This window comes from Hylobates moloch, unplaced genomic scaffold, assembly GCF_009828535.3.
Source record: "Hylobates moloch isolate HMO894 unplaced genomic scaffold, HMol_V3 SCAFFOLD_2, whole genome shotgun sequence".
NCBI classification, from domain to species: domain Eukaryota; kingdom Metazoa; phylum Chordata; class Mammalia; order Primates; family Hylobatidae; genus Hylobates; species Hylobates moloch.
In genome coordinates this window covers 152,891,100-153,035,278 of record NW_026652277.1, presented here as the reverse complement: position 1 = coordinate 153,035,278, position 144,179 = coordinate 152,891,100, and the positions used below count along the sequence as shown (strand labels likewise).

At 41.5% G+C, this 144,179-nt stretch overlaps 1 protein-coding gene across 2 annotated transcripts; it reads right to left on the bottom strand.

Annotated features, from left to right (window-relative positions):
• Positions 1–50,320: 50,320 nt before the first annotated feature.
• Positions 50,321–88,129, bottom strand: MYB (MYB proto-oncogene, transcription factor). Of its 2 annotated transcripts, XM_032159533.2 has the most exons (16): positions 87,848–87,904; positions 83,405–83,522; positions 81,519–81,590; positions 79,570–79,662; positions 79,106–79,326; positions 76,890–77,124; positions 75,540–75,620; positions 74,998–75,102; positions 73,456–73,710; positions 72,130–72,498; positions 70,402–70,544; positions 69,256–69,370; positions 69,040–69,165; positions 67,719–67,829; positions 66,147–66,254; positions 50,339–51,624 (listed from the first exon to the last, which is right to left on the bottom strand). In XM_032159533.2, the coding sequence occupies exons 1-16, from the start codon at positions 87,868–87,870 to the stop codon at positions 51,508–51,510; spliced, it is 2,292 nt and encodes a 763-aa protein (XP_032015424.1). In that variant the 5' UTR covers positions 87,871–87,904; the 3' UTR covers positions 50,339–51,507. The 2 variants fall into 2 exon arrangements, with proteins under 2 accessions (XP_032015413.1, XP_032015424.1); XM_032159522.2 differs by lacking the exon at positions 72,130–72,498 and having other exon boundaries at positions 50,321–51,624; positions 87,848–88,129.
• Positions 88,130–144,179: the final 56,050 nt, after the last annotated feature.

Sequence of the window (144,179 nt, the reverse complement as noted above, 5' to 3'; positions counted from 1 at the left end):
CATGGTGGTACATGCCTGTAGTCCCAGCTACTCGGGGGGCTGAGGTGGGAGGGTCACTTGAGCTCGGGAGGTCAGGGCTACAGTGAGCCCTGATTGCATCACTGCAGTCTAGCCTGGGCAACACAGCAAGACCCTGTCTCTAAAAAAAGTAATATATATATTTTTAAAGCAAGCTCTTTGCCTTGCCTCAGGGCTCTGCTGAGGAGCGCCCCCCACCCCCCACCCCAAACAGCTCTGGGGGCTTCCCTTGAAGTGCTAGCTTATAATCACCAGTTACCAACTTCCCTTCTCTCCCTAGGAAGGCTCAGTGTTTAGGAGGTTATTCCTCCCTTGTGCTTAGCTTCTTTCCAAATGGTTAACTCTTGTAATGGTCCTGAGAGCTATTCCTGCAGTACTCACAGTTTTTGCTTCTTCCTTAGATAAAGATTGCCCACATCCCAGTGTAATCACCCAATTCATTCTTCCATCAACGCTCCCACAAGACTGCCAGAGAGACAGCATTCTACCTATAGTCCTGTCTGTCTGGTCTCCACACAAATGCAACCACTTGGGTGGGGGGCTCCCCAGTGGCAAATGTCCCTGCACACAACTATGAAAAGTAACCCAGGTGAGATGCAACGGGAGTCCTGGGGGAAACACAACCGAACCAGCTCAGGACCAGTGAAGCTGCCCAGTTCTGTCTTTGGAGGTTTTTAAACCAGGCTGCACGATGTTGTCTCCTCTCTACTGCTTGTCTACCATCTAAAATAGCTTGTTTAATGGTAATCCAAAAAAAAAAAGCTGAGGGCATAAAGGGATGGGTTTTCTGGGACAGGTAGCTTAAGACTTACTCAACACCCAGAGACTTCAACTTGTAACGCATCCTATTCCAGAGGCATTTGTCACATGCCGTCTCCATCTATCTATTGATTAAAAAAATAAGACATGCCCCAGCCTTGGCTTCAAAGCTGGAGAGACATAGCAATATATTTTTTTAAACTTTTTCTCTGACATCGTGTCGTTCCTTCTTTTGTTGCAGGTGGCATTAGTTCGAAGTACGGTTCCCATGCCTTTGGGCTGAATTGCTTAGAACCTACAGAGGGGTATGAACTGTTTTCTAAACCATGAGACTTGTCTCTTTGGCTCATCTAGGCAAAAAAAGGGTTAAGTCCTCTGGGTAAAACATTGTCAATCACTAGTGGCTGCCACCAAGATGAAAAACAAGCTGCACCTGTACACAGGCAATTTAAGAGATTCTGGTCAGCTATTTTTCTCTGGTGCTTTGTTCTGCCAGCTGCCTCTGTGCTTTGGATGCAGGTGGAAGCATGGACTTTGCTATCTATAAAAAAATTTAATGGTGAAGATCAACTTCCGCTTCACCTCCCCAGGGATCAAAGTTTTGGGGCTTTTTTTTTTTTCCTGAAAGACTGGTAGAGCAACGCCTAGACAATGGGTAAGTTGTTGAGGTTCCCCTTCTCCCTACACAAGTAGCAGGAGATCTTTGACAGATTCTATTTTTTTTTCTTCCCAATTTGAAGGAAATAAAGGAAATGTGGAGATGCATGTCAAGCATTTGCCAAAAGGAGGGCTGGAGAATGACAGCTGGGAGTCTGGGTCGCCATCGCAGCCTGCTGCATGTACGGCAGGTGGCAATGACCTGGACAGGACAGGCTCTCTGCCTGCGAGTGTGAGGCACACACTTACTGTACAGCATCCTCTGTGGAAGGGAGGGTGTCATACAAGTTATATACATGGCCAGATGACTTTCCATGACACAACGGATGACCACTAAGGTGTGCAGGAAGGAAAGAAGCTTAAAAACCTGATGCTCTGGCTTAACAAGGAACTCTAAGTAAATGTGCCTCACCAATGACATTATCAAAGTTTTCGAACTCATTCAACAAATAAGTACAAAAAGATTTATCATCTATCACGTACCAGGCACTACATTAGTTATTGGACTAATGGTGACTGTTATGGGCTGAATTACATGTCCTCTGAAATTCATACATTGAAGCCCTAACCCTTAGAACCTCGAATGTGACCGTATCTGGAGATAGGACCTTTAGAAACGTGATTAAGGCCTGGGCGCAGTGGTTCAGCACTTAGGGAGGCCAAGGCAAGAGGATCACTTGAGGCCAGGAGTTTAAAACCAGCCTAGGCAACACAGTGAGACCCTGTCTCTGCAAAAAATTTAAAAATTAGCCAGATGTGCTGGTGCAAACCTGTAGTCCCAGCTACTCAGGAGGTTGGAGTGGGAAGATCACTTGCGCCCAGGAGTTCAAGGTTGCAGTGAGCCATAATTGCACCACTGCACTCCAGTCTGGGTGACAGAACGAGACCATGTCTCTAAAATAATAATAATAATAATAATAAAATTTTTAAGGCCATTAAGTTAAAATAAAGTTGTTAGCATGGGCCCTAATCCAACTGACTGGTATCCTTTTAAGAAGAGGAAATTTTACAGACAAAAACACTCAAGGGCTCGTGCACTGAGGAAAGACCATGTGAGGACACAGAAAGAAGGCGGCCACCTGCAAGCCAAGGAGAGAGGCCTCTGCACAAACCAAACCTGCCAACACCTTGATCTTGGCCTTCCAGCCCCCAGAACTATGAGAACTATGAGAAAATAAATTTCTGTTGCTTAGGCCTCTTAGTGTATGATATTTTATATGGTAGCCCTAGCAAACCAATAGAACAGTGAACAAGGCAAGGTCCTTATTCTTGCTGAACTTAAAATCTATTAAGGAATTCAAAATCTCATGCCCACTTAAGCAAAGGAGAAAGGGAGGTAACTAGAGACACTTGTAAACACTACTGAGACAGCCAGAGTTAGTAAGAGAAGCAGGCCCGGGACTTCCAGCTAATCTTTGGACATATTTTATTACGGGGCATGTGACCATTACCCAGGATATTTGAATCAAGGGTTAAACAGTATTATCACTCTGCTTCAACAAGAGAAAGCAAGAAATCCTGCACTGATCACGTGGTGGGGAGGGAGGAAATCTAACAGATCTGACCTAAAAGGGCAAATGGAAAAGAACTGTGTGGCTCGATGCACATCACAAATGTGTGGGCTTCAACATGACCACTAGAGGCGAAGGAAATTTGTATATTTTTATAATCGCCACACAGGTGCTTATTTTAGATTGTTTTCTTGAAAGTTGTTATTTCTTTTTAACCTCACTACCCTATAGACTGACTCCCTCAAAGGAAGCGTAACATAAGATAAAAATATAGAAGTTTCTATTTGGAGCTCAACAGGTTAAAACAGAGCTGAAAATAGCTCCTGGGCATGTCTTAGGGTTGGCTGACTATTTAATCCTCTGATATGTAAGAGAAATTGACGTGTTCTCCTCCGAATAGCCACTGTATCTATCATGAAGCTTACTGTCCTTGGGATTTTTCAGCATGGTCATTGGGGGAACTGAGCTTTGTGTTCCCAAAGAAAAATGCGAAGCTCTTCTATGCCGACCGATAAACAGTGGCGAAGTGTGTAATTCCTGTTGTGTGGCTGGTATGCTCCATGCATGATTCAGATATTGAGATTCTGTCCAGACAGGCGAGGACCCCTGCGCATGTAGGCATGGAGGTAGGTAGAGTCTCCAGTCAAGGGAGAAGCCACTTATTGGAACAGTTATAAAAGTTCCACCAAACCCTGGAGGGAGGTGTGGAGGCCTCAGGCAGGAACCCGGGATGAGCCCTGAGTGGAGAGGCCCTATGCTAGTGGCAGGGTTCAAATCTTTCCCTTGGGTTGCCAGATAAAATACAAGACTCCCAGTCAAATTTGAATTTCAGATAAATAGCAAATCATTTTCAAGATACGTATGCCTCGTGCCACATTTGGAACTTGCAATATTTGAGACCTACTTATATCAAAGAATTCTGTGTTATTTACATGAAATTCAAATTTAACTGAGTGCCCTATACTTTGATTTGTTGAATCCGGTGATCTTTTCTTAATGGCAAATACCTGTTTCCGTGTGGAAGGGAAGTAAGATTTGTTCCCTATTTGTGAAGATGGGCCTAGGGCTGAGTCAGGTTGTGTGGAAAACTGTACTCATCTTTTGGGGTTCTTTCTGCATAGTATGGAGCACCAAAGCCAGAAAATTATAGAAAGATGAGAAAACCAGACAGCAGAAGCCTGACAGCTTTTATTCCTCATGCATGCTCTTGGCTTAGTCACCTTTTCCACTCCCTTCGCATTTAAATAAGTCTTCCTAAATTCCCAGGCCATCTCAGCGGTGCTAAGGTGGCAAACCTAAGGAAAGCCTCCCAGATGGGAAGGACTGGCTGGCCTCACTTTGGTGGCAGCATTAAAGTGAATCGTAGTCCCCCAGGGAACAGCAAGTGTTGAAATTAAAAAGACAAAGTCAGAGTCATTTGACCAGACAGCCCTTCCCACCTGGAAGGCTCTGGGACTTGTCTTATGGAAGGAGGAAAATACTTCTCCCAAGTATGAAGAAATCATCCACAATGCAAAGGCTCCCTGGTCCCACAGTAGCCGGCCCCTCCACCTTCAGCCAAGGGATTCCTTAATTCATCAACCAGTATTTACAGAGGACTTGCCATGTGCCAAATACTGTGTCACTGCTGGAAACACAACAATGAATAGGCATCACCTTCACCCCAAAGAGCTTCTGTCTCCCGGCAGATCCTGATGCTGCTCTTTGTAGACTCAGCCTGGGCCTGGGCCTTGCCACCCAGCTCCCCCTCCATTGCCTCACAGAGACTCATTCAGTGACTGCCCATTACCCATCAGCATGGAGAACGGCTATGGCCTGCACGTTTATGTCCCCTGCAGATTCACATGTTGAAATCCTAACCCCCAGGGTGATGACATTAGGGAGCAGGGTCTTTAGGAGGTGATTAGGTCATAAGGGTGGAGCTCCCATGAATGGGATGAGTGACCTTATAAAAGAGGCTCAAGAGAGAACCCTCACTCCTTCCACCACATTTGTACACCACTAGAAGACACCGTCTAGGAACCAGGAAGCAGGCCCTCACCAAACAACAAATCTGCCGGCACCCAACTTCCAGAATGGGTAGGAGAAAAAGTCTGTATTTCTAAGTTGCCCAGCCTATGGTATTTTAGCCTGAATAGGCTAAGAGAGGAAGAAGCTGTTCATCACAGACATTTGTCCTGGGCTCGGGTTCCCCTTTAGTAACTTGTCATATAAGCCTAGGGCTCTTTCAGCTGGTCATTCCAGCTGGTCACACACAGGACAGGTCAATGTTCCCCCACACTTAGACCATATGTGATGCTGGAATGGGGGTCCTGGCATATTCAATGTGAGTGGCCGTGTCAGGCAGCACCTACTCCCTGCAGCTCCATCACACTGCCCTGTTTCACTGTTCCGGCCGCACACATCACTACCTGGGACTGTTCCCTTTGTTTGTGTTGTATTTGTTTGTCACATCTCTCTGAATTAGATTGAAAACATCATGAAAGAAGCCATCTCAGCTTTCATTCACCATTGTTTCTCCCAAGCCTGCAACACTACCTGACACAGGACACACTTAATAAGCATGCATTTAATGAATGAATAAGCAAGCAATAACAAAATTACTTGTCCCAGGCAACCAATTTGTGAAATACACAGGGTGGATCTCATGCACTGGAACAGAGCTGCATGTGGGAGATCAGGGAACTGCATCTTCCAAAGACGATGAGCATGTGCTCTGTTTTCTCATGGAGATATCTGGTACTTATCTGTCGTCCTTATCGCGGTCACCCACACGGGAACCTGGGAACCAACTTAGCCTCTTCCTTCTCTCCTTCTATATGAAGGGTTTTGTTACCCCAGTATTGTTACTTCCATCTCCACCACGGTAGAGCTAGCAGACTGGCCCTTCACTTCTGTCACCTCCTCCAAGTGTACTGGTCAGGGTTCTCCCAGGAAACAGAACCAAAGAGGAGAGATAGAGATAGAGATAGGGATAGAGGCAATAGAGACAGAGACAGAAATAGAAATAGAGATAAAGATTTACTTTCAGGAATTGGCTCACCCAATGGTGGGAACCGGCAGTTTGCAGGGCAGACTGGAAATTCCAGCAAGAGCTGATGTTGTCTTGAGCCAGAAGGCAGTCTGGAGGCAGAGTTCCTTCCTCTTAGGAGTGAGGGGAACCTTGGTTTTTCTATGAAAGGCTTCAACTGATTAGATGAGGCCACTCACACTAGGGAGGGTCATCTGCTTTACTCAGAGATTTAAATGTCAGTCACATCTAAAAAATACCAGCCGGCATGGTAGCTCATACTTGTAATACCAACACTTTGAGAGGTCGAGGCTGGAGGATTGTTTGAGGCCAGGAGTTCAAGACCAGCCTAGGCAACATAGCGAGATCCCTGTCTCTACAAAAAATGAAGAAACTAGGTGATTGCGGTGACTCACACCTGTAGTCCTAGCTACTTGGGAGGGTGAGGCAGGAGGATTGCCTGAGCCCAGGAGTTCCAGGCTGCAGTGAGTTATGATAGTGACATGGCACTCAAGCCTGGGTGACAGAGAGAGACTGTTTCCAAAAAAGTTTGTTATTTTTCTTACAAAATAAAATATTTATTTAAAATACCTCACAGCAACATCTGGACTGGTGTTTGACCAAACAGCTGGATTCCACAGCCCTACCCAAGTTGACAGGGATGGCTCTTGTAGATGGTGCTACCTTCCTCCCAGCCTCTTCCATGGTGCCGTCAGTACCACAGAGGATGAAAAGCTAAAAACGGTATTTCTAAGACTCCCTTGTAACTGGGGTTCTTAACAGGGCCAGGTCTAGGATGAGGCAAGCAAGGCACCCCAGGCACAAAATTTAAGGGGCATCAAAAAACTCAGTAATCAAGATAAACACACTTTTTTGTTTTTTTTTTTGAGATGGAGTCTCACTCTGCTGCCCAGGCTGGAGTGCAGTGGCGCGATCTCAGCTCACTGCAAGCTCTGCCTCCTGGGTTCACACCATTCTCCTGCCTCAGTCTCCCGAGTAGCTGGGACTATAGACGCCTGCAACCATGCCCAGCAATTTTTTTGTATTTTTTTAGTAGAGACGGGGTTTCACCGTGTTAGCCAAGACGGTCTCGATCTCCTGACCTTGTGATCCGCCCACCTCAGGCTCCCAAAGTGCTGGGATTATAGGCGTGAGCCACCGCACCCTGCCAAGATAAATACTCTTAATGCAGTATTTTGAAAAATTAAAAAGTAGCCAGGTGCAGTGGCTTGCACCTGTAGTCCCAGCAGTCTGGGAGAAGGAGGCAGGCAGATTGCTTGAGCTCAGTTCTTGAGTTCAAGACCAGCCTGGGCAAAATGGTGAAACCCTGTCTTTATAAAAAAAAAAAACCAAAATAATTAGCTGGGAATGATGGTGTGTGCCTGTAGTCCCAGCTACTTGACAGGCTGAGGTGGGAGAATCACCTGAGGTCCGGAAGTTAAGGCTGCAGTGAGCCATGATTGAGTCACTGCACTCCAGCCTGGATGACAGAGCCAGACCCTGTCAAAATAAATAAATAAATAAATTAATTAATTAATTAAAATAAAAAATAAAAAGTAACGCAGTATTGCTGACATTTCCTTTTGCCTCTGACTCCAATACGGCTTGGTAGGGCAGGGTTCTTAATGGAATTAAGATCCCCCATAAGAAGCACTCATGTGGAATCTGAAGGGCAGGTTGAAGTGGAAGAGATCTTTCTCTGCTGGTTTCTGCTGGCAAGCACAGTGGTGCTCCCGCGTCCAGTCACTGCTGCAATGGGGGCTGCAAGGCAGGGGCTGGGCTCTACACATTTTGCTGTTGCAGATGGAGCAGCCTAGCATAGGTCTCCAGCTAGTACTTGCAGGACCGCAGCACCTGCCACAGCTAGGGTGGGTTCTTTCAGAAATCTATTGTGCTAAAAGTGGTCTCTTGATTCCCTACCACCGTTGAGTCAGGGGTGCAATTCCCAGGAGGGCCATTCTGCAATGTTGTTCATTCCTAGAGGTCAGCCCAGAGCCCGTTTCTCTTGCCCTCCTAAAGAAGTGTAAAAACACCTAATTTCCTACATTACATCCCTTTCTGGTTGACATCCCTAGAGAGGTCTCTGTTGACCAGAGTCATCACGTCTCTCATGTTCATCCCATCCTTTCAAGCCCTACCATCCTGCTCTTATTCAGGTCCCCTTTAATCTTTCCCCTCCTCTCTGTGACATGGCTTCCAGATGACTATACACTCACCCTCTTTACACCTTTTTTTTTTTTTCATTCTCCACACCCAGATAGAATCTCTTCTTCCCTTGTGGCTTCCACTCTATCATGTAGATTCACCCTGTTTCCAAGGATTTAGATAACATTAGTGTGCCCTGTAGAAAGTCCAGTGTCAAAAATCCAACATGGAAAGTTTACAGAATTTCTTTAAATGCTCAGGGAGCTTACATTCATTTCCCACCATTTATCTCCAGCGAATTCTTCGTTTCTTGATTTCTCACATTCTGCATTTTCTCACGAGGCGTTTTTGTGTGTAGAAGACCTGACTAAATAGTTTGGGGCAAAGCAACCTCTTTTTTTAAAAGTCTTACATCTGCTCTGCCTTCACGCACTCCCACTTGTTTACTGTCCCTCTTCTCTCTCAGAAAGGAAAACATCCCTCAATTTTCTGATTTTCTAGTGTGCTTCATTTCTTCCACCTTCTCCTTATGGGCCTTCTCCTAGTTTTCCACATGCAATTGGCCAATCAATATTTTCTCCCTGTAAAATGACATTATGTCCCTCAGAAGGCTTCTGCTAGAGTTCAGTTTGGGAACATGAGCTGGCAAGAGCTAAATTACTCTAAAGAATTGGATCAAGGTACTAAGAGTTCATGAAAACAATCTGGGAGAAGAGGTGAGAAAGACATGGGCAAGGAGAGGAGCCAGGAGCGTGAGTAGAAGTCAGGACACTCTATGAGGTGGTCAGGCTAGTGAGAATTCCCAGGGAGGTGATAGAAGAACTTTCAACAACAACAACAAAAAAGTCTGATGTTCAGTTAAAGTGCTGTAGAGGGAGAACTGTGTTGTGTTTAGGTGCATGGGCTCTGGGTCATTGATTGCGTTCTAGGTCATTGATTGTGGCGTTTGTTTGTTTGTTTGAGACAGAATCTCACTCTGCCACCCAGGCTAGAGTGAAATGAAGCGATCTCAGCTCACTGCAACCTCCACCTCCCGGGTTTGAGCGATCCTCCCACCTCAGCCTAGCTAGTAGCTGTGACTATAGGTGTGTACCACCATGCCCGACTAATTTTTGTATTTTTAAGACATACGGGGTTTCACTATGTTAACCAGGCTGGTCTTGAACTCCTGACTTCAAATGATCCGCCTGCCTTGGCCTCTCAAAGTGCTGGGATTACAGGCATAAGTCACTGTCTGACTTGACTGTGATCAAAATTCATCTCTATCATTAACTTGCTCTGTGATTAGCAAGCTGCTCAATCTCTTAAGCTTCATTTCTTTTTTGTAAAACAGGATAATAACTGTTGAAAAGAAAAAGCCTATTTCTACTGATTATTACAGGATCAAATAATATGTGAAAACCTCCTGGCAAAAGAAATCAGTTTCCTGGAAGTGTTAGCTATGATGATGACTTGAACAATGACGCTGAGCAGATGCTGTTACTTCTGCCATGTAAACTGCCATTGTCTCTCCAAACTTCCATTAAAATTCTGTGGGCTTATAAAAAATACTTAAAATATTAAAATAATTGTATTCCCTGTTCTGGATGAGGCAAGGATGAAGGGCACGTGAATTCACAAGGGCAAGTGAATTCGTAGCAGCAGAAGCGATTGCTCCTCGGCACAACATGCAAGCTTGCTGAGGAGGAGCAGAGATCTGGGAGAGAGACTTTCCCGAGGCTAGGGATGGAGGACTGAGCCAACTGCACCCAGATCTGAAAGAGTAGGGAGAATGCTGGTGATAACTGAGTTCACGGTCCTTTAAGCAGCCATCAGATGGCTACTGCAGAGCCAAGAGCCTCTCCCTCCTCACATCCTGTGGTTGTCTCTAGCAGGCATGCAGTGTTGAGAAGGATTCTGAAACCATGTCCCAGTTCAATCTGAGCTTGGATGACCTAACTGATTAAGGACCCTGACATGACTCAGAAGTGTTCTATGTCGGGGATCAGCAAATGATGGCCCCAGGGCCAAATCTAGGCCACAACCTGTTTTTGTGTGACCCACAAGCTAAGAATGCTTTTTCCATTTTCAAATGCTTGCAGGAAAATTTAATGAGAATATTATTTCATGACACATGAAAGCAATATAAAATGCAAACTGTACTGGTCATGAAGTTTTGAAATTGATCAATTTTAAAAGTTGTGGGAAAAAATGGTTTTGCTCTTGTTATACAAGTATATATTATATTATATACAAGTATATATTATACAATAATATCCTTGATTGTATTTCTTGGCCCAGAAAGCCTGAAATATTTACTATCTTGCTCTTTACAGAGAAAGGCCAACCAACTTTGTTTCATGTTATGCAAAGGATCCACCGCAAGATGTCTTCTCAACCTTATGGGTGCACTCTCTATTTTAAACTTGATTTTATCCTATACGAATTGTGGGTGGGAGCCCAAAAAGGTCTGTGAATTGATTTCTCTTCTTTTGGTAGAAAAATCCTTTTTAAAATTATCCCTTAGTGACAAGGACATTAGTAAGTCAATAAGGTAAGCCTGACTGATTGACTTTTTTTCTTTTATCAAATACTAAAAATGAGTCAGTAAGTAGCTCTCATTGTCTCCTGCTTTAGAGACCAAAGGATAAGACAGGCCCACAGCCATGCTAATGATGTCACTTTCGTAGTGTTTCTTCTGTTTGCATGGTGACTGTCAAGTTCTATTTTGCCTTTTATTTTTTTATTAAAAAAATTTTTCTTGTCTGCCCACGACCACCCACCTCCCTTCCGTGACTAACTGCAGACACCTGCTTTCTCAGTAAGATGTGGGATTTGGGCATAATTTATCTGCTAGAGTTTGGAGAAGTGCCCTCAAGCCCATGGCCTTGCCCGTGATCCCCAGCCCTGGGAAGCGGGACACCTTTCCTTCTCCTTCCAGTAGGCTCCTCTGGTGCCTCTCCTCCAGAAAAGCTAGGTGAACTTTGAATTTTTTCAATGTAATAATTTCCCCCCATAATTACATTATAATATCAATGGAGCTTATCTCATTGCAGATTGATCTTCAATTGGCACCGACTCTTAAAACTTTCTCTTTCTCAGCCCCACCCTCTGTCAAGTATTGCAGTTAATGACATGACGAAGAGGATGAAATGCGTCAGAGCTTCACTGGAGTTGCGTTTTAAAAAGAAGCCCATGAAGATCCTTTTAGGGGAGAGAAAATTCCTTTGCAAAGTGAATGATAATACTGTAATTATATGTTCTGCCAATTTTGGTTTTCTTCAGAGGAAACAGAAACAGTGTTCCTCCTTTTCTGAAAACTTCTTTCCTGAGGTTTACTATTTACTCATCCAGCAACCATTTACTTGATTTTGCCTAATTGGTTTTACAGAGGCAATAAAGCTTTTTGTGAGGAGTCAAACAATAGAGTTATAAAGAAAATCACCCTTCCCCTCCTTCCTCCAATCTCGCTCACTGGGTCAATCAAGCATGGCTTCCGTACGTTTCTCTACATTCAGATAGGCAAAAGCAAATGTAAAGAGTTATTTTTCTACTTTTACAAAAAAAATAAGGGTACCTGTGAATATCACCCTGAAATTATCATCAATATGTGTGGAGCTAACTCATTCTTGGTAGTTGCCTGCTATTCCATTATTCCAGTGTTCAGCTGTTGAGGTCCCGCTGATAGACTTTTTTTTTTTTTTGAGACAGAGTCTCTCTCTGTTGCCCAGGCTGGAATGCAGTGGTGCAATCTTGGCTCACTGCAACCTCTACCTCCTGGGTTCAAGTGATTCTCCTGTCTCAACCTCCTGAGTAGCTGGGACTACAGGCACATGCCACCATGCCTAGCTAATTTTTTGTATTTTTAGTAGAGATAGGGTTTCACCACGTTGACCAGGCTCGAACTCCCAGCCTCTAGTGATCTGCCCACTTTGGCCTCCCAAAGTGCTGGGATTATAGGCGTGAGCCACCGCACCCAGCCCCGATATACTTTCAATTTGATAAAGATTTACTTTGTACCAAATACATACTAGACACTTCAACAGATTGTGGGGAGAGAAAAATGAAGAACTCATCACCTTTCATGACACCAAGGTCCTGTGGGGAAGATAAAATAAATGATTGCATGTGGACACTACGTGTGACAATGAGGTGTGCACAATTGCACAACGAAGGCATAGAGAACTTGGAGGAGGATTCAGAGTCATCTGGTGATGAGTCCAACACACAGGAGGGAGGGTGCAGGCACAGGGAACAGCGCGTGCAAAGCCAAGGAGGCTGCAGGAGCTGGTCATGCTCAGGAACCTGGCTGAAGCACTGTGCCCGTGCAGGCGCTGCTGAAAAGCCCAGAGGGGTAGGTGGGCACAGAAGTCAGTGGGCTGGTATACCGAACTAGAGAGTCAGGACTCGTCCAGTGGGCTGAGAGTAAAGAAGGGACATGCAAGTGTTTAAACCAAGGTGTATTAGTCCATTCTCAGGCTGCTAATAAAGACATACCCGAGACTGGGTAATTTATAAAGGAAAGAGGTTTAATGGACTCACAGTTCCACATGGCTGGGGAGGCCTCACAATCATGGCGGAAGATGAAGGAAGAGCAAATGGAGGTCTTACAAAGGGTAGCCAGCAAGTGAGAGCATGTGCAGGTGTGGGGTTGTGTCCAGGGAAACTCTCATTTATAAAACCATCAGATCTCATGAGAATTATTCACTGTCGTGAGAACAGCACGGGAAAGACCTGCCCCCATGATTCAATAACCTCCCACCAGGTCCTTCCTGCAATGCATGGGAATTACGGGAGCTACAATTCAAGATGAGATTTGGGTGGGGTCACAGCCAAACCACACCACAGGGCAATCAGATCCTGTTTTTAGAGGATATCTGGAGGGCATCTGGAAATGAAACTTGTGAGGAAAGCATTATCTAATCAAGGGAGGATGCTGGACCAAGGCGGGGCCGTGAGGGAAGAATGAAGGGGAGGTGGTAACGGGAACTAGCCTTCTGAGGTGAACCCGGTAAGACTTGTGGGCAGACTGAGAGGAGTGGTGAAGCAAAAGGACTTCTAGGTTGGCAATCAGGTGTACCCAATGAAGGACACGCAGGAGGAGGGCAGATGTGCCCAAGAGAGGTGAAGACTTGAGTTTTGCACATGTAGAGTTTGAGTGGCCTGTGGAACATCTTGGGCTCTTTGAACATTTTTCAGATGTGAGGTGATGATGGCCTTCCTAAAGTACCTTCCTTTCATTCTGTGATAGGTTTATCCCCTTCACAGAGAAAATGGAATACAGTGATGCAGTAGGGTTCTAATCATGACTGCTATCTCAGGAGATGGGAGCAACACAGCAGCCAAGGACTCTGCTACAGGGGCAGTGCCTCTGAGTGAGTTCACAGGGGCCTCCCCCCACTGACAAACTAAAACCATGACCGTCTGGGTAGATCAGTAAGTAAATGACATCCTTCCTTAGGGCTGAGGCCATATCAGAGGGTGTGGCTAGAGAGTGGAGGTGGGGAGGATCCCATCAGTTAAACACTTGTGTACAGGTCCCATCAGCAGCAGCTCTGGGAGCAGCCTGTCCCCAGTGAGCATCTCTTGGAGAGGGACCACTGTCACTAATGACCTCCTTATTGCCTCCTCCAGCATGCATTATCATTCCACATCTTCATTCAGTAAACACTGTGGAACACTCCCCTCTGTGCCAAGCATACTGAACTGCCAGAGACATCATAACGAGCAAGACTTGCTTTCAAGGTGCTCTCGGACTGGTTGGGAAGTCTGAAAGTGACAACACCCAAATCCCCTTACTGCAAGATGACTGCTTCCAGACTGATAGGTACAAAGTATAGCAGTGTGACAAAAGGAAAAGTTACATTGGTGTTACATGGAGCAAAAGGTGGAAAAAATTATTCTGGGATAAGCAGGAGTCCATCTACAAGATGGCCGAGGCTCTCGTTAGCATATTCTGCCAGAGGTATTTGAACCAAAGTGACTCCATCTTGAATAGGGGCTGCGTAAAATGAAGATGAGACCTGCTGGGCTACATTCCCAGGAGTTTAAGTGTTTTTAGTCACAGGATGAGACGGGAAGTTGGCAGGACTGGTATCACAAGATACAGGTCAGTCATAAAGACCCTACTGATAAAAAACAGCACGCAGTAAAGAAGCCGGCCAAAACCCACCAAAACCAAGAATACCATGAAAGTGACCTGGGTCGTCCTTACTGCTCGTTACATGCTAATTATAATGCATTAGCATGCTAAAAGACACTCCCACCAGTGCCATCACAGTTTACAGATGCCATGGCAACATCTGGAACTTAGTCTATATGTCTTAAATAGGGGAGGAACCCTCAGGTGGGGGGGAATCTCCACCCCTTTCCCAGAAAACTCAAGAATAATCTATCATTTGTTTAGCATATGATCAAAAAACAACTATAAAAATAGCCAACCAGCAGCCTTCGGGGCTGCTCTGCCTATGGAATAGCCATCCTTTGTTTCTTTACTTCTCTAATACACCTGCTTTCACTTTACTCTGTGGACTCGCCCAGAATTCTCTCTTGCGCAAGATCCAAGAACTCTCTTTTGGGGTCTGGGTAGGGACCCCCTTTCCAGTAACACTTCCACAGAGGAGGCGGCCCTGGTTCCCAGACACCGTCAGGGGATCACCTGTAGCAGAATCATCTGGAGAGCTTTTGAGAATCAGTTCCAGCAAGAAAGATATTTGCAATTTTAAAAATCTGACAATGTAGAGAAAATGAAAGAATTTGTTTTCGGAGAACGCTTCTTTAGGAAATGCACGCTGATACTGTGTCTTAGATACAAGGCTCAGTGGGGCTTGGCTGGAGGGGGAGCTTGATGCCAAAAGTGTAAAGCTGCTCTGCAAAACGAAGGGTGGTGGTCAGACACGGGGAAGATGCCTTCAACTTGGGCATCATCTGGGTGGTTCCCAGAGGAAGACGGAGATGATTTTTGGGTTAGAGAGAAAGGGAAAGAACTTGAAACTGGAGTACAGGACAGGAGATAAGAGGGGAAGAAGGGGCAGGGGGCGGATAAGGTCAGGGCATCGGGACAGCAATGGCCAGGCACTAACTTGTCTAATGGTGGGAAAGGCCAAGTCACACAGGAGCAGTGGTGTCTGGTATGGAATATTACGTTGTTACCTATTGCTGTCTTTCATCATTAGGTCATTAGTTAAGCTTTATACCACTGCTCAGTGTCAGCGTTAGTTAAGCTTTATACCTTAAGGTCTTCAGTTAAGTTTTATACCAGGTTATTTGTTAAGCTTTATACCACTGCTCAGTGACAGCCTGGTGGTGGGGATGTCCTGGGGAAAGGAGAGGGTAAAGTGATACAAAGACAGATATTGAGACCTCCAAACCGATCAAGGAAAAAGTTGAGGCCAGGAGGTCTCAGCTCGTGTAACAGGAGAAAGAAAAAATCAAGGAAAATTGAACTATCACTCCCCTCCTTTAACCCAGGATTCCTCAGAGGCAATTCAGGAGGAAAATGGAATTCCTCTGGAAATACACATCATGGAAGCTTGAGTTCTTTTGTGTGGCTGGAATTATATCTCTGATTCCAAAAAGGTGAAAGACTTGAAAAGTAAATGACAAATACAGATTTTCTTTCTGTGTCCTGTCTGTCCCTGAGAATTCTGTTTACGAAGGTTTGGGGTGCGGTTGTGTCCAGGTGGCTCTGATGTGCGGTCAGGATTGAGGACCACTGCCGTAAGTCATGGGAGCCACGGGAATTTCAAGGAGAGAGTTTTTGTTTGAGAATGCTCACTCTGGTGGCAGGGTGGTGGCAGGCTGATGAGGCACAGAGGGAGGCTGGGTCTTGAGAACTGACGGGGCCTGCCGTATGGGGCATTCCCGAGGAGGCTTCCTGTGTGTGCAAGGTACCACAGACCCGCCATCCAGCGATGTATTATTACTTACCGCTGTCTTTCTCTGAGTGCACATTCTCCATAGCAGCAGAATGACAGTCACTTGTCATTCCACTACCCGGTCTGGAGGAAGAGAAAAAACAGCGGTGTTTGTCTTTACTCAGCATGCCGTCTCTGGAAGACAGGGACTGAGCCAAGGGCATGGACCTAGGATTTGACTCCCAGCTTTGGAATCCGGCTAACTTCTAGTTTCCACATCGCATGAGAAAATCAGGAAGTGGCTAAAGCAAATACTGCCTTTCGCATTAGACCTAAGTACAGCTGGAGCTTCAAAGGAGAAGCTTAGTTTCCTCCCCCAGTTGGAATGCTCCAGTATTTCCCTACTTTTCAATAAAATGCTGAAAAGAAATTCCAATGCTGCTGTGCTTACAAACGCGATATTTAAAACGTGTACTTCATTAAAATTGAGAATAGACAAACCCCTTTAGGGGCTTTCTTCCCTTAGAAATGCATCCTGTGTTCTCATTTTGAGGGACAAAATGTAACAAGTACTGGGCATAATAAAAAGAATTGCCTCTAAACCTACACAGCCTTCACTCCTCACACCTCCCTTTTGAATGTCAATGTGGGCAATACCAGGAAATGAGCCGGGCACAATATTTGCACTAGGTCCTCATATCTCCACTCTGTCTATTTGGAGTCTTAGGTAAACATGCCCCCAGCCAGAGAGCCAGCCCTATGTGAACCCTGCAGCCTCTTCAATAAAGCGCCTCCTCGAAATCCTGATTCGCATCTCTCAAATCCATTGTAATCTGTCACAGTCAGAAAACAAAAGCCACTGTACTGAGCTTAAAACAGTAAGTGCCTTACACTGAAAATGCCTTTAATATCTAACTCTACCAAACATCGGGAGAAAATGCCTATTTCAGGAGTCATCTCACTTGTTCATGGGCATTTAATGCATAAATCTCAAGTATACATTATGGCATGTTATTATATGAAATGTATACAGTATAGGTCATGCACATAGGAATGTAGTACTGTTACTAGTATATAATCCTTCTGCTGTAGTACGAAGTAACAGAAGTCCTGCATACAAATGCACGCCTCACAATACAGAGTGTTACACATCATGCTAACATGTGTACTATTCATAACTCTATACCATTCGAAATGCTAATTGTCACTTTTTTTCAAAGTCCAAGCATTTGTTTTGGAAGAATAAGGCCAAAGCTCACATTGTTCTAACTGTATGGCCAGCTGCTGGCTTTACCACAATGAGACGCATTGTTGGGTAAATGGAGTCCCTCAGGTGAATATAATTATGCAAATCCTTCCCTAACTACCAGCACTCTCTTGGCCCTCCCCGCTGGCCGCCCACCACTGGGAACACTGTCAGATTGCATTACCGGAGGCCTCACTTGTTTGCTGGGAGTATCCTCCCGGCATTCTCCGGAAAAGGACCTGCTGCTGGCCCTGCCCTCCTAAGGCCTGTGGGCCCACTCGGGACCTCGCCAGAAGACCAAGCTTTTTTCACCAGCTGACACATTTCTTCACTATATCTCAAGCACTGGAAAACATACTTTTAATTCCCTAAGGCGGTGTCTACCCCTTGTCCAAGGCAGGCCTGCACAGAGATGTTTCTAACGCCAGAGGCAGGAGAGATGGAATGAATGAGGCTCCTTCACTGAAGCACATGGAAATGATGTAGACACATGGTCAAGTATCATTCACACACACACACACACACACACACACACACACACACACACACACACCACACACACACACACACACACACACACACACACACACACACACACACACATTCTTCATTCACTCCAGAACAATCTTAAGTGGTTATGCAATCATGCACTTTAGCATCCCTCATCCACAGACATGGGAACACGGGTGACATTACTTATTTATTGACATAACTATAGACATACTTAGAAATAGGGAACCTGGACAAAATACTCTCTTGAAAGTCCCCACCCCGTTTAATTTACATGAGTCACTCGTGTGTGGGGGTCATTTTTTCCCACATTTTTGGTGATTTCCCACAGTCACCAAAATAGAACTCTGCCTAGAGTGAGCCCTGCATAAATGTGGACGAAACACTGTACTTAAACTAACTTTTGTTTACCTTCTAGAACCAGCTCAACAAAATAAGAAACTTATCTTAGTTATTGTCAGGCCTCTGAGCCCAAGCCTATCTCCCTTCGCTGGCTCTCTTTTCAGACTCATCCCGCCTGCACCCAGGTGAAATAAACAGCCTCGTTGCTCACACAAAGCCTGTTTAGTGGTCTCTTCAAACAGACGTGCATGACAGTTATCATCTGTATTATTAGTGAATAATACTTCATTTCTCAACATTTTGTAAATTGCACTTTGCGGTTTAACCCATTGACAAGAGAGTTTGAATGAAAAGTAAAATATCAAGACAGTGAACCAAACAATACTTCTCTGAAGAAAATAAAGTAGCCAAAAGAGGTTAAAAACACAGAACCGTGAATACAAAATCCATTTACTTTAACCCTAACTCAGCCTTGATAGCAAGATGATTCCTGAAGAATGAGATAGTTTAAATCCCAACACTATAAAATCTGTAAAAACGTCAGGGAAGGTATGAGTGAGACTAAGCCTTGGTTAGCAGAAGGAAAGGAGAGGAAAGAGATCAAACCTACTGGAAAAGAACTTTCTTCTTTCAGAGCTGAGCCCAGGCAAGATGGAGGTAAGAAGGAAGGAGACTCACTTGTTCCTTTCTTTGCACAAAAGCTGTTCGATTATTGTAGGATGGAATCAGAGGAAATGGGAAGGTCTGTGGGAGGAAGTGAATAGGGTGCTTTGTCTTTTTAAGCTTTTTCTGGATCCTGCAGTTCTACTTTAAAAAAAGAAAAAGGGATCTGGGCCCTGGTAATAAAACATAGTTTTGCATAACCTTTCATCTTAATTCAAGAGCCCCTAGGTTTAGGTGTACAAAGTAAGAATAAATTTATGTATTGTAACCAACCGCAACTCTACTCAAGATTTGTAACAGAGTGTCTATCTCCTGTAGGAAATATAGAACAGACTTTCTAACTAAACTCTTTCCTCACATCCTGATTATAATATTTAAATTTTTTCATTATTTCTAGCTATTGTGTAGTTCGTTCTATCGGCAATACACTGTGCCAGGCGTTTGACTCATGGGAACATCTTTATTCTTCAAAACAATCACATCAGGTGGAATTATTATTATTATTATTATTATTTTTTGAGACGGAGTTTTGCCCTTGTTGCCCAGGCTGGAGTGCAATGGCACGATCTCGGCTCACTGCAACCTCTGCCTCCTGGGTTCAAGCGATTCTCCTGCCTCAGCCTCGTGAGTAGCTGGGATTACAGGCATGTGCCACCATGCCCGGCTAATTTTGTATTTTTAGTAGAGACAGGGTTTCTCCATGTTGGTCAGGCTGGTCTTGAACTCCTGACTTCAGGTGATCCGCCCACCTCAGCCTCCCAAAGTGCTGGGATTATAGGCGTGAGCCACTGCTCCGGCTAGGTGGAATTATTATCTCCATTTTACCGAAGGGGACACTGAGGACCATCTACATTGAGAAAGGAACATGAACAAGAAAGTATACGGGTCTGCTACAAAGCAGGCCCCACAGTGGAGCAGATCTTGGGGTCTCCTGCCCTTCATGGCCTCTTCTCTGATACTCTCCTGTGGAAGGATGGCCTGAATAACCTCACACAAGGAGTTTGGAGCCTGGAGGGCCCAAGTCAGCTGTCAAGGTTCCCAGTAAAAACAGATACTCATCAGCCCTCACTGAAGAAGCCACCAGTAAAGGCTGCCAAGACATCATGGGCACATCCTGTGGTCACTCCTGGGAAACTGAACTTCTTTTGTCTAAAATACAAATTGTATCCATGTGAACCTAAAGATTTCTTAAATTTCTGAATTTTCTTTAGTGTCATGATTCCATTTGGAAATTGTTCTCATTTCTTGGAAGTACCTGCATGTTGTGAGATGTTTACATTATGGGAGAAGAGGGGAAAGTTTAAATACAGTAGTCCACCTGTTACTGGGGGTCCTTGCTCCCAGAGTTCCCAAGATAGTGGCGGGCCGCTTCCAAAATGGCGGAAGCCTCTTATTCTCTGACCTGGGGCTCATGGCCTCACGGATTCCAAGGAATGGAATCTTGGGCCATGAGGTGAGTATTATAGCTCTATTAGAAGACGTGAGTCATGGAAGAGAACCGTGGAACCCAGCAACTAGTGTTCAGCTCGATTAGGACGAACCTGGGCACTTAGCCATGTGGGAACAATGGCAAGCCATTAGCCCGAGTGGGAGCCACAATTGGCACCTCACTGGATCAGGAGCACAGGGGACACCCTGCTGGATCCAGAGAGGTGGAAGTCAGCGGCGGGTCTGTGACAGCAGCAAACAGCAGTGGTGGACGGCGAGGGAAAGCTCAGCTCAAGCTGTAACAAACACGAACCAGAAGAGTGCGCAGTTGCAAGATTTAATAGAGTGCAAACAGAGCTCCCATAAAATGGGAAGGGACCCAAAGGGGGTTGCCGTTGCCATCTCCAGTGCCTGGGTTTATATCCCGGTCATTGTCCCTCCCCCTGTGCTCTGAGGCAATAGATGATTGGCTATTTCTTTACCTCCTGTTTTAGCCTAATTAGCATTTTAGTGAGCTCTCTTTACTACCTGATTGGTCAGGTGTGAGCTAAGTTGCAAGCCCCGTTTTTTTTTTTTTTTCTTTTTTTTTTGTTTTTTTTTTTTGAGACGGAGTCTCGCTCTGTCACCCAGTTTGGAGTGCAGTGGCACAATCTCGGCTCACTGCAAGCTCCGCCTCCCGGGTTCACGCCATTCTCCTGCCTCAGCCTCTCCGAGTAGCTGGGACTACAGGCGCCCGCCACCACGCCCGGCTAATTTTTTGTATTTTTAGTAGAGACGGGGTTTCACCGTGGTCTCGATCTCCTGACCTCGTGATCCGCCTGCCTTGGCCTCCCAAAGTGCTGGGATTACAAGCGTGAGCCACCGCGCCCGGCCGCAAGCCCCGTTTTTAAAGGTGGATGCGGTCACTTCTCAGCTAGGCTTAGGGATTCTTAGTCGGCCAGCTAGTCCTGTCTCTCACACCCTTATCCTTGGTGGATTATGTCCCAAGCCCCACAGTGTGTGTCTGAAACCCTGGATAGCCCAAACCCTGCATATACTCTGTTTCTTTTTATACATACATACCCATGAGAAAGTCTAACGTATAAATTAGGCATAGTAAGAGATTAACAACAACAATAATAAAATAGAACAAATAGACTGTAATACAAGTTATGTGAATGTGGTCTCTCTCTCAAAACATCTTATTGTGAATACTGAACCTCAAAAAGTGAAACTGTGGATAACAGGGGACTACTGTAATGCAGGCAAATATTTTCTAAAAAATATTGCCTCAGTGAGGCACATAAAGAATTGTGTCTGATAATCTACATAAAAAACAAAATTTTGCATCTTTTTGACTGATTGGGTTGTAAGGGAGAAAACCCAATCTTTTTCTCACCCATCACTAGGTCCATGGCTGAGGCACCTATCAGAGGCATTTGCACTAGAGCAACTCTGTCTTGAACAGGAGCTGGGTAAAATGAGGCTGAGGCCTACTGGGCTGCATTCCCAGATGATTAGGCATTCTAAGTCACAGGATGAGATATGAGGTCAGCACAAGATACAGGTCATAAAGACCTTGCTGATAAAGTAGGTTGCAGTAAAGAAGCCAGCCAAGACCCACCAAAACCAAGATGGCGACGAGAGTGACCTCTGGTCGTCCTGACTGCTACACTCCCACCAGCGCCATGACAGTTTACAAATGCCATGGCAACATAAGCAAGATACCCTATATGGTCTAAAAAAGGGAGGCATGAATAATCCACCCCTTGTTTAGCATATTTTCAAGAAATAACCATAAAAATGGGCAACCAGCAGCCCTTGGGGCTGCTCTGTCTATGGAGTAGCCATTCTTCTACTCCTCCACTTTCTTAATAAACTTGCTTTCACTTTATGGACTTGCCCTGAATTCTTTCTTGCACAAGATCCAACAACCCTCTCTTGGCATCTGGATCCAGACCCCTTTACCCTAACATACCTATAACAAAAGACAGAATAACAAGAAAAAGAGAAGACAAATTTATTTAATACCACAACCCAAACAAATGTTTTCTCCCGCTGGCCTGAATTGAGAAAGGAAGCACTAGAAGTTTTTACCCCATCTTTTTTTTTTTGGAGACAGAGTCTCGCTCTGTCACCCAGGCTGGAGGGCAGTGGCTCACTGCAACCTCCACCTCCCAGGTTCAGGCGATTCTCATGCCTCAGCCTCCCAGGTAGCTGGGATTATAGGTGTGAGCCACCATGCCCAGCTAATTTTGTATTTCTAGTAGAGACGGGGTTTCACCATGTTGGCTAGGCTGGTCTTGAACTCCTGACCTCAGGTGATCCACTTGCCTTGGCCTCCCAAAGTGCTAGGATTACACGGGTGAGCCACCGCGCCCGGCCTTACCTCCTGTCTTGACTGGGCATTATAGACAGAGATGCAGAGAGCTGACCTAGATGAGAATTCCTACCTTCTGCTGCCTTTTTGTCGGTTGTCTCAGGATCTTTTCTGCAGGCTTCAGAGGGAGTATGATGTCTCCGTTGCCCCACGTTGGGCACCAGAAACTGTAGAGGAGAAAAGTAATATCTTTTCATCACATCAAGATTCAAGGCTGAGGCCCTACACAGAAGACAGCTTAACAAGAGAAAAGCATAAGAATTTATTTAATATAAGTTTTATGTGACACGGGAGGCTTCAGAAATAAAGACCCAAGGAGACAAGGAAACCTGTGTATTTTTATGTTAAGTTTGATGAAGAAGTGGATCCTTGTGGAGAAGTGAGATTGGACAAAAGGGGTGTGATCAAATGGTGATAAACTAGGGGGAACTTAGCAAGGGCTGCTTGTTCAGTTTCTTCTCCATATCCTTGTGTCTTCAGAGACAAGGACATTCTTTCCCTATGGGATAGAACAGCATCCCTGCAATGAGAGTTTTATGACCTGCTACAGAAAGAAGAGTGTCGGGAAGGTGAGGGAGGCTTTCCTGCTTCTGCTGTTTTCTCAAGTGCCAAGCAAGGTGCCGTATCTAGGAGAGCATGTCCTGAACCCTGTCATTGTATTATACATAAGTTTTAAATAATCTGTGGCCTCAGCACAATATTTAGAGTGTCAGGATTCTTGTCTTGTTCCAGTTTATTGCTCATATCAGTGTCTACAAGGGAGTTAATTCTTTTTTTTTTTTTCCTTAAACAATGTCTTGCTCTGTCACCCAGGCTGGAATGCAGTGGCCCAATCACGGCTCACCTGGGCCAACCTGGGCTCAAGTGATCCTCCTACCTCAGTCTCCCAAGTAGCTGGGATCACAGGTGTGAACCATTGTATCCAGCTAATTTCTTTATTTTTTTGTAGCGATGGAGTCTCCCTGTGCTGCCTCGGCTGGTCTCAAACTCCTATGCTCAAGCAATCCTCCTGCCTAAGCCTCCCAAAGTGCTGGGATTATAGGCATCAGCTGCTGCGCCCAGCTGGAGTGAATTATTTACCAAGACCCAAATTATATTAGCTATACAATATAGAACAGTAAACAAGCTGTCAGTCTGAAGCCAGAACTGTACTAGAAGTATTTTAAAGGCCCGTATTCCTTATATAAAACGCAGATTGCAGTAACACTTTGCTAACTAACAACCACGGCTTCCTCCAAGTGTCCCTTCCCAGCATCCCCACCGCAGGGCCAGTGGAATTCTGACAGACGTGCGGCTGAATGCCGCCCTAGAAACTAAATTGTACCCTGCCTTTCAGATGTTCTAAAACCATCAGTGTAAGCACTGGAAAAGAAAAAATGAAAAAAATAACCCAAACTCACCTCTCAGCTTTAAAGATTCTAATAATCTGTCAAAAGACAGTTTTGCAACCAGAGAAGTAGGGAGCAGGAAATGGAGATCCTTTTTCACTTGTAGTCTCGGGCTTAGGTATTTAAAGGAAATAGGCACCTGGAGCGTTTCACAGTTGAGGAGGCCAAAGCAGGTACAGCTGAAAATTCTGCTGTCTCTTCCACCTGAAACTGTCAGCTTAGAAACACTGCTGCCCATTGATTCCAAGCCAGGGCAGTGGTTTCTAGGGTTGTTAGAGGGGTTTTTCTTGGCTGCCAGGCTGACAGCAACACAGAGCTTAGAAATGACAACTGAACAATAGGAAAATTCCACCATGTTGGTATTAATCATTACAAAGGAAAGCCTGTTCCCTGATGCCAGCAGCAAAAACCTAGAGCAGGGAGTGAGTCCCTTTGCTCCCCTCCTTCTGACCAAATTCAGGCACCAAAGCAATCAAACAAGGGTAAGGTAGATAGGAAGAGGGAGAAAGCCTGTTCAAAGGCCAAATTATCCTATTTTCTTAGAAAAAGTACCTTTGTAACTATGGTGAAGTGCATTGTTATCAGATAAAGGCCCGTGTAGCAGCCTGTACAACTGAGTGACTGATAGTTTATTATTTGATGCTGGTGATTAATACAACAAAGCGCCAATGAGTGACTCAATCCTCAATCCCTAGTCAGAAGATTTTATCAGGTGCTTGCTGAAAGCTTGCATGGAAATATGAATAATCGTTTACCTGAATAATATTCTTCCATGTGTATGTAGAAAGGGGATGTGTTTCAGCATCTCCTGGCTTATATGAATACATAAATAGATCTATTTTATTTATTTATTTATTGAGATGGAGTCTCACTCTATCGCCCAGGCTGGAGTACGGTGGCGCAGTCTTGGCTCACTGCAGCCTCTGCCTCCCGAGTTCAAGTGATCCTCCTGTCTCAGCCTCCTGAGTAGCTGGGACTACAGGCACATGCCACCACGTCTGGCTAATTTTTGTATTTTTAGTAGAGTTGGGGTTTCATCACGTTGGCCAGGCTTGTCTCGAACTCCTTACCTCAAGTGATCCACCTGCCTTGGCCTCCCAGAGGGCTGGAATTACAGTCATGAGCCACTGCGCCCGACCAGGTCTATTTCTTTTAATTTTCCTATGTTTTCTTTGTGATCCATATTCTAGCAATATGCAGGGTCAATGAAAAGCTGCTCGTCTCCTTGTGAACACTGAAGAGTGGGTCCTGTCTGCTGGCCTGGAGGTGTTGGGGTTTGCATTAATTTCCTTCTCATCATTGTCTATGATTTGTTACTATTGTTAGGGATATAAAGTAACAGTAAAGAAAATTTGGAAGATGGACACAGTAAATCCCAACTGTTTTCCCTTTTGAAAATTTCCATCTAATATTAGTTCTTAGGCATTCTCATTTGTTTACATGGTAGCTCATTTCATATGTGCATAATGATAGACCCTGTGTTCCTTTACTGAACATTTCACAGTGGCCATTTTACCTCCTTTATGTAGGCTACTATATATATATATATAAAATTTTTAAAACGTAGATAGGTCCTCGCTCTACCACCTAGGCAGGAGTAGGAGTGTAGTGGCATGATCACTGCTCACTGTAGCCTCATTCTCCCTAGCTCAAGCCATCCTCCTACCTCAGCCTCATGAGTAGTTGGGACTATAATTGTACACCACTGAGCATGGCTAATTTTTAAAATTTTTTTGTAGAGATGAGGTCTTGCTACGTTGGCCAGGCTGGTCTCGAACTCCTGGGCTCACACAATCCTCCTGTATCAGTCTCCCAAAGTGCTGAGATTGCAGATGTAAGCCACTGCACCTGGTCATGTTTCATATGGCTTCATTGTACCATAATTTAATTAATGCCTTATTGTTGAATATATAGCTTGTTTTCTTCCTTTCTTTCTTCCAACTTCTTAACTTCAAATCCTGTCTTCTTCCTTTCTTCCTGTGCTAAATCCTACCTCTTCTTATTTATTTTGCCTTTTTTTTTTTTTTTTTTTTGAGACGGAGTCTCGCTCTGTCGCCCAGGCTGGAGTGCAGTGGCGCGATCTCGGCTCACTGCAAGCTCCACCTCCTGGGTTCACGCCATTCTCCTGCCTCAGCTTCTCCGAGTAGCTGGGACTACAGGCGCCCGCCACCACGCCCGGCTAATTTTTTGTATTTTTAGTAGAGACGGGGTTTCACTGTGGTCTCGATCTCCTGACCTCGTGATCCGCCTGCCTCGGCCTCCCAAAGTGCTGGGATTACAAGCGTGAGCCACTGCGCCCGGCCTTATTTTGCCATTTTTATACCGAGTTTCCAGAAGTGGAATTATTGTCTCAAGGCAAATAAAGATTTTTACTGTTCGTTATATAATATTGGTAACTTGTTTTCCAAAATATTTGTAGCAATTCACACTGCCAGCAACAGAAGATGAGAGTAGCGAATTCCACACCCTCTTCTAACAGTTTGAATTGCCAAAAAATCCTCACACTTCGACGCATATATTTTATTTTTAGTGAGGTTCATAATTTTAAGTCTTTTATTTACTAATTATGCTTCTTTTGTTGAAATATTCATTGATCTACTAGGATCTCTGTGTTTTTTTTTTATTAGCTTGTATGACTGTTTTAAATAGTAAAGAATTGCTGTATTTAACATTTTTGCTATATTCAGTTTTCACAGCCTCTTTTATGACTTTCTACTTTGGATAAGGAAGTTTTTTTTTTTTTTGAGATGTAAATGCTTTCAACATTTCTTTTCTTTCTTTCTTTCCTTCCTTCCTTCCTCTCTTTCTTTCTTTCTTCTTCTTTTTTTCCCCCTCGGAGTCTGGCTCATTGCCCAGGCTGGAGTGCAGTGGCGCAATCTGTGCTCACTGCAACCTCTGCCTCCCAGGTTCAAGCAATTTTCCTGCCTCAGCCTCCCGAGTAGCTGGGATTACAGGTGCCTGCCACCACGCCCAGCTAATTTTTGTGTTTTCAGTAGAGACATTGTTTCACCATGTTGGCCAGGCTGGTCTCGAACTCCTTACCTCAAGTGATCCACCCACCTCGGCCTCCCAAAGTGCTGGGATTAAAAGGCGTGAGCCATCGCACCAGTCTTCAACATTTCTTTTTTTTTTTTCTCGCTCTGTCACCAGGCTGGAGTGCAATGGCACAATCTCAGCTCACTGCAACCTCTGCCTCCCAGGTTCAAGCGAATCTCCTGCCTCAGCCTCCCGAGTAACTGAAATTATAGGTGCGTGCCACCATGCCTGGCTAATTTTTGTATTTTTAGTAGAGATGGGATTTTACCACATTGGCCAGGCTGGTCTTGAACACCTGACCTCATGATCCTCCCACCTCGGCCTCCCAAAGTGCTAGGATTACAGGTGTGAGCCACCATGCCCAGCTCATTTCTTTAGCTAAATTTATTGACTTTTGGCATTGTGATTTCATCTTCTAAAGTTAATAAAGTAATCCAGCAATTAGATATTTGATATTCAACTTTTTCTATAAATTAAAATAATATTTAGTTTTTTTACTATATCATGTAGCATATAATACAAGTATAAATGGGTTTTTTACTCCAATTACTAACTACTAACCACTGTTCCTTTCTTTCCTGGTCATTTTATGCAGCCTCCCTTATGATATATTAAATTCTTATAAACACAGAGCTATCTCAACCCAGTGCTACATACGCATTTAGTGTCGCTTTGGAATATGCTCCCTTATAGGGCAGTGCTGGCTTTCTTCTTCATCTTTTTCTTTTCTAGAATATTCTTTGATATTTAACATATTCCTTCTTTTAAATGAAATTTGAAATCATGTCATCAACTTTAAAGCATCATGTTGGGATTTGGTGGTATTGCTTTAAACCTGAGAAATTATTTCTTGTGCTACCTGGAATAAAGTAACAAACGATGGCTGGAATATTTTAGCAATGGATATTGTGAGCCAAGCTGGACTACATGAATTTTCGCTCAGAACAGCCTGAGGCAGATATGAATGGAGAGGCCAATATACATCATAGCCAATAAGAGGATTGTAGATCCACATCACAGAGAAATGTCAAGAATCAGGTCCAAGGGGAGTGAGTCAAGCCTTGAAAGGTACAAAGGCTATTAAGACATTTAAAACCAAGGAGCAAGAATAGACTAGAAAATAGGTGCTACGTGGCCATCGGTGCATAAGCGAACCCTTGGTTCTTCCTCCTGGAACTTTTCTACAACTCCATTGACTTTCCCTTCATCTTAGCAGTATTGTCCTGTGCCTGGCTATCATTTTTGTAAACTGGAAATAAGCTTTTCTGATCCATTGTAAACTGTCCTCATGAATGAAATCCAAGCACCTCTGAGCTTTCTCCAGTCTTCAATGTGATCTCAGTGTTTAATGAATTCTGTAAAAATCTCCAGCAAATTGAGAATGCCTCTTTCCTTGCAGCTGCCTCATTCTGTATTTTTTAATAGGTTGAAGAAACATTTGCTTTATAATATTCTGTAATATTTTGTTTCAAAATGTGTACTCTTGAAATCAGCTGTAAATCATAATATATACCTTTAATAATTTTCCAACTTCAAAATTGCTTTTTTTAAAAAATAAAGAAGACATGATGCTCTCTTAACTCTAAACACTGTTTTCTAAGACTAAAATATTTTCAACAAAAAATTTCAGGTATATTCTATTTTCTTCAATCGAGATCAAGGTAGCAGAGAACAGCCAGATAAGTTCCCCATAAATCTGTCCTTACTCAAACGCTGCTATGAGTTCAAACACATTTTATTTATGGTTTTTGAAATTCTCCAGAGCTTTTTATTTCTATTAGAAACTCTTTTTACAAATGACATCTCCATGAGTAAATATTTAAAAGAACAAGTGTCATAAAGAACTGAATGTTGCATCCATTATAATACTGTATTCCAACGTTAGATCTCAAGACCAAGACTCTTTGAAACTTCAATGTTATCTGCAGAATTCCGGTTTGAAAGCGCTTTCATGTTCTTAATCTTTTAGGAGTACTTTTAGTAGACAATTATATTTTACCTGTCTATCACATTCCTTTGGAGGAACTTCTTCTCCTAGTTTTAGCCATGAAATCCAATGCTAGCAGCCATCATTTATGTCACCCCACATTCTTGGCCACATCACTGTTCAAGAAGAGAGACCTTGAATCAACAGAGGATACATGGAATTCCAAGGCACCCGAAAAAGCCTCGTGTAACAGACACTCTTGGTTCTTTGTGCCACTCCACTGGCGTACCCATTTCTGCATGCCTGTGCTCTTGGCTCTGTGTGCTTTGTGTCTAAGAGCTCACATCTGTGACTCTTTTCTGAGGTCTATCCTAGGCTACTGAAGATGCTTTGCCTTTATACGTTGCCTGCAGACAAGTGCAAAGAGTCAGAAGCACTTGAAATTCATGCTCCCTGGGGTGGCCTTTAGCCAATGACTGACTGCTTTGGGAGTTTAAAGCCCAGGAAACTTGTCTGGTGTCTGGATAACTCAGAGCATCATTTATACACTAGAGTGACCTTGCAGGATAAGGCTAAGACTGGAATTTTCCTGAAATCATACTCTTGCTTGGCTTCTTCCCCATTCCCTGTCCTGTTCCTTGTACTTCCCCCGAGCCCCCTACCTCCCATTTTCTTTCTCTTAGAGCACTTTCATTATATTAGTTTGGTGCAAAAGTAGTTGCCCATTTTGTCATTGCTTTTAATGGCAAAAAACCTCAATTACTTTTGCACCAACCTAATACATCACACTCGCACACACAGCCTCATGGCAGGGTCTGCTTCTAGGGAATCTGATCCAAGCAGCATGGACTCAGGCTGGGCCAGTGAGGGAGTGTCTTTCCCTGAGATGTTCATACTTGGAGCTGGGAAGTAGCAAGCTTATCAGGATGTGAGTCTGAAGCTGCTGGTGGCTTGAGAGAATGAAGCTGACCCACAGAAGAAGCAGAAACAACCCTGACGCCATTGTAGTCTCTGCCTCCAGCTACCTTTGAGGCTATCCCCACGCCTACCTTCTGAAGATGTGGTTGAGATAGTTAAGTTAGGTTCCTGTCATTTGCATCCAAGAAAACCATAACTACAGGGGTCAAGACTAAAGAGTTCTCAAATCCTAAAGACCCTTTTCGTGGAGAAAAGCACAGTTATACATAACTTTGTATGCAATCGCAGGGGTACACAGTCCCATTCCTTATAGTTTAGCTCAACTGTATTAGCATCTTACGTACACTTATGATTTTATGAGCATTAAATACTTATGGGTTGCTCATGACTTTTCCTGACAACAGAGTTTGCCTTGCTAATCTCGTAGACATTTTTGAGAAAAACAATAACCAGGACTTCTGTTTTGGGTTTTTTCCCCAAGTAAACAAAGTCACCATCACAGAAATCACAACAGATCAAGGCAATAAATAAGGAAGTTAAAACAGTATGTGCAAGCAGAGTACATATTCAAAACTGTGCAAATGGCCAGTCGCGTTGGCTCACGCCTGTAATCCCAGCACTTTGGAAGGCAGAGGCGGGTGGATCACTTGAGGTCAGGAGTTTGAGACCATCCTGCCCAACATGGTGAAACCTCATCTCTACTAAAAGTACAAAATTTAGCTGGGTGTGGTAGCGCACACCTGTAATCCCAGCTACTTGGGAGGCTGAGGCAGGAGAATTGCTTGAACCCGGGAAGTGGAGGTTGCAGTGAGCAGAGATGGCGCCATTGCACTCCAGCCTGGGGGACAAGAGCAAAACTCCATCTAAAAAAAAAACAAAAAACAAAAAAACAAGCAAATATTCACATGAATAGAAAATGTATGAAGACAAGGAGGCAGGAGAGATGTATCACTGGACCATTGGACTATTATCTCACATTCTTTTTTTTTAAAATTATTTTTTGTAGAAACGGGGTCTCACTATGTTTACCAGGCTGGTCATGACCTCCTGGCCTCAAACGATCCTCTCACCTCAGCCTCCCAGAATGCTGGGATTACAAGCATGAGCCACTGTGTCTGGCCTGTCATCTCACATTGAGCAACATGGAAGTGACTGTAGTACATCTTTGGGAAAAAATATTTACACTATTGTAAGACCAATAGAACTATGACTTAAATCCCACAATTCCCCTAGAGTTTATGAATTTTGTCATTTTTTCATGTGTCCAAGTGAAAAAACAATTCTCTCAGCACACTTGGGAGAGCTCCTGTCTTCTCCCTGCCCTGCCCCCTTCAGCACCCTGACCCCACCCCCCCACACAGTACATTATGTCAGGAAGATTAAATGGCTTAGGACCACCAGGCCCAAAATGACAGAGTCATGTTCAGGGCCTACATTTCTTTTTTTCTTCCTTTCTTTTTTTAGGGATAGGGTCTTGCTTTGTTGCCCAGGCTGGAGTACAGTGGCACAATCATAGCTCACCATCACCTGGAACTCCTGGGCTCAAGCAGTCCTTCTCCCTTGGCCTCCCAACGTGCTGGGATTACAGACATGAGCCGCTGCACCCGGCCCCACATTTCTTTTTTGAGTGCTAATTCACTTCTCAGATGCACCTCATATTGTTTTCCCTGAGCCTTCTGAAGCTCCCCTTCTATCATCAAGAAACCCTCATGGTGCTGAGCATGGCAGCTCATACCTGTAATTCCAGCATTCTGGGAGGCTGAGGCAGGAGAATCTCTTGAGGGCAGGAGTTTGAGACCAGCCTGGGTAACATAGCAAGAGCCAGTCTCTACAAAAAATAAAAAAATTAGCTGGGTGAGGCAGCACGTGCCTATCATCCCAGCTACTCCAGAGGCTGAGATGGGAGGATTGCTTGAGTCCAGGAGTTTGAGGCTGCAGTGAGCCATGATTGTACCACTGCACTCCAGCCTGGGCAACAGAGTAAGACCCTGTCTCGAAACGAAACGAAACAAAACCAACCATGGGTTTGGGCTTCAGACCAGCCTGAAGCTAAGCCTGCTCACGGTGCTCTTGGGACATTTGCCTTCATCTTGCTGCATCTAGAGCAAACAGGAAGGTGTTAGGAGAGGCAGGAAGGCAGGGTTTCCATCAGCATCAGGCAAGAGGGGACAAAGGAGTTTTTCATGCCTGGTAGAATCCTCACTCTAAGATGGTAGGAATGTACAGTTACAGCTATCTATCCCTTTGGGAAACTTTTTGGGAAGTAGGAAGATCTACCTCCATCTGACTGTGGTATTTTCTGCTTTATGAAAAGCAGAGATATGTGCTTTTCATGTAGCTTTATAAATGTAATCTTTTATCCTGTGACAGAAAAAGAAAGAGAAAGGAAGAAAGAGAGAGAAAGAAGGAAGGAAAGAAAGAAGAAAAGGAAGGAAGAAAGGAAGGAAGGAAGGAGGGAAGGGAGGCAGGGAAGGAGGGAGGAAGGAAGGTAAGGAAGAAAGGAAGGAAGGAAGGAAGGAAGGAAGGAAGGAAGGAGAACTTGATATTTGATAACTGTGTTTGTGAGCATCTTTCTGGTCATCCTATCATCTTCTCATTTTGACAGGCACATGTCAAACTTCAGTGCTGCCTGATCTCTTTCCCTTCACTGAGACTTGATTTTATCTGGTGACAGTTTTCCTTTTAACCAGTTATCAGGAGTAGGTGGTTTGTATTCCCTTTCCCCTTTAAACTTCACACATTTAAACTTCATAGTCACACATCTTGCTACATAAGATATTACCACAAACTTAGCCACTTAAAACAGCCCTCCTTTATGAGCTCACAGGGATGTGGTCCACAGGCTAGGAGGAGAGGGCTGGGTTCTTAGGGTCTCACAGGGCCGAAATGGAGGCAGATGCTGGATGAAGTGCTTATCTGGACGTCCTGGGGAAGAAGAATCAGCTTTCAAGCTCCTTCAGGCTGTTGACAGAATTCAGATCCTGTGGTTGGTGAGCACGGAGGACCCCCTTCCTTGCTGGCTGTCAGGTGCGAGTGACTCTCAGCTCTAGGGTCTTCTCTCTGTTCCTGGCATGAGGACCCCTATATCCTCAAAGCCAATAATAGGCGTGAATCCCCTCACGCTTTGAATTTTTCTGACTTCCTCTTCTGCTACTTTCTAGAGAAAATTCTCTGCTTTAAAGGGCTTGCCTGCTGGGCTAGGCCCACCAGTATGATCTTCATGCAGGGTGGCTGACTCGGGAGTTTAGTGACAACTGCAAAACTCTTTCATAGCTGTGCCTAGCTTAGCATTTGCATAAGTAGGGCACAGGACTCTGCATGAAGGGGTCATCTTTAGAATTCTGTCCACCACAGCTACCAACCTGGAAGCACTTTAGTCCCCTCTGGGGGTCCCGGATGAATGTGGAGGTCTCCATGTTCCAGAGCTAGTAAGAGAATGCTCTCCCAGGGTGGCTTCTGCTCCTGGGGTTACTTGCTGCATATGGCTTGGATTTTGTCTGCTAGGCCTCTCTGTCCTCTTATTCTTTGTCTTCCTTGGGTGGGAGGTTTAGAGATTCCTCCTACATTTTTGCGAGGCTAAAAATTCGTTTTAAAAGTATGTTTGTTGAAATGTATACAGGAGCTAGTTACATTGGACTAGGAGGGCATTTTGGAGTATATAATCCCGTATAATAATAGATTCAACGTCCACAGATTCTTTATTAGTCAAATGAATCTCTCCCTCTCCCTGTGTGTGTGTGCATGCGTGCGTGTGTGTGTTTATTTACCAGTGATATGGTATGGCCACTAAGCAATCAGAATGGACACCAACTATGAGTGACACACACAGCTATGTAACAGCCCTGCTCTGCTCCAGGATCCAGGAGGCACTGTATTAAGTGCTATGGGAGACACCAAGATGAATACAAAAAAGAGGTCTGACATAAAAATCTTGTGAGAAGCTAGACATGGTGGCTCATTCCTATAATCCCAGCACTTTGGGAGGCTGAGGTAGGAGGATCACTTGATGCCAGGAGTTTCAGGCTGCAGTGAGCCGTGATCGCACCACTGCACTCTAGCCTGGGTGACAGAGTGAGACCCTGTCTCAAAAAATAAATAAATAAATCTTGTGAGGAAGATGAAGTATGTGTATAAAGGGTAAAGAGAGATGAAAATATTCATAAACTGTTCTTTGAGGTGAGAGGGGAGAAGGATTATTTCTAGCTCCGGAGTCCAGAAGATTCCATGGGCCTCCTGTTCATGAGGGGAAGCCTGCAGACCAGGCACTCAGGACTTACACATCTCAGCTAAGGAAAAGCTGTTTCTCAAGGTTTCTCTAGAATATGCACACGAATGTACTGCAGAATATAAAAGGCCCTTTGATGTCCAACACAGGAATAACTCTGTTTTCTGAGTTAGACCTAATTTTGAATATATAAAAAATAAATCATGACATCATGACATCATCAATTTCATGATGTCAAGAGACTCAGAGACTAGCGAACAGATTATCTACTGCTATTTTATTCTCCATCCAAAGTAGTATTATAGAATGTTCAGATGTTTTCTTACTGGCCTTCCATCTGCTCACAAGATTTCCTTGTTTCAGGTTTCTCATCTTTTGATGAGCAATCTTGAAACTGGATTCTGTTTAAACAACTGCACATATGCTTTAAAGGGGAAGACGTGCTGACCCTTCTGGTGGCATCTTTCAGTGTGCAGAGGATTGCTGTGGTGCTTGCTTTGATGGATTGTTTGCAAAAATGGCTGCAATTATTCAGCTCCCTCTGCAGTGGTGGAGTCTGTGTCCACTCCGCTTGACTCTCAGCTGATCCTGTGGCCTGCTTAGACCACGAGACTGCAAAAGAAGTGATTGTCTGTGCTGAGCCCTCATCTCTAGAGAAAATGCATGCTTCCACCTTTCAAACTCTGCTGAGCCACCCTGTGAACAGCCCAGGCTCCTCATCCAGCCCAATCCAGAGGCAGAGCGGATGGCAGTTGCTTGAGGGAAGGTATCTGAGGTCAGCAGAACTGGAGATGCACCAGAAGGAATTCATGGTTGTTATTTTAAGACACTAAATTTTGGGTTGCTTTGCTAATATGATCATAGTTCCATTTCTCTTTGTAGGCAGGTCAAACGGATAAGTCCCACCCTGTTCTTAGGAGCAACATTAAACAGTAGTCTGGGACAAAGTTTTCTCACAGAAACTTCACAAGCATGACAGACTCCATATGTTTCAATAACAGGCAAAGTATCTTTCTGTGAAAGTCACACTCAGATTTTGTGTAATTTACCGAAGAACTCCAGTTAAAAGCCACAGTATTTTATTTCCATCTTTTTCCTAAGAGTGGAAAAAAACCATTAAATGTATGATACATTTTAGGGGCTTCAGACTTAAAGGAGAATTTAATTGAAGGTCTTCAGGACCTCTGACCTTTCAAAATGCTCTAGTGGTGCCATTCACACAGCATTGGCCAAATTTTGGGGGTTGTGTCTGAAATGTTTGGATAACAAAAAAGTCTTTTTGTGTTAACAATTATTTTACTTGATTTCTTAAGTAATATTTACAGCGTACTTTATCTTTTTTACTTTATCTCTTACAGAACATTTAAACCTTATAACTTTAAGATGTAGATATTATCCCCCAAACCCTCCCCCACAAAACACATGATACATGAAAAAAACTGAGGCTCAGAGAGATGAAGTCACTTCCCCTAGTGGAAGAGGCAGGCGTATTCTTATTACCGTCTGACACCAAAACTCATCCTTTTTCCACGTGTTAGTAAATGATCAGTGGTTTGGCATCAGGTAGTGTATTTCCTTTAAGGCCTTCAAAATGTTAATCATCATTTCTCTTCTTGCACATACTTTTTTTTTTTTTTTAGAGACGGAGTTTCGTTCTTGTTGCCCAGGCTAGAGTGTAATGGTGTGATCTCAGCTCACTGCAACCTCTGCCTCCCTGGTTCAAGCGATTCTCCTGCCTCAGCCTCCTGAGTAGCTGGGATTACAGGCATGTGCCACCACACCCGGCTAATTTTGTGTTTTTAGCAGAGATGGGGTTTTACCATGTTGTCCAGATAGCCTTGAACTCCTGACCTCAGGTGATCCGCCCACCTTGGCCTCTCAAAGTGCTGGGATTACAGGTGTGAGCCTTCATACCCGGTCTAACATCTGTCTTTAATTTGGAAAATATGGAGTAAAGAAATCACTAACTTATAACTATAAGCCATTTAATTTTTTAAAAAGGTCAAGTCCAGTTGCTCACACCTGTAATCCCAGCACTTTGGGAGGCGGAGGCAGGTGGATCACTTGAGACCAGGAGTTTGAGAGCAGCTTGGCAACATGGCGAAACCCTGTCTCTACAAAAAATACAAAAATTAGCCCCGTGTGGTGGCGCATGCCTGCAGTCCCAGCTATTCAGGAGGCTGAGATAGGAGGACAGCTTGAGCCTGGGAGGCAGAGGGTGCAGTGAGCCATGATAGTGCCACTATGCTCCAGCCTGGGCAACAGAGCCAGACCATGCCTCCAAAAAAACAAACACATACACACGCACACACACACACAAAAACCCCACAAAAAATCCCATAACATCTCTCCAGTCTTACTTGTATGCTCAGCTTTCAAATGTTTATAATGTACCACTAACCTTACCACTGCATGGCGTTCACCCTTCCTGTCAATATTTTATTATGAATATTTTAAAAGTCCAGAAAAGTCAAAAGTTTTTTCTTTTTTTTGACAGAGTCTTGCTCTGTCGCCGTCTGGAGTGCAGTGGTGAGACCCCGGCTCACTGCAACCTCCGCCTCCCGGGTTCATGTGATTCTCCTGCCTCAGCCTCCGGAGTAGCTGGGACTACAGTTGCACACCACCACACCCGGCTAATTTTTATATTTTTAGCAGAGATGGGGTTTTGCCAGTGTTGACCAGGCTGGTCTTGAACTCTTGACCTCAAGTGATCTGCCTGCCTCGGCCTCTCAAAGGGCTGGGATTACAAGCATGAGCCACCGCTCCTAGTCAAAAGATTTTTAAAGCAAACATCCGTGCACTTAGGCCTAGATCTACAGTTGACATCTTACACTACTTGCTCTAGCATAGCATCAATCCATCTAGCCATCCCTATCCATCCACCAACCTATCTGTATTCACCTTTAATTGGATAGGTAGGTAGCCCAGGACAAAAGACTGTTAAGAATATTGCTTTGTGAGCAAAGGTTTGTCACTTCACCTTGGCACCAGGTTCTGCAGACAAAACCACCAATGATCTGTAAGTCAACTTCAAAGGAAGGACACCAATAAAAGCGCCAACTGCAATCAGTTTCAAAATGACTTACATAGTCTGAATGGTGGCATTGCCTGCCTGCTCATAGGAAGGGTTGGCAAGAATGCAACTCCTGCCCGGTGGCCCAGAGAGTGTTCCTTCATTGAAGCTCTAATTCTGAGTCATATTTTGGGTCTGTCTTTATTTTCTTTCTTTCTTTTTTTTTTGTTTAAACTCCCGGGACTTCCTTCTCTATAGTGACACAAACAAAGATAAAAGATAAGGAAAGAAAATCATGGACTAGGGGGCTGTAGAAGGGTAGAAGATTATCTCACGGCTCTGCCAAAGGGGTTAGATATGTGGGACAGAGGGTGAAATCCACTGAGTAGAGAAAACTAAAAAACACATATAGTGGTGGAGAGAAGAGGTAAGGCATCTCCAGAAGAATGATTCAGCTATTATAGAAGTTAGGAGGAAGAGCAGTCAGCATGTGCTACAGAGCTGGAGTTCTGGCAGAGTTCTGGAAGTGGGGCCCTGGAATTACTCCACAACTGTTTTCAACTGGAATAAGGCCCACATAGCCCTATAATTGATTTTTTGTCCTAAGCACTTGCTACTTCATGTCCCAGACTACTCTCTTAAATAATAATTGAACCAAAGGGACCCCATAATCATTATTATAAATAGATTTGAGGCTTGTGACTTAGGGAGCTCCACAAATTTCAATATATACTGGTTGTTTTTGTAGATGGGGTGGGGTGAGCTCTCTGGCTGCCTGATTATGATTGCTGGGAGCTTCTCCGGTGAATGTAGTCCTGCGCCTCCTCCTCTCCCTGCTAAAACCACCACCATCCTGCTTGGAGATAAGAAGACGTTGAAAAAATGTTAATACCTACCAAGAGAGCACTCAGAGGAAAACAACTAGAGAAATGGGAAGAGGATGGAAGGAGGGAATTGTGGAGAAACTTACTCAATTGTCTTGCAGTAGTCAGGAAAAATTCTACTCCACCAAAATCTATTATTGGTGTAGTACTTTATTCATGGATTTCCCTGTGGACAAGATTACTGAGACTTTAGCTTAAAAAAAAAAAAAATGAGGCCCTCTGATACTACTAGCTTGTAAAAGAAAGAAAAAAAAGAAAAGATTCGGCTGGGCTTGGTGGCTCACGCCTGTAATCTGAGCACTTTGGGAGGGCGAGGTGGGCGGATCACCTGAGGTCAGGAGTTCAAGACCAACCTGGCCAGCGTGGTGAAACGCTGTCTCTACTAAAAATCAAAAATTAGCCAGGTGTGGTGGCACGTGCCTGTAATCCCAGCTGCTCGGGAGGCTGAGGCAGGAGAATCACTTGAACCAGAGAGGCAAAGCTTGCAGTGAGCTGAGATCGCGCTACTGCACTCCAGCCTGGGTGACAGAGTGAGATTCCGTCTTAAGAAAAAAAAAATTCAAAAATTAAGCCCAGATCAAAAACAATCCTGTCACCCTATTGGTTATGAAGATAATATGAGGCTGTAACCATTTTGAGAGACAGGGGGTGCTCTTAGTGGGCCTGTAGACCCGCGTGGGCAGAGGGAACAGCAACTGAGCCACGGAAATGAAGACTAAAGGGGAAATTGTGCCATCAGAATCACCACAGTATCCCAGCTAACCAACTTACCAGCTCAAGGCCTGAATATTGTTGCTGCTGAAACCCTTTTTGTCTCTCCCACACTTCTCTTTGTGTCCTTACAGAAAGGCCCCATTAGCTGAGACCACCTGAGTCTGAATGTGTCTTGGGTCTTTGCAATCTTAAGTAGCTCAAATAACTGGAAGTGGAGACCTCTAATTCTAAGGTAGACTAGCACTCTGGACACTGTATGTGTGTGAGGCGGGCAGAGGAAAGAGCTATATAATCTTCACTGACACCTCCACAGCCTTCCTCTTGGGAATTATGAGGACTGTAGATATATTAGAGGCAATCTAATTTCATAATTGATTAAATAGGCCTATGTTTATAGCCAGTGGCAATAAGAACAAAGTAGGAGCCTAAATCTGACTCCTGGTGAAGCTCACTTTTTACTCTTCATTTTTTTTTTTTTTTAAATTATACTTTAGGTTTTAGGGTACATGTGCACAATGTGCAGGTTTGTTACATATGTATCCATGTGCCATGTTGATTTCCTCCACCCATTAACTCATCATTTAGCATTAGATATATCTCCTAATGCTGTCCCTCCCCCCTCCCCCAACCCCACAACAGTCCCCAGAGTGTGATGTTCCCCTTCCTGTGTCCATGAGTTCTCATTGTTCAATTCCCACCTATGAGTGAGAACATGCGGTGTTTGGTTTTTTGTCCTTGCGATAGTTTACTGAGAATGATGTTTTCCAGTTTCATCCATGTCCCTACAAAGGACATGAACTCATCATTTTTTATGGCTGCATAGTATTCCATGGTGTATATGTGCCACATTTTCTTAATCCAGTCTATCGTTGTTGGACATTTGGGTTGGTTCCAAGTCTTTGCTATTGTGAATAGTGCTGCAATAAACATACGTGTGCATGTGTCTTTATAGCAGCATGATTTATAGTCCTTTGGGTATATACCCAGTATTGGGATGGCTGGGTCAAATGGTATTTCTAGTTCTAGATCCCTGAGGAATCGCCACACTGACTTCCACAATGGTTGAACTAGTTTACAGTCCCACCAACAGTGTAAAAGTGTTCCTATTTCTCCACATCCTCTCCAGCACCTGTTGTTTCCTGATTTTTTAATGATGGGACTCTTCTTTTAATCTATCAAGCAGTGCACCTGTTCTCTCTCTCTCTCTGTCTTCCTGCTCCCACACAACTCATCAATCTTTCCAAGTGAGCATTCTCTCCCTGTTTTCCAGTTGACCTGGTGATGATAGACCTTGGGAAAATGCTATTTAAAAGAGGGATTTTCAGAAGGCTAGGAAGCCCTGGGCTCGGTGATTTCTACGGGCCACTACAGTATTCCATGCTTCCCTTTTGTAGTATTCACACCCACTCTTGAGGTCATGTATTTCTCTCTAGAGTGTGTGCTCCATGAGGACAGATACTGTTTGTCTTGTTCACTGCTATATCCCAGCATGTAACACAGACGAATCGCCAGCATAGACTCCGCCAGAATTCCATTAGCTGTTCAGCAAACACATACAAAGGACTTACTATGAGCTAGGCACGGTGCCCATGGGAGATGGTAATGGTACAGTGGTTCTTAAAGTGTGGGTCCTGGACCAATGGTATCAACGTCACCTGGGAATTTGTTAGAATTACAAATGCTCAGGCCTCAACCCAGACCTACAGAATCAGAAACTGAGGGGTTGGTGCCAAAAATCTGTGTTTTCACAAGCCCACCAGGTGATTGGATGCATGCTGACGTTTGAGAACCACTATGCAGGCTTGCCCCAATTATTCATTACAGTTGTCCACATTCTTTTCTCCAGCTGGAAGGAGTCTATAGCACCCAGCACATGCGTATTGCCAAAAGCTCTTGGTAGTTCCGTAGTTCTCAAGCCTTACTGCACTTCAGAATCACCTGGGGTGCCTTCCAAAATTACCGAGGGCTGGGTTTCTCCCCCTTGAGATTCTGCTTCACTTGGTCCTGGGTGTGGCCTGGGCATTAATTTTTTTTAAGTTCTTCAGGTGATTCTAATACACAGCTAAGATTAAGAATCACTGAGGTAGCTGGAAGACTACAAAGGGAACGGGGAATTGAAACTGAACACACTGAAGCCAAAGTATTAGGTATTAGGTTGAGTCACATGAAGTTGACCACATATTGTAGGTCAAATCAGTCAAATATTGGCAATTTAACCTACCAGATGTTCTCAACTCTCAAACAGAAGCAGTCATGGTGTGTAGCCAACAAAAGGACCTAGGTAATAGAAAAATCACAGCTGAGTGCAGTGGCTCATGCCTGTAATCCCAGCACTTTGGGAGGCCGAGGCGGGCGGATTACCTGAGATCGGGAGTTCAAGACCAGCCTGACCAACATGGAAAAACCCCATCTCTACAAAAAATCCAAAATTAGCTGGGCATGGTGGAGTATGCCTGTAATCCCAGCTACTCAGGGGGCTGAGGCAGGAATCGCTTGAACCCAGGAGGTGGAGGCTGCGGTAAGCCAAGATTGGGCCATTGCACTCCAGCCTGGGCAACAAGAGCAAAAGTCCATCTCAAAAAAAAAAAAAAAAAAAAGAAAGAAAGAAAAGAAAAATCATAAGCTCAGTTACACTGTTTAACTGAAGCAGAATCCATTATCTTCACCACTAATACTGCTATTGTGATTTTTGATTACTTTTCTTCTAGGGCTGGGGTCACAAACTTTTCTTCTGTAAAGGGCCAGGTAGTAAATATTTCAGGTTTTGGAGGTCAGATGGTCTCTGTTGCAACTATTTCACTCCACCATTGCAGCAGAAAACTAACCATAGATAATATGGGAAATAAAAGGGTGTGGCTGTGTTCCAATAAAACTGCATTTATTAAAGCAGGAAGTGGGCCAGATTTGGCCAAGAGCTATAATTTGCCCATCTCTGTTCAACAGTATTGGTTTTTCCATAAGAATGTTAGAAAATAGATGTAAGTTGTTTTAGACTTTTGCATGATGAAACAGCTGGCTTGTGATATGAACTAGCTGTAAGACATACAGAAAGCTTCCCGATGTTGCACAGCCTTTAAGTGACACAACTGAGTATTGCTGGGTTCCTTCGACTCCCATTTAAGCAGAAATTTTGAGGCTTGGGGATAGAGATGGGAGGAGACCCAAAGTGTGGAAATGCCTCCCTTCCTTTACTTGGTGTTTAGCAAATGTTATCAAAGGCATTACCTTCATGAGCAATACACACTTCAAACAAACCCTCTAAAATCACTGTAGTTTTGTTACCGGTGGAGGGTGTTCAGGTTCTTGGTGTCTTGGACAAAGAATTGGACAAAATGTGCAAATAAAGCAAGGAAAGAATGAAGCAACACAGGCAGAGATTTATTGAAAATGAAAGCATACTCCACAGGATGGGAGCAGACCTGAGCAAGTGGCTCAGGAGCTCAGTTACACAATTTTCTGGGACTTAAATACCCTCTAGAGGTTTTCCATTGGTTACTTGGTGTACACCCTCTGTAAACGAAGTGGTGGCCCATGATCAGTCTTACTGGTTGTGGGAGGGGATTAATTAGAGGCTGAGGTGAAGTTACAAAGTTATACTACTGTGCAAATGAAGACTTGACCCATGACCAACCTGATTGGTTGCAGGAGGGGACCAATCAGAGGTACTTTCAATATTTCATCTGCCATGTGGAAAAAATTGGGGGGTTGTAAAGGGAGTAACCTCTGGTCCTTTTGATAGTTGGGCATGGCAAGTTGGGGGTTTTCTTTTTGATTTAGTTCTAGGAATTAATTGTGAATCAGCCCTAGGTTCCCTGCCTCTAGACCCTATTCTCCTGCCTCAGTTTCCCATATCTTCATGACTTCATTTACTCAGAGATAATTAGAGTTGGAGGGAATCTATGGCTGAGCTGATCCCAACTAATTTATAGCTGAGCAAGCAGAGACCCACAGAGATGAAGTGGTTGACCATAATAACACATGTAGGGTGGAGGTGAGACCACTCACAGATGCTCAACCACATTCATACGTGGATTGTCTGAGTATTTACTGAGCACTTATGTCATGTTGGGCATTGGGTTAGACACTAAAGAAAAAAGGGAGTTTCCACCCTAAAAAGGTTCAGACATGCATTAACCCATGAGACACAGTTAAGCATGTGGCTCTGAGTGTCTGGAGACAATGGACAAAGTTTTTGGGGAGCAGAACACCTGCTGGTTTCATTACTAATGAAAGTTAGCTGAGCTCTCACCACTGCACACTCCAGCCTGGGTGACAGAGTGAGACTTTGTCTCAGAAGAAGAAAAAAAAAAAAAAAGAAAGAAACCTAAGGGGTCCTTTCTGAAATTTCTGCTGGTTAATTTCCAAGCTTTTCCTTTATTTTATGGTATCATCAATTATAAGACTCTATGGGTTTAATAAATTTTCAACAAAAGAAAAATCAGACCATGTTAAAGACACAGTCTGATATCAGAAATGGTAAAAGATGAAAAAGAATATGTTAAAGAAATATGGTTATTAAAAAAGCAAATTTGAAACAAGCCTGTTTCTTAATACATCTGTGACTATCCAAGAAAATATTACTCTGCCAGTAACTTCATATATATGTTATATATTCTTTATATGTAAACATATATGCTGTATATGTAATTCATATTTAATTGTTTTGAATTCTGTCTTGCTTGCAGAGGAGGTGCTCAATAAATATCTGTTGAATAAATAAATGAGTTATAGCCTCTTGACAAATAATCTCTTACCTGTTCTCTTTAACTTGTATATTTATGCCCCTTATTTGCTGATTCATTGTCATTTAGTGAAATTTCATGATGGAGCGGCATTCATTCGTATTTTCAATCACCGTATTTAACCAGAATACGTGCTCCTAATGTCTTTCATTTTGGAATATTTGAAACGGGGAAGGAAATAAATTTGGGATGTTCAAAGTAAGACCAAACTGGCGACTACCCTAACAAATGACCAGTTTCCAGAAGGCTTCAGGTCATACACTGAGCACTGGGTGCCTTGACTCGGAAACTGACCGAGGAAGGGAAGGGAGTTGTCTGTCCATCGTTAGCTATTTAGGACCATTAAAGAATGTGGATGGATTTGTATTCTTTAGAAAAGTGACCGAATGAAAACAAATCCTGACTCTGCCTAACATCTGCCCCCAAACACAGGTGAAGGGTGATTTGTTAACTTACAAGTTCATTTCAGAGGATGTTTTCTAGCAGGAAAACCTCACAATTTTATCCTTGGTATTCCCATGTCTCTGGGCTACTAAAGCTTTCTTTCAATTTTGTCTTTGATCTGAGGTTCTCCCTGGGCTTTGTAACCATATACAGGATTAAATACTTACCCCATTTAAATAGAAATCCCAAAGCACAGAGGAGTAAAGTGATTTGAAACAGGGGTTTTGGGCATGTTGATTAGAGACTGGTTTAGAACCAAGGATTTCTGAACGAAAATATGCGTGTGTGTGTGTGTGTGTGTATTTTTTTTTTTTTGGTCTTGTTTTGTTTATGCACTTAACTTCGTGAGATATAAATTCCCTTATGACAGATCATATGCAATTGAACCATATTTCTAAAGAGGTTTAGATATATACAAAATTATGCTTCCCCATATATTATAAAAATCAAACAAAAGATGGATCAGAGGCCAAGGTTAGCCTTTATTAGTACCAACATCTGGAACATAATAATTCCCTGGATTTAAGAAAATCTACTTATAGTTAGGGTCTTAATATTTTTCTAATACTCTATAGACAAATGGGCATTTTAATTAAAAATTATGGGCCCCAAAGGAATTGAAAGCTATTGGGGAGTGTTTAGACAGAAAACGCAGGGTTGGGGGGAGTAAGGCAGGGTGTTTTAGTGTGGTCCTCTCAGATCACCTGCATTAGAATCAGCTGCAAGCTTGTTAAACATTCCTAGGTCTACACCTGACTCATAAATCAGAATCCCTGAGGGTGACGTCAAGAATCTCCATTTTAAACAAATTTCCGATGTGTTTCTGAGGACCATTGACTCTACAAATGCATTCTAGATTAAAGAGTAAAAGAAAATATAAAATTAAGCTAAGAACACCTTCAAGAACAAATATTGGCAGAATTTCTTAATGACCAAAATATAAAAATATAATCAAGGATTATTCCATATGAAAAATTCAATAGAAGATTTGGCTTTTGAAAATGATGAGGAAAGTTTTAGAGAAATTATTTGTTGATAATATTCTGCTCTTAAAAAAGAAAAGAGTTTTAAGTAATCTGTTCTTCCTGAACTAATTACTTTATGGACTATGAAACGTGAAAACAGCCCTTATGAACTTTGGATCAAAAGATATGTTTTCAATAAGATTTTTCTGGGATTAAAGCACATTCTTTTGAAATTAAGAAGCAGTAGGAAGTGCACTACATACAATCCAATTAACTGAGTATAAGATTCAGGCTCTGCCAGCATTTGGCCCTGCTAACCTAAGGTTTAATTTTATACTGTCTATGAAAAAGGGATTTGAACAAAATTATTTATATGAATCAGCTATAAATAAGTAATCTTATATCCCCGCTGAAACCATTCCATAGCTCCCCATATCTCTACGGACAAAGTTCAAGCTCTATTTACATTGCTTTTCTCTCCAGCCTCATATCTTTTTTTTTTTCCTCCAGGTTTCTCTTTCAGTTTCTCAAAACTCACCTCTGAGACATCACCTTTCTTCTTCTTTTCTCTCTCCCTCTTTCTTCTTCCCTAGCATATTATGAGCACTTCATAAATATTATGTCATTACTAATAATATTATTACAGGTAACAGAAAAAGCAGACACATTTAAGATACATTTTGCAGATAGAATATTCAGGTCTTTCTGAGCATTTGAGTGTAAGGAGGGTAATAAGGTAAAGAGAGAAACCAAGGATGACAAATTTTTGGCTTGAGAAATGAAGAAATTAAGATATAAGGGCCAATTACTGCTAATGAGAAAAAAGCATTTAAGTGATTATGAGTTCTGTTTTGTTCATACTTAATCTAAGATGCTTATATGGGGAAGATGTTAACATGGAATAGGCTGCAGGAGTCTGGAATTTCAGAGTGGGCTCAGGGGTGAAGAGGTGGTATTTAAAGCCACAGCACGGATGAAATCCTTTAGGAAGAATGATGGAGAGAGAAGGCGGAAAGGGCCACTTGAGGCCCAAAGTGAGGAGGAGCAGCAAACAGAGGGAACTGGTGAGAAGCAGGAAAACCAAGAGAGTCATGCCTGAAGCCAAGAGAGAAAAATGGTTCGAGAAAGAGGGGGTGTCAACTCTGTTGACTGCTGCCAATAAGTAAAGTAAAATGAGGCCCAAGAAATGACTACAGGATTTGGCAAAGTGGAGGTCACTGGTGACACTGAAGAGGCAGGCATGGCAGAGTGGGGGCAATGAAAGTTCATGTGGAGTGGGCAGAGGGGAGGCAACCTGGGGAAGTGGGGACCTGCCATATAGAATTCCCTGAAGCAGTTTTGCTGAGGAGCAGATAAATGGGGTGGTATGATGGGGTATATAAGGGGATATTGCCCACTTGAGTCCAAGAGTTTGAGACCAGCCTGGGCAACATGGTGAAACCTTGTCTCTACAGAAAGTACAAAAATTAATGGGGCTTGGGGGCATGTGCCTGTGGTCCCAGCTACTTGGGAAGCTGAGGTAGGAGGATCACATGAGCCCAGGAGGCTGAGGCTGCAGTGAGCCTTGACTGTGCCAATACTGATTAGCCTGGTATGACAAAGCATGACTCTGTTCCCCCCCCCCAAAAAAAAAAAAAGAAAAAGAAAAAAATTAAACTATACTGATTAGGGAATATTGTCTTTCCTGCTGGGAGTTGTAGGCCATGTTAATGTGATGGAATAATTGGGAGAGAGGAAGACAATGATGATGTCAGGAAGAGAGAGAGTATTCACAAGATGAAGCTCCTGAGGATACAGAGGAATGGCTTGCAGAGGCCAGATGGATGGGCTGGTCCATGATTGCAGCTGGGCATGCTCACCCGTGCTAACAAGAGACAGAGTAGGCATGCAGGTGTGGCTGTTGACGGCTTCTCTTTTCTCATTCATGTTATCTGCCAAAGTTATCTGCTGGGACTGGGTAGAAATGGGATGGAGAGTTTGAGAGAAAGGGGTGTGAAACTGTTGTTTGGAGCATGGGAAAAGAATATACTAACTAGATATACTCAGGTAGTAGAATTGCCTGAGTGTCCAAATACAATATATCATCATGAATTTAAAGATAAGTTGTTATATTTGGGTGTTTTTATTCAGCAAGTTTAAAATGTCACATCTTACTCTACTGTCCTTTCCAACTTTTGCCTGACTTTATCTGTCAGTCCTGCCTAGGTGTCATTTCTGTAGGAAACCTGTCTTGTTCCTCCACGTGTAGATCTGGTGCTCTCCTGTGGTCTCTGTTTTCCCTATTCTGATTACATTGTAGTAACCTTTACTCATCTGTATCTCCCATCTGAACATAAGCTCACAGAGGGCAGGGACTTTGATCTATGTTGTTCTGAGCTCTAACCCCAACTTCTGATACAACACCTGGCACAAAATAGAGCCTCGACATGTACTAGTTGAATTAAAGAAATATAGTCTAAAGACAAATATCAAACAACCTCTTTAATTTCCATATTAGCATCAAGATTATTTTCTTGTCTTTTTTTTTTTTTTTTTTTTTTTTTAGATGGAGTATTCCTCTGTCGCCCATGCTGGAGTGCAGTGGTGCAATCTTGGCTCACTGCAACCTCTGCCTCACAGGTTCAAGCGATTCTCGTGCCTCAGCCTCCCGAGTAGCTGGGATTACAGGCACGCACCATCACGCCCCACTAATTTTTGTACTTTTAGTGGAGACGGGGTTTTGCCATGTTGGCCACCCAGGCTGGTCCCGAACTCCCGACCCCAGGTGATCCACCTGCCTTGACCTCCCAAAGTGCTGGGATTACAGGCATGAGCCACCGCATCTGGCCAAGATTATTTTCACTGAATATTAATTTAAAAAAATTATTAACTTTGTTACCAGAACACTAACAAGTTCCATAAGATTTATAGTTTAGCTTCCTTTTGCTACAGGGAGCAAAGTTACTATGTATAATTGTATATAAGTAAACTTTACTTTTGAAATTTATTTATTTTCAGAGATGGAGTCTCTCTGTGTTGTCCAGGCTGGTCTCAAACTCCTGGGCTCAAGGGATCCCCCTACTTCAGCCTCCCAAGTCGCTAAACTTTACTTTTACAAAGAGATTTGTATTGTAGCTGACTTCCTTTCCTCAACTCTACCCTCTAAAAACGGTGACTAAGGAAGAATTGATTTTTATAATAGTAATGGTTCAAAGGAGAAAAATAAGCCCCAAAGTTGTAAGTATTTTAAGTGGAGTGTAATAGACCTGCACATCACATTTTTTTTGGATTAGAAAGCAGCAAGCTTAAGGAAAAATATGCCCCCTACTTCCCACATACATATTTGTACAAGAAGGAGAAACATATTAACTAAAATATGTTAGAATGATTAGGAATATTTTGAGAAGATATAATTGAGTTTTAAAGTAAGTTTTTAACATAGAATAGTTTTAACACACAATTGGGGACATGGGTCTCTGAGGTATTCACTTTCCCATCGCTGGGTAACAGACATTTTTCTCTAATTGATTATAAGTCATCATGGTGACTTACCTAATCAACAGGCACTGCAACATTTTACAGAGATGAGAGAATGTATTTACTTGCAGAATCTTCACAATAGCCAACAACCTTGACTTGAGATGCATTTTTATCTCCAGTAAAATTAAAATATAAGTAAAATGAAGCTTTGAGAGATTAAGTAAAACATACAAAGTCACATAGCTGGTAAAGGGTAGGGTTTGAATTCAAATCAAAATTGGTGGCCGGGTGCAGTGGCTCACACCTGTAATCCCAGCACTTTGGGAGGCTGACGTGGGAGGATTGGTTGAACCCAGGAATTTGAGACCAGCCTGGGCAAGATGGCAAGATGCCATCTATATTTAAAAAGAAAAAAAAAAAAGATTGGTCTGGCTTTAAAAGTGATTTTCTTTCAATAAAGCAAAGCAGTGAGCCCCTTATTGGAAGCCCTGATGATATCTAACTTCTCTTTCAGTTATAATATTGTATAATTTCTAAAGAAAGAAGGAAGTTTATCCCTGGGCATCTCTCTTATCTTGAATTTTCAGTCCCATCTAGAGGCCGGGGACACATCAGTCTTCTCAGTGTCTCTCCTATTCTCTGGATGGACATATGCAGAAGCAACTTCACACATAGTAACTCACAAGTGCAGCCTTTCATTTAAGTAGTATATAATACTGTTTTCGCTTATACTACCTGAATTCCTGCTGTAGAGAGCAGGATGATTTTCAAAATTGATCAGAACAATCAACGTTTGGGGGATGCTTGTGAACCGGGTGTTCTGTGAGTGTGAGTATTTGACCATAACAGCTAAATTTACGTGCCTTTTCATGAAGTTAGGTTTTTAGTCTCTAGTTATTGGGTTACAAGTGTGTTGGAAATATAAATATCTATTTCAGTTCTGTAAGATGTTGAGTTCACTCTTGTCATTAATAATTAAGTGACCTCTCAATCTAACTGTGTAATTGGCAGTGCACATTATCAGCAAGATGGGCATTCAACACACCACACAGCAAGCATCACTGGACTGTGGAAAGTGTACGTAATAACAAACATCTGTATAGTGCATTACTTAAAAGTTTCACGGTGGGAAAGAACTCATTGCCCAGATAAGGAAAAAAGGCTCAGAGATGTGAGTGACTTGTCTAAGTTCAAACTGCTAGTAAGTGGCAGAGTCCGTGCTTGGAAAAATACTCAGAGAGGGCACGAATATAAAGAGCTTCCTAACACTGGGAAGACGTGTCATGTCATCTATCAGCAGGACAGTAAAAGTCCGCCAAATCGACTTAAAAACTAGTAATTAGGCATAACAAATCCTTGGCTATACAAACACCAAGTGTATCATGCTTATGAGAATTCAGAGCTGGAACAGAGTGAGTAAAGGAAATTTAAAGGAATTTATGTTAAAAGGGGTATTACAGCATAGTGAAGAGAACACTAGGCTGAAGATGGAGCCAGTAGAGATTCATCTGTGAAATGGGGCTATTCTGAACAAACGACTCTGCATACCCTTGAAGGCTCACAGGCCGGCTCCCATACGGGAGCTCCCTTGTCCTCCAGCTTCTGGTTGGTTCTGCCAGTGAGGACCCCCGGGCAGAGATAGGAGAAATGGGGAAACAAAGTTAGGGTTTACCCTTGGCTCCCTCCCTGTGGGGTCTCCTTTGATGGCAGTGGTCTCGTCAAAGGCTAGTGCTCCTCTCAAGGGCTCCTGCTTTCCTGACTGTCCCCCTCCAGGCGGCCTTCCAGGTGCCTTCAGGCCTGCACCCTGTTGCTCTCCTAGCCCCTGCCCACATCTGTGGTATCAGTACATTTGTGAACGAATTCCCCTTACAGCATCCGCACTCAAATGCCGCTAGGCCCTGACTGATGCATTCTGAAAGATTCCTCCCCATTGTCCATGTGATTGTTTATGAACTATTTAACTCGGTTTGCTTGTTCTTTCTTCTCCATTGTAATGATTCCTGGCTTCTTCACACGAAGTGCATATGGTGTGCAATTATTAGAGGAAAATGCTTTGAGTCTGCTCCATTTTCTTTAAAGTGTAACTGTTGTCCATACTGACAAATAAGAGAGAAAACAAAAGTAGGTAAAATAAGGGCACATCTTTATTTTGCTACAAGGCAGTAAGTACACCGTCATATCTCAAAAGTTCAGTGCTGGCCATCTTGCATCAAATGTTCTTAAGGCAGTGACTGGCTATCAATCACAGTTTCTGTCTCCCCAGTTGCAAACACAGGATCCATGCAACAGTTCTGAGACCATACACTTAGAAACCAGAGGATGCGGATCAAATGCAGAACTCCCAAATTATAAACCAGTCAGGCTACACTCAAAACAAAACATAGAACATCAACAACACAGATCTCCCAAAAAAGAAGTGCAACGCATGCTTTTATAAACCAACAATAACAAAAAAACCACAATAAAAAATGCAGAGTCTCCCAAACAAGTTTCCAAATGTATTACAAAAGGAAAAAAAATGTATATATATATAAAATTAAAAAGTCTGAAATACTAGTGCATAGTCAATTACCTAACACCAAGTTTCTTTTCTTTCTGTCCAAGCTCTACTGCCCCTCTGATACTAGCAGCATGTCTACAGGCTAAGACCATAGCAGCAAAAAACGTTTTTCATTTGGCATTTACAAAATTAAATTACTGAATAAAAATATAATTTTTTATAAAACTATTTCTTACAGTAATAATTTTTAAAGCAAGCTAACAGAAAACTCATAAAATGGTTTGGTACAATAAATGTACCTTCAATGTCATTAACCATAAATGAGCATTTACAATCTGGATTAAATGTTTCATGGTATTAAGTCTACACTTATAGTAATGCTTTTACTGATTTTTAAAAATATATGCATATGTTTAGTGATCGAGAAAAGTGAAATACTGGAGTACCTTTTATGTGTAAAATTTCAAAAAACCCATCACAGGAAAAAATACTGATCTGTTGGATCCTTTAAAATACAGATAAATCATTTTATGTTTTCTTAAAAAATCTGCATTAAGATATTAACAACTGGCTACAATTCATTACCTAATAATTTAGGTAAGACTGTTATTTATTTTTAAAAATCCTTTTAGTTGAGTGAAATCCAATAAGATTTCATTCAACTAAATGCACTTGGTGCTGCTCTCAACTGTTGTACCACAACAAAAATAGGTTCTTCTCCCATTCATGAAAAGTTTCATGTTGAGGAATGATATATCCCAAGTCAACTTGAAGTGTTCTGAAAACCATAATGCTTTTCTGGAAATGTCTCACATGACCAGCGTCCGGGCTGAGAATGCATTCACGTATTTACGAGCTTGACTGGAAGCTGTCATCTGCTCCTCCATCTTTCCACAGGATGCAGGTTCCCAGGTACTGCTACAAGGCTGATGGGGAAAGGGAGGGCAACAGGAACGTCAGACAAAGAAGCTCATTCTATAGACCCAGCAGGGCCAGCACTGACCAACAGATGGCAAGTGGTTGACACCAGAAAGGCTTTGTCAGATAGAATCTTACCTCCCTGGCCCCCAGAAATCCGGTGTTCTTAGGGGATATGGATGATCAGAAATTATTTGTTAAGAGGGAAAACCCATTCCAAGCAGCTTCATAAGATATAATCACATCTTCATATTTAATGCCTTCCATCTATTAGGCAATTTCACAAAGCTGGAGACAGGAATGAGCATTATTCTCCAGATACCTAAGGTGAGCTATGGCCATCTACTCACTAAGCAAACTGCTGAGTGCCATAGCCGCAGTGCGAAGCAGCTCATGCACGCGCTGGAATTGATCAACACCTGCTAAGTGTCGTATATATGTTTTCATCAATTACTTTAGAAATATTTATCAGTATAGTTTAATTTTTTTCTTTTTTTTTTTTGAGACAGAGTCATGCTCTGTCATACCAGGTTGATCAGTATTGGTGCAATCACAGCTCACTGTAGCCTCAGCCTCCTGGGCTCAAGTGATCCTCCTACCTCAGCTTCCCAAGCAGCTGGGACTACAGGCACGTGCCACCAAGCCCCACTAATTTTTGTATTTTCTGTAGAGACAGGGTTTCACCATGTTGCCCAGGTTGGTCTTGAACTCCTGGACTCAAGTGATCTGCCCGTCTTGGCCTCCCAAAGTGCTGGGATTACAGGCATGAAGCCAGTATAGTTTAATTTTTAAAGATATACTAGAAGATACAAGATGGACCTAATATCTAAGGACAGCATCTCCATGCCAGGGACAATGGCACTTCACATTTCACATGCATTATTTCACTAAAACAGCACAATCACCCCGGGAGGCAGGTTCATTCTCTCTCTAGACAGGCTAGAGAATGGAGACAGAAAACGGAGGTAACTTGCCCAAGGCCACTCTGTAAGTAAGTGGTGGACTGGCTTTGAACTTTGCTGTCTCCAGCTCCTGTGATGCCTCTGTGTTGCCCCAAATGCAAACATGTACTATTTATGCCCCACTTGGTTTCCAGAAGGACGCAAGATGATTAGAAAAGAAATACAAGACAACAGAGTTTAAAAATGTGTACATAGCAGAGTCATAGGGAAACAAATTTGGAAAAAATAAACACAGTTGGCCCTCTGCATCTGTGGGTTCCATATCTGTGGGTTCCACATTTGTGGGTTCCACATCCATAGATTCAATCAATGGCAGATCAAAAATATTCAGAAAAAAATAATTGCTGTGTATTGAACATGTATAGGTTTTTTCCTTGTCATTATCCCCTAACAATATAACAAATATTTCCATAGCATTTACATCGTATTAGCTATTATAAGTAATCTAGAGATGATTTAAAGTATACAGGAATGAACAGGTACTATGTACATTATTCCAGTGATAAATACACTCACAGCCTTGACTTTGACCACTACGCAATATATCCAGGTAACAAAATTACACTTGTACCCCATGAATGTATATAAATAATAAAAAAAATTATATGGGAAGATGTGTGTAGATTATATGCAAACAACGCTATTTTATATCAGGGACTTGAGCATTCCTGGAGTTTGGTGTCCTTGTGGGTTCTGAAACAAATCCCCCATGGAGACTAAGGAACAACTGTAACATGAAGATGGTATGAGATTTGCACACAAAACACCTGCCATAAAGCACAGTGCCCCAGCTAGATGTAACCTCCCGCTTGATCTCTCTAGCAGTCAATGCAGAGAGGGGAACAGAAACACAAACAGATATAAGATTTGGTGGCTGTAAGCTCAAAAGGAAACCAGTGGGTTAGAAAAAGCACTATTCCTGGTATTGCTTTCTGGAGGGATTATTTTCCATGGGATAAAAGAATAAGAAAGGCCTTAGCTCTTCAGAGCCTACAGTGTCCTTTATGAGACAGAATGGACACAGGTGAAACAGGAGGAATAATAACAGGCCGTGTGTGCAGGTTTGTGGTGTTGCCCATGGGAAGAGGGGATGGGACATGAGGAACTGTCAAGGCAATGCTGTAGGGAAAGGGTGAAAACAGCTAAGATTAGGGAAGAGAGAGATGGAAACGCAGGGATGTCATCCAGGGAGCGAGATAGCAGGAAAGAGGCAGGAAGCTGCAATTTGTACATTGCCAGTGGGAGGGGATGTGGAGGGGGGGAGGGCAGAGAAAGAAAGGGTTAAACAACAACATAAAACAAGCCCTCACTATATGCCCCGCATGCCTCTAAGTGTTATTGATATAACTCCTCTCATTTAATTCTCACACAAAACACCTGTGGCATAGGTACCATTCACTGCATCCATTTTACAGACCAGGCAATTTGAAAGGAAAAGAGGATTTAGGCGCCATATTCAAGGTTACCCAGGTAAGAAATGATGGAGCAAGAATGTCACCCATGGGACCACACCCCTAGTGAGTACCAGACACTGCCTCTATTCGAGTTCTTGTCAGGAACAATAAAAGGAATCTGGGAAATTGTGTGCTCAGGGCACCAGGGCCTTGGAATCCAGGAAAGTGTTGAGATGGGGTGTGAGAGTCACCAGATTTCTTAGCAAAGAAATATAATTCTACTAAAACAAGGTATGGGTACAGTGGTAGGGTTTCCTTGCCTAGTTGCTGGAACAAAGTTTCCTGACATAGGGTTTGCAGTGTAATGTTCTAGCTTTTAAACTTTCCTAGGGCACAAACCTTGTGCCATCTCCCCACTGATGTCAACAGCACTGTCTATGAATAGAAATGTTCACTCTGAAAGCTCAGAGGCTCAACGTATAACTTGAAATACTACATAGCAAGATGGATTATCATAGTATTTTCCAGGAACTGAGTATCTCAAAAATGACAAGACAAAGATAACAGACAGGTATTCTGAATTGCCTTCTATTCCAAATTTAATGTTTTCCTAAACAAAATTACCAGATTAGTTACAGTATTTGAAATAGTTCTGAATAAATCATGTTTCTCTAGCCTCAAGCATGCAGGTGAAATACACATATCTCTCTGGTGTCTATCTGTCCATACAAATTCCCGAAACATGAAATTGACACAGGAAACCAATTAAATAACAAAATTTAATGTTATCTTTTCAGTTACTGAGCTTGCATTTGCAGTCGCTACAACAGTGTGACATTTAATAGTGACCACTTGAGGGTGAATAGTTCAATATGGTGAATATGAAGTACGATGCAGGGCTTATAGCAATGATCAGATGCACATGGAGCCAAGGACTTGGATCTTAAAGAACAAGTGACAAAACAGGAAGCAGAATGAAATATCTTAATATCATAATATCTTGTATGTAAATTTAAATTTACATAAAGACACACATAGAAAAGAAAAATATTTGAAACGAATGGAGGGGAAGGGGAATGAAGGTGAGAATGGAGATGTGAGAACCAGGAAAGAAAGGATTGTTTCTGTTTTACTCTAGCTAAGAATTTTTCCAAAGTCTTTAAAATGGCCTATTAGAATTTTTTTTTTCTATTCAGCTGGGCTTCAATCAATATAGAATTTTCTTTTCTATTTTTCTTTTTTTAGACATAGGGCCTCATTCTGTTGCCCAGGCTGGAGTGCAGGGGCGTGATCACAGCTCCCTCAAACTCCTGGGCTCAAGCAAGCCTCCCGCCTCAGCCTCCTGAGTAGCTGGGACTACAGGAGTGTGTCACCATGCCCAGCTATGTTTTTTTAAAAAAATTTTTTGTAGAGTGGGGGTCTCGCTATGTTGCCTAGGCTGGTCTCAAACTCCTGGCCTCAAGTGATCTTCCTGCCTTGGCCTCTCATAGTGTTGGGATTAAGGATAAGCTACTACAACCAGCCAGAATTAATTTTCTAAATGTGTAAATTATCTTAAATGCTATGTTAAAATAATCTTATGCTTGCTATTACTATGCCTCCTGTTAAAAGTCAAGTTCTGTGTCTTTTTTGTTTTTGTTTTTGAGAGAGGGTCTTGCTCCTTGCCCAGGCTGGCACGATCACAGCTCACTGCAGCCTCCATCTCCGGGGTTAAAGTTGATTCTCCAACCTCAGCCTCCTCAGTAGCTCGGACTACAGGCAGGTGCTACACTACACCTGGCTAATTTTTGTATTTTTGGTAGAGACAGGGTCGCGCTGTGTTGCACAGGCTGGTCTCAACCTCCTGGACTGAAGTGATCCACTTGCCTCGGCCTCCCAAAGTGCTGGGATTACAGGCGTTAGCCACTATACCTGCCCTAAAAGTCAAGGTCTGATCCTTTGTAATATAGTCCTTAGGTTGACTCAGAATTCCCAAAGTTAATTCAGGAGAATCTAGTACTAAGTATTATCAACTGAATCTATTTTCAACTTGAAATCTGACTGTGTTCCTGTGAGATCCCCTACATGGCTCATCACTGTATTCATATTTAGCTCTTCCTCCAGGACTAGGTATTTAAAAATGAGATCAATATAAAGAAGGTACCATATATTTGTAATTGAGTTCTGAGAGACCTTTCCAAATAGTTAGCTTCTCCCAAGTCAAAAGAGAACTTACCAAGAAACAAATAAAAATGAAATATCCAAATTCCAGAAAGCATAGCATTTCTGAGTAATATATCCCCTGAAGCTCAGAGCTAGGGCAGCCAAGATGACTTGGAACGCCTGATTCTCCCAGTATAGACAAACACCAGGATGTGGTAGCCACCGTGTACGAGAACCACTGTGTGTAGGAACAAAAAGGTCACCAAGCATGAGCGAGGCAGCTCCTTTTCTGCACCAGGAAAGCACAAGACAAGCACATCTTACCACAATAAATGAAACAAACTGGTCAGAGTAGACATATGCCTATGTCGTGAAAGTCAAGGCAGATCAGAAGATTGAGTACTTTGGTACAAAAAAAAAGAAATGCTCCCTTTCTCCCATCTTACCTGAAGCCTGGGGGCCCCATGCCAGCTTTTCATGCAGAAAGAATTATTTTGACAAAGGAAGATTAATGTCTCTGTGCTGGAAGAACATTTTTAAATACTGTCATACATATCTTTGCAAATTCTCCTTGTTCTCTCTCCCTAAACTTTAGTTTCATTTACCCTAAAGAACTGCTGAGAATTATGGGTTTCTGCATATGAATTCTTAAGTTACTAACCCATGGTGCTCTTGCAGACATGTCACTCTATCATAATTCATTTCAACATTAATAATCCTACCCACACATCCTCCTCCTGTGGCCGGGGAGTCATCTCGCTTATCCTGTAATGTGCCTTTAATTGCCCCTGGGCAGAAGTGAACTATAAACAGTCTGTCAAAGCTTTAACTGGGATATCCTGTTAAAGCACTTTAAATAAATATTGCCATCCTTTGTAGAAAACAGAAGAAATAAAAAGAAACAAGACCATGTCCACAGGTGGTTTTCTGTCAGAATTAGATGATCTTCACATTTTCATTTAGAATATGAATAGTTTTTTCATCAAGCTGAACAAAAACGGTTCTTATTATTATAATCATACAGCAACTTCACCCAGTATCTGCTGGCTTCAAAAGCCTTGGCAAATTATGTGTTTTACAATTTGCTGACCTAATAAGAAACTTGTATAAACTAAAAAAAAAAAAAAAAAAAGTAAAACCAAAGCAACTCATCAGATGGTATTATGTTTTTATTGTGTTTTGTTTTAAAACAAGCAGGCATCAATGGTATCTAAAACAGTAAAAAATAAGAATTTTCTGCTTATTCTATTTCACCTATCTGAAAAAAAAAAATACTTCCTCTGGACTAAAATTCTAAAAACGAGAATTCCTTCCCAAAGGGACATCTTTTGAAAAAACGGATCAGTTATAAGAGAGACTGTAGAAATCTTTAGTTGTCTCTTGAAAGTCAGGGATAAGCTTAAACTGAAATGTTGCTAAGGTAAGGTTAATGGTTACCAAACTTTTCTCGAGAGTAAATGCTTCCCTAGGTTGGCACAAATCAATTAAATGACTCCAACTTCAGCACTACTGATTTTCTATAGAAAATAATCTTAAAAGTTAGGGAAATAAAAGTTGAGACGGTGATTGGAAGTTGCCTCATCCACCAATGCCTCCACTTCCCAAGCCTAAATTAACAATTGCAAATGTGGATGGACCTTTCCCAAATTTGGAGTTTGTCCCAGATGTCTCTAGAGGTCTCTTCACCTTTCATGTTGATAGACTTTCTAAGTTTATATCACATAGCCTAGGGTGGCACAACTTTTTGCAATATCCTTTTCCTTAGTCACATATGAGTTCCAAACTATTAAGATTAAGACCAGTGCCAAATTGCTCTAAAGCAATTCTATCTTTGCTGGCCTGCCCAAGGAAGATTTTATCTCAGAATGTTTATTCTCTCTAAGTGTCACCAAACAAAACAAATGAAAAATCCACATCTCAAAATGTCTGGGGCAGGGCATTCTGACTCTGAGCTCAACATAGCTTCTCCCTTCACTTAGCCTTTCTCAGTTCAACCCAAAAGCTATACACAGAAAAGCTGCTTAATTTATAACATTTTTTGAAAGCAGGTCACTGAATTACTACTGACAGCCACGTGAATTTCTGCCAGGGTAAGTGGAAAAAAGTGACCAAAAGGGAGAACCAAATGAGTGTGCAGGCATCCAGGGGAGCGGGTCAGCACAGCACACTAGATGAAAAGGGCTCGGAAAGATCTCTGTCATGTGCAGACGGTCTCCATGTCTGTTTAAATAACACAAGCAGCAGAAAAATAGAGGACACCAGTAAATCAGTTGCTTCATCTCCATCATACCACGAGGTCTGACTACCTTTATTTCAAGGAATCAGTTGAATCAGCTTTCTCTTTTGGTGACCCACTGACACAGTTCTGTAAGAGTGGGACAGGGAATAGCATGCCAGAGGAAATAATATACCACAATGAAAAAAACAAACAAAAACCCGAAAAACAAAAAACCACCCTGGCCTTTGGTGAGGGCTCCTTGCCTGCATTTCAAGGACAGGGACTATGTCTAATAATACCACCAGTGTATAGTGGCAAGTGTGCCACCATCTTGAAAGCAATATTATATCCATTTGATCTTCACAGTAACCTGTGTGATGAGTGAAGGATATTCCATGGTCCCAAACTTATAGTTTGCTTAACTGTGTTCACTTGATGAATTAAAGTCATGACATTTGAAAATGGTGGAGTCTAGCCTGGAACCCAGGTTCTGTTGCCCCCACCCTTGTTTATTATACTGCTCAGCAGTGCCTATCAGGCAAAAAGGGCTTGCCTTATTTTTTTGAAAAATATAAAAGTTCATAAACAAATAACATAATAGGAGCAATCTAAAACACGCTGAACCGAAAGCTGAGGGGAGTATCAACTGCTAGTAATATTTTTAAATTCTTTGATACTGTGTAAATGTGTTTAAATAATAATGGCTGGAGAAATTTCTTTAACTTAAACTCGTTTTAAAAAAGTCAGGCCATGGGCAAGCCAAGTCAGGAAATTAAAATTTAAGGCTGTCATTCTGTGGTTATGAAAAAGAGGAAAGTGAGTGAGTAGAAAGCCTATGAACACATCTTTTACGCTTGGGTTTTAAATAGGAATAAAAGGAAATTATAATTTAAGAGAAAAATACAGAAGTTCAGAAGGCTTATAACTTAAAGTACAGTTTTTGATCTACCAATAAAAATGTCTACCTTAAGAAAAGTTGATTAGCATAATGTGCTTATTTCAAAACAAAGGAAATGGAAAGCACGCTGAGGAAAGCAGGCAACTCTTTTCTCCTTGCTGAGGAGGGAGCTGTGCGTCTGCCTCAGTCTCTCTCGGGTAACTACTGAAGGGCAGAATCCAGCAGCATTCCACAGTGCCTTTCCTACCACAAATGCACGCTTTCTAGGCTGCATGTTTTCACTACTTCCTCATTTGTGACCATTTTATAAGCTGCTAGACTCTATCCTCTACCCCACACAATGTGGAGAAAAGGCTGAATACTGACAATGATATGACACGAAAATCTCATATATTCTGAGCCACATGAAAGACACAAATATGAAAAACATCTCAGAACATTTTTATTGTAAGAATATCCTGTTTGCTTTTACAATTTAAAATTAAAACAACTGTGAAAATATAAAAGAAACATAACAATTATAAGATTATGCAGCTGTTGCAAATTCCTTTTGGAAAAAGACTAAGTAATTGAAAAAACAAATATAACATGATTGTACATAACGGCTTATAAAAGCCTCTATTTAAGCACTGTAGATTATAGATTAGGTGGATACATGGAGAGCTCTGGATTATTAAAATTCACTGAGTCTTGGCTGGGTGTGGCGGCTCATGCCTGTAATTCCAGCACTTTGGGAGGATGAGACAGGCAGATCACCTGAGGTTGGGAGTTTGAGCCTGGCCTGGCCAACTTGGTGAAACCATGTCTCTACTAAAAATACAAAAATCAGCTGAGTGTGGTGGTGGCCGCCTGTAATCCCAACTACTTGGGAGACTGAGGCAGGAGAATAGCTTGGACCCAGGAGGTGGAGGCTGCAGTAAGCCAAAATTGTACCACTGCACTGCAGCCTGGGTGACAGAGTGAGACTCTGCCTCAAAAAAAAAAAAAAAAAAAAAAAAATTATTTGTATCTCAATGACAACCCACATAACAATGGACAGACTTAGCACCCTGATTTTGGTGTCTATGTACCATTTCTCACTAAGAGGATTCAGAGCACCATGCGGAAATGGCTGATTCCAGTAAGAGAGTAAGGAAATGTGGCTATTAAATTAAATTAAATTTGTGGCTATTAAATTAAAGCAACTTAAATTCATTCAAATTGAAAATTCTGTTCCTCAGCAGCACTTGCCATATTTCAAGTGCTCAAAAGCCACTGGCTATCATAGTGGATAGCAGCATATTAGATATTTCCTTCACATCACTGTAGAAGTTCTATTAGACAGCACTGGACTAGAGAGTAAAAGAGATTTAAGAGGCTTAACCAAATGCAATGTGTGAAATTGTTTCAATTTTGATTCTTTTTTGGGTTAATGGGAAAATTTAAATATACCTGAGAATGAGAAGATTAAAGAATTATTGTTAAATATGTAATGATGGTATTAGGTTATATATAAAAATGTCTATTTTTAGAAACACATCTGGAAGTACATGAGAATAAAATGTTATATTAGTTGGAATTTACTTTAAAATACTTCAGGCTGGGCAGGGTGGCTCCCGCCTGTAATCTCAGCACTTTGGGAGGTCAAGGCAGAAGGACTGCTTGAGCCCAGGAGTTTGAGGCCAGGCTGGGGAACACAGGGAGACCCCATCTCTAAAAAAAAAAAACAAAAACAAAAACAAAACTAGTTGGGCATGGTGGCATGTGCCTATAGTCCCAGCTACTCAGGAGGCTGAGGTAGGAGGATTGCTTGAGTCCAGAAGGTAGGCTGCAGTGAGCCATGATCTTGCCACGGCACTCTAGCCTGGGTGACAGAGCAAGGCCTTGTCTCAAAAAAATAAAAAATAAAAAACTGGCCGGGTGCAGTGGCTCACATCTGTAATCCCAGCACTTTGGGAGGCCGAGGCGGGCCGATCGTGAGGTCAGGAGATCGAGACCATCCTGGCTAACATGGTGAAACCCCGTCCCTACTAAAAATACCAAAAATTAGCCAGGCATGGTGACACGCGCCAGCTACTTGAGAGGCTAAGGCAGAAGAATCACTTGAACCCAAGAGGTGGAGGTTGCAGTGAGCTGAGATCGTGCCACTGCACTCCAGCCTGGGTGACAGAACGAGACTGTCTCAAAAAAAAAATAAAATTAAAAAAAAAAATTAAAACATAAAAATAAAAACTTCATAAAAAAGAGATGAGGTAGGCCAGGCGCGGTGGCTCACATCTATAATCCCAGCACTTTGGGAGGCCGAGGCAGGTGGACCACTTGAGGTTAGCAGTTCGAGACCAGACTAGCCAACATGGTGAAACTCTATCTCTACTAAAAATACAAAAATTAGCCAGGCATGGTGGCAGATGTCTGTAGTCCCAGCTACTCAGAGGACTGAGGCAGAAGAATCGCTTGAACCTGGGAAGCAGAGGTTACAGTGAGCTGAGATCACGTCACTGCACCCCAGCCTGGGCGACAGAATGAGATTCCATCTCAAAAAAAAAAGAGATGAGGTAAATATGGCAAAATGATAACAATTGTTGACTCTAGAACATAGTATATTTTCCATACTTCTATGTGTGTATAAAATTTATAATAAAATGTCAAACACATAGCTTCTTGGCATTTCTAATTTTAAAACAGCAAACGTAATTTATACATATTGCATGTGCATTTATATGTATGTTAGAAGCAAAACCATAATGGCCCAGTATATGGGCCTCAAAAATAGTAATAATTGCTTGTCTAAAATGTTATTACCATAATCAAGCTGGGGTGATTAAAACTAAAATGATAAAACACAGAATTGCACAGTTCCTGTGTTCTTCAATAAACTGTTCTTGCACCTAAGTTATTTAGACAATTTAGAGGGATAGACGATCAACTGCATTACACCAGTTGCAAACATTTTACATTTTAGAACTATTCAAATTTTAAAATATTTTGAAACTCCTATTTTGCTGTTTTAATAAAAGCATTATGACAAAAATGTCTAGATGATTTGGCTAAAATCCCACTTAATATTTGATTTATTATAAGTACAAATTACAAAAATTATAGATTATATAAAGTACTCAAGTAAAATACATATCGTTTAATAACTTTAACTAAATAATAACTTTAATATGTTCAATAATACCATGTGTGAGAAATATGCCTAATTAGGTCAAATTGGATTATCAATAGAAATATATGAAATAGCACTGTGTTTTAAACAAACAAAATTATCAAATTGCATAAAAACTTCTATATATTATTAGTCAGGATTATATGAAATATAGGCCATATATGTTTAAATATTTAGAGTCGCTTGATGCATTTTCCAATACTTAATCACAATAGTCTGAAACCTTTTAGAAATCACATATTTCTGTGGTATCAGAAGCTAGAACTCCAGGACATAAAATAAAGAAGATACTTGGTGTATAGCATTCATTCATTTAGTGAATATTTCTTTTTTCCTCCCAACTGGCAAGTATGTAGAGCAACATTCACTAAGTATTTCTTAAAATAAATTAGTATCTATTATAGCAGATTAATTTTTTTTTTTTTGATATGGAGTCTCACTCTATTGCCTAGGCTGGAGTGCAAGGGCGCAATCTGGGCTCACTGCAACTTTCACCTCCTGGGTTCAAGCAATTCTCCTGCCGCAGCCTCCCAAGTAGCTGGGATTACATGTGCACACCACCACGCCTGGCTATTTTTTTGTATTTTTAGTAAAGACAGGGTTTCATCGTGTTGGCCAGGCTGGTCTCAAATTCCCGACCTTGTGATCCACCTGCCTCACCCTCCCAAAGTGCTGGGATTACAGGCGTGAGCCACCGTGGCTGGCCTTAAAAAAATTCTTTTTAGAGACAAGGTCTTGCTCTTGTCTTCCAGGCTAGAGTGCAGGCGTATAATCATAGCTCACTGTAACCTCAAACTCCTGGGCTTAAGGGATCCTCCCGCCCTAGCCTCCCAAGTAGCTAGGATTACAGGTGAGCACCACTACACCCAGCTAATTATCATTATTATTATGTTTTGAGATGGAGTGTCACTCAGTCACCCAGGCTGGAGTGCAGTGGCACTATCTCGGCTCACTGCAAGCTCTGCCTCCCGAGTTCACGCCATTCTCCTGCCTCAGCCTCCCAAGTAGCTGGGACTACAGGCGCCCACCACTACGCCTGGCTAATTTTTTTGTATTTTTAGTAGAGACACGGTTTCACCGTGTTAGCCAGGATGGTCTCGATCTCCTGACCTCGTGATCCACCCGTCTCGGCCTCCCAAAGTGCTGGGATTACAGGCGTGAGCCACTGCGCCCGGCCCAGCTAATTATTTTTTTAATAGAGACTGAGTCTCGCTATGTTGCCCAGGCTGGTCTCAAACTCCTGGTCTCAAGCTATCCTCCAGTCTTGGCTTCCCAAAGTGTTGTGATTACAGGCATGAGCCACTGCGCCTGGCTTTATAGCAGATTATTAAAATATATCTGGTCAGTGTAAACCAGTAAACTATATGGTTTAGACAGGAGTATTGACTCTAAAATTAACTTTCAAGTCTCAATTATTCAGTTTGATAGAATTGACAAATATTACCTTCACCATACACAACTTAATCTCAGTGTACAGATGTTAGAATCCATAAAGTGCCAATATGACTCACTGATAGGAGAACACACATTAATAAAACAGCTACAACTTAATTTTGAGTTTCAAAGATAACCAGTATTTCCATTAAATAAAATACAAATATACTGATAAAGTTCAATACTGAACTATGGGTTTCAACTTATGTAATGGTAATTGTCCCCAAGTATATTTATGTGTTGGCTTTTTGAAATTTAGAACAGACTTTTTCTATACTACTACAAATACAAGTTGGCCCCAGGCTAGGTTAGAAAATATACACAAAACTTAATCTAACTTAATTAAAACACTAATAGCAGTAGTTGAATTCTGTTCTCTAGAAACCAAGGGCCAAGTAAGTTAGGCGGGAATAAAAAAAAAAAAAGCAAAAGCTTTCCTTCTGGACCTAAGAACAGCTTTCAGGAAAATTTTGAAATGGCTACCCTTTGCCTTGAAATCTTTGTAACTCCCTTTCTGGGTTCCTCTTATGTCTGGGTGGAGTTCATTCTCTTCCTCATCTCCCAATTCTTTGTGATATTCTTTTTTTTTTGAGATGGAGTCTCATTCTGTCACCCAGGCTGGAGTGCAGTGTCACGATCTCAGCTCACTGCAGCCTCTGCCTCCTGGGTTCCAGCAATCCTCCCGCCTCAGCCTCCCGAGTAGCTGGGATTAGTAGAGATGGGGTTTCACCGTGTTGGCCAGGCTGGTCTCAAACTCCTGACCTCAAGTTATCCACCTGCCTTGGCCTCCCAAAGTGCTGGGATTACAGGCATGAGCCACTGAGTCAGCCTCTTTGTGGTATTCTAAGTCTTCTCCACACGGGGCCGACTCTAGCCTCACTGATGCAGGAACTTGTCCAGATTCCCCATAAATACTGACTCCCTGTCTCACACTCCAGTCCACAGCCACTTTACCAAAACAATTGCTGTCAGATAGAGGCCAGGAAGGAAGCAATCTGATTTAATTAAACAAAATGTGCTTGCGACCCTTATTTAAAAATAATACTAAGCACCGGCCGGGTGCGGTAGCTCACAGCTGTAATCCCAGCACTGTAGGAGGCCGAGGTGGGCAGATCACTTGAAACCAGGAATTCGAGACCTGCCTGGCCAACATGGCAAAACCTCGTCTCTATCCAAAAATACAAAAAGAACAGCTGGGTTGCCAGTGGCTCACACCTGTAATTCCAGCTAATTGGGAGGCTGAGGCACAAGAATCACTTGAATCTGGGAGGTGGAGGTTGCAGTGAGCTGAAATCACCCCACTACACTCCAGCCTGGGCCACAGGGTAAGACCCTGTTTCAAAAAACAAAGCAACATCAACAAAAAACCCTGAAAAACTAAACATCGCAAATACTTAAATAGGGCAAGTTTTCAGATTCTCACAATTTGGAATGAGAAACTATCACAAGGATGGGAAAACCCTTTAAGGGAATGGGCAGACTCTCAAAGGTTGCTGTCCTATGATCGTGCCATTTAACTTACAGCAAGAAATATGACTTTCAGCTTCTGAATCCAGGCTCTTCACTTCCTCTAGGGTTATGAAGTTTCCCTCTGCATGGCACAGGGGGATGGAGGAGAGGGCTCTGCAGGTGGCTGGGTATTGGGCTATTAAATGTTAGAAACTGCTTTAAATAATTTAGGGAAGCAAAATTTGCATTCTTATTTACATTTGGCTCAGGATTAATTTGGAATTTGTTATATTTCATCAACACACACCCACTTTAGGGTTACAAGGGAAATCTCTTTTGATATTAAAACCTGACAGCAGATGGTCAACTTCAGATTGGCCTTACAACATTGACAGTTGACTTTCTTATTCTGACAGTCAAATACATTGCAATTATTTTCTGTCTGACTAATTTCAGACTTCATTTAACATTGGAACAGTCTCTGAGCTTTGGTTGCCTAGGGATACAGCATAAAAAATAAAAAATTTGGAACATAAACTATATCGATATATTTTTATAAAACATTTGAGGGCAGAAGAAGATATTGACACACGTGTAATACACCTTAGTCTCAGTCACAGTAAGAAATGTTTCATTTCATCATGCTTTGGGGAATCTGCACTCATAAAAATTTCTAGCATGTCTCATATGAGTAGCAAAAAGGAACTATTGGATTTTTCTAGACATCAAGAATTGTATAAAAGCATTACTCCTCTATGTCTAAAATGTTGAAAACAAAAAACAGACCACCAGCACTACCATCACCATCACCACCAGCGCCACCACCAAAGATGACAGTTTTTCAGTGAATGAATTTTAAAATACCAATGTTGGAATAGTAATTACCTGCAAGGGGCTCGCCAGGGACCTGTTTTTAGGTACTGTAAATGCTTTGAGAACATTGTCTTCATCTTCTGATGCTGGTGCCATTAAAACGGAGCTTGTAAGAATATTCTAACGGGAGGAGAATAATTTGAAATTTAAATGAGGTTGGATAATATGAGAGCCAACATTTTTCTAACACTGTGGAGAGTAGATTACTATGAGATGATACACATTAGCATAAAAAAATGCAGTTATCTGCCAGAAATTCTCCCCACTATGAGCTAAAAGGAGAACTCAACTATGTCTGAACCTTAATCCCATTGTCGCAAACATCACAACACAAGCTCCTTTGGGATCCCAGAGTTCTAGGCATGTGTTAGGCACTCAAAAAACATCTGCTAAATGAATTAATAAATACATGCCTTTCAAAATAGAAGATTTACTAAGTTCTGGGGAGAGAACACTTTATTTCATATATTGGTACAGAACTATCAATATTTTAGAGCTATAAATTATTGGCAAAAAATGGTGAAAAGTAGGGAATTTAGAACAAGACTTTCTGAGTTCCAGCCCAGCACCATCCCTTATTAGGTATATAATCTTGAGCAAATGACTAAGCCTCTTTGTGCCTCTGTTTTCCAGTTGATATAATAGAAATGATAATAATACCTACCTGGCCAGGCGCGGTGGCTCACGCCTGTAATCCCAGCACTTTGGGAGGCCGAGGCGGGTGGATCACCTGAGGTCGGGAGTTCAAGACCAGCCTGACCAACATGGAGAAACCCCGTCTCTACTAAAAATTCAAAATTAGCCAGGTGTGGTGGCGGGTGCCTGTAATCCCAGCTTCTCAGGAGACTGAGGCAGGAGAATCGCTTGAACCCGGGAGGCAGAGGTTGTGGTGAGCCGAAATCGTGCCATTGCACTCCAGTCTGGGCAACAAGAGCGAAACTCCGTCTCAAAAAAAATAAAAATTAATAAAAACAATACCAACCTTACAGGATAATTGTGAGAATTCACTGAATTAATTCATCGAAAGCCCCTAGAACAGTACTTACCACTTAGTACCTACTAAATAAATCTTAGCAGTTGTTATTAGCTCTGATTTTCCTTAAGACATAAGGACAACCATTCACGAATTATAAACTTTAAAAATGGTGGTAGTAACCCAAAGCAATTGGGTACAATACTGGGCATCTACTATAGACAATGTGGTTGATACCATATGTGATGCTACACAAACCAAACAAGAGACAACTTAACAAGAAGACAGTATTATTTAGAAGACAAAGGAAAATATAAAAATGAACATAGTTTTTATATCCATGTAGCAGATTTTTTTAAATGGCCAAGGCACTCAAATAATAAGAAAACAAATAATGAAAAAGTCTGCAATGTTTCTAATACATGAAAAAATCTCAACTTTATACTCTACATTAATAATCATTTTTTAAAAATCATGTGCAGGAGAATATTTAGAAATAAGATGCCTTAAAGAGGGAGTGCTGAAACTGCAGCAGCCCCACATGCCACACACAGGATTTTGTGAGGCACCAGCGTCACATACAACTGGGGGGCTGGTGCACACGTACTTACCGGTGTGTCTGCCACAGGCGAGGTCTGCGTGAACAGTTGGGTATTCAGACTGTCCCCTTCCCAGTGGTGTGAGCAGAAGAAGTTTCCTGATTTATCAGTTGGAGATTCCACCTAAAAGCATATAGAAAGTGCTTTGTTGTTTCTAGAACTTCCTATGAAACATGTACAGTCAGGAGTATATTTCTGGCCAGTCCCTCAAATACTTTTATAAAGCTATGTGGCTAACTTACACTATCAGCTCAATTTGCTCTATCTTCTGGATTCAACAAAGAACCACTGATGGCAAATTTAAAATGTGACTAGCTCCAAATTTACTGCCCCTGTAAAGCTCCTACGTTTTCAACCAATGTTCTGATTTTAGGTGTTTATTCTATTAAGAATATATTTTAACGATACACCTAGTAGTGTTGTGTCTGTCAAGGATTTTATTTTGGTGACATGAAAGATCTTTTGGTGACAAAAGACTGGTTTTTAGTCACACTTCTGGTAAAACTCTCCATTACTAAATAAGCAAATCAGATTTTTAGCTATGAAAAAACAAATACTTATCTTTACGTGAAAATAAATTCAAGAAGCACTGTATCTAACCTGCTGGAAAACAGCTAACAAGCTAAAACTTTGATCCTTGCAAGTTAGATTCCCTTTTTTTATTTTTATTTTATTTTTTTTGAGACAGAGTCTCACTCTGTCGCCCAGGCTGGAGTGCAGTGGCGCGATCTTGGCTCACTGCAAGATCTGCCTCCCGGGTTCACGCCATAATTCTGCCTCAGACTCCCGAGTAGCTAGAACTACAGGTGCCTGCCACCACACTCGATTAATTTTTTTGTATTTTTAGTAGAGAAGGGGTTTCACCATGTTAGCCAGGATGATCTCCATCTCCTGACCTTGTGATCTGCCCGCCTCGGCCTCCCAAAGTGCTGGGATTACAGGCGTGAGCCACCGCACGTGGCCTCCCTTTTTTAAATACAATTAATTAAAGATACTATTATTTTAATTTAAATTCCAATTCTTCACATCTAAAAATGAAATATCAACTTTCTATAATCAGTAATGTTTAAAAGTACATTAAAAACCTGTTTCCCTCCCTCTTCTTGATACTCTCTAGCATGTTTTCTGTCCAAACATGAAGTAGATAGAGATGGCTTGGCTTCCCAAAGGAAAGGTTGATGATGCCTACAGTCTGGCAGTACCTTTTCACTGCACCTTGTATGAAAATCTTGCATGAAAAGTGGTGGTGTTGAGGCAGACACATCAGGCTGCACACAAGGAACAAAGGGGGCAGGATTCTCAGCTTGTTGCTTCCAAAGGATTTCGTGTTTACCTCTTGTTTGATTTTCTTCAGTAAGGGTGGTCCATTTTCTTGAAACTCAGCAACAATTCCAGATTCATCAGATTCCTGTTTGATCACATCCTGCAGATCTTCTACTAGATGAGAGGGTGTCTGAGGCTAAAGGGAAGAGTGGGTATTTTTGCATCAGAGAGAACTCCTGGTGGGACTAATAAACCAATGAAACCCAAGAACTTTTCTAGAACTTACTAGCATCTTCAGGGGACCGTATTTAATTTCTTGAGCTGCAAGTGCATGTTTGAATGGTGTAGGAGTTCTTGGAGAGCTTTCTAAGATTGACCTTTTGATAGCTGGGGTTCTAAAACTTTAAAAAGAAAACAAGCAGTGGCTCAATATAAAAGAATAAATGTCCCTACATGGCTTTACCTGTTACATTTAATATTTTTCCACTGAATACAATAAACTCTGTTCCGGATATGCAATTGGGGTATGCTGATTAATCATATTATTCGTTAAGAAAAAGGGAATATGCATATCACATATTTTCAAAGATTTCAAAATATTATACCCCGAAGACTAAAAGCATTAAATGATTTAACATCTTTCCTTAATGGCTCTGAAGACACATGTAGTGCCTATGATCTGTATAAGACTATGAGCATCAAGAAGACCTGATGTCATTTACAAATCAGTTTTCCCTATTCATGAAAACAGAGCCCATGCTACAAAACATGTTAACCTTTTAAAATTTACTTTTTGTACTTCGAAATAAGAGTGCATTTCTTTTCAAGGTTTCTGATAATTCACACTTTCGCTACCATTTCTCTGAATTGATTAAGGCTTTATTGAATAAAAATGACTGCTTACTCATCCCTTGGCTTCTAATCATATAATATTCCTGGGGATGTCAGAAGAGGTCCTATCTACACATAAATTCAAAAAGAAAAAATAAGATTAAAAAATACAAACTAAAAGTAAATAAATAAACAAATAAAATTAAATAAAAATACAAACTAGGTAAGAAACCATACTCGTTCTTATTCTGAAGCTTATAATAAGAGAGGAAAGAGGTTGAAAATCTGGCTTTCATAAGAAGGCCTTATGGAGGGAACAAACAAACTGAATGGAAAAGTTTTATGAAAACTACTTGTGCATATATAGGACATTTTGGAGTAAGTTACAAAAGGTAATCTAGTTTATCTTCCCATCTTCTACCTGTAGGTAGTTGTAATATGCCCAGGACAGATATATTCAATGTGGGAATGGACATGATTATAGATAAATGGTCAGTAAAATTATGCACATACAAGTGGATCAGACATCTGGGAACTATATTCCATTAATTAAATATAAGTAAATAAGATAAATCATTTTATTCCTGAACCAAAGACTTACACAGTATTTTCCTTTTGAGTTTTCACAGTCTGGTCTCTATGAAATGGTGTTGTAACAGTCAATTTGTGACCAATGAGGGGGGTGGAAGTTAAAGAAGGCATTTCCAAGTCTGAGTTTTCATGGTTACTGGAAGTGTTTAAGAACTAAATATGGAGAGAAAGAAAAAAATTACTTAAATTAGATGGTAATTCTTTATTCTCCCCAATTTAAAAATCACACCTAGATAACAAGAATGTTTTACTGACCCACTATATTAAATAATAAAGATGCTAACAAGCATGTTATGTTGACTAGGGTATTGTTTTATTTCAATTGAGCACCCAGGATTTGGGTGTGGTTTCCAAGAAATAAAATTTAGGGTCAATGCTGAAAAACTTGCAAAACTGTGAGAAAATACCCTCAATAAATGACACTTGTCATTAAAGAGAATGAGATGTGGTCTTTATTAACATTTAAAAGGCTTTAGTGATTTTGGGGAAAATAATAGTTAATAATTAATAGTTTCCTTTCATACTATGTTTTTTCTCTTTAATAATCTATGAACCAAAATTAGTATTACAGAAGGTTTACATTATGTGGAAAATTCTTGAATAATAAACTGGGTCTCTCAGAACACTAAAGTTCTGGGAAAAAAACTAGGTGTTCCTTGAACAATTCCAAGGTAAAATAAATTTGGGAAACACAACATATTGTAATCTCCTCCCAGAAATTCACAAGGCACAACGGCATGTTAATAACTCTGAGAAGGCCTGCAGTTCAAAAAAAAAGTATTTAAAGAAATGGAGTCTCGCTACGTTTCCCAGGCTGAACTTGAACTCCTGGGCTTAAGCGATCCTCCTGCCTTAGCTTCCCCAGTAGCTAGGACTACAGGCCCATGCCACTATGCCCAGCTAAGAAACCTACTCTTAAGTTTGTTTGATTCGGTGTTTCCCAAATGTATATACCTATATCATCCCTAAATCTGTTCTTAAAACAAATTCAACAGATACAATTGGAAAAATGTTTTACAGTGCCAAATTATCTATTAACTTTAATTATTTAAATAATTTAGGAACACAAATCTCTGATAAGAACTGTGATTTTCATGCCTGAAAAAAGCTGTATGAAAAAAAAATATTCGCTAGCAAAAACTGCACTAGTAAAATAGTATGGCACAACTCAGAAGAGCCAATGTTGAGAAACTGAAATTAAAAATATGTTTTTCCTTAAGCATTTGTTTCTCATCCTCTTCCCAAACTCTTCCACTTAAAGATGAATTGGAACCTTTAAATTTTCTAGCTTTAAATTTTCTAGTTGCAACCCAAATGTTATATAAACACAATTTGGTTCCCTCCTTCCCTGGGTCAGTGAATCGCATAAGAATAAATGAACAACGAGGAAGAAATGATGTTAACAATTTTAAAGGGAGGGATCAGATGAGAGAAAAAGAAAGGGACAGAAGTGTTAAACTCTAGTGTTGAAGGAAATAAAAGTACGTTTCATGCAACTATCTTTCAAAACCACCCAAAAAGTAAAAGAGGGAGAATGATGCCAAAATCAACAGTTAGCCTGCAGACAGCCTAAACTTTGGGAGGCAGTATAACTTAGCAACAGCTAGATTCAACGACGGAATGAAATCAGCGAAGGCAGCAGTAATTAGTCATTTGTTCCGAAGTATTAGTTTCTAGATTATTAAGGCTCAGGTGTCTGTTGAAAATGAGTAACAGCTGTGCAGAAATTGTGTTCTACCTGCGAGGGAGAGAAGGGTAGGCTTTTGACAGGGGAACGCTTGGGAGTTGAACTGCTGACGTCAGCAAATATGAAGGAGCTAGAGTCTCCAGTGGCTAAGGGGCTGGCCTGGCCCCGGCCCCGTTTTTTTCGAAGGATGACCAGTGGAATTGTGCTGTGCCTCGCAGGAGGTAAGACCTTGGGTGGGTCAAGTGAACTCTCACTCAACATACGTTTGTTCACCCTTGGGCTAGGTTCTCCTGCAGGTTTAGTCCCATTGCCCTCTCTTTGCTGAAGCTGTAGGGCTTTGCCTGTGTGATGTTGGCTAGGTGAAAAATCTGCTTCTTCAAAGAATTCAAAACTGCTGAGATCACACCATGATGAAGAATCCTGAAACAATGTGGGAGGCACAGAACTTTGAGACAGTGTGTGCCATCATCACCTGAAACACAGCACTGAGAGAGAGATGCTCAACACAAAGCAAACACTGGGCCCGTTGGTTTGGCTTCTTGAGCAACAGCTTCAAGATGAGCAGTTGCTCTATTATACTGCAGTAGAGCGGGGTCTAGTGGGCTGCCTCGAGGCTGGCCCTCTGATGTGCTGCAGGGACCTCTCAACACTCTACGTCTGCACGCAATGGAAAGCAAAATGAAGGCCTTTTCTAGACGGCATATTATGGCAATGGTCATCTCCTATCCAAGGAGTGTGCAATAAAGGATTTTTAATCAACTGGGAAAGGAACCAAGTGTTTGCTGAGGAGGTGCTGAATACAAATTTGTTTCACAAAAGATGATTCATCTCAGTGAAGCAATGGGACCAGTAATCGATAATCAGCATTTTGTGGAAAGAGCCAGGTATGACCAAGGAGCTGATTATCACTTCAAATACACTAAAAGATTGCTTTCAGCTCTGAGTAAGCCAAATCATTTATGTGCTGTTCAAAAGCAAGACAAAATTCTAGAGAAGCACCATGAAGTAAGCAAAGAAAAAAAAAAAGTTAAAAGTAACTCAAACACCATTCTGTTCCCATAATCCAAGCTCTGCTTTATAAGTCATCAATTTGACTATCTTTAAAAATATGACTTTTGAAGGAAAAGTGTGCAAATGTGAAAAAAAACTCTTCCTTCAAAAGTTCCATTTTGTAAGTATTTATAAATACTTTTGTCTCGGTAGGCTATGAAATCAGATCTTTGAAAAAACATATTCACGAAGATGAAAATCATACTTCTACCTTTACATTAATATATGCTAATAACATCTTGGCTATAGAAAATGGTAATGATTTAAGAAAAGGGTTTTCTAATTTATCTTCCAGAATCGTTAACTTCCCTTCACAATTCTACTTACAGAATCTATAAATTGGAGTGTTTCTGCAAATTCTAAGAGGTTCTTAACATTATCCAGAATGGTGCCCTGGTGGACGATCATGCACCTTGCTGGCGAGGCGCTTTCTTCAGGTAGGGAGCCAGGATCCGCTGGCAGAGATGGAGTGGAGTGGTGTTCTCCCAAACAGGAAACAGGTGCACTGTCTCCATGAGGTCTGGTGTGGTCGGCAATGGTGGTGCTGTGCCACCCGGGGTAGCTGCATGTGTGGTTCTGTGTCTAAGGAAGGGGGAAGGGTGTAGAAATAAAGAGAGGACAGAAGAAAGGGAGAAGGAACTTAGCAATGAAGTTGCACAAGGTATCAGATGCTGTTGGAGGAAAGATAAGAGTAGTTGCATCATCCCAAACTTACGCCTATGAAACAGTTGTCAAGATGTTTCCTTTTATCAATGCAAGACCCTGTTTTTAATAGTGCTAGAGGTTGTACCTATATGATTACCTTGTTATCATTTTGTAAAAATGTCAAATCATACGTCTATATTTCGAAGTATAATTATCATATTGTCTTAAAATTCCACTTTAATATAATTTGCCAAAGGTCCATAAATGCTTGCTGTGAGTGAAGAACTAAAGAACTGTCCTATTTGCATTCTAACCACAAAAAAGCTAGAGGACTCAGGAGTTAGAGTTGCTTTGATCTACACATATTCTTGTTGCTTCTATCCCTTTCTAATGCTACAGATTGCACTGATGCAGTGAAGCGCTGCCAAATCAACGTGGTTAGGAAAGCAGAAGAGCAAATTAACAGAAGTCTCCTTACAGTATGACCACACAACAGGAGAAATTGCAAAACATTAACTAAAGTTAAAAAGTGGTCGAACTAGCATGTGCACATAATCATCTTATTATTTAACAAAAAATAAATTTACCCCTAGGAATACCTACTGGGCATCACTTCTCTTTTATTGTCTTTGTTGGTTAACTACATATGTTACAAAGCACATGGAGCCATCCCAGTTGGCTGCCCAGTCGCTAAAGATGTCAGAATTCAGTAATGGCCCACATAACTTTCACACATGCAAATAAAAGAGAGCAGCTAATGTTATTTATGAAGAGGTTTTATATATAACCTTTTACATGTATATACTGAACATGCATCAAATCATGTCTGAAATTATAAAATATGAAAATATAGGTTAAAAAAATAATAGGAAAAAACCAAAATGGTACCATATAGATACATAGCTCTGTAGAAAATGCAGATTTTCATTCATTTTATCTTTGCTAGTCTAAACTGATTATAGTCCTTCTGAAGAAAAAAAAATTGATGGTAACAATCATAAGTGGATATTGTATTTTTATTGCAATTACAAAAAGACTGCTTCCAATTTAATCAGCATATAATCTGATACCAACTACATTTTACTACAAGCAACTTCTTGTGTTGAGACATTCTGAATGGACATATGGAGCCTTGGTAAGTGTAATATTTAGAAGAGAAGAGCGTTTAGGTAAACTGAGGCAAAGCTGCTATCCCCTCATTCAAGCACATGATGACAGTCTTACTGGTAGCGCCTGTTGTCCTTTTAGCTCATTCTCGGTTGACATTAGGAGCAATTCTAATTCCTTTATTCGCTTTTCCTTCTCAGGGTCTTCATCATTATAGTGTCTCTGCAATTACAAGGTAAGGGAAATAAAGACAAAGTTCTGATTGGAAGCTGCAAATACAATGGGTGTAGCCAATACAGTCATGAGGTACCACACAGCCCAAAGAGCCTCACTGTGACAACACCACCAACCAAATTTGGCTCCTACAGAAATCTTTGTGAATGTTATTTCAGACTTAAGGGAGCGATGTGAAATCTCAGGCTAGAGTGGATGCTGACTGATAAGTTATTTCACCTTGCAACATCAAAGAATCAGAAAATTCCAGAGCAAACTCATTCTAGGAGACAAGATTAATAGATTGCTGGCCAAGACTCTGCTCTCCTCTCCATGTTCCCTTTCCTTTCGACTTCAGTTGCTCAGGTGAAAATATGTGTTTAGATGAAAGAAATAAGCATTTCTTAAAACTGGTGCTTTGAACAGTGAATGATCAACGATCTTACCTGAATGGCGGCGGCAGCTGGCTGAGGGACATTGACTATATTTACATGTAACGCTACAGGGTATGGAACATGACTGGAGACCTAGATGCAAAAGACAAAACAAAGGCCACGTCATTCAGGGCTACGTATGCTTCAGGGGACTTGGCTTCCTGTTCTGGGACTGAGAGAAAAAAAAAAACACTTTACTGATAAAATACACTAAACAAATTTTTAAAACCTTTTAATGTGAAATTTAGCCAGGCCTTTAAAATGGCTAAACAGCTAAAGGAACATAGTGAAAAACTCTTGGGAAGTGTTGACGAGTAATTTAAATTTTGGGAAGTGTTCCTTAATTAGAGAAAAACACAATAAAAAAAAATAAAAAATATATTCTAAAATACATTACTGAATGTTTCAAAATTGTTTCTATGGGAAAAACTGATGGCACCAGCTGTTTGTAAATAAAAATATTTTTCTTGGAATAATTTTGAGTTTTAGTAAAAAGCACAGGACTTCTTATGATAATTTATTCATCTGAGACCTTTCTGTAAAGTTTGTAGTCAAATCCATGAACAGACAGAGAAGAATAAAAACTATTTATGAACATGTTTTGCATATAATTTGCATATGAGCTCTCTATTCTTGGGTAAGTTTTATCATTTATTATTGTTAGTCTTAAGATTAAAGTTTCTCAATTTTTTTCCTCTTTCTTCTTCTTTTTCCACCTATTATGGATTTTCTCTTTCCCTAAATATAAATATCTAGAAATAAGGAAGGGATCACACTGATCCAATGGAGACTAAAAGGAGACAGCAGAAAATGAATGGCACAAAGTTCTGCTCCTGACTCAGAGTAAGAAGGTAAACACTTACTGAGTGAATAAATTAAGACAGTCTGCCTGATCACTGCCAGAATGAAACGTACCATAACCACTGAATTTCAGTGTCAAACTCTCTCCTCTTTAAACATAATACTACCTTCCCTTTTCGTTTTGGAAGAGAAAAACATCTACAAATGCGACTCCATTCCCCTATTCTTCAATAGTACCTTAAGTAAATTTACATTCAAAGGTTGCCTTCAAATTAGATTTGAAGCAGCAAGTTAGAATCGGACAGCTCGTTTTCTAGTCAGCACTATCTCTATGAGTTGTGTCACCCTGGGCAAAGCACTTACCATCCTCGTTTCTGGAGACATAAACCAGGGGTAACAAACAATACCTACACCCTATCTACTTCAAGGGCATAGGTGAAGACTGGCCATGATCACGCTCTGGAAAGTGCTCTGAAAAGTATACAACTGCAAAGTATGATTATTACCTGGAGCTAATCTAACCATCTCTCTCATTACACTAGATTCACAGGAATGGCTTACATTTTGTGCTTCAGAAATGTGGTAATAGGAATAGTCGTTGTTAACAGTGGGCTGGCCAGTTGTAGGGAGTTGAGCTGTAGGTGGAGCCTGAGTAAAACCCATCAAATGACTGTTCTTCTGGAAGCTTGTGGCCACGGCTGGCTGGCTGGCTTTTGAAGACTCCTGCAGATAACCTTCCTGTTCGACCTTCCGACGCATTGTAGAATTCCAGTGGTTCTTGATAGCATTATCAGTTCTGCACAGAAATATATCACACAAATTTCACAAACAAAAATTTCAATTCAGATTAAAGTGAATTGACAGAAAACTGTTTCTAACAGAGACCTTTCCCTTGGGCCTAATAGTTGTTTTCTCTTTTTAATTGTTCCTTCTTCTCCACCCCCTAAGATCAGGTTTTCTCTATTGCCTAGTTAGAAATCCATAGACTGCTCTTAGTTACACAATCTGGAATGCATGTCGTTTTCTAGAAATATCAGTATCTTTTAACCATTTCATTTCCTTGGTAAAGGAGTACTTTCAATACAATAATGCTTCATGTTTATTCTGACCGGTTGCGGTACAAGATTCCAACACAATGTAAAGTTCCAGCTGCCTTGGAGAAATTACTCCTTTGAATGTGGCACAGCAGGGCCTACACACCACGAGAGGGACATGGTGAAGTTTGGTGAATGATAAGATGCTGCTGATGAAGAATACTTCACTTTTATCTCTCAAAGCACTAGTGAGAACTTTTGAGACCAAAAAACCTCCTACCCTTTGAAAGCCACCCCAATTGTTTTCCGAATCAGACAGAGAGTGGAAAATGGGATCCCGAAGGGAAAGATCCTAACCCCCAGTATATTTTCAAACAGCAACGCATTTTTACTAAAGTCTTTCCATTCTCAGGAAAACAGTTTCTCAATTCAAAAAAACCGTTTAAGCCTCCCTTTTTCTATTTCAATGGGGGTGGGGGAATGTATGCTAAAGAAAGAGGAAGTTCAATAGCCCTGTTAATTTTGAGAAGAATCAGCAGTGTATCCTCTCAGGCCATATGGGAGGAAAGGCCTCTTTTTACCAACCTCTTAAAATTTCTAAGTTTATACTGAACTACAGAGGTGCAAATGCTTTGGAGCATCACTAGAGAATACTATATAAACTTTCTCCTGGATTATGAAGCTCAAGAATAAAACTATTTTTAATATTTTCGATCTACATCATTTTAATGCAAGATTTATCATTAAAAGTATTGCTTTCCAAAGTAACAAAATCTATTATATACTGCTTAAGTGGGAAAAATGGGACAAAAATGAGCTTCCATAGTTATCCCTCATAATGAGGTCATTTTCTTGCCTTGTTCATTAAAAAGAAAGCATTATTACCCTGACATTATTAAAAAACCTGGAAGTGGTATGAGAATTCAAGAAATACATTATTTCTTTAATCAATGAAGTAAAAAATTAAGCAAAGTGGTATACTGAAATGAATACTGGTGGCCAGGTATGGTGGCCCATGCCTATAATCCCAGCACTTTGGGAGGCGAAAGGATTGTTTGAGGCCAGGAGTTTGATACCAGCCTGGGTAACATAGCAAGATCTCATCTCTACAAAAAATATTTTAAAATCAGCTGGGTGTAGTGGGGTGCACCTGTAGTCCTAGCTACTCAAGAAGCTGAGGTGGGAGGATCCCTTGAGCCCAGGAGTTCAAGGATGTACTGAGCTATGATCATGCCACTGCATTCTGTCACTCACGTGTGACAGAACAAGCCTCTGTCTCTAAAAAATAATAATTAAAAAAATTAAAAGAAATGAATGATGGTTATCAGGAAAATGGTAGCTGAGTTCCTTTGAGTCACTTAACCAGCTACGTGAACTGCCAGAGACAAACTGTCTTTAGTTTCTTTCTATGCATTTAGAGTTTTATAGTTTACCAAGTCCTTTGACATTCATTTTACTTGATCCTAACACTGGCCCTGTATGATTCATTTTGGAAATGTGGAAATTGAGGCTGGGGAAAGCTAAATGTCTTCACCCAGGGCTCACTGTCAGGCGGATCCTGGAAGTTCTCAACCAAATAAACTCTAAGATGTCTTCAATCTCTAAAAGCTATGTAGCTGGTTTATCTAATAAAAACACTTACGACTGATGAAATATCATTTACTCACCATACATTTAAAGCAGAATGTTCAATACCCACTCCCTCATCCTTCCCGATCAATATATTTTTTGACATATTATTACCGTCCAGGCAGTAGCTTTGCGATTTCTGCCCATCTGTTCCCCAGTCTCTTGTGTGCCTGGTAAATAATTCTGTCTTCCTCTTCTGTCCAGGAGGTTTTCTTAACTTCTGGATTCAAGTGGTTATGCCACCTCTCCCTACATTGTTTTCCAATTCTCCCCTTTAAGTGCTTGGCAATAACAGACCAACGTTTCGGACCGTATTTCTGTACAAGCTCTATCACCTTCAGACAAACACACAAAAATAACCTATGTTTTAAAGTTATGTAATGAGTCAGTATAATCATTCTTCAGTGTTACAAGATCTTTAGAAAATTTCCAAAATTTGCTTTCATTCATTGGAAATATGGGAATAGAGTCCTCTACTTCCTGTTTGCCCATTTTACCTGCTTCCTCAAATAGGAAAATATTAGCATTTTGGGAATATTCTTAATTATGATTCACACACCAATGAAGAAAGAACTTACTCTCTGATCTTCTTCTTTGGTCCAAGGACCCTTGATGAGCTCAGGGTTTAGTACTTTCTGCCATCGGTGCTGGCACTGCACATCTGTTCGATTCTAGACAAAGTATGCACCACAATCAAGATATAATGTGATAAGCACATGAATTTTTTGTTGTAATAGGAATCACACATAGACCATATGCAGTGAAAATATTTAAGAACATTTTAGAGCATGTTTACAGCCCATCTATCCCTCATTACTTACAGGCTACAGAACATGCAAGTAATATATCAAAGTTGCATCTAAAATTAGACACTCTGCCTCCTGAGGGAAACATTCCTGCCACATGATCTAAAGGACCATCATACTACACATGTGCCTGCCAAGTTAACCTTAACCTCAGATACTTTTGCAGAGTATCTACATAGCCTGAGGCTTGACAGAGATTCTATGTTGTCAGGCTTTCATGGAAACCGCCCTAAAAGACTAAAGTTTGCTTCCCATTCAGACAACAGATGCGCTTCAATCCAGGACCAAAGTATTTGTATTGCAGAAAGAATAAAGATGCATAAAAGATAGGTCCTATGTTACAGGAGTTTGTAATCTTCTAAGAAGGAAAAAGACAGGTAGATGACTATCACAGAGGCTGAATTTGATTCATCTGGAAGAAAAGACCAAAGCAAAATGATACTGAAGTGAGGAGAGAAGCATCTTCTTAGGAGGAGAAATGGTTTCCTTGGGAGGAGTCTTGAAGAGCTCTTCATAAGGACTTTGAAGGATGGACAGAACTTTAACTGGTGACATAAAGGGAGAATATTCTAGGAAGTGGGAAGACCAGGAGCAAAAGCCCAGAGGAGGGAAAGCAGAAATAAATTCAAGCAAACCTGCTTAGAGAGAGGAAGTAGGAAACAGAACTGGAGCTGTAAGTTGGGGCAATAGAGGAGGGCCTCTGTGTGCCAGGTCAAGGCAGTTTACTTAATTTGTGAGATTCTGTCACTGTGGTTGGTTTTGAAAAGATAAGGTACAGCTGCATTTTAGGAAGTTCCACCTGCCAATGGTGTTTGGGATGAATGGAAAAGTAGAAAACTGGCTGGGTATGGTAGCTCATGCCTGCAATCCTAGCACTTTGGGAGGCTGAGGTGGGCAGATCACTTGAGGTCAGGAGTTTGGGACCAGCCTGATCAATATGGTGAAACCTTGTCTCTACTAAAAATACAAAAATTAGCCAGGCATGGTGGCGGGCACCTGTAATCTCATCTACTAAGGGGGCTGAGGCACGAGAATCCCTTGAACCTGGGAGGTGGAGGTTGCAGTGAGCCGAGATCGTGCCACTGCACTCCAGCCTGGGAAACAAAGCTAGATTCCATCTCAAAAAAAAAAAAAAAAAAGAAAAATGGAAAACTACAAGTGGGGAAGCCAGTTAGGAAGTTACATGATAGTCCAAATGAGAGGGCGGGAGCCTAACCTTCAGCACAGCCATGAGAACGAAAAGGATGAGACTGACTATAAAGGAATTCCAGGGTCCTTAGTAACTGCTTAGATGTAGGGGTTGGGGGAATGTGATAAGTCAAGAAAGGTCTCCAGAATTTTAAACCTTGGTGCCAAAAGTATTGCTATTGACAAAAAAAGGGAATTTAGGAAAAACTGACTTGGAGGAAATATCAAGCTTAATCATCTACCATGTAACAAATCATCAAAATACTAATTATCCTATAAATGAAAAGATAAAAGAAGCAATTGTTTTTAAAATTTGATAATCTAAATTATAATAATCGATTCTAATCACCTAAATTCTAATAATTTAATTATATGCATTATAATATAAAATATAAGTTATGGGTAGGGCATTTCTCCCATTTCTTAAATGTGAGCAAAATTATACACTATCTTAATAACTCCTCCTAGAATACTTTTATAGAAATCTTTGGGAGAAGCTTTCCTTTTGTTATAAGAAAAAATTACTAACTTACCGGGAGATAATTGGCAATAACTTTCCAGTCATCTGTTCCATTCTGTTCCACCAGCTTCTTCAGTTTTTCATCCTAAGACATTTAAAGGTAATACTAGGATATCAGTTATTTACTATATAACTCTGTTCAAGTTAAAGTGAATGAGGGAGCGAATCTAGAATAAAAAATCTCTCTAAAGTATCCAAATCAGCAGATATTAATGTAATATATGGACTTGGGAGTATAGATTTATTTAGAGTCAGACCAGAGTTGGCATCTTGACTCAACTATTAATTGTGTAAAGTGGGTATACCATTTTACCTTTCTGGGCCTTCGTATTGCCATCTATAAAATGGAAATTAACAGGGTTATTTGGGAATTACATGAGGCAATTTATTAACATGAGGCTGATATTAACAGGGTTATTTGGGGATTACATGAGGCAATTTTGCAAAACATTTATCATAATGCCTGGCATATATTGAGTGTTTATTATAAATAACAGCTTTACCCTGTTAGGAAAAAATGCATTCCAGTGCTAGATTCAGTACACATTTACCTATGGTAATAAATAGGATCTTGAGCAAGAAATAGAATATTTCCAGTTAGTTTAACTTTTTATAAAGAAATAAAGACCATTTTTAAAATTAAATTTGAAGGCTATATAAGAAAATCAGTTAGATTTAGATAGGCCAAATGTGTTAGAACACAAAAGACACTAAGCATTTCCAGCTAATCAGTTCTTTTAGTTTATATGCTATTCGCAATCCTACCAGTTCATAAGTATATAAATGCATTCCTTCTTATGTTTCTGCAAAGGTTAACACTCACACACAATGGAGGTCCCCGGTACAATACAGACACAAGAATTAGGAAACCAATGTTGACAACAGAACTTCCGTATCATAAGGATTATCCAAGTGGATAATCTTAATAGGTAAAATATGAATTTCCTATGGGCCTCTCTGGGAATCCTACCTGCCTGTTAAAAGGAGCTCTGGTTTAAATGAAGCAGAGAACAGTGAAACTGAAGAAGAGCCAGTACCGTTTATTGTAACATGAATCACCTAAAATTAGTTGCAAAAATGTTTAAGAACATTAGAGAAACTTTTCTCCACCTATTAATAATTTTGCTTCTAAAATATTTTTCCATTCCTACAAAATCAAACTTTTGATAAGCCAGCCAAAAAAGAAACAGGAGAAGCAGATGTGTCTCCATCCATTATTGGATGCTTTTAAAACATACCTTCATACAGATGGATCTGTTAAGTATATCAAGGATATTAAATGAATACACTGTAAAAAGATGAGTTCTCTGAGTGTTTTGTTTTATTCTTTTGTTTGTTTTGTTTTTGGGAGTAGCAAGTCATTCACTTATTGAAAGAACATTTATTAATATCCTACTTTGGGTCCAAGCACTTGTAAATTCAGGAAACACAAAGATGAATAGACATGAGCCCTACCCTCAACAGACTTGCAGTCAGCTGGAGGAGGTATATATGTCCCAGCAATAATAAAGTAGAACACGCACCCATGCATGGGATCACAGGAGGATGCATCCAATCCTGTCCGGCGAAGCCAGGGATGGCTTCACAGAAGAGGTGATGCCTTCATGAGTAATGTAAAAGTAGGAAGAAGAGGCGGGACAAAAGGATGAGAACTCAACAGGCAGAAGGAAACATAGATGAAGCCTAACATGAGAAGAGGACATTCAAAGAACTGCAAATAGTGTGGAAATGGATAATATAATGAAGTGGGGGGCATAGGGCACGCTGTACATGTGGGCTAGGATAAGATCTCAAGGAGCCTGCTAATGAGCTTGAGCACCTGTAGTTTAGTTGAAATTTTGTTTTTTATAAATTATACACCCTATCTATTTTCTGCATCTTGATAAAATGATTAGTTACCTCTTCCCGGGTCCACCTTGTTTTCCCCAAGTGACGCTTTCCAGACTTGGGAAGCAGCCCATCATAGTCATGGTCACACATCTCAAAGTCCTCATCATCCTCGTCACTGCTATATATGCTGCAGAAATAAGAATGAGTAGACGTGGGCTGAAACAAGAGGATTTAGACTACTACTGGATTACAAAACTTACACAAAACTCTTCAACAATCTTTTCAAAGGTTATGAAGACAAAACTTTGAAAACTTGCACAACAAGATTGTTTGCTGCATTCTGTTGCTCTAGTATTGTAAACTGGTTCTGCTGTTATGGGTATCCACAGATACGGCCAAGGACCTGGCACCTTCCTATTCCCCTGCATGTCTGAACCTGCTGTTACTATTAGACCAGGGACAAGTTACACATTTGGCTACCTTCCAACCAGTGGTTTAAGTTGAAAACTTAAGGTTAAGGACAAGAAAAGGAACAAGAACCCATGTCCTTTATGTAAGTGCACACTCAAAATCTTTGGCATTTGTCACATCGTTTAAATAATATTTCTCAAACATAATAAACAATTCAACTATGCTATTCCAATGAGGTTTTTGTTTTATCAAAAGAAGAAAAAAATCAAGAAGTAGTATACCCCAAAACAGAATTATAGTGATCCCATAAAGTCTAGAGGATCAGGAGAATCTAAGAGGAAAGGATTTTAAAACCGAAGCAAAGATAAGAACATTGAGTGATCAAACTTTAATGTTTTGTAAATAAAATTAATACCAAATTGCTCACAACTCCAGGCCTGGTTGATCCAACTTGTGCCCATGTTTACAATACTTAGTTTCTAGAGTAACTAAGTGAATAATTAGGCCACTTGTTAGTCAGAGTCTTACTTACTCTTGTTTTTTCTGTCTCTGACAGAATGGTGTTTGAAATATTATAAAATGTAACCTAATCGAGACGGGATTTCCCCAGAAGAAATCCATGGATTTAAAAGAACCCATTACTATTTTCGAAAGCTTTTTCTTTTGTTTAGTTAACCTAACCTAGGAAATTTTATGACTTTTGAAGAAGTAACTATATGCTTACTGTTTGTTAATCATATACTGATTAGATGACAATAATTTTACAGAGACAGTTTATTTTATAGTTTTCCTTATAAAACTTAAAATAGGAAAAATACTATCTTAGAAACTTCACTAAAATTTGTCATTGCAATGTTGGGAAACTCATTAAACTACGACCAATAAAAACAATGATATAAAGCCATACCATAATGTAAATCATTGTTTTTAAAAAGAAGTTATATTCATTACAGGTTCTGTCCTTCCAAACTAACTCACATATGCATATTACCAGCCCCCTACAAGTGAAGTTGAAGTGCTTACCAAAAATCCTGAATTGGGGGTTCTCATAATTTAAAGCTATTATTTTAAGCAACAATCTGAGAGTCCAGGTTGTATGGTGACATGATGTAATCCAAATTTAAAATACCACCACCACCAAATAAAATCCCAGGAAATATATATTTATAATCTGTAATAATTCCTTTCATTTAGTGTCTGTATTTTGAAACAACAGTCTAGTTCTGTTTTCACTGTCAACAGAAGGCACTAAACAACTTCTGAACAAGAACTACAAAAATATAAAACACGATATGGTAAAGCAAAAAAAAAAAAAAAAAGCTATAAAGCCCAGAGGTGTAAGTCTGCATCTTTTGAAAGATTCATAGGGAACTCCTTGGAAAGCCCCCAAATGCAGTCCCTTGTGAAATGTGCGAGACACCAAGAAAACCAGAGGAATCTGAAACTGCAGTCACAGATTCAAGTCGAATTAACTTTTCAGGTTTGGCTGGATCTAGAGGTCACATTTTCAGAACTGAGGACATTTTTCAGAGTAGTCATTGAGCACCTCTCTCTCTCTCGGCAGCAGTTTAACAACCCAGGAACAAGCAACCTATTCAGCTGCCCGCAGGGGGCAGCCAACGTCAGGTGACAGCACGGGAATCAACAGGACTAGGGTTCTGGAGGCAAAGGTTCTAGTCTAGCCTCCATCTAGCTGTATGACTTGGACAAATCACTTCCTCTCTCTCAAGACTTCAGTTCCTCGCCTTTACATAAGGGCTTGCTTGGATCCTATTTCTAAGGTACTTTCCAGCGCTAATACATGACCATGCCATGTCCTTCAGTGCCTCTTAAAAGCTAAGCACAGAGGCAAAGAGGTGCAAAACCAAGGTCTTGGGGGCAAGGTGGAGGGTGACTTCTGCAGGACCTGAAGGGGCCAGGACGCAGCAGGGCGAGTCCGGGGCTGCTCACGCTCCTAGCTCCTGAGTCTCCCTGCCAGGCTGGCCACCCAGGCTCGCCTTTGAACTTTGCATGCGATTTGCTTGCTCTAAGTCGTCCTAGTAGCATGATTAATTTCTACTAAGGAACCTGAAATAACTTTTCCTTTATCTGCTCTGACAAGATCTCAGACCCAACAGTCAGAGGATTTTCAAAGGCTGATTTCAGGGTTGATGCACTCGACTCCCCACCTGCTAGACCCGGTGTGGTTACAAGAGTACAACTATGAATGTTACATTCTGTCAAGGAAACAAACCGTGCAAAGAAACGAAAAAGAAAAGAGGTGCTGGGGGTTGGGAAGAGGGAGGGGAGCGGGAGGAAGTGCCTTGTGGCCGCTACTGTGATTCGGAGGGGTTCAAACTCATTTCGCTGACCTGGTTAATATAATCCCTGCCGAGTTGACGCTCGCCCTTGCAAGAAACGGCTCCGAGCCCGCAGTCGGGTTTCTCTTCCCCCTGAGGCAGGTTCAAGGCTCCCGCCCCTCCCAGCCGCCTCCCCTCAGGGCTACCTGGAGCCTCAGGGAACCTGCGCGGCCCCGCCCCGCGGGGGCGGCCGAGACCTCGGGGCGCGGAGCCTCGGCCGCGCCTCCTCCCAGCACGCCTGCCCGACTCCCTCCTCCTGCTGCCAGTTTCAGCTCTCGGAAAAAAAAAAAAAAAAAAATACAGATGATCCCGGTAGCTGTCCTGTGAAGCCCTAAAGGCGAAAAGTGGAGCCCTCGAGGGCACACCGCCCCGCGAGGCCAGGTTCCGGGGGAGGCATAGGGAGTCCGGAGCTCCCCCAAGTCGCCCTCTCGTCCCTAGAGCCCAGCCAAGCCCCGGCGCTGCTCCCCGCCCAGCCCAGCCCGCGGGTGCTGCTGCAGGGTCTCCACCCACGCTCTTTGCAACTTCCCAGCGCCGCGCGGGGACCAGCGCCCGCAGGCTCAACAACAAACCAGTAGGAGAAAATCAAACAACCTAAGGAAAGGCGAATGGATTTGCTTTGCCTCCACGGACTTCTCCCTAGAACTCCTTCGCGAGGGTCTGTCCGGTCACCGCGCCTCGGCCGGGGCGACCTAAGGCGGCTGAAGGAGGGTGCGAGGAGGCGCGGCGACCTCAGCCGCATCCACGTGTGCGCGCCGCGCAGGGACCTTTCGCCTGGGAGCAGAGCCCGCGGGGATCGCGTCCCGGTTGCGCGGCAGCGGCCTTGGGTGCTGCCGGCCTCGGTCCCCTTGAGCCGAGTGGCGACCGCGACGGCTGCCGAGCTAGCCCTGGCACCCGCCGCTCGCAGGGAGCCCCGGCGTGTGCTGCTGGGGAAGTCCAGAGGCCGGTGGAGGCTGGGGAACCAGCAACTGACAGTTCGGACGAGCATTTCCCTCCTCCTCTCCCTCTTCCCATCTGTCCGGCCAAAAATGTGAAGGGATTGCACCCATCTTCCCGGCGAGCCTCCCTAAGTGCAGTGACATGTGCGACGCCGGCGCGTGTGGGTGCGCGTGCAATGTTTGCAGTGGAAATAAAAGCCTTTCAGAGAATAATGATTCGAACCTCCAAAACCAGGTCTTAAGACAATTTGCAAAAGTAGAAACCCCTTTATCCCCCTAAAATCTGCTTTTCGCCGCCTGTCAGCTGACACTGGTCCTCGCCTCCATAAAGAATGAATGAAATTTAAATGAACTACCTGCAGCTACTAAACAATCCAGCATTTTCCCTGTATCTGCCATATGCTCTGCACTTCCAAGTCCAAACATATCCCAATGCATCCAGCAATTACGCTGCGGATCCCTCGCCGACACCCGCGGCATCAAGCCAGGCACCTGGTGGGCTCCCCGGGGCTGGTGGGCACCGCTCTGCCCCCGGCTGGAACGTGCTGCTTTCTTTTTCCCCCTAAAGAAAAATGTATCCCCATGCAACTTGCAAAATGAGCCGCAGGGCGTGCTTCCCAACGTCCGGATACATTTCCCGCAAAGACTCTTCCATTCATCAGTCTCTGGAGCGGCTTCTGCTGCCGAGGCAGGGGCTCCAGGTCTTCCAAGAGTCTGACAGCCCCTCAGATGATCCCGGAACGAATTTCCACCTGCTCCCGGGTGCCTGGCGCCCTGCGCGACCCCGCGCGCCCCCGCCCTCGGTCGCCCGCCCGGCTCCCCGTTACCTGTGCCGGGGTCTTCGGGCCATGGCGCGGCGGGCGCGGGGCTCCGCCGAGAGCCGCGGGGACCGCACCGGGCTGCCGCCTCCCGCTGCCCGCCGCCTGCCTGCGTCCCTCCCCGGCTGCGCAGCGGCGCTCCGCACCGCCGGGGCGAAGTTTCTCAGGAGAAAGAGGAGGAGGAGGTCACGGAGGAGGAGGAGAAGGAGGAGGAGGAAACAGGTTGATATTAAAGTGTAAACTCTGTAAACAGAGATGCCATCAAACAAAGAGCTTTGGACACTCCCCCTCCCGCCAAATCTGGCGCCCCTGCAGTGCGCACGCGCCCTGCCCGCCGCCTCCGCGGTCGCCCTGGCTGCTGCCCGCGGGGCTGCAGGGCCGGCCGGGCCGCCGCTCCCATTCGGCGCTCGCGCTGCCGCGGTGCGCCTAGCGCGCCGCGAGGCCCGGGAGGCGCGCGGGCGGGGAGCCCAGGGCCGGGGGCCGCGGCGGCGCGTTTTCCTGAGCAAACCCCGCTCCCGGGCCGCGGCGGCGCCGACCCGCGCCAAGTCCCGCCGCCTCCCCTCCTCTCCAGCCGCCGCACCGCGGTCGCCCGGCTTCGCGTGCTCCCGGGCAGCGGGACCAGAGCTCCTCCAGCTCCCACTCGCTGTCGCGGGGGCGGCAAGCGGTGGGGGGAAATTCCCGCACAGAAGATTGGATTTTCGTCAAGGTTTACAACTGTGCCCTCTGGAGACGGGGAAATTAGGAGTTGTAGGAGTAGGAGATGTGAGCATATGTATTCATAGGATGTTTGGCTAGGGTTTTTTTTTCCTTCTTAAATAAATAACATCTCTAATTTAGCTTGTTAGTGACAAAGGACGCTTCAATACAAGTGGGCGGCAGCTATCACCGCTCACTAATGGAGCGCCCCGGCGGAGCTTTCACTCCCCTCCCGGATCCTGCAGCCGCCACCGTCGTATTGTCACATGTCCTTCACTCTCACCCCAGCACACACCCGGGCCCCACCCACCCCGCCCCGCCCGGGCCAGGCGGTGCCCACCGCACACCTCTGTTCCCCTCCCTGCACAGCGCGCGCACCCTGGATTGCACACCTGCCAAAAAAAAAAAAAAATACACGGGGGTCCAGACAGCCCGCCCCTAGCAGAACTCAGGAAACCCCACGTTTGCATGCATGGTTTTAGAAGTAAAACAGTTTGTGATTTTGGAGGTCGGTATCCCTGCTTAGTGTCATTTGAGGGCTCTGTTTTACGAGATAAAAGTCAGCAAAGGCTTTCGTGTTGTTTAGTGAGGGTCTCCAGAAGTAAAGGAAGAAAATAAGTGCTGAATTTATAAGGATTGATGATTGGGGGGATTTTAGGGGAGTTTTAGTTTTACTTCCGTTTATAGATTAGAACCATTGGGGATTTTTTTTTTTCATTCTCTGTACACACTAATGTATTTTTCCTTTAATCTTTTAGGAGTTTGAGACTTCTGCTGACTGGGTTTGTGGGTGTCCCATGTGCCCCAGCAGTTCAAACTTAGCTCAGAAAGCATTTTTTCTTACTAAAAAAGCATGTTCTTACTAAAATGAGTCATAATTTTATTAAACGGTGAAGCATGCGAGGTTTCAAGACTATCTGGTGTTTTAGACTTTCTTTAAAATTGTTATATAGTTTAAATCTTTATCAAGTATTAGTTGCTAGTAAGGTTTTAACATTCCTTTCCTCCTGAGAAGAAAATAACACTGAAACAAAATTATTGTGAGATATTTCGGATCACAATTACGAAGGACAAGTCAAATTAATACTTTTAAAGCCAATATTTATTTCTAGATTCTATAATAATTTTCTTTCTTCACATCAAAAATAAAATCTTTTAAAAATATCTAGAATAAACATCTAGAAACCATCCCTAAAGAAATTGCATTCTGGCTTTCGGATTGCTTTATGAATCTAACTGGCAAGATTCCCAATTGCCGAGTCCGTTGGACAGAATGTGAGTATCTGAACCCTTTGTGAAGTGAGTTCATAGCCGCTTTTCCAAGATTTTAGGAGGTGTAACTACTCCTAAGTTCTTGAACCCCTTTAAAGTAGAAAGATACTAAGTTCAGTTTTCCTTTTTTTCTTTGTAAATCATTTTCCTATGTATCGTTTTGAGAATTTATAATTTTTCATTTCCCAGATATAGTTTTACATTTTTCACTCAGTTGTATGACAATAATATGTTTGGGAATATGCATAGTCCAATAAAGAATTCACATGCAGTAATTTTATCGGGCTAATGTTGGATATATTGCTATCTGATAAGCTTATGGAAAAACAATCAAATGGAGTTATCAAAATTCTTGTATGGATGAAACTGTATTTTTAAACTCATTACAGAATGTTTGTATTTATACATTTTCTCTCTCCATTTATAATTATTACAAAAGTATTTTTAGATGACAACTTTACACATTTCATCACTTTTTTTTTTTTTAAGATCTGCTTGCTACATCAGTTATTTCAGCTGTGGCAGGGCTGCACTGGAGCTATATTTGGGTACAGCCTTTCATTTGCAGTGCACTAGAAAGGGGTCAGAAAACTCTTCTGTAAAAGACCAGATAGTAAATGCTTTGTGGGCTATGTTGTATATTCTTCTGTGTCTTTCCTTGTCTGTCTGTCTTTCTTTCTGTCTTTTTTTTACAACCCTTTAAAAATGTGAAAACCGTTTTTAGTTCAAAGGCTGTATTGAGTCTGCAGGCCAACACTAGAGTAGTTGGCCAACACTAGAGCAGTGATCCTCAATCTTTAGAGCCCAGGTGTCCAATCTTTTGGCTTCCCCGGGCCACATTGGAAGAAGAAGGGCCACACACGAAATACACTAACACTAACGATAGCTGATGAGCTTAAAGAAATATCGCAAAAAAAATCTCATAATGTTTTAAGAAAGTTTACAAATTTGTGTTGGGCTGCATTCAAAGCCGTCCTTGGCTATATGTGGCTCGCGGGTCACGGGTTGGACAAACTTGCTTTCGAGCGTATCAGAATTGCTGGGCATACTCATGAAAGATGCACAGTCCCAGGCTGTCCCCCTAGAGACCATGATTCAGTAGGTTTGAGATGAGGCCTAACAATCTGCATCTTTAACAGTAGTTTTCATGGAAGGTCTGCAGAGCACTGGTTGATAAGCTCAGTATCAGAGTGAAGGCAGACTGGATTGATACACTTTTACCTTTTTTTAAAATAAAAAATATATATATTTTTGAGACAGGGTCTCCCTCTATTGCTCAAGCTGGAGTCCAGTGGCACCATCACAGTTCATTGTAGCCTCAACCTCCCAGGCTTAAGTGATTTTCCCATCTCAGCCTCCCAAGTAGCTAGAACTACAAGCATGCACCTCCATGCCCAGTTAATTTTTAAATATTTTGTTGAGAAGAGGTCTCACCATATCGCCCAGGCTGGTCTCAAACTCCTAGGCTCAAGCGCTTGATCCTCCTGCCTCAGCCTCCCAAAGTGCTGGGATTACAGGTGTGAGCCACTGTACCCAGCCCACTTTTACCTTTGCCGTTTGTCTCTCACCACCTTCCTCTCCCTCATTCACTTTCACCTCTCCTGGGCTAAAGATTCAGGCTCTCCATAACCCAAACTAATTTAACTCCATGAGAAAGTTGGTGCCACTGACCAGAGGGCTGTGGCGGCCTGTTCCTTCTTCCTTCGCTACCGAACTTCAACCTCAGCTTGAAGGAAAAGGAATCGCTTGATCACGTGCTGCTCATCATTAGGATTCTCCTGCTGAAAAAAGCAAGCACTTAAGGGATTTTATTTTACTGTAAGCACTGGAGAAGGACTGAAGGACAAAATATGTATAAAAGATACAAATTCCAGTTTCTTTGCTTCTGATTGCTGGGAAATCCTGGGCATGTGGAGGATCTTTAATCCTCATGATCCACATCCCAAAGATGAATGAGGCTCATCAATGGTGAAAACAGAACAGATTAGGGGGCTCCATGTCTCTACCACCCACCTTTCCTCACCCACTCAACCCAGTTTGGCTCAGGGCATTAAGAGGGAAATAGTTACAGTAAATGGTTAAAATGCAGACAATTCTTAATTATTTCAGTTAATGAAGAACAACTGTGGCATGTATAATTGCATTCCATAGGTTTGAGATAAATCTCATGTTGGCTCCCCCAGCAAATCTTTTAGTAATGACAATGGACTAAGTGCTACCTCAGTGTAGTATGTTTCATAGAACCTCCATAACAGATAGTGACCAAATAAATTTTTATTTTAAAATGATTCCTGGATTTGGCATTTCTTGTTTGTTTCCACTCTCCAGATTCTCATCAACTTATATATTCCTATGACAACCAACCCACATATTTTTATTGTCGTTTGAGCTGTCTTGTATAAAAGATATGAGTCTTTCCATAAAGAGGGAAGGACATTCCAGAGAAAGGCAAAAGTGAGAGCAAAAGCACACAATCAGATCCACAAGGCATGTTCCCAGCACAGGAAGGAAGGAGCTAGCCAGATTGCCTGAAGCAAGGAGAGCTTTGAAGGCCGGATTCGTGTATGTGCGTTGAATAGCAAAGCTATACTATCAGAGCTCTGTGTGTGGAAGATTAATCTAACAGTATTGTCAGATAGATTGGAGTGAGAAGAGACAAGGGGAAGAGGCTAGGTAATTGTCTGGGGTAGGACAGTAACCGTAAGTGGAATGAAAAGGAGGAGGCAGATCAGAAGAACATAGGCAGAGCCTTCAAGACTTAGCAACTGATTGGGTTGCTAAGGATATTAGAGGCACCATTAATAGAAATAGGGAAGTCAAGAGGGGAAGAGAAGTATGCACTGGGAGATTCAAAGAGGAAAGTGTGTTTAGATTTCGGTGTGTTAAGTTTGTGGTTTCTTAGGGAAGACATCCGGGTAGAGTTGTTCAGCAGGTGGTAGAGAGTGTGGGATCAGAGCCTGATGGCGAAGTCAAGCTGGGTCAGGAATATGCGAGAGCTAAATTTTGTGAGCTAGTTGTTAGACACAGCCATTATTAAAAAGTAAATTATATAAACTTACAGTTAAATATATTTTATTTTGAAAGACAATAAATATTCAAAACTCATCACTTCCTATTTTATGACATTTTCCTATTATCTACATACTTGAGGTTATTTATGTCTATCATGTGTCCAGTGGACATACAATGTAATAGGTGCTGTTCTGCATCCCTTTCCAATTTCGTATGTAGTGATGTAATGTTAGTAGCTTGAAATTGGCTCTAGTTGGAGTGTTTACACCACAGGAAATGGCAAGTGCTTCAAATAAGGGCTTTTTCTTATTGGAAAACTGATGGTTAAACATTCACCAGTAACACATCAAATAAATGCTTTATTTAAGAGTTTATTTACATGAAGGCAACAACTGTGCTATTTCATAGAGTTGCTAATGTAGAGATCCGACCAAGGGAAAGTCTTTGGATAACATTTAAGAGGTTAAAAGACAGGGCTGAGACTGAGAGGTAGAGGCTGGGTGGAGAGACCTTTTGGGGAATAAAGAAAGTTATATATATATGTGTACAAATGTTTTCTTCTTTTAATAAAATTCTGTATTTTTTCAACTGATTTTGAAAGGCTTTGATTTATTTCAGGAAAAGGTGGCTTTCAAATACACACACATACATATATACATATATATTTTGAGACAGAGTCTTGCTCTTATTGCTCAGGCTGGAGTGCAATGGTGCAATCTTGGCTCACGGCAACCTCTGCTTCCCGAGTTCAAGCGATTCTCCTGCCACAGCCTCCCGAGTAGCTGGAATTACAGGCACCCACCACCACGCCCAGCTAATATTTTGTATTTTTAGTAGGGACGGGGTTTCACAATGTTGGCCAGGCTGGTCTCGAACTCCTGACCTCAGGTGGTCCACCCACCTCAGCCTCCCAAAGTGTTGGGATTACAGGCATGAGCCACTGCACCTGGCCTCAAATATTTTTATATGTGACACAGTAAGAAGCACGTCTTACGTCCTATCTCAATGCACATGCGCACACAAACACACAGCCAAGAGAAGTTCTGGCCATGTGTGGTGGCTCACACCTATAATCCCAGCACTTTTTTGGTATGCAGAGGTGGGAGGAGTGCTTGAGACCAGGAGTTTGAGACCAGCCTGGGCAACATAGTGAGACCTTGTCCCTATTAAATAATAATTTTAAAAAGTTTCACAAAACAATACTTACCCCTTACTACCAAGCATGCAATCTGAGACCTCTTCTCTTCTCTTCTCTTCTCTTCTCTTCTCTTCTCTTCTCTTCTCTTCTCTTCATTTTGGTCAGGATCCCAAAGTTGTTTTCGTGCTCTGTTTATAGGTAGTGAATCACAGTTTGAAAAATATTGCTGTAGAGGATGAAGGTCTTACCTCTTTCTGCTTTAGAATATCTGTTTTATGGAATAGTTAACTTTTCTCCAAGTGACAGTCCTATCTTTTTAAAGCTTTGGGGGAAATTCTTCGAGACCAGTTTACAGATGTAATTTATTTATTTATTTATTTCTCTCTCTCTCTCTCTCTCTTTCTTTCTTGACAGAGTCTAGCTCTATCACCAGGCTGGAGTGCAGTGGCACAATCTTGGCTCACTGCAACCTCTGACTTCCTGGTTCAAGCGATTCTCCTGCCTCAGCCTCCCGAGTAGCTGGGATTACAGGCGCCTGCCACCATACCCAGCTAATTTTTGTATTTTTAGTAGAGATGGGGTTTCACTGTGTTGGCCAGGCTGGTCTTGAAATCCTGACCTCGTGATCCGCCTGCCTGGGCATCCCAAAGTGTTGGGATTACAGGCGTGAGCCACTGCACCCGGCCTACAGATGTAATTTCTCTCCTATCTCTTCTCACAACTGTTCTTAGTCAATTCCCCTCCTTCTCTATACTTTCCCACATAAGTTATAAATGTAAAATAGCAGCTTTCAAAGCTGGTCAACAAAATAGTAAGCTTTTATTAGTAGAAATGCTAATAGAAACAACAACAACAAAAGATTAATAACATTTAGGGGCTTATTGGAATAACAAATAACAAGGTGTTTAAGGCAGGTTCATCAAATGTATGAGCAGAACACAGTTTCTCTGAGTCTCATATTTCAAACCTTCAATTCATGGAGGCTGCAGTAGAGATCTTTAAAAATGTTTCCGGTCTTTAATATTGTTTCTTTCTTAAATACTCAGGTCTCAATTTACTTTCGTATCCCTGACAATGCTTCCATAGTTCCTTATAGTTGATAAACACATGTGTTTACTTAGTGTTGGGCACTCTGCAAGGCTTGGGCCTGCAGAAAGAAAGAACTGGAACTTTTACTAGATGATTCCTGCACATTCAGGGCCTGTTTTCTCTTTCTATTGTCACCACCTTCTTCTAGGCTATTATTACTTCACCCTGAACTACCATAACAGCCCCCTAATTAATTTTCCACCCTGTGGCCACTTTTTCCCCCATGCATTCTACATCCCACTGCTCAATAATCTCATTATACTCACTTTTAGCACGTTAGTCATCTGTTTAAATACCCTTAACTGGCTCCCCAATGTTGACAAGATAGAGATCTGAACTCCTTAACTTGGCATTCCCTATATCGAGCTTGCTCTGGCCTCTGTGCCCAGACAACCTTACCCCCAGGGGTGATAGTATTTAATACCTGAAGTGGCTCATGTATCGGCCAATCAGAGTGGGCCTGGCTATAGACAACCTGCAGGGCTTGACGGGCACACTGACTGAATGCCATTTTGCCTTACAATACAACCTACCTTCCAGCCTTATCTCTTATCATACTCTGTTCACTCTGTTTCCTCCCCCAAAAAACCATTGGCAATCTCAGGCCTTTGGTTACAAGCATGCCTCCTGCCTGCAATGCCTTCCTTTCTCCTGTCTGCTTATGTAAGTGCTACCCATTCTCCAGGCCCTGCTGAAGTCCAAATCTTCCTTCTGAAGCCTTCTTGGACCTTGCTAATCCACAGTGTTAATACCTACCTTCCCTGACTCTTACTGAGTGTATGGCCTATGTTACCTTTCTTTGCTATCATCTATCTATCTATGTATCTATGTATCTATCTATGTATCTATGTATCTATGTATCTATCTATCTATCTATCTATCATCTATCTATCTGTCTGTTATCTATCTATCTAAGCATCATCTATCTCTCTATTTATAAATGTGCCTTATTTCGTCTGGAGCCTTCATTATAGGTCAGAGAGGAGAGACAGTATCTTTTACCTTTCTACCTCCTCAGTTCCTAGAACGGGGTCTTGAACATAAGTATGTACATAAATCTTTGTTGTGCTGATGACAACTGATGAGAACTAGTTGGAGCTGTTTTATTTTTTATTTAAGATACTTAATAGCGCGTTATATTTGACTTTAGAGATTACAACAGGCTGTGCCATATATTATATCATTTAATCCTCACAGCAGTTCATGCCTTTCTGCCTATGTCTCCCTCGCAGGTATTATTTTCCTCATTTCCAGGTCAAGTAACTGAAATTGAAACAGGTGAAGTAATTTGTACAAGGTCACACAGATAACATTTACCAGAGCTGGGACTGTTTAAGTGAAGGTTTTTTTGTCCCAAATCCAAAGTTCTTTCTACTACTCTCTGGCAGCCTTCAACTTTTAACTCCTATGCCTTTATGTTCTTGTAATTCTTCCTGTATTGTGAGTCCTTCAAAGGAATTCAATTCTGTCCTCAGATAAAGGTTGATAACCTTACAAATGATAGCAACATCGTAATTTTAAGCTTACTTGTGGTGCTTTATTTCTAAGATTTGCATAGATTGCATAGATTGGCAATATGACTTTGGAACTGTTTTTCTTTTAAAGCATGATGTTTCACATATTATCTTTCTGAATCTTATTTCTGTCTCTCCTACTTTATCATTGTATATTTATCTGATTGTTGACTTTACTATGTCTTTATATAATATTGAATTTACCTCAATGGGCCATCCATTTTAAAATTAGTCATAAAATCAGTGAGTGAATGAGTGCTTAATTCCAGCAACTGTAGGTTTTTTTAGGCTTTGTGAAAACCATTTGGTAAGAACTGGAATGTTTTTTAATCACCACTATGTCTTTCCTTGCTTTTTTTTTTTTTTAACCAAAGTCTAAGAAAATAAAGTGTTTAACTCAAACAGAACAAGAAGAAAGGAACGGATTTAAGGGAGTTATTTTTCTTGGGCCCTTCACATAAGTGGACTACATAATTTTAAATGTGAACCCTGTTAGGATGAAGTGTGCCATAACTCTACTCTGTCTTTTACATTTGTTGCTAGAAATACAAAGTTTGTGGATGATGTAAAAAGTCAATATTACAAAGTTTTGCCATCTACAGAAATTGCTTATTCCAATTTACTCTTCCGTTAAAGTAATGGTTCTGAGAAAAATAAAAATAATCAGCTTATGAAACATATCAGTTCTTGAGTTATCTTAATTTGGTTTAAATATTTGTGTTAAGCAAAACATCCAGCCTCTAAGGAAACTATATCAAAGTGTTTATAATCCTTTGTTTTAAAATTTTGACAAAGTTCCAAAGTGCTAGTTCTGCTGGGAGCTTGGAGAGGTTCATTTGATCCTTTAGTTTGGAGCTTGACAGAGAGCGCTTTGGCCCCAAAACACAGAATTTGTTTGAAAAATGTCAGGTACACCAAAATCCTGACATAAAAGCTCTTATTTCTTTATCAATAATTGATAAATTTTAAGTGTATATATTTATGGGGAACAATATGATATTTTGATATATGTATAAAATTTCTAATTATGTTTTAATCTAGGTTACATGGAGTTTTGATAACTTTTTTTTTTTTGAGATGAGATGTTGCTATGTTGCCCAAGCTGGTTTTGAATTCCTGGGCTCAAGTGATCCTCCTGCCTCAGCCTCCCAAGCAGCTGGGACTTAGAGGGTGTGCATAGCACCTTACCTGGCTTTCAGATTGCACATACTTTTTTTCTCTGAAAACCCTTTTGCTGCTTTTTTCTTTCTTTTAAATAACTGGTAGTTAAGGATATCCTCATGGAACATTTAAAGAACAATATCTATGCAAAATACTTTTTAAAAGAAGATACGTTTTACCTTCACACTGTTACGTGTTTTTCGCAATGATTTGACATACATGTATATAAAGTTGGTGTTACTAATATTTAAAACTCTGAAAAAAACCTCACTCTATTGCACTTAAAGGTAACTTTCAGTGTGTAAATATCAGAATTTTCATGATGATAATGTTGATGAAAATCCCCAAAACATTTTGTCATAAGTAGGTCTCTTTGAAAATATAAGATGGGAACAGATTTTATTAATAAAAACTTGATGCAGTTCCTCCATAGCGGTGTACAATCTTGTGCCATGTTATGGCTTCATTGGTTCCTTTTGAAGACTGTCAACAGGTTTTGCATGTAATGACTCATTAAAAAGAACATGCCAAGCAAAGTTTTGAAATTAGAACAGGCTTGGTTGTTGACGTTCTCTCTCAGTGAATGGCATCACCACCCTTTCAGTTGTAGTCAAGCCAGGAACTTGGAGTCGCCCTAAACTCTCCCCTCACTGACATTCAGTCAAGTTCAAAGCCCTGCTAAGTTCACTGCTTTATTTCCCTCCTTTTTAATCTCTATTACTATCACTTTAGTTTAGAGAATGATCAACTCCTTTGTGCTGGGCTAGCCGCTCTCAAAGCCATCTTCCTCTCACCTGTCAGGCAGAAAAATTCCTAAACACAGTTCTGGCTATAATACTCCTTTGCTTGAAATGCTGCTGGTAGCAGTGGCTCTTGAGCAGAATATCAGGGTGATCTGGAAGCTGTCTTCAAACTACACATGCCTCCCCTATTTCTTCCACCAATGTCCCCTTCACCCTAAGAAAACCCCTAGTCTACAGATTAAAGCATTTCCTCTAAGGTTTTTATAGCCTCATATTACACTTATGCCCTAGTAACAGTGCACTTCTCATAGGTCCTCATATACGCCATAAGGATGTGTGCCCAGATATCTCACTCATTCCGAGCCTCTGCTTGCTACTCTCCTCCCAGCCTTCTTTGGTGACTAATTCCTGCTCGTCATTATAAATTCGTTTAGAAACCTGCTGCTCAAAAAGGTCTTTCGTGGCACACTGTGAATACCTCCATGCCTCCAGCAGAGTACTTACACAATATCCACTGTTGCATGTCTCACTCTTGCCCTCTGAAAGAGGGAATCATATTTTAGTGGCATAAGAATTACCATTTAACACTCAGACTCCTGAGTAACCATCTCCAGAAGTTGAATTCAATAGGCCTGGCTAAGACTTAAGAATATGCATTTTTAACAGACAGAATCAGGTGATGCTGACCTGATGGTTTCTCGAACACGTCTTGAGAAATACTGCACTTGGATATAAGCACCTTAGAGGCTGGAATTTTGGGCTCTGTTAACCATCACGTAACAAATCACTTGCACTTTGTAGATGTCCCATAAATGTTTGAGGCAATGAATTAAACTGAGCATAGCTTTTAATTCAAGAGCTATGTCAATTTCAGTATTTTTAGGCCTTTTCACTTCTCCAGTCCTTTCCCACCAAAGAAAATCCCACATTCTTGCCCTCTGTCTGCCTGTCTCAGAGAAAGTAGCATCTTTGAAAACCCTCAGTAGTGAAGAATCTGAGACTCAGGCCTGTCAAAAAAGAAAATTGGTTAATAAAATAAAAAGTGATATTATATGTGATTTTCTCTGGTTACATAGATCATTTGGTTTCCTTCAGGACAGTGCTGCCAGATAAAATTCAATTCGAGCCATATATCTACTTAAAATTTTTTTGCGCCATGCCAAAAAAAGAAGAAAAGAAACAGATATCCCTGAAAAAAGAAACAGATATCCCTAATTGTAATGACATATATACACATATGTATACATATGTATATATATACTTTTTTTTTGAGATAGAATCTTGCTCTGTTGCCAGGCTGGAGTACAGTGGCATGATCTTGGCTCACTGCAACCTCTGCCTCCTTGGTTCAAGGAACTCTCCTGCCCCATCCTCCTGAGTAGCTGGGATTACAGGTGCACACCACCCTGCCGGGCTAATTTTTGTATTTTTAGTAGAGACAGGGTTTCACCATGTTAGCCAGGCTGGTCTTGAACTCTTGACCTAAAGTGATCCGCCTGCCTTGGCCTTCCAAAATGCTGGGATTAGAGGGGTGGATATGTTTTATTTAAACTAATATATCCAAAATGTTATCATTTCAATGTGCAGTCAATAATAAAAATTATTAAGAAGATATTTTACATTCTTTTCTTGGTACTAAGTCTTTGAAATCTGGTGTGCATATTATACCCATGGCACAACTCAATTCAGATACTCAGTACTCATCAGAAATACTTTATTTACAAATTTAGAATTCATAGAATGTACAGTCGAAAAAGTAGATTGCATACCCAAGTTGTTTAAAACATCCTTAAAACTTTTTTATACTTAAAATTTTTCCTGTAACTAAAGCAACTATCAGTTTTAAATTTAATTTTAAATTAATTAATGTTAATTATAAATAAGTCATTAACTATCAATAAATTAACAATCAATAGTTGTTAAATTAATTAAAATAAATAAATTTTAAAATTCAGTTCCTCAGCCACACAAACTTCAGTTCAATTGCTCAATGGCCATTTGTAGTTATGGCTCCTATATTAGACAGTACAGCTGTAGGGCATGGAATTGTTCAAGGTCAGATACCTTGGCTTAAGGTATTATTCTGTCTTCAACCTATTCATACTCATCTTCATCATTTTCTTAAAGATCAAATTTGTAGAATTCCTGAGTGCTGGAAAATGAAAAGATTTATCCAAATAGGTTCCAGTTAGATCATTTGATATTCGGCTTTTGATCAAATAATTAACATTTTCCTTAAATGGATGTGTAGGCTGCCTGGGTCAGTGATAGCAGGCAGGGTAGAAGGAGGGCAGGACGTACATATCTGACTTGGAGTCAGAGACCCTGAGCTTGAGTCCTGGGGCTCCCAAACACACCGTGAAACTTTGGGCAAAATGTTTAATATTTGACCCTAAATCTTCATCAATATAAGAGAAATGGTACCTGTACTCTGCATGACTCCACAGAACCAGAGTGAGGATCTAGTGGATAATATATGTCCAAGTGTTTCATAACCTGTGGGTAAGTTACTACAAGAACACAAATATAGTTTGTAGTTAATAGATTGAGACAGTAGATTAATAGCTACTATTTATTAAGCATTTGCCATATGCAAGCCACTTTTTTAGACTAATGCTAACCCTCAAAGCATCCTTGCCAGTAGTGAGTCTGATCTCCATTTGACTGAGGAAGAAATAGAGCAGTTGAGAGTTTAAATACATGTGCAAATTTGCACAATCTTTAAAGTTTAGAGCTAGGTTTTGAACCCAGGGTTTTATGATCACAAAACCTTAGGGCTTTCCTAGGAGATTTTTTAAAAATGATATTGTTCCTAGATTTCTTTTCAGTAATTGAATAGTTCATCTATGAGTATTGCAAATAATGAGTTGTGCCAATGAGTGAACTGAGAATACAACTCATTTTAAGAGGGATTGTGAAATTCCAGACCTATAAGAGGGTTAACTCATTGCAACAAATACATTAAAGAGTAACTCCAAAGAGACTTTGAATAAGAGTTTACTCCAGATAATTTTCCAAAGAAGGAATACATGACCTACTGAGGCTTTGAGTCATGCCTGGAACCATAGGGATTAGTTAGCCATGATTAGGCATAAACTCATTAAGAAAACAACTGGGATTTTGTAGTATTATGGTCAGTTTTCATGTAAAATGTAAAAGCTTTTCCTTTATGAAATATATGACTTGGTGTTAGTGAAGGCAATGAAAGGAATCAACAACAAATCAGCACCTCTGATATGTTAAATATCATCGTGCTGAAATCAGCTTCCAAAAAATCCAAAAGGTAGGGCTTAAATTTTATTTAGGCTATTTAGATATCCTCTGGATCACTGATTTGTACCAAAAAGGATGCAAGCGAGCTCTAACAACAGGACCTAGAAAATTTATGTTGCCTCCATATAGTAAAAAAGAAATATATCTGTCTTTTATTTTTCCTTCTGGGATTTCAAAAATAATTTTCAAGATTCATAGTTGGCATGGTGCTGTGTTGGACATATCACAAAAATAGGGCATTTATCACTTCTTTTTTTTTTTTTTTGAGACCAAGTCTCACTTTGTCACCCAGGCTGGAGTGCAATGGCGCAATCTCAGGTCACTGCAACCTCCACTTCCTGGGTTCAAGCAATTCTCTTGCCTCAGCCTCCTGAGTAGCTGGGAGCTAGGATTACAGGTGCCCACCACCATGCCCGGCTAATTTTTGTATTTTTGGTAGAGACAGGGTTTCATCATGTTGGTCAGGCTGGTCTCGAACTCCTGACCTTGTGATCAGCCAGCCTCGGCCTCCCAATTTATCACTTCTTTGGAGGCCAACAAACACTCAAGGAGGGTTTACCTTGTGACAAACACTTGCTAGGAGCTTGCAGACAAAAGATGAGTGTGACAAGCACCTGTCCTTGAAGGTGCTTAGTGGGAGGAGACCAGCATGCAGTAATTACCACACAAGGTGCATAAAGTTCTGTCGGAGGGAGCTTAGGTTATTCTGAATTCCAGCAACCAGGTAAGAAGTTGGTGAGCACTTGCCCTATGTAACCCAGGCTGTTCTTTTCTTTTCTTTTTCTTTTTCTTTTTTTTTTTTTTTTGAGACAGGGTCTTTCTCTGTCACCCAGGCTGGAGTGCAGTGGCACAATCACAGTTCACTGCAGCCTTGACCTCCTGGGCCCAAGTGACCCTCCCACCTCAGCCTCCCGAGTAGCTGGGGCCACAGGTGTGTGCCACCATGCCTGGCTAATTTGTTTTATTTTTTGTAGCAACAGGGTCTCCCTATGTTTGCCCAGGCTGGGCTCAAACTCCTGGGCTCAAGTAATCCTCTCTCCTCAGCCTCCCAAAGTGCTGGGATTATAGGTGTGAGCCACTGTGCACAGCACAATGTTAAGTGTTTTCAGTAGATTGCCCTGAGCAAAGTTACTTTCCCTGTCGTTCTGACACTTAATAACCCTAAGGTGTTATCAGACTCCTGTTCCAACCATTGCTTTGTATTAAATGACCACATTGATCTGTTTGTAACCATTACCTCTTGGTGTACATTAGTTTTTGAGTTGGGGGTTTGGTCAAGAATAGGCCCACATGAGACTCTGGAGTAGAAAAATCTCATTAGTCTCATTAGGTAGGTGATAAATCTCAGCAAGTGTATTGCATTTGGTAGCCTTGGAAAGAGGACTTTTTCAGTTTTGCTCTGCCTCTCTAATAAATATAGTACCCATAAATGCATGTTATATTCAACATGTTATAAAGTGATTTTTAAAAATAATTTTTTCAAAGACATATAGATTTTCGGCTATCATCGAAGTCTTTAAAAATTGTAGTATTAGATTCTTATTTTCCATGTGGTACATATACACCATGGAATACTATGTGGCCATAAAAAAGAATGAGAGTATGTCCTTTGCAGGGATGTGGATGGAACTGTTATCTTTAACAAACTAACATAGAAACAGAAAAGCAAATATCACATGTTCTCACTTTTAAGCAGGAGCTAAATGATGAGAACACATGGACACATAAAGGGGAACAATACACACTGGCACCTACCTGAGAGTGGAGGGCTGGAGGAGGGAGAGGAGCAGAAAAAATAACTATTGGGTACTAGGCTTAGTACATGGGTGATGAAATAATCTGTACAACAAACCCCCATGACCCAAGTTTACCTATATAAACCTGCACGCGTACCTGTGAATCTAAAAGTTTTTTTAAAAATAGATTCTTATTTTCCTTATTGTAAACAATCATGCCAAGGCCCCTTGAACTGCTCTGAGAGCAACTACTCACCTAAAAGAGATGAGTGAATCCATTGTGGCGTGAGGGACTCCATTTATTGTCCAGTCTCCTGGGAGGAACTCTGCAGCCATGCATGTCATACCAAGAGAGTCACTCCAGTGATTACTTCCCAGAACGAAGAAGACCTCAGGCCAATATTAAATATCCAATCTTCATGTTGTGTTCCACCTCTATGTAGATCTAAGAGAAGCTTGATTTTGAAGGTAGCATCCCATAGCCTAACCGAAGGCTTTTAAATGAGATCATGGCTTGTCTATCACCAAGTGAAAGAAAGCAACAGATATGTCCAGGAGACTGAGATCCTTCCTCTGAGACTGGCGGCAGCATCTCTCCTCCTGAGATGCTCCATTTAGTGAGTGACAGCATTGGGGGTGATGTTCTTTGGGATTCAGAAAACAAGAGCAAGCTCTCCTATTTTCTGTTTTCTCTTCACAGTTCTGCCTTCCTTGCCTAAGGGGAGTTTTTGGAAAGAAACCTCCCTTCTTAGCCACCCTTCGCTTTGAGAATACCAGATAACTCTCGAAGGTGGGGGAATTCAGAACTAAAGACAGAAGCTGACAATCTGGAGCCAGCGGATAGATCTGCGGAGGCTGCATCACCTGGGAGTTAGCGATGGCAACCCTGCAGGATCAGAAAGACAGTGTTACCTCAGCAATAGGAAATAGTGTGTGTGTGTGTGTGTGTGTGTGTATATATATATACACACATACATAAAAGTATGTATATATACATAAAATGAACATTCTGAACCTATATGAAAATTAATTGAAGGAAGGAAGGATGGGAAGTAGAACTAGCAATATTTGCAGTGTTTGTGTACTAAAAGTTGGTCTAATTTCCTGACCAGTGTATACATTAAAATATTGCCAGTATTCTATGTGGCATGTGATTATCTGCCATGATTTTCTTTCCTTAAAAGTTTTTAGGCTGGGCGTGGTGACTCACTCCTGTAATCTCAGCACTCTGGGAGGCTGAGGTGGGCGGATTACTTGAGGTCAGGAGTTCAAGACCAGCCTGGCCAACATGGTGAAACCCCGTCTCTGCTAAAAATACAAAAATTAGCCAGGCATGATGGCACACACCTGTAATTCCAGCTACTCAGGAGGCTGAGGCAGGAGAATAGCTTGAACCCGGGAGGTGGAGTTTGCAGTGAGCTGAGATCACGCCACTGCACTCCAGCCTGGGTAACAGAGCAAGACTCCATCTCAATAAATAAATAAATAAATAAATAAATAAATAAATAAATAAATGTTTTTAATTAAGTTCTCACTCTACATCAGTGCTCCTGATAGAAAACACTAATACAAATTAAAAATTCAATGTATATTTTAGGTCTGTGAGTAGACTTTAGGAGACAAAATTTTATGTAAAATACAATGAATATATTCAAGTTTTCATTTTTTAAAGGCGAGAGTTTCCATAGCAGTCATTAGATTCATGAAGTCACTGTTGAACCCAAAATGTGAGGAGTCACTGGTGTCTTATTATGTGCCATTTTGTAGAATCAACCTAATTCTGCCTTACAGAATGAAGCTGAAAGAAGTTCAACTAATTCAAATCTAGTTTTAAACAACTATTTCATCCATAAATGTGAATTTGATGGAACCATAGTCAAGTATGTTATTTACTACATACAAAGATTGGAAACAAATGGAAGTATTGTATTTTATAATTATTAAAAATTAAATCGTGTGGTTTTCTGCTGAAAGTCAGAAACTTCTAGTTCAAAGAATTTGCTTTTAAAATGTAGTTGTTATTTCCAAAAAAAGATGAAACCTTGTGTAAGATTTTGGTATAAGAACGTTAACCTTTTCCTCTCCCCAGAAATACACATTAAACTAAGAGAATCAGAATTCTAGTCATAAGCTTTTATTTTTTGCACTTGAAGAACTGAAAGCTTTCTCTGTTTGTTATTTTCTGAAGGAGGGAGTTTCCTGTGTGTCTTTCTGAAGTTCTGGGGATCCCCTCATCTTTTCAGTCCTAGGCACCTTTTTCTTTATATTGAGCATCCTTTGAACCAATAAGAATGTCTGTGGCCACCGTTTGCCATCCCCTGGCAGAGCGATCTGCGTTTTTTCTTGACTGAATCAGGGTGCTGCCTCCTGGTATAAGGCTGAGGTACCTCCAAGTGCTGACTGCAGGGCCAGCCTCAGAAGGAGACAGAAACTGACTGATTTGAAGGCATGAAAGACTGGATTCTCAGCTGCACTTATCGTATTCATGATGTCTAAATTTCTTTCTTTTTTTTCTTTTCTTTTTTTTTTTTTGAGACTGCATCTCATTTTCTCACCCAAGCTGGAGTGCAGTGGTGTAATCATGGCTCACTGCAGCCTCGACCTCCTGGGCTCAAGTAATCTTCCCACTTCAGCCTCCTGAGTATCTGGGATTAGCAGCGTGAGCCGCCATGCCCAGCCTGAAATTCTACTTTAAAAAATGTACTACTTTGAGGTTTTTCTATTCCTTTTCTTACTATTATTAATCTAATATTTTAGCTAGGGGCATTCGGACATCTATTTACATATAAACGATGAGAAAGGAGGTTGGTTGGTGGGTGCCTGAGAACCTAGGAGGGAACAGTTGGGGCGGGTTCAGCATGGGAAGCAGGGAAGTTCTCCCAGCATGAGCTTTGGCTGAGCCTCTTCCAGGAGGAAGAGCCCAGGGCTTGATGCTGCCGCTCCTGCTGCAATGCCAAGAATGGCCACTAGGGAACTGGGCCCACTTGTCAACTTGCCTTCTACCCAAGTTGGTAATTAAAAAAACCTAAAACCTGCGTCCATTTTTCAAATCATTGTGGAGTAAAAGATACATGTTTCTTTTATGCTGAGATCTGGAACTTTAAAAAATCACAAGTGGTGTTTTAAATGTATTATTAATGCAGAGCACTTTGTTACAGTTCAATAAAGAATTCTATGTCTCCATTACACAGACTAATGACACCTCCAGACATATTTATAGTAATTTTCCCAGCTGATACAGTTTAATTAATGATATAAGGACATAATTACATGTTTCAGTGATCCTTCACATATTTACAGGAACTGCTGTAACTAGCTTAATTAGAGCAATTATGTAAATAGCTGATAATGCACAACAAATTACAGGAAAAAATCTTCTATAGTCTGGTGTGTTCAATTTCTAAGCAAGCTTATAGAAGGAAAACATTTACATCTTGGGGTAAAATGTAAGACTATATGGCCTCTAAATTTTGTTGTTCCTAACCCAGCAGAACATAACTGTTGGAGGTTTAACAGTTAACTTGTCTTCCTTTTGTAGTTCTGTTGCAGACCTCATGTCAGTTGTTGGTTGTGTTCTATGAAATTGCTCATTCTGCTTTGCCACTGGCTGAAGTTTCATGATGAGTTTTTTTGTCATGTTGGGTAGTTATTATATTGCACTCACTGAGAACTGGAAAGGGCGCTTAGGGAAAAGGTTGACAAATCTCACACCTCTTTTTCATTTCCTTTCTTGTCTTTCTTTAACTGATATCTTCTGTTTCCTTCACACTTTTATACAAAGATCTTTCTTTGGACTGTCCTCTAAGCACTCTTTCTGTAGTTAAACACATATTTGTAAAGACTACAATTGATGTTCTCCTGTGGAGTTCTAGTTCTGGTTACCCACCACTCAAGTCCTTTCAATGTTGTCTTTCTCATTGAAGTGATCAGCCTTTGAGTCCTTAGGGAGAAGCAAGAGCCCCTTTTTAAGTGAAATAATGCCCCTCCTTAATCAGCTGGTGTGTTTCCATTGGCTGACATCAGGCACGCCCTCTACCTTCCTTTGCTTTTGCAGACTACTGGATCCATATCTTGGTGCTTCTTGTGGAAGAAGACGTAAGGAAATCCAACTAAGCCAAAAGAAATATCAGCCTTAGGTAGAGGATAAGGTCAAATTTTAATTCCAGTTTGCTCAAATCAATGACTCATCATTTTGCACATTCATGCTCTGCCTAATTTTTCTGTCTTTTACCTGCCCTACTTTCTGTCCTGCTATCCCACAGCATGAGACCTCTCTGTTGGTCAGGCCAGACTCTTGACTGTCCTGTGAATACACTTCTAAATCCATGTGTTTATTCCCTTTTTGTCTTCCTTTTTACTGGATTTTACCAGTTTTTGAGTCCCTCTTAAGTTTACCTCCTGCAAGAAGCCTTTCATTACTAATCTCATTGATTTTTATCTTCCAGGACACAGCCTACACTATGAAAATCAATCAATTCTACACTGTCACGTATTGTGCATCCACCTCTTCTCTCCAACTACATGGAAGCTCCTGGAGGACAGAAGAACTGTGATTGATACTTTATCTCTCACCAGATATCAGGCATTCAGTACATTCTCATTCACAGATTCAGGCATATTTAATCAGGACCTCTACATGTGATTGTGCAGGCTACGTACACACAATTCTAGGGGGCACCATCCAACATCAACTTTGCAAGGCTTTTTACTGTTACAAATATCAGCCCCTTCTACAGTGCCTCTTGTTGCAGCCACTGATATCTATACCCTCATCTTTACCAATTGGTCTCACCCTGCAGAAATCTGGCATTAGTTAGTTCACCTCTACACAATAAGATTCACTAATCTCCCTCAAGGAATTCACAGTCTAACAGGTGACACAGACGTATAAGTAAATAATTGCTAAATCTTTGGATATATGGAATTATAAAAGTATATAGGAGGGCTGGGCATGGTGTTCCACATCTGTAATCCCAGCACTTGGGAAGGCTGAGGCGGGCGGATCACTTGAGGTCAGGAGTTCGAGACTAGCCTGGCCAACATGGCACAACTCCATCTCTACTAAAAATAAAAAAAATTAGTTGGGCGTGGTGGTGTGCACCTGTAACCCCAGCTACTCAGGAGGTTAAGGCACAAGAATCACTTGAATCCGGGAGGCAGAGGTTGCAGTGAGCCAAGATCATGCCACTGCACTCCAGCCTGGATGAAAGAAGACTCCGTCTCAAAAAAGAAAAAAAAAAAGAGTATGCAGGAATTGCAGAAATGGCATAGGGGAGAAAGAAATATTCAAATTGTAGAATTAACAAGTCTAACTGGATGCTGGGTTGAAGTGGGGAGAGTGAAAGAGTCTAGGGTCACTCCTAGGTTTTTGGTTCTGGAGATTTCACAAGTGATGGTGAAGTTTGTGGGAGAGGGAATTCTGGACAAGGAAGAGAATGTCTGGAGAAAAATGAATGGTTTGGGATGTGTGGCTTCTGAGATGCCTGTGACACAGGGGAGATAACAGGTGAAGCATTGTTTTCATGGGCTTCGTGCTGAGGAATGGCAAAATGAGGAGCCTCAGCAGATAAGTGGCAGTTATATGGAGTGCTGGAGTTCCCAGAGGGAGGAGTGTGTGTACAGGTTGAAAAGGGAAAAGGGCCAAAAACTGAGCTCCTGGGGGTAGGAAGGGGAAAGCTAGTAAAGACCAGGCACAGGCAAAAAAGTCCCCGAAGCCCCAAGTGTCACCCCGTGTGACAGGTCATCCCTTATGATAACTGAGGATGGACCCCCTTGAAGATCCTGCTTTAATAAATCCTTAGGAATGTTAGGGATTCCTAACAAGCACAACCAAAAGGCGATTTAAGCATGAAATTTTATTTCCATATGAAATGGGTAGATAAATATTTCCTTTCTAAACTTTGTTCACATTTTTAAAATATAATAAATCCTTTAGAAAATTATTATCTTTTTAATAGAAAGATTAAGTTGGGATTAAATAATGAAGCAAGTGTCCCTTAACTGTGGAGGGTAGGTCGAGGTGTAAGAACCAGTAAAGTGAGATCATCAGGGCACACTGGTGAGCACAGAGGAGGCAGAATTGCTCATCTGCCTTCACAGCCCTGCCCCCATGGCCAGTTTCCTGTCACAGTGTGCTGTGCTTGGCATACTTGACCCTGAAGTCCCTTGCAGTAACCATCATTACCCATTGCTTTCCATTTCTGTGTTTTTTTCCCCTGCTCTCCTCTGCTCTACTCGCTCAAAGTCTGTTTGAGGTGTTTATCCCATCCTTGCTTTACAGCTTCTTACAAATGGCTTTAAATTCATTCTATATACTTATGATTCTGAATTTTCTTTTTTTTTTATTATTATTATTTTTTTGAGACAGGGTCTAGCTCTGTTGCCCAGGCTGGAGTGCAGTGGAGAGATCATAGCTCACTGCAGGCTTGAACTCCTGGCCTCAAGGAATCCTCCTGCCTCTGCCTCCCAAAGCCAGCTTGGATCCCTCTCTTGAATTCCAGACTGACGTAGCTAAATACCTGGTCCTCATTTTCCAACCCTTCTCTCTCATCCAGCTCCTTCTAAGTCTTTTCTTGCTTGTTGAATGGCAACTTCATTCTCCCAGTTATAACATTTGGGGACTATCCTTGATTTCTCTCTTCATAATCCATTAAGAAATCTTGTTGGCTCTACCTGTAAAAAATATCCAGAATATGACCACACCTCCCCACGTCTCTCACTCCTGCTCTGTTATTAGCCACCATTATCTCCCACCTACAATATTATACTGTTCTTCTAACTGGCAGCTTGCTGTCTATTCTCAACACAGCAGCCAGAATGATCCTCTTAACAGGTAAATCAGGCCATGTCACCCCTCTTCTCAAACCCTTTTTGATGGCTTCCCATTTGAGAGTAAAAACCTAGGACTTGGCCAGGTGCAGTGGTTCTTGCGTATAATCCCAACATTTTGAGAGGCCAGGGTGAGAGGATCCCTTGAGGTCAGAAGTTTGAGACCAGCCAGTGCAACATAGTGAGACCCCATCTCTACTGAAAAAAAAAAAGAAAAAAATGTTATCTTGGCATTGTAGCCTGCGTCTGTAGTCCCAGCTACTCAGAAGGTTGAAGTGAAAGGTTCTTTTGTGCCCAGGAGTCTGAGGTTGCAGTAAAGCTAAGATTGTGCCACTACATTCCATCCTGAGCAACAGAGTCAGACCCTGCCTAACAAAAGAAAAAACCTAGCTTCCTAAAATGAGTTATGTGTGATTCACCAGCCACTGCCCCCATACTGGTTTTGTACCTCCTTCTATTGTTTTTGCTCAGGGCTTCCAATCACTGTGGCCACTTGGCTGAATTTGGACTTACTGGGCTTGCCCCGCTTCAGGGCCTTGGCACATTTTTTGTTTAACCTGGATGTTTTTGTTTTTTCTCTATCCATGTGATTTGCTCCCTCACATCCTTTAGGTCTTTTTTGTTTGTATGTTTTTTGAGACAGAGTCTCCTTCCATTACCCAGGCAGGAGCGCAGTGGTAGTATCTCAGCTCACTGCAACTTCTGCCTTCCGGGTTAGTGATTCTCCTGCCTCAGCCTCCCGAATAGCTGGGACTACAGGTGCGTGCCACCATGCCGGGCTAATTTTTGTATTTTTAGTAGAGATGGGGGGTTTCACCATGTTGGTCAGGCTGGTCACAAACTCCTTACCTCAAGTGATCCACCTGCCTCGGCCTCCCAAAGTGCTGGGATTACAGGCATGAGCCACCACACCCGGCCCCTTTAGGTCTTTATTCAAATTTCTTTTTGCTGTATGATCCTCCTGTACACTTCAGTATTTCAGCTCCCTGCCCCACATTCCCAATGCCCCTTCCTTGCTGAATTTTTCTCTTCAACGTTTAAACACTTTATTTGGACTTATTTATCTTTTTAATTGTCTCCCCTGCCTCTAGAATATAAACTGAGAGGGCAGGAGGCATCATTTCCCCCTAGCTATATCCCCTGTGCCTGGAGAAGGGCCTGGCACATGTTGGGCACACAGTAAAAATTGATGAATGAAGGAAGAGAAAGGACACAGTCGCTTCTGCACAGCCTGTCCATAGACTCTCTGTCATCCCTCGATACCATTCAAAAAGATTTAAAACCCTTACTTTCTTCCCAACAGCTCCGGGATTGAGTGGGAAGAGTTAATAACATCTGTCTAGTATACATGTGTTGGATACGGAGTAACCAAAATCATCCTCTTCTATTTTTTCCTATCACCCATTATCAACTATTGTCTTTGTCATCATTATCACTTATTGATCACTTTTTCATGCTCTAGGAATTAGACCAGGAACTTGACACACATTATCCCACTTAATCTTTACAGTAACACTATAATTTAGGTATTACATACCCTTCCTTTTGAGATGATGGAACTGAATGTTAAAGAAGTTAAGAAATCTGGCCAAGATCACAACAGCTGGTAAGTTAAAGGGACTCAGTACTGCTATCATTTCTTATACACCCAGATCTATATTTGAAATATATCCAGCCAGGCGTGGTGGCTCATGCCTGTAATTTCAGCACTTTGGGAGGCTGAGTTGGGTGGATCACTTGAGGTCAGGAGTTCAAGACCAGCCTGACCTACATGGTGAAACCCCGTATCTATAAAAATATAAAATTAGCCAGGCATGGTGGCAAGCACCTGTAATCCCAGCTACTTGGAAAGCTGAAGAATTGCTTGAACCTGGGAGGCGGAGGTTGCAGTGAGTCAAGATCACACTCCAGCCTGGGCAATGAGAGCAAAACTCTGTCTTAAAAAAAAAAGAACTATATCCATATGTAAGGATGGAGCTACTTGCAAATGGTTTGGATCAGGTGTTAACAGGCAATGTAATAAGTTCCAATACAGAATAAATAAAGCTACAAAACAAAACAAAGCCTTTTATTAAAAAACATAAGCTCAGTTAAGTAAGTTGAATTATGGTGGGCACTGCTATAGTTGGGAGGTGGTTCATTTCAATAGAAAATGATAGGTAAGATAGAAAAGAGGGTAGCTAGCAAGATGGCTGAATAGGACCAGTTCCAGTCTGCAGCTCCTTGTGAGATCAATGCAGAAAGTGGGTGATTTCTACATTTCCAACTGAGGTACCCAGCTCATCTCATTGGGACTGGTTAGATAGTGGGTACAGCCCACAGAGGGCGAGCTGAAGCAGGGTGGGGTGTTGCCTCACCTGGGAAGCACAAGGGGTCAGGGCACTCTTTCCCCTAACCAAGGGAAGCTGTGAGGGACTGGGCTGTGAGGGACAGTGCATTCTGGCCCAAGTACTATGCTTTTCCCATGGTCTTCACAACCCACAGACCAGGAAATTCCCTCAGCTCCCTATGCCACCAGAGCCCTGGGTTTCAAGCACAAAACTGGGCGGCCATTTGGGCAGACACCGAGCTAGCTGCAGGAATTTTCTTTCATACCCCAGTGGCACCTGGAACGCCAGCAAGACAGAACTGTTCACTCCCCAGGATAGGGGGCTGAAGCCAAGGAGCCAAGTGGTCTAGCTCAGCGGGTCCCATCCCCACGGAGCCCAGCAAGCTAAGATCCACTGGCTTGAAATTCTTGCTGCCAGCACAGCAGTCTGAAGTTGACCTGGAGTGCCGGAGTTTGGTGGGGGGAGGGGTGTCCACCATTACTGGGGCTTGAATAGGCAGTTTTCCCCTCACAGTGTAAACAAAGCCACTGGGAAATTTGGACTGGGCAGAGCCCACCGCAGTGTAGCAAAGCCGCTGTAATAAGACTGCCTCTTTAGATTCCTCCTGTCTGGACAGGGCATCCCTGAAAGAAAGGCAGCAGCCCCAGTCAGGGGCTTATAGATAAACCTCTCATCTCCCTGGGACAGAGCACCTGAGGGAAGGGGTGGCTGTGGGCGCAGCTTCAGCAGACATAAACGTTCCTGCCTGCTGGCCCTGAAGAGAGCAGCAGATCTCCCAGTGCAGTGCTCGAGCTCTTCTAAGGGACAGACTGCCTCCTCAAGTGGGTCCCTGACCCCCGTGCCTCCTAACTGGGAGACATCTCCCAGGAGGGGTCAACAGACACCTCATACAGGAGAGCTCTGGCTGGCATCTGGCGGGTGCCCCTAGGGGACCAAGCTTTCAGAGGAAGGGACAGGCAGCAATCTTTGCTGTTCTGCAGCCTCCACTGGTGACACCCAGGCAAACATGATCTGGAATGGATCTCCAGCAAACTCCAGCAGACCTGCAGCAGAGGTCTTAATACCTGACCGTTAGAAGGAAAACAAACAAACAGAAAGGAATAGCATCAACATCAACAAAAAGGATGGCCAACAGGAACCCCATCTGAAGGTCATCAACATCAAAGACCAAAGGTAGATAGAGCCACGAAGATGAGGAAAAATCAGCACAAAAAAGCTGAAAAATCCAAAAACCAGAATGCCCCTTCTCTTCCAAAGGATCACAACTCCTTGCCAGTAAAGGAACAAAACTGGACAGAGAGTGACTTTGGTAATTGACAGAAGTAGGCTTCAGAAGGTGGGTAATAACAAACTCCTCTGAGCTAAAGGAGCATGTTCTAATCCAATGCAGGGAAGCTACGAACCTTGAAAAAAGGTTAGAGGAATTGCTAACTAGAATAACCAGTTTAGAGAAGAATATAAATGACCTGATGGAGCTGAAAAACACAGCACGAGAATTTTGTGAGGCATACACAAGTATCAGTAGCCAAATTGATCAAGTGGAAGAAAGGATATCAGAGATTGAAGATCAACTTAATGAAATAAAGTGTGAAGACAAGATTAGAGAAAAAAAAATGAAAAAAAAATGAACAAAGCCTCCAAGAAATATGGGACTGTGTGAAAAGACCAAACCTACGTTTGATTGGTGTATCTGAAAGTGATGGGGAGAATGGAATCAAGATAGAAAACACTCTTTAGGATATTATCCAGGAGAACTTCCCCAATCTAGCAAGACAGGCCAACATTCAAATTCAGGAAATACAGAGAACGCCACAAAGATACTCCTCAAGAAGAGCAACCCAAGACACATAATCATCAGATTCACCAAGGTTGAAATAAAGGAAAAAATGTTAAGAGCAGACAGAGAGAAAGGTTGGGTTACCTACAAAGGGAAGCCCATCAGACTAACAGTGGATCTCTCTGCAGAAACCCTACAAGCCAGAAGAGAGTGGGGCCAATATTTAACATTCTTAAAGAAAAGAATTTTCAACCCAGAATTTCATATCCAGCAAAACTAAGCTTCATAAGTGAAGGAGAAATAAAATCCTTTACAGACAAGTAAATGCTGAGAGATTTTGTCACCACCAGGCCTGCCTTACAAGAGCTCCTGAAGGAAGTACTAAATATGGAAAGAAAAAACTGGTACCAGCCACTGTAAAAACATACCAAATTGTAAAGACCATCGACACTATGAAGAAACCGCACCAACTAACAGGTAAAATAACCAGCTATCATCATAATGACAGGATTAAATTCACACATAAAAATATTAACCTTAAATGTAAATGGGCTAAATGCCTCAATTAAAAGACTCAGACTGGCAAATTGGATAAAGAGTTGAGACCCATTGGTGTGCTGTATTCAGGGGACCAATCTCACATGCAAAGACACATATAGGCTCAAAATAAAGGGATGGAGGAATATTTACCAAGCAAATGGAAATTAAAAAAAAAAAAAGCAGGGATTGCAATCCTAGTACCTGACAAAACAGACTTTAAACCAACAAAGATCAAAAAAGACAAAGAAAGGCATTACATAATGGTAAAAGGATAAATGCAACAAGAAGAGCTAACTATCCTAAATATATATGCACCCAATAGGGGAGCACCCAGATTCATAAAGCAAGTTCTTAGAGACGTACAAAGAGACTTAGACTCCCACACAATAATTGTGGGAGACTTTAACACCCAATGTCAATATTAGATGGATCAATGAGACAGAAAATTAACAAGGATATTCAGGACTTGAACTCAGCTGTGGACGAAGCAGACCTAATAGACATCTACAGAATTCTCCACCCCAAATCAACAGAATATACATTCTTTTTGGCACCACATTGCACTTATTCTAAAATTGACCATGTAATTGGAAGTAAAACACTCCTCAGCAAATGCAAAAGAATGGAAATTATAACAGTCTCTCAGGCCACAGTGCAATCAAATTAGAACTCAGGATTAAGAAACTCACTCAAAACCACACAACTACATGGACACCAAACAACCTGCTCCTGAATGACTACTTGGTACATAATGAAATTAAGGCAGAAATAAATAAGTTCTTTGAAACCAATGAGAACAAAGACACAACGTACCAGAATCTCTGGGACACAGCTAAAGCAGTGTTTAGAAGGAAATTTATAGCACTAAATGCCCACAGGAGAAAGCAGGAAAGATCTAAAATCGATACCCTAACATCACAATTAAAAGGACTAGAGAAGCAGGAGCAAACAAATTCAAAGCTAGCAGAAGACAAGAAATAACTAAGATCAGAGCAGAACTGAAGGAGACAGAGACACGAAAAACCCTTCGAAAAATCAGTGAAAGCAGGAGCTGGTTTCCTGAAAAGATTAACAAAATAGATAGACTGCTAGCCAGATTAATAAAAAGAAAAGAGAGAAGAATCAAATAGACACAATAAAAAATGATAAAGGGGTATCACCACTGATCCCACAGAAATACAAACTACCATCGGAGAATACTATAAACACCTCTATGCAAATAAACTAGAAAATCTAGAAGAAATGGATAAATTTCTGGACACATACACCCTCCCAAGACTAAACCAGGAAGAAGTGGAATCCCTGAAAAGATCAATAACACGTTCTGAAATTGAGGCAGTAATTAATAGCCTACCAACCAAAAAAAGCCTGGGACCAGATGGATTCCCAGCCAAATTCTACCAGAGGTACAAAGAGGAACTGGTATCATTCCTTCTGAAACTATTCCAAATAATAGAAAAAGAGAGACTCCTCTCTAACTCATTTTATGAGGCCTGCATTATCCTGATACCAAAACCTGGCAGAGACACAACAAAAAAAGAAAATTTTAGGCCAGTATCCCTGATGAACATCAGTGTGAAAATCCTCAATAAATTACTGGCAAACTGAATCCAGCAGCACATCAAAAAGCTTATCCACCATTATCCCAGGGCTTCATCCCTGGGATGCAAGTCTGGCTCAACATATGCAAATCAACAAACGTAATCCATCACATAAACAGAACCAATGGCAAAAATCACATGATTTATCTCAATAGATGCAGAAAAGGCCTTTGACAAAATTCAACATCCCTTAATGCTAAAAACTCTCAGTAAACTAGATATTGATGGAACATATCTCAAAATAATAAAAGCTATTTGTGACAAACCCACATGCAATATCATACTGAACGGGCAAAAACTGGAAGCATTCCCTTTGAAAACCGGCACAAGACAAGGATGTCCTCTCTCATCACTCCTATTCAACATAGTATTGCAAGTACTGACCAGGGCAATCAGGCAACAGAAAGAAATAAAGCGTATTCGAATAGGAAGAGAGAAAGTCAAATTGTCTCTGTTTGCAGATGACATGATTGTATATTTAGAAAATCCCGTTGTCTTGGCCTAAAATCTCCTTAAGCTGATGAGCAACTTCAGCAAAGTCTCAGGATACAAAATCAATGTGCAAAAATCAGAAGCATCCCTACACACCAAAAATAGACAGAGAGCCAAATCATGAGTGAACTCCAGTTCACAATTGCTACAAAGAGAATAAAATACCTAGAAATACAACTAACAAGGGATGTGAAGGACCTCTTCAAGGAGAACTACAAACCACTGCTCAAGAAAATCAGAGAGGACACAAACAAATGGAAAAACATTCCATGCTCATGGATAGGAAGAATTAATATCATGAAAATGGCCATATTGGTCCAAGTAATTTATAGATTCAATGCTATCCCCATCAAGCTACCACTGACTTTCTTCACAGAATTAGAACGAACTACTCTAAATTTCATATGGAACCAAAAAAAGAGCCCGTACAGCCAAGACAATTCTAAACAAAAAGAACAAAGCTGGAGGCATCATGCTACCTGACTTCAAACTATACTACAAGGCTACAGTAACCAAAACAGCATGGTGCTGGTACCAAAACAGAGATCTAGACCAATAGAACAGAATAGAGGCCTCAGAAATGCACCACATGTCTACAACCATCTGATCTTTGATAAACCTGATAAAAACAAGCAATGGGGAAAGGATTTCCTATTTAATAAATGGTGTTGGGAAAACTGGCTAGCCATATGCAGAAAACTGAAACTGGACCCCTTCCTTACACCTTATACAAAAATTAACTCAAAATGGATTAAAGATTTAAACATAAGACCTAAAACCATAAAAACCCTAGAAGAAAATCTAGGCAATACCACTCAAGACATAGGCATGGACAAAGACTTCATGACTAAAACACCAAAAGCAATGGCAACAAAAGCCAAAATTGACCAATGGGATCTAATTAAACTAAAGAGCTTCTGCACAACAAAAGAAACTATCATTAGAGTGAACAGGCAACCTACAGAATGAGAGAAAATATTTGCAATCTATCCATCTGACAAAGGGCAAATATCAAGAATCTACAATGAACTCAAACAAATGTACAAGAAAAAAACAAACAACCCCATCAAAAAGTGGGTGAGGGATATGAACAGACACTTCTCAAAAGAAGATATGTATGTGGCCAACAAACATATGAAAAAAAGCTAATCATCACTGGTCATTAGAGAAAGGCAAATCAAAACCACAATGAGATACCATCTCATGCCAGTTAGAATGGCGATCATTAAAAAGTCAGGAAACAACAGATGCTGGAGAGGATGTGGAGAAATAGAAATGCTTTTACACTGTTGGGGGCAGTGTAAACTAGTTCAACTATTGTGGAAGACAGTGTGTCAAATTCTCAAGGATCTAGAACCAGAAATACCATTTGATCCAGCAATCCCATTACTGGGTATATACCCAAAGGATTATAAACCATTCTACTATAAAGACACTTGCACACATATGTTTATTGCAACACTGTTCACAATAGCAAAGACTTGGAACCAACCCAAATGCCTATCAGTGATAGACTGGATAAAGAAAATGTGGCACATATACATTATGGAATACTATGCAGCCACAAAAAAGGATGAGTTCATGTCCTTTGCAGGAACACGGATGAATCTGGAAACCATAATTCTCAGCAAACTAACACAGGAACAGAAAGCCAAACACCACATATTCTCACTCATAATTGGGAGTTGAATAATGAGAACACATGGACACAAGGAGGGGAACATCACACACTGGACCTGTTGGGGGTTGGGGGCTAGGGGAGGGATAGCATTAGAAGAAATACCTAATGTAGATGACAGGTTGATGGGTGCAGTGAACCACCAACGCACGTACATACCTATGTAACAAACCTGCATGTTCTACATATGTATCCCAGAACTTAAAGTGTAATTAAAAAACAAAAAATGAAAGAAAGAAAAAAGAAAGATACCAACAGGGAAATCATGTGTTATTAAAGTCATAGTTCATACCTTAACATCCCACTGTAAGCACAGGCTACAAAAAGTCCAGGAAGTCCTGGATAAGCTTGCAGAATATCCAGTACCAAATAAGGCATGAGCTGAAAAATTCCAAAATTTATTTCCAAGTACTTTTCGCTACTGAATAAAATTAATGGATGCCTAAAAACAAAGAAAAAAGAAAATAATAGGTAAGATCTTATTCTGACTAATTTATTGAAAATAATAAACTTTGCATTCTTCTTACAAATCAAAAGTCTCTTAAAAGTCAAAATCACTTATGGCAAAGAACAGGAATAGAAGATCATAATCAGACTATAATTAATAAGTTATAACTATTTTATATAACTATAAAAAATAAAACTACAACTAATGTTACTTTGCCTTAACTGTCCTGGTGAAATCTTAGTCAGTTTTCCAAAGGAAGCAATTTAGATCCCTAGGATCAAGAAAACAGAGTCAAGAAACCAGTTTTTTTGTTTTTTTTTTTATACTTTAAGTTTTAGGGTACATGTGCACAATGTGCAGGTTTGCTACATATGTATACATTTGCCACATTGGTGTGCTGCACCCATTAACTCGTCATTTAGCATTAGGTATATCTCCTAATGCTATCCCTCCCCCGTCCCCCCACCCCACAACAGTCCCCGGAGTGTGATGTTCCTCTTCCTGTGTCAATGTGTTCTCATTGTTCAATTCCCACCTATGAGTGAGAACATGCGGTGTTTGGTTTTTTGTCCTTGCGATAGTTTGCTGAGAATGATGGAAGAAACCAGTTTTAAAATATATATATTTATAGACTATGAAACCTATACAGTTTGCTGTTCATTCAAGTAAAATAAAACATTTAATTTTAAAAACTGGTGACAGGAAAGGATTTGACCATGATAATAGATGGTTTAGAATGATAATGTGGAGACATACTTTCTTCCTCCCAGAAACCATTTCAGGTCTTCCTCTTAGCATTTCTATGTCTTATTTGCTTATAAAGCAGAGGTTTTGGGGGTGGGGGCATGGGATTGAGGACGAATGTTCGGATGCTGGGGACCGTCTAACGGCACAAACTGAAGTCAGAGATATTGAACACAGTGTTTAAAGAGGCTGTTATTTCATCATGAGTTTTGTAACTCCATAGAAGACACTTGAGGAAATTAGTAGCTTATACTTACATGTGCACGTTTTCTATTTTCAACAGGATTTTGTAAGAGAGAAAAAACTTTCAAAAATTAAGAGCACACCACTCAGTTGATGTTATACCAGAACAATATGAGGTACCTTGAAGTCATTCAAAAATAACCCTCCCACGTAAACCTGTCACCTTGCAGACATTACACTTCCTTTCCTTCATTTAAAAAATTGGCAACTTGTCCTTCTAGGTCAAGTGCTCCATGCCTCTTTCTTCTTCCTTTTTAAGCAGCTAATAGAAAAGAAGGAGGAGTACATTAATAATAGGGGGTATGAAGGATACATTTAAAGGCCTGTAGGCATGCATTTGTCAGAGTACTTCACTTAGAAGCTAAAGGAGGTGCTCTAAGAAGATGAGAGCATGTGTACCTCTTAGTAGTAAAGAAGTGCTTTACACACACCAGAAGACTGTTTACTAGCACAGGGTATTCGTTTTGTTGTTACGATGCATGCAAATAATTTTTACTTTTCAGGGGCTTCATTCAGTCAACAACTGTTCACCAGTTCCTTCATATTTTTGTTGCTTACTAGAATTAATTTAAGATGCAAACGAAGAGATTTTAAAACCCTGTAATGATAATTGTTGCTTTAGGAAAATACAGTTAACCTCTGGTCTCCCTAGCAGTCAAATCTTTCAGATGTTAAGGCCTCAGTATTCCCCTGGTCCCCATTTTCATTCTTTAGTGAAAAGTTTAAAAAAATGGGAGTTACTTTCTCCCTGTTTTTGTTTTTTCTTCCACAACATACATTTGGCAATTTGAACCTCTTATCTCTGTAATGTAGAGGAATTGGTTTATAAACAATTCCTGAAATTGACCTTCCTTAATTGTAAGAACAATATGACTTCATTTGAAAACGGTTTTAGCTAGAGAATGTAAATACAAATACTCTCCTCGTGTCTCTGTTTCCTTCACAGTTTTCCTCATGTTGTCTTCATCTTCTTCTCCCTTTTCTTCTCCTTCGTCTTCTCCTCCTTCCTCTCTTCTTCTTTTTCTAATTTACCTATCTGTATTTGGAAGGTATGTACTGCTTTCTGAATTTGTTCTTAAGCAAGGATTCTGCTTGTGTTCTTAACTTTATTGCTACCCTACTTTTTTGCTCCACTTTCAACCACTGTTAACCCAATTGACGCCTGACTAAGAAAAAATAGTCACTTTCCCTTCAATGTCATGGGAATTTATTGAGTCTTTTCTATATCATGTTATGACTCTCTTGGATACTTACTCATTCATTATCATCAGTGCTAAATATTGGTGATACAGAGATAAATAGTAACAGAGATTCTTGTACTCGAGGAGACCAGTAGTCAGGGAGTTGTTGTTTATAATGAATGTTGATATATTGTGGTCAGTCCTATGCTAACAGTGTGTATCGGGGATCACAGACAAATGAGAAAGGATCACAAATGAAGGACTTCACAGAGGAGGAGATACTGGGTTGGCACTAGTAGAAGCATATGGGAGAGAAACTCAGAACATTTCCCAAAGAGGAACTAGCATGAGGGAACAATATGGAATTATAAAGTGTGTGACCCTATGGAGACAAATCAGATAAAGAAAATGAATGACCAGCTAAGAATGATGCAATGAAAAGGGGTGGAGCTTGTAGAGAACTAGAGAACATGGCACATTTAAAGCAAACAGCCATTACTTAGCTTTGACTGGTTGCTGCCATGCAGGATATGGGCCCAATGTTAGTGAATCTTCTATTTCTTTACAAAAAAAATTGAAGTTCTTTTTTTTTTTTAATTAGCTATCTTCTACAGGAAGGAGAGAAAAATAGAAGTTGTGTAAAATGTCCAAACAAAAATCTTTTTAAACATTCTCAGGCCCAAACAAAACATGTCTGCAGGATGGATGGGCCCACAGACCTCCAGTTGGCAATCTTGGCCAATAACACACTCCGAAAATGGTTAGTTCTGGATAGCAGGATCAGGGAGTGTGCTCTGGGGAACAGGAGAGCTGGTAGGTAGTGGTTTAAGATAAAGATGGAGAGATATGTTGGAGATAGTTTGTAAAAGATACTGGATTCCTTATACTGGCAGTTTAGATTTCATTTTAGAGGTAACAGAGAACAATAAACAATTTAATGTAGAAAAACATTGGGATTGGATTTATTATAACTTAGTGAAAATGTTAATAGTAATTGATTTCTTGTATTAAAAATTTCTGAATATAGATTTATATGATCTCTTCATAGAGATAGTGTGCATAGACATTGCTTTGGCTACAGCTGTCTACCCCAGGCCACCCTACTACTCTGTACTCACTGAAGCCTGGTAATAAATGGGTTTAAAGAAATATATATATATATTATATATATATATTTTTCTGCAGAGGAGTAGCTTCAGTACTTGTTTGTAGTTACAATTGGTATTAATCACGTACTCAGGAACTAAGCGAACCATAAGACAAGTCTATTACCACCACCTCCACCACATGTGTTTGCAGATGCAATTGTGTAAACTGGGTACTCAGCCAGAATTGTCTGTACTGTTAAAAAGGGTTGTCAGCCACCTCCCATTCTCAGCATTAAACAGAATCAGCCTTGCTAAAAGCAATTTGACATGCGCAGCTAGAATAAACAAAACAGAACACTTCCTTAGACTTTTACTTGTTTTTGCATAGAGCTGGGTCAAAGGTGGGGTGACCTCATGCCAGAAGGAAGTGACTGGGCTATCACACACTGTCTACCTGCATCATGGCCACGGCTACTGGCATTGCTTTGGCCACCACTGTCTAACCTAAACCACTCTACCACTCCCTTCTCTCTACCCACCGAGGCCTGGTAATGAACGGGCTTAAAGGAAAGAGATCTCTATTTTCTACCAGAGGATCAATGCATTGCCATAGCTGCACATACTGCGAGATGGTAGGTCTACATTAAAACTCAACCCTTTCTTCGGCATACTGAAATGAGACTCTGATGATCTACAGTCTTGTGTATGGAGGAGTCTGACTTTGTAGTGGGGTTTAATGTTCCTGGCATCAAGTTACGAGCTGAGTTATAAGCACCACAGGAGGGATGTGTTCTCTTGCCTCCTCCTCACTGTAGCTTTAAGTAGGGTCTCTGGCTTTACACAGGTCCAGACAGAGTTTAGGGTCGAAAGTTGAAACTAATGATTAAAATTGTACTTGGAGCATTTAGTCATAGTAGGTCTTAGAACTAGGACATAACTATCCTTAAGGGGAAAATGAATCTTCAAATCTCTACCAGCCCAGAGGTAATAAAGCAGGAAAGGTCATTTAAAAGTAGAACTGTGGATTAGGAGTGATGAGACTAGCTGCATTTGAAGGTCTTTGTCAAATCACCTTTTCTCTATCTCTCAGTTGGTCCAGTGTAAAATGGAAGTAATTATTATACTTTCCTACTGGATGGAAGTGAGTATCCCTTGAATGTGTATTGAGATCGGCAGGCGAAAAGTTCTTGATGGCGCCTATTCTTATTTTTATTGGTTAAAAATTACCCTTGTATAAAAAAGAAAAGATAATCCTCTTCAACTCTGCTTTAATTATAACAAATACTTCATGTTAGAAGATGAACCAGATAGAAGTTAGTCTTTAATTAGACCTTTACTTTAGTTAATTTCTAATGAGTGGTATGTTTATTTGGTGACTCTGGAGTATAATATAAATGGTGAAAGTGAAAATGAAAACAATTTTAAGAATGGATGAGGCAATGGAAAATTCCTGGGCTTTCTCACCCTTCTGTATGCTGCCCATTGGCAGTCAGAGAAAGGCATAACCAAGTTTCCTCACAGATGTTGTCCATATAAACCCAAATCTTCCATTCCCACTTTCACCCAAAAAGGGGAAAAAAGATATCCATAATTAACGGGAACTTTGGGACTCAATTTTTATGGTTTGCCAACTTCCCTGTTCTAACTTTCACTACTTTCATTATCAGTATCGAAGACTGCATACCCCGGAATCACTTTTGCTCATTTCCATTCCTAGCATTTATTTTTGTAGTGATTCTTTTAACTCACTCTTCAATTATTCTAAGAAAGTCTCTGAGTTCTTATTTTTCTCATCATATTTTTTGATCTTCTTATTCACCTCCCATCTCACTTTAACTTACAAGGAAAGCTTTGGCTCTTCCATTTAATACACAATGTTAGCTCTTTGATCTTTCTTTTTCTTTCTTTCTTTCTTTTTTTTTTCTTATCTTTTTTTTTTTTTAAGTGAAAGCAAGTTTAATAAAAGTTAAGGAATAAAAGAATGGCTACTCCATAGGTAGGCCAAGCAGCCTTGTCTCTTTTTGAGAGAGGTGGGCCATCTACTGTTGCCTTTTGGTATGACTTTGAAATTAGAAAATTCTGGTGGCAGAGTGTAAGTAAATTTATAAAATAAACAACAATTCAAGCAGTTGTATACATTTACAAATTAAGCCTATTCGCAAAAATATTGGTAAAAACATCGAATTCGTTTGCCATTACTTTCATTATGCAATACACTTTTTTTTTTTTTTTTTGCCTAGCATGGTTAGGGATGAGGAGGCAGAGAAGACAGATGCGAGGTCTTGAATAAGCTCAGCACTCTGATAACAGGCAAGCAAACTGTTCCTGGCTTTGCTACACATTAGAATCACCCAGGAAGCTCTTAAAAACTCACGAAGGCCCAGGCTCCACCCTCAAGAAATTCTTGTTTAATTGGTCAGGGATGGGGCTCAAGTATTAGTATTTTTTCAAAACTCTCCAGATGATTCAAATGTATTAGAGTTAAAAACTACTGCTATTGATTTTGCAGCTTTTTATTTCTTAGAGCAGGTTTTTGTTTTGGTTTGTTTGGTTTTTTGTCAGTAAGCGAAGAGGCTGCTTTTGTCAGGATTCTCACAAAGCAGAAGCTCCCTCACGGAATATATTTCTAAAAGGGTTTCCAGAGAGAAATTGTCAAGAATTAACATGGTCGAATGACCAAATCCTGCCATTGGCCAGTCAGAGCTGAAAATTTCCTTCTGAACTTTTTGTATTTTTCAATGCAATGTGTACAGTGAATCAGAGAGAAATAATTTCATTCACAATTCTGCTCTCCCTTTGGTTGAAAGTGTCAACCTGAGCTAGTTACTTCACTTCTCAACTCTAAAAGGAGGACAATGACAGCAGGTAAATCACAGGGGCTTATAAGAATGAAGAGAAAGCATGCACACCCAGCCCTAGCACTGAGCCTAGCATTTGGCACATGGGAAGTTCTCTGTGAACCTTAAAGTTGTTATTGGTAAAGGGAATTGTACTGAGTAGCAACTGTAGTGAGTGATGTTTATTGGTCTCAGGAAATGTCTTTTTAATTTTTGCTGAAGCCTGGCTTTAGTCCCTAATGGATTCTTTACAGAAAGTTAAATTGAACTGCATGTAGTCAACTCTTGACTTTTGATGCATAGCTAAGCAGTTTAACTAAATTTAACTATGATTTTACTGCCAAAATATGCTCCTACGACTATGACTAGGCCAGGATACAGCTCACGTGTCTACAGAGGAATAAACTAAAATCTACTTTTTCTCTTACGATCCTCAGCAAGATGCTAATGACGGTGTGTGGGCATGCTCCATTGTCAAATAATGCAAGCTGGGTTTATTTTTCCTTCAAAAATTGCTTTATAACAACCTTAAATGAACTGTTAAAAGTAACCAGAAACCAAAACCAAAAAAATCCATATCTACCTATCATCCTAGCCTCTCACGCTAACATGGTTGTTAACCGTTTTTTTTTTTTTTGCTTTCTTCCAATTCTATTACATGTTTGACCCGTATTATTCTTTCCTGACTGAGGAATCACTGTATTTATTTTGTATTTTATCTTTTCCCCTTGGAAAGATCTTGGGTTGCAGAGCTTAGTAAGCAGAAGCATGAGCACCGGTGTCCGAGTCAGTGCCTTCCAAGTCTACACTATTTCTGGCCGTATGACCTTGAACCCTTAGCTCAACCTTTCTGTGCTTCATAAAGATGTATGAGGATTTAGTATATGGGTACTCCACATAACTTCAGCTATGATTTAACAGTTTTTTGTAAGTCCTTTCAATTTGCTACATGACATAAACACTTCCATTATTTAAATGCTGATGTGACTTCACCAATGAAATGTTAATACTCTGAGGAGTGGAAGTTGTGTAGACTAAAAAGTACCAATTTCTCTTCTTATTTTCCAGATTAAATTAATTTTTTTTTGAGACAGGGTCTCCCTTTGTTGCCCAGGCTGGAGTGCAATGGTGCGATCTTGGCTCACTGCAACCTCCACCTCCTGGGCTTAAGCAATCCTCCCACCTCACCTCCTGAGTAGCTGGGACTACAGGCGCATGCCACCATGCCCAGCTAATTTTTTGATTTTTTTGTAGAGATGGGGTTTCTCCATGTTGCCTAGGTTGGTCTCGAACTCTGGGCTCAAGCAATCTGCCTGCCTCAACCTTCCAAAATGCTGGGATTATAGGTGTGAGCCACCGTGCCCGGCCAAATTAATTAGAATTGGATACATCCAAGTGTATTGAGTGAGTATGTGTAGATAGAAAAGAATGAAAAAAATACGGTTATTTGAGGAAGATTCTACCAGATAACCATGCAAGACATTGTTATGTAGCTCAAGATTACACAAAATGAATTCTAAACCTCTGCCAGTTTACTGGGTGCTTCGTCACAGATGAAGAAGTTGCTGTAGACTCACTAGACTCACATTCAAATGAATCTGATCAAGAGAGTGCTTCTTTGACCGAGCGTGGTGGCTCACACCTGTAATCTCAGTACTTTGGGTGGCAGAGGCAGGTGGATCACTTGAGGTCAGGAGTTCCAGACCACCCTGGCCAATATGGTGAAACCCTGTCTCTACTAAAAATACAAAAATTTGCTGGGTGTGGTGGCCTGTGCCTGTAGTCCCAGCTAGTTGGGAAGCTAAGGCAGGAGAATCACTTGAACCTGCGAGGCAGAGGTTGCAGTGAGCTGAGATAGGGCCACTACACTCCAGCCTGGGCGACAGAGGGAGACTCCACCTCAAAAAAAAAAAAAAAAATGGAGTGCTTCCTTGATCTGAAGCACAGTCAGGTATGGTGTTGGTGGAGAAGAAAGAGAGAAAGATTAACTCTGCACTTCACACTTTCCACCTTCAAATAAAAAGTGACTAGCTGATGATTTACTGGGACTGGGGATGATCTGTGATGCTCATTCATTCAACAAATTGTCATCACACCTCTGTTATTTGCCAGGCTATGTGATAAGGATGCCATGGGAACAGAAGCATTCAGGGCCTGTCCTCCCAGAGCTTACCATCAAGGAGGGGAGACAGACATTAATCAAATGATCAATGGAACAGTGTAAAATTGTTCAATTGACATGCTCTAGGAAGGAAAGGTGCATGGTACAAAGCAAGAGTCTAGAATTAAGGTAGCTGACCTGGCCAGGGAGATCAGAAAATCTTGCTTAAAGAAGTCACAGTTGTGCTGATAACAGACGGATGAGTAGACATTGATTAGGTGTAAAGGAAGGAAAGAGCATCCTAGCAGAAGGAACAGAAAGTACAAAAGTCCTGTTGCAGGAGGAAGCAGAGCAAGTAAAGGGAATTGAAAGAAGGCCAGGTGGCCAGTCCTGTGACAGAGTGGAGTGAATTACCCTCATGTGGATTGAGCCAGTGGTGTGCTGGAGCTGGCTGTACTAGCTTCTGTGAGCATGATTCCACACATATCTCTTCCCAGCTCCACCTTCAGGGATGTAAAGTTTGTAGCTTGAAATTGGCCAAGGTGGGTGCATTTACGTAGTAAAAATCAGCCAGCTCCCCTACCTTCCCACCCCCTTGGCTGGTTAAACAGCACACCACTGGATTGGACTATGCGGAGCTAAGTCCAGATTTAAAATCCAACCATTCCAGATGGTCTGGGATCTGAGATTTGAAGCAGGGAAGAGACATATCTTGGGAGATAGCAAGATTGTGACTTTCTGTGTTTATCATGCCTTATGCAGCCAGAGCAAACTAGTTAGGTATAAGGACTGTCTTCTGCCCTTGTGCTTTTTCCTTTCCCTTCCTCCTTCCCTTCCCTTCCTCTTTCCCTTCCCTTCCCTTCCCTTCCCTTCCCTTCCCTTCCCTTCCCTTCCCTTCCCTTCCCTTCCCTTCCCTTGTTGTTACAAATTTAAATGACTCAACATTCATACCAAATGCTACAGGAAGCCGAGTTTCCTCCCTGCAATCCCAGGATGGATGCCTCTCCCTCATGGCCCCTCTCATCTTGAGCTCCTGCTAAATCCTCTCTGTATGCACTCTTCCTCCTGCTGCCCCTGTTGCTGCTTTACCCCAACGAGGTCATCACTCATCTCAAGGCCATTACCTCTCTTCTTTTTTTTTTTTTTTTTGAGATGGAGTCTCGCTCTGTCACCCAGGCTGGAGTACAATGGCGCAATCTCGGCACACTGCAACCTCTGCCTTCCAGGTTCAAGAGATTCTCCTGTCTCAGCCTCCTGAGTAGCTGGGATTAGAGGGGCACACGACCATGCCTGGCTAATTTTTGTATTTTTAGTAGAGATGGGGTTTCACCATGTTGGTCAGGCTGGTCTTGAACTCCTGACCTTGTGATCCACTTGCCTCGGCCTCCCAAAGTGCTGGGATTACAGGCATGAGCCACTGTGCCCAGCCCACCTCTCTTCTTTCATTCCCCAAAGCAGCACCAGCACCAGACACAGGAAAGAAACCACCTTGAACTTCAAGATAAGTCCTTATTGCCCTAAGCTCTGGCCTTGGATGGTCTTTCCTCCTGGGGCTCTCAAAGCCCTGGCGTCCACCTTCCCTATCCCGGTTCCTGTAATATGATTTGGAAAATTTAAGTTTGCAGACTTTATTCCAGATTAGGCTCAATGTGTATCTTTGCATATCACAAAAGCTCACCATATTGTTGGCTAAACAAAAGAAAAGTCTCCCAGATTGACCCTCAGCAGTAGGATAAACTAACAATATGTTTGTAATTATAATTTGTCTTTTCTTTGGCCAAGATTGTCTTTTTAAGCAGTGTTCACTACTCCACCAACCTATGATCTTGAGCCTTGGGTTTTTATCCTTTGAACATTAGTTTTCCTTCACAATGACAAGTTTGTCATAAGCTGGAGAGCTGGAAACACTATCTCTTCCCTGAATGTTGGTAGGCCAGTTCATTTTAGACTGCAATTCACAATCTTCCAGTGTTGCTGAGATTTTTTTTTTTTTTACTTTTTGAGATGGGGTCTCACTCTGTCGCCCAGGCTGGAGTGCAGTGGTGCGATCTCAGCTCACTGCACCCTCCGCCTCCCAGGTTCAAGCTATTCTTGGGCCACAGCCTCTTGATTAGCTGGGATCACAGGCACCCACCATTACACCCAGCTAATTTTTGTATTTTTAGTAGAGACAGGTTTTTTTGAGATGCAGTCTTGCTCTGTCACCCAGGCTGGCGTGCAATGGCGCAATCTCGGCTCACTGCAACCTCCACCTGCTGTGTTTAAGTGATCCTCCTGCCTCAGCCTCCTGAGTAGCTGGGATTACAGGTGCCCGACACCATGCCTGGCTAATTTTTGTATTTTTAGTAGAGACAGAGTTTTGCCACGTTAGCCAGACTAGTCTCGAACTCCTGACTTCAGGCGATCTGCCCGCCTCAGCCTCCCAAAGTGCTGGGATTACAGGTGTGAGCCACTATGCCACGCCAGAGATTTTATGGTTTTTAGTTTAGATTCCTTGGCATAATTAGAATGAGACATTCTGCACTCCTCCCCTCACTGGGTCTGGAACCCTGGATGCTGGCATGTTGCTACAGGTTTTCTTCACCATCACAGCCAGCTTGCAAGCTATTAACAGCATCCCTGCTGGGCACAGGGGAAGCATTAACCCTAGTACCTTTCTCTTTTTCTCATTTTCTTACTCTCCTAACACAGAATTCCTTTGTAGACTTTAAAGAAAAGGTTTTCTGTGCCATTTCAGCCATAAAAGAAAGAAGCTGCTAGAGGGAATAGAAGGAAGCCTGCGTTATTGCTGAGAAAATATCTGGCCAGTTTAAAGTTATGGAGTTTTTTTCTCGGTGCTTCAGACTTCCTTAGGCTTTCCCTTTCAGTCTCTTTTCCACCCTGACAGAATCTGTTCAATTCATTCACACTAAGGTATAAATGACTAACAAGACTTAATACATTATCATTTCTAGAGCTATTTGCATTTCATTAGGGTGAAAGGATTTAGTTAAAGAAAATACTACTACTGGATGGAGAAGAATTATGTTGAAAAGTCACCTTTGGGCTGAGCGCGGTGGCTCATGCCTGTAATCCCAGCACTTTGGGAAGCCGAGGCGGGTGGATCACCTGAGGTCAGGAGTCCGAGAGCAGCTTGGCCAATGTGGTGAAACCCCGTCTCTACTAAAAATACAAAAATTAGCCAGGCATGGTGGCACGTGCCCGTAATCCCAGCTACTCAGGAGGCTGAGACAGGAGAATCGCTTGAACCCAGGAGATGGAGGTTGCAGATTGCGCCATTGCACTCTAGCCTGGGCGTCAAGAGTGAAACTCCGTCTCAAAAAAAAAAAAAGGGAAAGAAAAGGTACCTTTGTGACACCTTTGAAATTATTTTCCCCACTCAGTGGGTCACTCCTTGAGACTAAATATGAGGGTAGAAATTGAAGGCTTGTGTTTTTTGGATAGAGAGGTCCCTATTGTAATGAATTCAGCACTGATGAATAAAGTCAGTTTTCCCTTTTTAGAACTAGATTGAATTGGTCCCTCTTTTTTAAGGTAAAATCTCTGAGAGGGGTTGAGAGAAAGGAGGTAGTATCTTCTATTCAATCTTTTATTAATATAAATGTGTATTACTCATCAATACTAGCCCTAACGCTCATCTCAATAAACTCTAAAACAGCCATAAAGGAAGGAAAACAGGGCTAGGTGCAGTGGCTCACTGCTGTAATCCTGGCACTTTGGGAGGTTGAGACAGGAAGATTGCTTGAGTGAGGTGGAGACCTGCAACATGGGGAGATCTTGCCTCTAAAAAAAATTTTTTTTTTTTTTTTGAGATGGAGTCTCGCTCTGTTGCCAGGCTGGAGTGCAGTGGCACGATCTCTCCCTCCCGGGTTCAAGCGATTCTCCTGCCTCAGCCTCCCGAGTGGCTGGGACTACAGGCATGCGCCACCATACGCAGCTAATTTTTTGTGTTTAGCCAGGTGTGGTGGTGCACACCTGTAGTTACAGCCACTCCAAGCTGCAGTGAGCCGTGATTGCACCACTGGGTGACAGACTGAGGTCCTGTCTCAAAAAAAGAAAAGAAAAGAAAAAAACAAAAAAAGGAAAGAAAACACTCACAGCCTATGTTGGTCATGCCTGAAAATAAAGGGTCCCCAGTGCTATTAATCCTTGCCTTTGAACAAATCTAATTCAAACAAGAACTACTACAAATGCTGAAACTTGTCATTTTATTACCTGGTCTTTGCTCATGCTGGTATCTTACATTTTAAGGTTTTGAAAGACTATTGAGGCAAAGTCAAATAAACATCATGAGGTCATGACTGGGGTTGGATTGGGAAATTTGGTCTACTAATTCCAGAAATGAGGACTAGAGATCTGTGCAGATGGAAATGAAGGCCAATTAGACATGATTAACATGTAGATTCCAAAATAAGATAGCATAGCACTTTACTCTGAGACTTTGCCAGTATAGGTTAGTAAATTAAAATGAAATGCAGTCAAGTTGAGACATCAGAAAATGAGGTTAACAGCAACATTATGCAAACATCACAAGACCTGATTAATGGATCTTCACGCTTTGGGAAGAAGGATTCCCTAAAGCTGAACAGTGGGTTCTTTTGTGGTTTGATGACCTTATCCACTTTCTGAAGGAAAGGACTTGCACACAAAATACGGGAGAAGTATTTTTGGTTAGGGCAAATATCAAAATTGGGGATGCATATAAAGCTTTAGAGTTGCCCAAAGCTTTTAAAAGTTACTGATATTTAGGAGTGCTTGTTTCCTTTTATTTATGCCTAGGTTGTCCCACTACAAGATCTGCTTGTAATGGTGCTATTAGCTGCTATGAAAAGGAAACTAAATAGTTAAATATAAATATAAATTATATTTTGTGGATATAAAGAGTAAGTGATGAGAAAATAGACTGAAGGATCATAAGTCCTGGATTATTTTTTAAAGTTCTACCTTTGCTCTTCCTAAGATTTCATTTCCATAAAGCTTTAGGCTGTTATGGTGCAAATTGCTTGTTGCTTAAGGGCAGCAAGATTTACTTAATGACTATCTGCAAATCATTTTAGAATCTTGAGGGAGGAATGTTATTAGAGCATAGAGCAGTAAATGTTCTCTGTGCAGGGAAAAGCTTCCCCAGCCCATGGCCACAGGCTTTGATCTCATCAGCCCTCATAAAGTCAAATGAATTTCTGTCTTGTGTTTTACAGAGACTTTCTTCTAAGGAGAGCAAACCTCAGTACAGACATTATCTAATTCTTCCTCTTACGTTCATGTAAGGTTGGGTGGGGCAGGTGTTATTATTACTCAACCCATTCTGCAGATGGGGAAATAAAATAGAAAGTTAAGTGACTTTCCCAAGGTCAAAGAGAAGCTGAACAAGAGCCAGGAGGGTTCAATTTGGGGTTTCCCAATTGGTGGCCCAGAGCTTTTGTATGCTGACCCCAGAATCATCAAGGAGCTGTTAGACAACTGGCAGGTCATATAGGGCTGTGAAAGGAGAGTGGGATCCTGAGCCCGAGGGGCTGTGTGTTAACCCTTCTGTTGTTTACTGTGTGATGTTAAACAAGTTGTTGGTCCTGCTGGAATTAGTTCCTCTTCTTTAAAAGAGGATATTCTATATTAGAAGTGTGTGCCCCACAAGACTGCTGGATTAGATGAAATAATGCATTTTCAAGTGACAGCACATGATAAAATAGTCCGTATCACATAACATTCCAGAGAGTAAAGTTTATGTCCATTATGTTGACATTCATAAGTACAAATATGAAAGTTAATCAATAAATGTATTATCTAGATTCATTTCAAAATATTCAAAGTAGTCCATCATTATATTTACTGTAGAAGTTATATGATTTTAATGCAGTAAAGGTAGGCACAAATCCATGTGTCTTTGATTCTTTCTTTCAGTCATTATTCCATGACCCTCACTCAGACACAATTATAATTCCTAGGAGGCCCAAGGAGAAGTCTCATTTGTACTCACAAGGAAGACCTACTAGCTATCTTATGGTTCTGTCATTTTCTTCCTTTTCAAGCTTTTCCCCTCACCTCTTTGTGCCTGCCATAGCTGCCTGTGGTGCCCATGATCATAATTTCCACCAGGCACGGTTGCTGTGCTCTAGGCATGGCCACCACTGCAGCTGGTGTGCTGGTTTCCTCATGGAGCCCAAGAGCCCTGTGTTCTCTGAGTTTTCAAAGTACTACAACCAAGCTGTGTATGGAGCTGGAATTGCTGGTGGAGGTTGGCGGGGACTTTCCTCTCTACAGGTTATACCTTTCTCCGTGGCTTTTCTTCCTGTGTCCTGATGTCACAAAGTTTTAGTGTAATGGCTTCATGACCCACATAGCACTTGGGGGCTGGATCAGGGGAGAAAATTGAGGGTTGATCACTGTGCTGCTCTTAGAAGTAGCACGGTGCTGCTTCTCTTCTGATCACTAGTGCTGTTTATTAAAAAACTGGATCATGACTGTATTGTGCTTGTCTGAATTGCTTTTTTTAAGGAAGGATTTTCTTCCAAGAGGTATGTCAGACTCTCAGTTAAATGATTTCTGGTAGGCAACCAATCTAGAATAAGAGACATGTCTGAATCCTGGACTGAGCACAGCCATCCCTCTCAATCCTCCCACAGGGAAATAACTGTGGGCTGGGCATGGTGGCTCACATCTGTAATCCTAGCACTTTGGGAGGCCAAGGCAGGCAGATCACTTGAAGTCAGGAGTTCAAGACCAGTCTGGCCAACATGGTAAAACGCTGTCTCTACTAAAACTACAAAGATTAGCCAGGCATGGTGTTGGGCACCTATAATCCCAGCTACTCAGGAGGCTGAGACAGGAAGATCGCTTAAACCCGGCAGGTGGAGGTTGCAGTGAGCCGAGATTGCACCACTGCACTCCAGCCTGGGTGACAGAACAAGACTGCATCTCAAAAAAAAAAAAAAAAAAAAGAGAGAGAGAACTGTGATGTAAACAAACAAACAAAAAAACACCAAAGTTAATACATAAAAACATGATTTAAAGGTTAGCTTTTTATTCAATGTTTTCAATGAATCCTATGTGCTCCTGGACTTCATTAACTTTATTAGAGAGTGATCGGTTCTTTAGTTTGTGGTAGCTCCTCTTTTCCCTTCAAACATATGAGAATGAAAATAAAAAAGAACCATCCATTGGCCACACATACTTAACGTTTCAGAGATTATAGCATTTATTAGGTCAAACAATGTCCCTATTTATAGCTGGAAAGTCTACGTTCCAATGATTCATATAATCATCATTTTTTTGAGGTGGAGGAGGAAGATTATTCTAAATTTTTTTCCTTTTCCTTTTTATCCTGTCTGTCTGTCCTAAATCCAATTCCACATCTTGAGATATAAACGTTACAGATTATAAAGTGAGATTCTCAATCTGTTGTTGTAGTTGTTGTTGTTAGAGCATGAAAAACTATTTCCTCTGGGGGGAGAAAGGCCAATGACAGCATTCAAAACTGAATTGTTCAATTTCTGTCAGATATATGACATCTGAAAAATGATTTCACTTTTTCTTTTAAAACCCAAATTTTTAAAGCAGTTTTATTTTTTATTTGTTTTTTATTTTTGAGATGGGATCTCACCCTGTCACCAAGGCTGGAGTGCAGTGGCACGATCTCGGCTCATTGCAACCTTCGCCTCCCAGGTTCAACCGATCCTCCCACCTCAGTCTTCCGAAGAGCCGGGACCACAGGCACGTGCCACCATGCCTGGCTAATTTTTCATATTTTTGGTAAAAACTAGATTTCACCATATTGCCCAGGCTGGTTTCAAACTCCTGAGCTCAAGTGATCCTCCTGCCTTGGCCTCCCAAAGTGCTGGGATTACAGGCATGAGCCACTGCACCTGGCCTAGATTCACAGAAAATTGAGCAGAAAGTGTAGAGATTTCCCACAAATCTCCTGCCTTCCCACCCACATGGATAGGCTCCCTATTATCAACCTCCTCAACTAGAGTGGTACATTTTTACCATTAGTGAATGTACATTGATATGCCATAGTCATTCTTTACCTTAGGGTTCTCTGTTGGTATTGTGCATTCTGTGGATTTGGACCAATGTACAATAATATGTCCCCATTATTATAGTATCATACAGAGTATTTTCACCGCCCCCCAGATCCTCTGTACTCTGCCAATTCATCCCTCTCCCAACATCTAATTCCTCCTATTTTTACTGTCTTCACAGTTTTGCCTTTTCCAGAATGCCATGTAGTTGGAATTATACAATATACAGCCTATTCAGGTTGGCTTCTTTCACTGAGTAATATGCAGTAAGTTTCCTCCATGTCTATTCATGGCATGATAGCGCATTTGTTTCTAGCACTGAATAATATTGCATTGTCTAGGTGTACCAGAGTTTATCCTTTCACCCAATGAAGGGCATCTTGGTTGCTTCCAAGTTTTGGCAATTATGAATAAAGCTGCTATAAATATCAGTGTGCAGAGTTTTGTGTGGACTGTCTTTTTTGGCTCTAAATATCTAGAAGAGTACTCACTATATAGGTATTATGGTTTTTGGAGTTTGTTAAATTATTATTTATTTATTTATTTATTTCTGAGACAGAGTGTCGATCTGTTGCCTAGGCTGGAGTGCAGTGGTGCGATCTCAGCTCACTGCAACCTCTGCCTCCTGGGTTCAAGCAATTTTTCTGCCTCAGCCTCCAAAGTAGCTGGGATTACAAGCATGTGCCACCACGCATGGCTAATTTTTGTAGTTTAAGTAGAGACAGGGTTTCCCCATGTTGGCCAGGCTGGTCTGGAACTCCTGACTTCAGGCAATCACCCGACTTGGCCTCCTGAAGTGCTAGGATTACAGGCATAAGCCACTGCGCCCAGCCTGGGTTTGTTAAATTATATTTGAGACTTTTCATGGAGCAGAACTTTTATGAAACTTAAAACACATGAATTGAAAATACATTCCTGCCCTCACCCTCTAAATGTAAGTTTGGCTCAAAGATGAATTCCAGAAGAATTTCTGTGGCTGAACTAGAGGCATGAAGAACTAGAGGCTTTACTATGTATCTGGACTAGGCTTTTAAACATATACTCATTAGAATATGAAGATTTATTATGGTGGTTTTTTTTTTCAATGTTCTGTTTCAGGACACTAAAAGTGCTGGAACAAAAGTGCTAAAATTTTGACTCCTAGTTTTTCTCTAGGACCATATGTGTATGACTAGATCAGGAGAAAAATCTGTAAGCTCACAGATAAATTAATGTTCGTAAAATTTTCAAACTGTTCTTCTGCACTAAGAATGATACATTGAATATCAGAATGTTGCTCTGAATAGAAGTTTGGAGGTTTTCTTGAACTCTGAAAAATGTGCATGTTTGTATATATGCGTATGTGTGTGCACTGGCTATTAAAGAAATAATTACACTGACTAAACTTCTAATCAAAGGCATAATAGCTAAAGACCTCAAAGCTCATTTATTTTAATTTTTGTGCTCTAGACTTTTGACTAGCAAACCTTTATAATATGCACACAGGAGCCTAATAATAGAAATCTCACTGTTCAACTCATTTTGAATGTTCATTAAGAAGTACTTTTCCCCTCAAACCGTTAGTTAATATGAGAAGAGAGTTTATCTTTTTTGTACACTCAAGACTCCTATCAACTCCGTGGCATATAAATAAAGGGGTTAGGAAAAACCAAAGAACTTCCAGAATGACCGTAGGCTACAGGTGTAAGAAGAAAGCACCAACAATGTGGCATATTTATAAAAACTGGCAAATCACAGAAGAGCCTGGATGGCATGGGGAAGGGTACTTGCCTCCCCTCAGTTTGTCTCCGTGCAAAAGCGGTTAAATCAAGTTACAGCCTGAACTGCTGGGAAAGTACGGTTTAGCAGTCTCACAATTATCACTGTTGTTCAGCTGTAAAGGAAAGAAGAGAAGGGTTTTTTGTTGTTGTTGCTCTGTTTTATTTTGATTTTAAGAAGTGTTTCAGCATGTTTAGGAAGAGGAAGTTAGATTTATGCCAAGTTATCACTGATTTCTCTGGATATTCCCTCTTGCTCTCCTCCAGAGGTGGGAATTTCCCTACCCTTCTTGCTTCCCCTGCTGCTTCCAGCTCAATAGTGGAGCAACTTGCATATAGGCCTTTTCCTAGGCTGCCCACCTTTGATTGAATCCAGGCCTGAGCTAAGTTTTTGATGTATTTGAATATAGTACAACAATTCAGGCAGAACTTGATCATCCAAAGAATCTTTTTTTTCTCAACCCAGAAGATAATTTAACAGGCACAGAAGAACATTTTCTCATCTGATTATCTTAAAATATGCATACATAAAGACATATAGCTTTGTAATTTTAATCTTCTTTATTTTATGTTTCCCCCTAGTTTATAGTATTTTGCTGTCTTTTTTATTTAAAAAAAAATTTTTGTTTGTCCAGGTGCGTGGCTCATGCCTGTAATCCCAGCACTTTGGGAGGCCGAGGTAGGAGGACTGCCTGAGCCTAAGCATTCAAGACCAGCCTGGACAACATGGCAAGACCCTGTCTCTATTTAATTATTATTTTTTTTTTTCTGAGATGGAGTCTCACTCTGTTGCCCAGGCTGGAGTACAGTGGTGAGATCTTGGCTTACTGCAGCCTCAGCCTCCGGGTTCAAGCAATCCTCCTGCCTCAGCCTCCTGAGTAGCTGGGATTACAGACGCCAGCCACCACGCCCGGCTAATATTTTGTATTTTTAGTAGAGACGGGGTTTCACCATGTTGGCCCGGCTGGTCTCAAATTCCTGACCTCAGGTGATCCACCCACCTTGGCCTCCCAAACCGCTGGGATTACAGGCATGAGCCAACGCACCCGGCTAAAAATTTTTTCAGAGTCAAGGTCTTACCCTGTCATGCAAGGTGGAGTGTAGTGGCACCATCGTAGCTCACTGCAACCTCCTGGGCTCAAGTGATCCTCCCACCTTGGCCTCCAGAGTAGCTGGGACTATAGACATGTGCCACCATATGTGGCTTAGCTTTGTCATTTTTCATTAGAAATTCATAGTGTTTTTTTTACATTTAGTTTGGGAATTTCAAAATTTAAATTATTGTATATAGTTATATTGTTATCACTTATAATAGAATAAAAATAAAGATATAAGCTAGTGCTTATATTCTATTTTCAGTTTCCTCATTTACTGAATATTACTGAATCTTGACATTTTCAGTCACCTATAATCCTACTTCTTATTTAACTCAAAGATTTTTAAAAATCGATAAGAAAATAGTGGTTTTTTCCCATTTTAAAAGGTAAGGTTAATTAGATTATTTCAATTCTGAATATTATTTTATCCCCACAGGATGGCTGTGGGAGAGTATCATGCTGGGAATGGATGGTAATTGTCCATTTTAGTGCTGTATAAAGCATCCAAATGAAGTTTAATACTGAAGTTATTAAAAGAGAGTCTTGATTCTATTCTGGGATTGAGTGTGGCCCTGAGGGCCAAAGAAATGGACAAATGCATTTTGAATTATTGATTCTTTCCTACAGGGTGGGACTGGGGAGAGGAGTGGGTACTTCTGATTATTCTTTTTGCCTCAGGCTCCAATATGGTTTGGGAAGGCACTGATACTGATCTTATCTGCATTTAAAATTTTAATATTTTGATCATCATGATATTTTGTGTGTTAATACAGATTTCTAAAATTATTCATTAGAATATTATTTCCCTGGATGACTTTGTTTTTTATGACACATCCCCCAACCTTAAATTTGGTGCACAAGGCAATTTTGTGCCTGGCCCTAGCCTGTTTTTCTGTATTTGCTGTTTCCTTAACTTTCAAAGGTGAGTATCATGGCCATCTCTGATTAGTTGAAATGCTTAGAACCTGAAACTGTACTCTGCACAGAATAGATGTTTGTTAAGAGGTTAATGATACCACTGACAGAGATTCGACACTTACGCAGGCCAGATCCCTTCCAATGCAACGAGTCCAGCGATGTTGGCCAAGGAGTCACAACAATTTGCTTCATGACCTCTCCCAAAAGGTAGGGAGAGGCGGGCAGCACTCCCTGAGAATACTGGGCTCATTTACGAAGTCAAAGCATCTGCAGGACCATCTTGAATGTAGCCCCTATACTGTGAGGGTGGCCTGAGTCTACATGACGTACAATATAGAGGCTATGGAGCTAGATCACCTGGGTTTGCAGCTCAGCTGGCCCACTTGGCACTTGCAGGACTCTGGGTAAGTTGCACAACTGTTGTGCTAAGTTTCTTTCCCTGTATCGTGGGGATATTAAGTGTACCTGCCTCAGATTACATGCCTGTAATCCCAGCACTTTCAGAGGCCAAGGCGGGCGGATCATGAGGTCAGGAGTTCGAGACCAATCTGGCCAACATAGTGAAACCCTGTCTCTAATAAAAATACAAAAAATTAGCTGGGTGTGGTGGTGTTTGCCTGTCATCCCAGCTACTCGAGAGGCTGAGGCAGGAGAATCGTGTAAACCCAGAGGTGGAGGTTGCAGTGAGCTGAGATTGTGCCATTACACTCCAGCCTGGGCGACAGTGCGGGTTTGAGACTCCATCTCAAAAACAAACAAACAAACAAACAAACAAGCAAACAAAAAAAAACAAAAAGGAGTACCTGCCTCGTGAGCTTTCTGTGAGGATGAAATGAATTAATGCATGTATCTTTGAATAGGTTCCTTGGAAAACTGCCTAAGGCAAAAGCTTCTGTGTTAATTTTTTATTAGGGAGTGCAATCCCAGGAGGCAAGAGAGGGGAAAAGGAATGTAAGACAGGAAAGGAGGGAGAGCAAATACAGAGGGTGCATTGCACTGCCAGCCCATCTTCCTGATCACTTGGTCTCACAGAACTGCTCCAAGGCTGTATGAAAGCATCTAAAAACAGGCCCTCAGAAAGGAGGAAGAGCAAGCTATTCATCTGTCAGCTCCTTCCTATCTCCTTTCTTTCATAGGTCAAAGTAGACCTATGGAGTTGGAACTCCACCCACCTGTAAGAATTACATTAGCTGGCCCTCTGGGCAGCTGCTAGGAAAGCCAGAATCTCCACAAGGCCAGTCAAGCCAGTGTGCAGGTCCAGTGGTTTCTATCAGTCAGAGCCCCACATGGTGGCTCCTTCCTCTTTAGCTACAGTGGATACGGCAGCTGTGGCTTTATAGCCACAGGAACAATTCGAGCTGTATTGTTGGAGCCTGGATTCTTCTCGATACTCTCAAACCTAGAAACTAGTTGCTGCTCCCTCAGCAAAGTATTCTTTTGTGTGTTTGAGGAACATATTTGTTTTCGGCTCTGCCTGGTCTCTCTGTCTCCTACACTGTCCTTGAGATCTTCAAATATCTTTTTTTTTTTTTTTTTTTTGGTCATTTGGAGCTCAACTCAAATGTCACCTTCTCAGAAAGGCCTTCCAGTGATGGGTGCAACTTTCCTTGTTCTCAGACATAAAGAGATGCATGTATATCCTTCTTCTCTTGAACTCTTAACCCTGTTTTTAAAATGCATCTACTTTTGTCCCACAGACGAGGACATTTTATGTTACAAGAGGAAAAGGCGAGAATCAGGGCCTGCGGCTCACTCTCACACTCTGCAGCCTGGCAGTTCACAGCCAAACCACAAATGGAACTAATGTCTCATTATTGGCTTCCCATCACATCTGACCTATTATGAATCAACCTCCTTTCCCTATCAATGTCAAAACTGGCTTGTTCAGGATGTGAAAAGATGTCATTTCTCTTCCTGTTTCTTTTTCATTCTGTTTAAAACAATTAATGTTGACTTTGAAGTCTTGGCTTATAGTAAATTTAATGCTAGCAGTGAAATTTGGAAAAAAAATCAGCCACTCACAAATATAAAAGATGCTTTTTACTTTATTTCTTTCCCCTTCATCTCTCTATGCCTCCCTCCTCACAGAACATGTGTATAGTAACCCCCACTCTGCCACCCTGGGCTACTACAAGCTCAGTTCTTTATTCCAGGTACTTGTTCCTGGAATGGTTTCTAACCCTCTTTGGTCAACACATGCTAAGTTACTCACAAGGCTCAAGAATTCATATTTTGTGGTAAAGATAATGTGTGATTACAAAACAAAAGATCTAATATTTCCATTATAATCACCCTCTAATTTAATTTAGGGTTCTTTCGGGATTTTTTTTTCTTTTTCTCTGCTTTCTTATTTGATCCACTTCCAAATGACTTCTGTATAAAGGATAATGGTCAGAACTGACACCTTAACTTAATAAATCCTGAAATAAACACTCTCATAATGGATTGAATTCCTTGGCTTCCATGCAGCACAGTCATCTGTCTGTTGAGCACTCAGTTCTTTTTAAAAATTTTTAAAAATTTTTTATTATTTCAATAATTTTGGGGGAACAGGTGGTGTTTGGTTACATGGATAAGTTCTTTAGTGGTGATTTCTGAGATTTTGGTGCACTCATCACCTGAGCAGTGTACACTGTACCCAGTGTGTAGTCTTTTATCCCCTACTCCTCTCCCATCCTTCCCCCCAAGTCCCTAGAATCCATTCTATCATTCTTATGCCTTAAGTCCTCATAGCTTAGCTCCCACATATAAGTGAGAACACATGATGTTTGGTTTGCCATTCCTGAGTTACTTCACTTAGAATAATGGTCTCCAACTCCATCCAGGTTGCTGCAAATGCCATTATTATTATTATTATTATTATTATTATTGTTATTATTATTATTATTAGAGACGGAGTTTTGCTCTTGTTGCCTGGGCTGGTGTGCAATGGCATGATCTCAGTTCACCGCAACCTCTGTCTCCTGGGTTCAAGTGATTCTCCTGCCTCAGCCTCCCAAGTAGCTGGAATTACAAGCATGCGCTACCATGCCCAGCTTTTTAGTAGAGACGGTGTTTCCCCATGTTGGTCAGGCTGGTCTCAAACTCCTGACCTCAGGTGATTCGCCCACCTCAGCCTCCCAAAGTGCTAGGATTACAGGCGTGAGCCACTGCGCCTGGCCTGAATTTCTTTAAGTTGGTTTTCACCTGTCTCTGGTGCATCATTGAGTAGCTTAATAATCAACCTTCTGAATTCTTTATCTGGCAATTCAGAGATTTCTTCTTGGTTTGGATCCATTGTTGGAGAGCTAGTGTGATCTTTTGGGGGTGTTATAGAAACTTGTTTCATCATATTACCAGAATTACTTTTCTGGTTCCTTCTCATTTAGGTGGACTGTTTCAGCGGAAAGATCTGGAACTCAGGCACTGCTGCTCAGATTCTTTTGTCCCACACGGTGACCCCTTAATATGGTTCCCTCCCCCTTCTCCTAGGGATAGGGCTTCCTGAAAACCAGACTGCGGTGATTGTTATTGCCCTCCTGGGCCTAGCCACCCAGCAAAGCTACTGGCCTTCAGGCTGGTGCTGGGGAGTATCCACAAAGAGTCCTGTGATGTGATCAGTCTTCGGTCTCCCAGCTGTGGATACCAGCACCTGCTCTAGTAGAGGTCACAGGGGAGTGAAGTGGACTCTGGGAGTCCTTGGTGTAGTTTTGTTTAGTGTGCTGGTTTTCTTGAATGCTAGTTATGCTAGCAGAGAAGTTGTCATGTGGATGGACTCAGGACCTCTGGTTAGACAGAGTGTTGCAGACAGTGGAATTAGCTGTTGTTTTCTCCTTCTTTGGGGCAGGGTTGTTCTGTTATGAGTTGCTATAATGGCTTGGATTGGTTGGCCTCCAGCCAGGAAGTGGCACTTTCCATACAGCACCAGCCGCAGTAGTAAAAAGGGGATATAATCTTGCCCTACATTGGCCAGGATGGGTCCTCGGGTGTCTCAGGTGATGGGCAGGGCCATAGAGCTCCCAAGAGCTTATGTCTTTTGTCTTCAGAGTTTTTCAGCTGTCTTGTGGCATTTGCAGCAGCAAGCCCTGAACACTCACTTCTATGATGTCTTGACTGTGGTCAACCAGAATCTGGTTGGACCCGGCCATTGAAGGGAATGCACAACCATGTGAAACAAGTCTCCTCACTTCAGAGCAGTTCCAGTGGTGAGAAAGGTCTTTGAATATTGAGCTGAAATCTACATCCTGTGACCCTGGCCCACTGTACTGGTTCACCTTATGAAACGGTGCTTCCGAAAGTACCCCCTGTGGTTCTCCTGGAAATGAAGTCTTTCCACCCTCCATGTGAGGCCCTTTGCATGACAGTTGGTGGTTGTGGAGCCCAGATCCCTGCTTTCATAAGCTTAAGTTTGAAGATCTGTGCTCCAAAGCTAAAGAGAATAATGAGGCTAATGCTTCTTATGCATCCTAGTCCTTCAGATAGGTGGAGACAGGTTATTATTATCTCTTTGTTTCTCCATGTCATCTGTTCTCCAAACCAAGTTTCCCCAATTTTTCCAACTGCCCCTCATAGGAAATAGCTCCAAGTCTTATTCTCTTCAAACTATGTTTTATGATTAGCATTTGTCCTAAAATTTCACACTCAGAACTAAACGCAGTGCTCCAACTGTGCCCTGAAAGAGGTTGGGGGGGAAGGGTGAAGAATGAAAGTACAAGCTTTTCTTCTTAGAACAGATACTCTATTTCTTATAAGAGAAACCATTGATGAAATTAAACAGATTTCTTTGGTTCAAGATCTTCACTTAGCTATAGAAAATTTGGTCTAGAGAGAAACAGTTTAAATATAACTATGGAACTGCAAAAGAGAATACTGATGGGTTAGCCTGAGCACTGTGTATGGTAAAACCTCACTCATTACTCTGAATTGCCGATTTAGAACTTTTGGTAGTTGGGGTGGGGTTAAGATAAAGATTGTCTTTGGCTTATCTGTGTCAAGTGGATTTAGTAAGCAAAAAATGGTGTAAAAAATTGCCAGGATATACTTAACCTAT

Coding starts and splice junctions, on each gene's coding strand:
- MYB (XM_032159533.2), bottom strand. CDS start 87,870: ATGGCCCGAAGACCCCGGCACAG. Junction 79,663..81,518: donor TTATTGCCAATTATCTCCCG/GTAAGTTAGTAA, acceptor TACTTTGTCTAG/AATCGAACAGATGTGCAGTG. Junction 72,499..73,455: donor CACTCCAATTTATAGATTCT/GTAAGTAGAATT, acceptor ACATTGTTTCAG/GATTCTTCATCATGGTGTGA.